Source organism: Chiloscyllium plagiosum, unplaced genomic scaffold (assembly GCF_037043375.1).
Source record: "Chiloscyllium plagiosum isolate Xiang-an unplaced genomic scaffold, Cpla_swu_hap1 HiC_scaffold_10, whole genome shotgun sequence".
NCBI classification, from domain to species: Eukaryota; Metazoa; Chordata; class Chondrichthyes; order Orectolobiformes; family Hemiscylliidae; genus Chiloscyllium; species Chiloscyllium plagiosum.
The window spans coordinates 117,253,425-117,397,603 of NW_028270148.1; the positions used below are offsets into that span (position 1 = coordinate 117,253,425).

At 48.9% G+C, this 144,179-nt stretch overlaps 2 protein-coding genes and 1 long non-coding RNA gene across 5 annotated transcripts in view; 2 read left to right on the forward strand and 1 right to left on the reverse strand.

Moving 5' to 3' along the window:
• The first annotated feature begins 27,971 nt into the window (after nucleotides 1–27,971).
• Nucleotides 27,972–119,444, forward strand: abch1 (ATP-binding cassette, sub-family H, member 1). Its single transcript, XM_043696706.2, has 21 exons — nucleotides 27,972–28,842; nucleotides 30,222–30,381; nucleotides 33,359–33,513; nucleotides 42,773–42,880; nucleotides 52,725–52,818; nucleotides 55,466–55,540; nucleotides 56,752–56,908; nucleotides 61,433–61,529; nucleotides 61,942–62,110; nucleotides 63,954–64,054; nucleotides 65,571–65,641; nucleotides 73,962–74,011; nucleotides 74,104–74,160; nucleotides 76,588–76,658; nucleotides 84,992–85,080; nucleotides 88,461–88,564; nucleotides 94,237–94,396; nucleotides 98,071–98,175; nucleotides 106,928–107,153; nucleotides 117,020–117,797; nucleotides 118,358–119,444. The coding sequence occupies exons 1-19, from the start codon at nucleotides 28,664–28,666 to the stop codon at nucleotides 107,032–107,034; spliced, it is 2,109 nt and encodes a 702-aa protein (XP_043552641.2). The 5' UTR covers nucleotides 27,972–28,663; the 3' UTR covers nucleotides 107,035–107,153; nucleotides 117,020–117,797; nucleotides 118,358–119,444.
• Nucleotides 28,703–76,314, reverse strand: LOC148149065 (uncharacterized). The gene is made up of 4 exons (XR_015758545.1): nucleotides 76,119–76,314; nucleotides 42,642–42,715; nucleotides 33,385–33,482; nucleotides 28,703–28,885 (listed from the first exon to the last, which is right to left on the reverse strand). It is a non-coding gene; the product is annotated as an uncharacterized LOC148149065 (long non-coding RNA).
• Nucleotides 119,445–128,639: 9,195 nt separating the features above from the next.
• The window catches only part of peli1b (pellino E3 ubiquitin protein ligase 1b), a 48,334-nt gene continuing 32,794 nt past the window's right edge, over nucleotides 128,640–144,179 (forward strand). The window contains exon 1 of one of the 3 annotated variants that reach the window (XM_043696709.2): nucleotides 128,640–128,772. The gene's annotated coding sequence lies outside the window, so the exon portion shown is untranslated. Of the gene's footprint in view, nucleotides 128,773–132,703; nucleotides 132,789–144,179 lie in introns of those variants that run through there. The other 2 variants (XM_087991705.1, XM_087991707.1) reach the window with 2 other exon arrangements.

Genomic DNA, 144,179 nt, shown 5'->3' on the forward strand with positions numbered 1-144,179 from the left:
GGTCAGTGCTGAGTCAGCGCCGCACTGTCGGAGGGTCAGTCCTGAGAGAGTGGGCACTGTTGGAGTGTCAGTGCTGAGGGAGGGCCGCATTGTTGGAGAGTCAGTGCTGAGGGAGCACCGCATTGTCAGAGGGTTAGTGCTGAGGGAGTGCCACACTGACGGAGGGTCAGTGCTGAGGGAGCGCCGCACTGTTGGAGGGTCAGTGCTGAGGGAGCGCCGCACTGTCGGAGAGTCAGTTCTGAGGGAGTGCCGCATTGTCGGAGGGTCAGTGCTGAGGGAGTGCCGCATTGTCGGAGGGTCAGTGCTGAGGGAGTGCCGCACTGTCGGAGGGTCAGTGCTGAGGGAGTGCCGCACTGTCGGAGGGTCATTACTGAGGGAGTGCCGTACTGTCGAAGGGTCAGTGCTGAGGGACTGGGCACTGTTGGAGGGTCAGTGCTGAGGGAGTGCCGCACTGTCGGAGAGTCAGTGCTGAGGGAGTGCCAGACTGTCGGAGGGTCAGTGCTGAGGGAGTGCTGCAAAGTCGGAGGGTCAGTGCTGAGGGAGTGCCGCACTGTCCGAGGGTCAGTGCTGAGGGAGCGCCGCACTGTCGGAGGGTCAGTGCTGAGGGAGTGCCGCACTGTCGGAGGGTCAGTGCTGAGGGAGTGCCGGACTGTCGGAGGGTCAGTGCTGAGGGAGTGCTGCAAAGTCGGAGGGTCAGTGCTGAGGGAGTGCCGCACTGTCGGAGGGTCAGTGCTGAGGGAGCGCCGCACTGTCGGAGGGTCAGTGCTGAGGGAGTGCCGTACTGTCGAACGGTCAGTGCTGAGGGACTGGGCACTGTCGGAGGGTCAGTGCTGAGGGAGTGCCGCACTGTCAGAGGGTCAGTGCTGAGGGAGCGCCAACACTGTCAGAGGGTCAGTGCTGAGGGAGGACCGCACTGTCGGAGTGTCAGTGCTGAGGGAGTGCCGCACTGTCGGAGGGTCAGTGCTGAGGGAGCGCCGCACAGTCGGAGGGTCAGTGCTGAGGGAGTGCCGCACTGTCGGAGGGTCAGTGCTGCGGGAGCGCCGCACTGTCAGAGGGTCAGTGCTGAGGGAGTGCCGCACTGTCGGAGGGTCAGTGCTGAGGGAGTGCCGCACTGTCGGAGGGTCCGTGCTGAAGGAGCGCCGCACTGTCAGAGGGTCAGTGCTGAGGGAGTGCCGCACTGTCGGAGGGTCAGTCTTGGGAGAGTGGGCACTGTTGGAGTGTAAGTGCTGAGGGACTGCCGGACTGTCGGAGGGTCAGTGTTGAGGGAGTGCCGCACTGTCGGAGGGTCAGTGCTGAGCGAGTGCCGCACTGTCGGAGGGTCAGTGCTGAGGGAGTGCCGGACTGTCGGAGGGTCAGTGCTGAGGGAGTGCTGCAAAGTCGGAGGGTCAGTGCTGAGGGAGTGCCGCACTACCTGAGTGTCAGTGCTGAGGGAGTGCAGCACTGTTGGAGGGTCAGTGCTGAGAGAGTGCCGCACTGTCGGAGGGTCAGTGCTGAGCGAACGCTGCACTGTCGGAGGGTCAGTGCTGAGGGAGTGCCGCACTGTCGGAATTTCAGTGCTGAAGGAGCGCCGCACTGTGAGAGGGTCAGTACTGTGGGAGTGCCGCACTATCTGAGGGTCAGTGCTGAGGGAGCGCCGCACTGTCGGACGGTCAGTGCTGAGGGAGTGCCACACTGTCGGAGGGTCATTACTGAGGGAGTGCCGTACTGTCGAATTGTCAATGCTGAGGGTGTGCCGCACTGTGGGAGGGTCATTGCTGAGGGAGTGCCGCACTGTGGGAGGGTCATTGCTGAGGGAGTGCCGCACTGTCGGCGGGTCAGTGCTGAGGTAGCGCCACACTGTCGAAGGGTCAGTGCTGAGGGAGCTCCGCCCTGTGAAAGGGCCAGTGCTGAGCGAGTGCCGCACTGTCGGAGGGTCAGTACTGAGGGAGTGCCGCACTATCTGAGGGTCAGTGCTGAGGCAGCACCGCACTGTCGGATGGTCAGTGCCGAGGGAGTGCCACACTGTCGGAGTGTCATTAATGAGGGAGTGCCGTACTGTCGAAGGGTCAGTGCTGAGGGTCTGGGCACTGTCGGAGGGTCAGTGCTGAGGGAGTGCCGCACTGTCAGAGGGTCAGTGCTGAGGGAGCGCCAACACTGTCAGAGGGTCAGTGCTGAGGGAACGCCGCACAGTCGGAGGATCAGTACTGAGGGAGGACCGCACTGTTGGAGTGTCAGTGCTGAGGGAGTGCCGCACTGTCGGAGGGTCAGTGCTGAGGGAGCGCCGCACAGTTGGAGGGTCAGTGCTGATGGAGTGCCGCACTGTCGGAGGGTCCGTGCTGAGGTAGCGCCGCACTGTCGGAGGGTCAGTGCTGAGGGAGTGCCGCACTGTTGGAGGGTCAGTGCTGAGGGAGTGCCGCACTGTCGGAGGGTCCGTGCTGAAGGAGCGCCGCACTGTCGGAGGGTCAGTGCTGAGGGAGTGCCGCACTGTCGGAGGGTCAGTGCTGAGGGAATGCCGCACTCTCTCAGGGTCAGCGCTGAGGGAGTGCCCCATTGTCGGAGGTTCAGTCTTGGGAGAGTGGGCACTGTTGGAGTGTAAGTGCTAAGGGACTGCCGGACTGTCGGAGGGTCAGTGCTGAGGGAGTGCCGCACTGTCGGAGGGTCAGTGCTGAGCGAGTGCCGCACTGTCGGAGGGTCAGTGCTGAGGGAGTGCCGCACTGTCGGAGGGTCAGTGCTGAGGGAGTGCCGGACTGTCGGAGGGTCAGTGCTGAGGGAGTGCTGCAAAGTCGGAGGGTCAGTGCTGAGGGAGTGCCGCACTGTCGGAGGGTCAGTGCTGAGGGAGCTTCGCCCTGTGAGAGGGTCAGTGCTGAGCGAGTGCCGCACTGTCGGAGAGTCAGTGCAGAGGGAGTGCCGCACTGTGAGAGGGTCAGTACTGAGGGAGTGCCGCACTACCTGAGGGTCAGTGCTGAGGGAGTGCTGCACTGTTGGAGGGTCAGTGCTGAGAGAGTGCCGCACTGTCGGAGGGTCAGTGCTGAGCGAACGCTGCACTGTCGGAGGATCAGTGCTGAGGGAGTGCCGCACTGTCGGAGGGTCAGTGCTGAGGGAGTGCCGCACTATCTGAGGGTCAGTGCTGAGGGAGTGCCACACTGTCGGAGGGTCATTACTGAGGGAGTGCCGTACTGTCGAAGGGTCAATGCTGAGGGTGTGCCGCACTGTGGGAGTGTCAGTGCTGAGGGAGTGCCGCACTGTCGGAGGGTCAGTGCTGAGGGAGCGCCGCACAGTCGGAGGGTCAGTGCTGAGGGAGCGCCGCACTGTCGGAGGGTCAGTGCTGCGGGAGCGCCGCACTGTCAGAGGGTCAGTGCTGAGGGAGTGCCGCACTGTCGGAGGGTCAGTGCTGAGGGAGTGCCACACTGTCGGAGGGTCATTACTGAGGGAGTGCCGTACTGTCGAAGGGTCAATGCTGAGGGTGTGCCGCACTGTGGGAGGGTCATTGCTGAGGGAGTGCCGCACTGTGGGAGGGTCATTGCTGAGGGAGTGCCGCACTGTCGGAGGGTCAATGCTGAGGGAGTGCCGCACTGTCGGAGGGTTAGTACTGAGGAAGTACCGCACTGTCTGAGGATCAGTGCTGAGGGAGTGCCGCATTGTCTGAGGGTCAGTGCTGAGGGAGCGCTGCACTGTCGGAGGGTCAGTGCTGAGGGACTGGACACTGTCGCAGTGTCAGTGCTGAGGGAGTGCCAGACTGTCGGAGGGTCAGTGCTGAGGGAGTGCCGCACTGTTGGAGGGTCAGTGCTGAGAGAGTGCCGCACTGTCGGAGGGTCAGTGCTGAGGGAGTGCCGCACTGTCGGAGGGTCAGTGCTGAGGGAGTGCCGCACTGTGAGAGGGTCAGTACTGTGGGAGTGCCGCACTATCTGAGGGTCAGTGCTGAGGCTGCGCCGCACTGTCGGACGGTCAGTGCTGAGGGAGTGCCACACTGTCGGAGGGTCATTACTGAGGGAGTGCCGTACTGTCGAAGGGTCAATGCTGAGGGTGTGCCGCACTGTGGGAGGGTCATTGCTGAGGGAGTGCCGCACTGTGGGAGGGTCATTGCTGAGGGAGTGCCGCACTGTCGGCGGGTCAGTGCTGAGGTAGCGCCACACTGTCGAAGGGTCAGTGCTGAGGGAGCTCCGCCCTGTGAAAGGATCAGTGCTGAGGGAGTGCCGCACTGTTGGAGGGTCAGTGCTGAGGGAGTGCCGCACTGTCGGAGCGTCAGTGCTGAGGGAGTGCCGCACTGTATTAGGGTCAGTGCTGATGGAGTGCCGCACTGTATTAGGGTCAGTGCTGAGGGACTGGGCACTGTCGGAGGGTCAGTGCTGAGGGAGTGCCGCACTGTTGGAGGGTCAGTGCTGAGGGAGTGCCGCACTGTCGGAGCGTCAGTGCTGAGGGAGTGCCGCACTGTATTAGGGTCAGTGCTGAGGGAGTGCCGCACTGTCGGAGGGTCAGTGCTGAAGGATGTCCCATGGGAATTACCAGGCCATGATGAAGCTGCTTTTGAAACCTTTTGCAATTTTTGGAACAGTTTTGATTTATATCTCAATCGATGATCAAAAGACATTGGACTAGTAGGAGGCCATTCAGCCCATCGTGTCTGCTCTGTTATTCAGTGAGGTTGTTGCTGATCTGATAATCTTCAACTCCGTTTTCCTGCCCTTTCCCCATTCCCGTTGATTCCCTTCCTAATTAAAAATCAGGCTACATCAGCCTTGAATATACACATAACGACCCAGCCTCTACAGCCCTTTGCGGTAAAGGATGCCTAAGATTCACTCCCGTCGGAGAAGAGATTCCTCCTCATCTCTGACTGAAATCAGTGACCCCTTATTCTGAGATGGGTCTGAGAAGATCGCTGTGTAACTAGGATCAGCCTCCTTCAGACTGTATCCAATGCCAGTAAATCTTTCCTTAGGTAAGGGCACCAAAACTTTCCATATTATTCCAGCAGTGGTCTGACTATAATTTTAACAAGACTCCTCTGTTTTTATACTCCCATTTGTCTTGAAAAAAACAGTCAATTTGCATTCCCTATTACCCCCTGAAGTTGGATGCTCGCCTTCTGTGATTAACTGGTGTAAGTGGGTGTGCAACATCATTGAGATCAGTGTTAAACTGTTAATGTTAATTCACTGTCAAAACAAACCACAGGTAAGTAACTTAATCCATATAACTAGTGATTATTCTAATAGGCTACTCAGACATAAACTGTCCATCTGTCTCAAGATATATTCCTGTGTTTGAACACAATATGGAAACTGATCAAATAATTTTACTACCAGCAACAATAATAGATCTGCGCCAAAGACTGAGTAGTAACACCCATAATTAAAATTCCTTATCCTTGTCATTAAGATATTGTATTGCTGATAATTGATCCATCAAAACCTTTCCTTTGTATAGAAGTAGTGGTCTATACTGTAGGTTGGCAATATGTACGATTGCAATACTCTCAGTGTGACGGATATTTGTGCAGAGTATATAAGTTTTCCTTGGTGCGGTTGGCGGCGGGGGGAGGTGTGATATGCTGGGGTACAAAGCAGGCACGCCTGGTGACAAGGAGAGATAGGGAATCAGATTTCCGTCAGGCTTGTTGAAACATTCCCATAGGATGGAGGTGGTCCCGGGGGGAATGTTTAGTCTCAATTCTGCATCTGGAATCAATGCCTCCTGATGTGTTTCACCATGTGTCAGTCACCTGACCGACAAATAGGGCATGCTGGAGAAACTCCACATCTGTGGAGAGAGAAACAGAGTGAACATTTCGAGTCCAAAGTGAAACTTCTGCATGCAGGACTCTGTGATCTCCTGACTGTACCTCTGCAACATTAGCAAGGCAGAATGTGAACAACAACAGCTGCATTTAGATAGCACACTGAGATGAGACAAACTTGAATGGTTTACTTCACTGGTAAGTAAGCCTGCCCTCAGTTTAAGGTGATGCTGCCTTGTCACAGATTTGCTCAGCAGTGGAAATGATTATGCCTTGTTAAAATATTTTTTGTATTGAATTAAAGGAACACTATGGCACAGGAATTGGACAGCCTGACGAGTCTGTACCAGTGTTTACTCTGCCCAGGTGGTCAATACAGCAGGTTACCTGTTTGTTAGACACAGATGAGGCATTTGCTTTTACAGTCAGAGGTTTATTCCAACTCACTCACCAGGAAAATCAACAACATTGACTTCTTGTTCATAAATACTTATATATACATATATATATATATATATGTATATATAAGTATTTATGAAGCTCCTTGGATGCTGCCTGAACTGCTGTGCTCTTCCAGCACCACTAATCCAGAATCTGGTTTCCAGCATCTGCAGTCATTGTTTTTATCTCTCTCTCTCTCTATCGCAGAGCATGCAAGACAATATGTTTCACTGTATCTCAGTACATGTGACAGCAATAAATCAAATCAGATGACCACCCTCAGTTCCGATATGGTTATCACGTGTACTGCAGGTCCATTTGACCTTCGTCAGCTAATACCAGATACATTCTTAAAAACAAACCAATGTCTGTACAATAATAATGAAAAACAAATAAAACAGAAGAATACAAAATAACAACATATTGTACAGAATGATAGCATCTTCCTCATTTTTAGTGCGCATTAGAGTTCCACAGATTTTGTTTTCTCCAACATAGTTTCTTGGAATTAGCTCCTTTCTCTGTAAAACTATTGAAGTTGCCTGTTGCTATCCAGCCATTTCCACTCCGAGATTTCCCTGTTCTCCAACATCTGTTTTAAAACTTCAAAATCAATCCTTCGTTTATTTAATTCACATATTTCATTGAATGCATGTTATCCTATTTACTGATTATTTTATCTCTTGACCTATTGTCAATATAACACTGAGTATTGCTGCTGAACTTTTTTAGAATTCCTTACAATATTTTCACTAAGGAAAATGTCATACCAAAGACAAGAGCATCCATAGCTCAGGTAACTTTTCCTGTTCTTCCTGTTAGTTTCCTGAGTTAAAAGGCAACAAAATAATAAACCTTCCTGCATTTTGAAAACCCCCTCACAGATATTTACATAAGAAGCATCACCAAAAAAAATAAGTTTCATGATCCTGGCATGGTCTGTTGATGGAAATTTTAAAACACAGTGCTCCATTCTTAATATTTTTCCGTGTTCTGTTTGCCAAAATAATATCTTCCACATTGGGATTTTTCATAATTGCACTCAGCTCTAAAACTTTGAAACAAAACAAAATTTGAGGAGGCTGGAGATCTGAAACGAAAACAGAAATTGCTGGAGAAACTCAGCAGGTCTGGCAACCTGTGTGAAGAGAGAAAAACACAATTAACATTGGGTCATTGGATTCAAAATGTTAACCCTGTTACTCTCTCTACAGATGCAGCCAGACCTGCTGAGCTTTTCCAGCAATTTGTTTTTGTTTCTGATATTTCATACCTGCCACCTGACCTTGTTTGGGTCGACAGCTAACTAGGAGAAAGTGAGGTCTGCAGATGCTGGAGATCAGAGTCGAGAGTGTGATGCTGGAAAAGCACAGCAGGTCAGGCAGCATCCGAGGAGCAGAAGAATCAACGTTTCAGGCAAAAGCCCTTCATCAGGAATGAGGCTTGTGGGTTGGGGCTGAGAGATAAATGGGAGGGGGTGGGGCTGAGGTTGTGGGGTGAAGGTAGATGAGAAAGTGATAGGTGGATGAAGGTGAGGGAGAAGGTAATAGGTCAGAAGGAGCAGTGATGGACAGGTCCGGAGGGCTGTACCGATTTGGAGGTTTGGGACTGGGATAATGTTGGGGGAAGGGGAAATGAGGAAGCTGTTGAAACCCACATTTATCCCACGTGGTTGCAGGGTCCTAAGGCGGAATATGAGGCGTTCCTCCTCCAGGTGTCGGGTGATGACGGTTTGGCGGTGAATGCGGCCCAGGACCTGCATGACCTTGATGGAGTGGGACAGGGAGTTGAAGTGTTCAGCCACGGTTTGGTGGGTCTGGGTGTCCCAGAGATGTTCTCTGAAACAATTCGCAAAGTGTCCTTGTTCCCCAATGTAGAGGAGACCACACCAGGTACAATGGATGCAGTAGATGACATTGGTAGAGGTACAGGTAAATTTCTGATGGATGTGGAAGGATCCCTCGGGGCCTTGGACAGAGGTGAGGGGAGTGGTGTGGGTGCAGGTTTTGTACTTCCTGCGGTAGCAGGAAAAGGTGCCAGGAGTGAGGTGTGGGCTGGTGGGGGGGTGTGGACCTGACGAGGGAGTCACTGAGGGAATGGTCTTTCTGGAATGCTGGTAGGGGTGGGGAGGGAAATATATCTTTGGTGGTAGGGCCCGTTTGAAGGTGGCAGAAGTGGCGGAGGATGATGCGATGCACACAGAGGTTGGTGGGGTGGAAGGTGAAGACCAGGGGTTCTGTCCGTGTTGCACTGGGAGGGGTCGGGTTCAAGGATGGTGGTGTGTAAAGTGGACGAAATGTGCTGGAGGGCATCGTCAATCATGTGGGGAGGGAAGTTGCGATTGTGGAAGGAGGAGGACTTTCTAAAGTGGGATTGGTCATCCTGGGAACAGATGTAGTGGAGGAATTGGGGATAAGGGATGGCATTTTTACAGGAGGCAGGGTGAGAAGAGGTGTAGTCTAGGTAGCTGTGGGATTTGGTGGGTTTGTAATAGATGTCTGTGGTTAGTTGGTCGCCAGAGACGGTGATGGAGAGGTCCAGGGAGGTGCCAGAGATGGTCCAGATGAATTTGAGGTTGGGGTGAAAGGTGTTAGTAAAGTTAATTGTCCAATTAAACTTCACAATTCCTCCAATTCAGTTTTGGAAGCCATGACATCCTTTTGTGAGACCCTACCTTTATGAATAGCAAAAGGAGCTAACGTTTTTAAAATAAGATTGCTGATGCAGACTGAGATTTAATCTATTCAGCTTGATCTATATGCAACGTAAAGATACCTGGAAGCTTCTTCCAATGGTGCTAGGGAAACGTGGTAGGATCTACTTTCACTTTAGTAAAGTGACCCACACTGAGATGTGTCAGACTCTGGACATTTGAACCACAATCAGATTTATGTTCCTTCCACGGTGTCCTCACCGCTCTCTGAAGACAAAGAGTCACTTGGCTCTTTAGCCGATCTCCATGCAGGAATGTAGCTTTTAATATCAATTGACCTACACTCTCAAACATTTATTGTAAGCAAAGCCCAGAAAATACTTAATGGCAGGCAAAGCAATTTTGGTAAATCCACCTTGATTCATGATGCTCTGGTCTTTTTTTCACATATCCTGCTGTAACCTTCAGTCCCAGCAGGGGGCAGCTTTTCAGTGCATACCCCGCTCTGTGATAGGGCCGGTTATCCCCTATCTCACACCTCTGTGTACACACCAAAGTGTTTCCAGATCTGTAATTCTTGTTGTTTGGCAGCTTTTATTAACTTGTTTTCCAATAATTCATAGCCACTAAGACATCCTGAACAGGTAGGAGTCTGCTCTGGCTGTTATTTCCGGTTTGAACTATCCTTTCAGTCATTGTTAAACTATACCCTCCATCTTGCCTCCCATCGCTTTCTGTTCTGTTACTATTTGATCCCCCTCCTGTTCACTGGATTTCTTTCAAAAGATTGTGATCTCTCTTCAGGGCCATGCTCTCCCCTGGAGCCTCTGTTTGAGCTTCCACTGCACCACGTTCCCAGTTCATGAACCTGTCTCTCATTCTGGGCAATTTAACAAGTTGTTGTACTTTCCAGGGGCCGTCCCCACAGGTAACAGTCATACTTTCTTCATTGACTGGACACTGTGGAATATTTGAGACTTTAAAGCCCACATTTTAGTTTGTTCATCAGAATTGATATGGCCTTCACCTGACCCTTGTAGTTGGGACTGATCACTGATAGCTGAGGGAACGTTCAGATTTCCGGCTGAAACTGATTGATATGGGCTATATCCCTGGACTATCTGCAAGTAATTCCTACCATGGTCAGCCCACACTCCTGTAGACCATCTGCCAACATTGGAGGAACCATTTTGTTGATTACTGCTTGATCCCTTTCACACACCCCACTGTTCAAAAGGCTTTTTGTTATCGTAATCATAACTATTACATTAGAGTTTGCACAGATATCTCTCTTCATCATGTGTAAGTTATCCCCATCATCAGTGAAAAATGTTATCAGTGCTCCAGTTCTGGGCCAATCCACTATTTCATCTTTTTACCCGCAATTATTTCCTTTTCTTTACTATCTATTATTGTTCACTGAACAAATCTGGTTACTAATTTGACAAAATGTCAAACAAAATACTATTTTCTTTATCCAACACCTTTAAATTCATAATTATTACCTCATAGAAATCCCTGGCTAAGCCGAGATTTACTCTAGACCAGGATGGTGTCCTTTGGTACTTCAGTTGGAAGCTTGACACCATCCAGGGACAAAGCAGCCCCCGCTTGATTGGCACCACATCCACAAACATCCCCTCCCTTCATCATCGACACTAAGTAGCAGCAGTGTGCACTGTCCACAAGATGCACTGCAGAAATTCGCCAAAGATCCTCAAACAGCACCTTCCAAACCTGTGATCACTTCCATCTAGAAGGACAAGGGCAGCAGATAAATGGGAACACCACCCCCTACAAGTTCCCCTCCAAGCCACTCCCCACCCTGACTTGGAAATATATTGGCATTCCTTCACTGTCATTGGGTCAAAATCCTGAGATTCCCTCCCTTAGGGCTTTGTGTGTCTACCTACAGCACATGCAGCTGTTTAAGAAGGCGGTTCACCCCCACCTTCTTAAGGGGCAACTAGGGACGGGCAATAAATGCTGAAGTGACTTCACCTGATGAAGGACAGCGCTCCGAAAGCTTATGATTTCAAATAAACAAGTTGGAGTATAACTTGATGTCATGTGATTTCTGACACTGTATTTTAGTGTATTGGGATTGCATATTTAGAAATGTTTAGTTAATGTTGATTTTAGTTTGTTTGCTACAGTAAAAGTCTTAAAAAGTTAAGAGGATGTTCCTTCTCATGGCCGGGGTGGGGTAGTTACAAATGGGGTTTCCCATTTGATGGAGATGAGGAGGAACATTAGTATTCAGAATGCTCCTTGCTCTGAGAATAGCAAAGTGTGGGCCTCGATATTATTCAAGACTGTGTGAGGTTTTTGATTTACAAGAGAGTCAAGGTTATAAGGGTCATACAGGAAAGCAGAGCTAAGGTCAAGGTCAGGCCAGCCATTATTGAATGCAGATTTAGCTTGATGGGCAGAATGGTCTCTTTGTCAGCCCTTTTAATGCCCCTGATTTGTCACCCCTAAGCCATGGGAGAGCTCGTCCAGGATTCCCTAAAGGTTGATGTGCAGGTTGAATCTGTGATTAAGAAAGCGAATGTAATGTTGTCATTTATCTCAAGAGGGTTGGAATATAAAAGCAGTGATGTGCTACTGAGACTTTATAAAGCTCTAGTTAGGCCCTGTTTGGAGTACTGTGTCCAGTTTTGGTCCCCACACCTCAGGAAGGACATACTGGCACTGGAGCGTATCCAGCGGAGATTCACACGGATGATCCCTGGAATGGTAGGTCTAATATACGATGATCGGCTGAGGATCCTGGGATTGTATTCATTAGAGTTTAGAAGGTTATGGGGAGATCTAATAACAACTTACAAGATAATGCTTGGCTTAGAAAGGGTGGATGCTGGGAAGTTGTTTCTGTTAAGACGGGGAGATTAGGCTCTGTGGGCTCAGCCTTAAAATTAAAGGGGGTAAATTTAGAATGGAAATGAGGAGACATTTCTTCAGCCAGAGTGTGGTGGGCCTGTGGAATTCATTGCCATGGAGCGCAGTGGAGGCCAGGATGTTAAATGTCTTCAAGGCAGAGATTGATAAATTCTTGATCTCTTAAGGAATTAAGGGCTACAGGGAGAGTGTGAGTAAATGGAATAGAAATGCCCATCAGCCATGATTAAATGATGGTGTGGACTCGATGGGCCAAATGGCCTTACTTCCACTCCTATGTCTTATGGTCTTACCTTTTCTGAAATGGATATCCTCCCACTTTGGGTATCAATTTTGTTCTGCACCTTTCTCAGTGCCTTTATATCCTCATAATGTTGACCAGAATTGGACACTCGAAACCAAAGAGCATCCGAACCAAAATATACAGAGGACATGAAAACAGGGGGAGGCTGTTCAGCCCCTTGAGCCTCTTCTGCCTTTCAATGGCTGATCTGTGACCGATAACGCCACTCGCCTTCTCCCACGGCCATTAATATCTGTGATGAGTAATATCCTTCCAGCCTTCAATTTAACATGAACACTTGATCAAGCTTTAACTGTGACTGCAAAGCCCACTATATCATTGAAGGTATGAAGCTTTACTTAAATTGTTCACTGCCTCGGTTAAAACGAAGGAGAAAAAACAATTGTCATATAACTATGTTACATGTTTATCTGCTGTAATATAAAACAAAACACAGGCAATAGTTAAATAAAAACCAAAATAACTGAGGGTGCTGGAATCAGACACAAAAACTGAGATTGCTGGAAAAACTCAGCAGATTCTGAGGAAAGGTCACTGGACCCGAAACGTTAACTCTGATTTCTCTCCACAGATGCTGCCAAACCTCCTCAGTTTTTCCAACAATTTCTGTTTTGCTTGTAAGTGATATCTAGTTGTTGTAAATCTCTTTGACCATCTCACTAAAGGGCTGTTACACAAAGGCACCGACATCTGTGCACTATTAAATATGCAACTAATCCAAATCTTCCAATTCAAATTGCTGACCAATCCCACACACAGCAATGTGTTGTAGGAGTCATTAGGAATTTCTGTAACTCAGCATTTTACAGATCTGTCATTTCACTTTTCAGTAACAATGTGATGTCGGTGTGTATGATATCCATTAGTGAATTTTTGCTGTTTTAATTCTGAAATTATTTCTTCTTCCATTGGGAAAGTGAAGGCTGGGGGAATGATCTGTATGTTTGTCTTGTCACAGTATCCTGTAGCAGTGCACATTCCTCATCCACTTCTCTGTCACCAACACAGCCAAAATATTTCATGACTAACCAAATGAACAAGCAAGTGTGTATTTTTTTCAAACACCTTTCTCATCAGCAGACACCCAAAGAGTTTCATGGTCAGTAACAGATGAAGTGCAGTTAAAAGTGCTTTGTAGGAAGATGTGATCTCCATGCACATAAGCAGCAGGATCTCACAGTGATGTTGTGATTAATGATGAGTTCATCTGTTTGGTGCTATCTGCTGTTTTTAGTGCAAAGTTTGACGTTGGGTCTGTGTTGATTCGGCTGCAGTGAGTACAGTTTGGGTAGGAGTAAATAAGTAAGACCATAAGACATAGGAGCAGGAGGAGCCCATCAAGTCTGCTATCCCATTCAATGCGATCATGGCTGGTCAGATAACCTTCAACTCCATTTTCCTGCTTTTCCTCAGAGACCTTAACTCCTTTACTGACTGAAAACTGGTTTATCTCAGCCTTGAATATACCTGCACTTAATCACCCAGCCTCTGAGGCAGAGAATTCCATGGATTCACTCCCCTTGGAAAAAGGAAATTCCTCCTAAATATAGGAAGCTCATGATTCTAACAACTCTGCAGCAATCCCTTCTGCAAGTACCCACAGAGATCGAGTTAAACTGAATGATAATTATTCCACATCAGCCATGGTGAAACAGGCTGCCAATATTAACCACCAAGTGTTAGTTCTTAACCAAATTACCAAGAGGTAATCCAAGATGGAGGGCTGGAAAAATCTTTGGCTGTAACAGGCTGCTCCTTTTTTGAGGTATTTTTAGGTGCTGGAGGTGATTTCCTCGAATTCCAGAAGCAGCAATTCCTGTTTTATACGCTGTTGCATTGTTTTGGAACTTTGGTAAAAAAAAGAGTCAAAACAACAGCAGTTTTAAAAGGGAGAGTAACAGACAAAAGCAGTACATGGTGAGGCAGTGCATGGTGAGGCAGTACATGGTGAGGCAGTACATGGTGAGGCAGTGCATGGTGAGGCAGTACATGGTGAGGCAGTGCATGGTGAGGCAGTACATGGTGAGGCAGTACATGGTGAGGCAGTACATGGTGAGGCAGTACATGGTGAGGCAGTACATGGTGAGGCAGTGCATGGTGAGGCAGTACATGGTGAGGCAGTACATGGTGAGGCAGTACATGGTGAGGCAGTACATGGTGAGGCAGTACATGGTGAGGCAGTGCATGGTGAGGCAGTACATGGTGAGGCAGTACATGGTGAGGCAGTACATGGTGAGGCAGTGCATGGTGAGGCAGTGCATGGTGAGGCAGTACATGGTGAGGCAGTGCATGGTGAGGCAGTACATGGTGAGGCAGTACATGGTGAGGCAGTGCATGGTGAGAGAGCGAGAGAAAGCTACAGTATACTATTCTTGGAAAAGAAGGAAAAATGTTGGGGGAGAAACAATTGAATTTTAATTCAAATGTTTTCATTTCTGTGTATTAAATAATCCAGTCTTTGCTCGATTGCTGCACTTCATTCGTGAATTAACCTTTCACTTTATCTTGCCAACATCTTTCGTGTAATCAGTGCTGGCAGAAACACATTTACTGCCTCTTAATTTTACATTCTATTTGTGCATTTGGATTAGATAATGAAAATCATTAATCCTGAAATCAATAACTGAATGGATTTAAAGTGCTTTGAAGTAACCTGAGGATGTGACAGGCACTATGTAAATGCATATTCTTTCTTCTCAGGTTGTAATCGTTGGAAGCAGATTCAAGGTAACTTTTAAAAGGAAATTGGAGAGATGCCTGAAGGATGTAACATTTGCAGAGGCACATGGAAAGAGGAAGGGAGTGGGTTGGTTCTGTATGGCCTCCATCAGTGCTGTATTAATCAACAAACCTATAGCCATAAAGATTTTGAAATAATATTGCTTTTCCACTCTCCTCACATTTCCGAAATCCAGATCTCACCTTCACAAGTAGATCCCATCAATAATTCATTGGATCAACTCTTCACTTTCTCACTTTGAAGTTAACAAAATACCAGATCCACTGGCCCTCACTGTAACAAACTGCAGGATGTGTGCATCCTGTTCCAGTGGACCCCTTCTGGTTCAGACATTACCCCTCTGGTAACTCCAGCTTTAGTCCCAGTCACAGAGATGAGAGAGAGTGCAATGTGGACTCTCTCTCAGTCAGTAACTAGCCTCAACATCACTATGATCTCAGCAGCTCCTCCTTGTGGGGACACATGGAAGCACAGCCCTTTGTGGCCCTGGGTGAAAACCAGAGCGACTTGCAGGAGGCTTGTCTTGTAGATTTACTTGCATCTGTTCCCACCTGCATGTGGAGGCAGCCTGACCTGTGAACCAAGCTGCCAGCTGGGGGTAGCTGTCTCCTCTCCAGTCTGCTGGATTGAGACATCTTTCAGGGCTAAAGTCCCTGACATTTGAGCCCAAACACAGCCTGATATCTAAATAGATCATCTCCCCAGTCATTCCTGCAGCTGACCAGGTGCCAATGTTGTGTTTAATATTCCTCCGGGCACAGTGGGGAAGGTCAGTGTGGGGACTGCTGGTGTTTGAGCTGATGGTCTCCGTGGATGTGGAGAGAACACTCCAGTGTCTCTCAAAGCTGAGGACTAGTGCATTAATCCCTGCTTTATATTGTTAAAGGCAACTCATCTGAATGGATCAGTGAAGCCAATCACAGAATTGAAACTATACCGAAGGAGGCCATTCAGACCATAGTGCCTGCTCTGGTTCTATCCCCTTATGCCAATCTCCCACCTTTCCCCCATATCCTTACACACCATTTATATCCAAATAACAACTGAACCTGCCTCTACCACATACCCAGGCAGAGCATTCCATCCACTGACTATTCGCTGGGTGTAAAAACTTTTCTCACATCGCCCTTGCTTCATTTGGAAATCATCTTAAATTTATGCCCCTTTGTTCTTTTCTCTCGTACAAACAGGAGCAGATTCTCCCCAACTACTCTGTCCAGCTGCTCATGATTTTGAAAGCTCTGTCAAATCTTCTCCAGTTTCTTCTGTTCAGGGAGAACTGACTCAACCTCTTTAATCTATCCTCAGCATGGAAGTTCCTCATTCCCAGAACCATTCTTGTAAATAGTTTCTGCACTCTCTCCAATGCATTCACATCTTTCCCATAACATAGTGCCCACAACTGGACCCAATACTCCAGCTGAGGTTCTACTGAATGTCTTATACAAATTCAAAATCACCTCCTTGCTCTACTTCTCTAAGTGTGTTGCTGGAAAAGCGCAGCAGGTCAGGCAGCATCCAGGGAACAGGAGAATCGACGTTTCGGGCATAAGCCCTTCTTCAGGAGGCCCTGAAGAAGGGCTTATGCCCGAAACGTCGATTCTCCTGTTCCCTGGATGCTGCCTGACCTGCTGCGCTTTTCCAGCAACACATTTCCAGCTCTGATCTCCAGCATCTGCAGACCTCACTTTCTCCTACTTCTCTAAGTCCCTATTAATAAAGCTGAGGACAATGTCTGCTTTATGGATTGCAGACTGGACCTATATGATGCAGCTTGAGTACTTTTATCTGACTAAGAGCCCTCAGTCAATTCCTGAAAATGTTTAATACACTCTGGGCCAAACAAATGTCCATTTTTTACCACAAGGGGACACTATTGTTACATTTCCACAGCCTTGTCTAGCACATGATGTGGAGGTACCGGTGTTGGACTGGAGTGGACAAAGTTAAAAATCACACAACACCAGGTTAAAGTCCAACAGGTTTAATTGGAAGCACTAGCTTTCGGAGCGCTGCTCCTTCAGGTGGTTGTGGAGTATTAGATCATAAGACACAGATTCTGCTATAAATTCTGTGCCTTACAATCTTATTCTCCACAACCACCTGATGAAGGAGCAGTGCTCCGAAAGCTAGTGCTTCCAAATAAACCTGTTCGACTTTAACCTGGTGTTGTGTAATCTTTAACTTTGTCTATAGTATTGTTAGATAATGGGTGGTATGGGATACCACAACATCTCAAACAGTCAGGTCACTTTGGAAGGATGATAAGCTTTCTGTGTCTTCTGTATTGAATAGGGCACATTCTCAGACTAGCCTTAATCTTGTTGACTACATCATGAAGTCAGCAACAGAAAGAGTGGACGTGGGAATAGCTCAGACACTAACTGTATCAATCCAGATCTGCAATGTGTACCTGTGAGCTTAACTCGAATCCTGGATGTTAACGGGAGGTTCTGTAATGGTACTTCCATTGGACTTTCAGGGCAGTCACTTCAATTCTATCTTGGTGAAAGATAGTCACTGCTTGGATTTATCTGGCATTAATGTTACTTGCCACTCATCAGCCGAAGCCTGGATATTATCCAGATCTTGCTGTATTTGGACACAGACATCTTCTGTGTCTGAGGAGCGCTGAGTGGTGCTGAATGTGACATAATCATTGGCTGTTTTCTTGTTAGGTATAGAGACCTGGTGAATCTGGGTTTGTCAGAGAAATTGGATAGAAATAGTGTGTCAGGGAAATTGGGAATGTTGAGATTTGATGACAACTTGGGGAATAGTGGGATTGAATTGCTGCCCTCTCCTGGTGAGTCACAGTATTAGTGTAAATTACATGTTTTATTGGAAACTGCTCAAAATGACCTTCTGACCTTTAAAAAAAAGGTTGCCTCTGCAAATCTAAGTCCAAAATCCTATATATTTCTACTCTAGAACTCAAGTTCCTAAATAATAAGGATCCACCAGGGAGGATCAACTGGAGAAGGTCCACAAGGCAGATTCTCTGCTTTAAATGGATGATCTTCTCATTTTGAGACATACCTACATGGGCCAGAGCTCAGCTGCATTGTGCTATCCTCCTGCTCATTCACATCCTGGCCAGACACTGCCACCTCCACCCCACCCCAGTCTTGTCAGGTCTGTTATTAGGCAGGTGGGTGGAGGTGGGGCAGGGCAGGAGGACTGGGCATTGCCCCCTCTGGCTTCTGCCCCTCGCCCTGTGTAGAGCGTTTAGACCCCTCACAGGGAAAATTCTGCAACTGTTCCTGAGCTGGACCAGCTCCTGGAAGCCATTTTGAGGATGCCAGGGGTCTCTCGATTGAACGCTCAGTCACTACCGAGCTGTGTGGATCCGCTTTCTGTGGACAGGACATAACTGGGCAGATTTCCACATTGTTGAGTAGCTGCCAGTGTTGTAATCATTATGGAGCAGTTTGGCTACGGGCGTGGCAAGTTTCACATTTGTCACAAGACTTGTAGTTTCAGCCTGTCCTTGGAGGGTTTACATTTCGAAAGCCTTTCCTCTGTGATAAGCTGCTCAGGTGCCTGCTTTAAAACAATGTGTTTTGTTTTGATTTGAGTTATTTCACTGGGCAGCATTTCTACTTCATGATAACAACGTCAGGCTGAAGTTCGGCAACATTGGAAAACAAAGTTTACCGTAATCTCTGGGTTATTTTACTTGCATAATCCTGGGTCACAATCACTCAGACCCTTCGGCTCAGGGGTTTGTTTGATAACCCTTTGTTCTCTAATGAGCTCTTCAAAGTCTGTGATTTTTCCACTGATTGGGTACAGAATGTTTCCTCTTGCTTAGATACAAAAGGGCTGTATTTTGTTCCTTTTCATCACAGTTTCATCCAGTCACTGACTGCGCTGACCAACAAGACCAGAGGTTCCATGTCACTGCACAGTCAGTGGATCAGTTGGTGGCTGTCTTGGAATCATAGGATTCTGTGCTCAAGTCCCCCTCAAGCATACAGCCCCGGCCCTCTGACTCTCTACAGAGAGCTGCAGCTTCTCTCCGTCAAATGAGGTCATAGTCATAGAGTCATACATCACAGAAGAGGCCCTTTGCTCCATCGAGTCTGTGCTAACCTATCTACACTCGACCCACTTCGCAGAACTAGCTCCATAACCTTGAGTGTTGTGACATTTCAAGTGCTTATTGAAGTAGGTTTATTTTAGAGGCTGTGGGGATTCCTGCCTCCCAGACTCCCACCAGTCTCTGGGAATTGCTGGAGAAACTCAGCAAGTCTGCTAGCATCTGTGGAGAGAGAAGCAGAGTTAATGTTTCAGGTCCAGTGACCCTTCTTCAGAAACACAATTATTTGCCTTTTTAGTCAAGTTCCCTTTAACCTCTCACCTTTCACTTTAAAATTCTGCCCCCTTGCTATTGACCCTTAAACTAAGGGGAGCAGCTGCTTCCTATCCCCCTGTCCCTGCTGCTCATTATCTTACACACCTCGATCAGGTGCCCCTTCAGCTTTTTTTGCTCCAAACATCCCCAGCTTACCCAGCCTCTCTCCATCATTAAAATGCTCCTGGTGAATCTCCCTCTGCACCCTATCCGGTACAATCACCCCCTTCCCATAGTGTGGGGACCAGAACTGCACACAGTCCTGTGGGGCTCCAACTGAACCTCCCTGCTCCTAGAATCTATCCTGGGAAATTGCAAGGCAGGTATCCTGTCTGCCTTTTATCTCCCCTATTAGGCCATCCCTCTGCCTTCACTGTGGACAGATGTTATTACTGAGACTCTTTCTGCCCACTCTGGTCAATGTAAAACCTCCCAAGCCCTTATTGTAAGTTGGTGGGTCCTCTCCAGTGCCCACATTAACATTTATCCCCTAGCCAACATCACAAACAGAAGATTATCTGGTCATTACTGTGTTACAGCTTGCAGGAGCTGCCTGTATGTAAATTGGCTGCTGCGTTTCCCACTCATAGCGCCAGAGACCCTGGTTCGATTCCCACCTCGGTCAACTGTCTCTGTGAGTTTGCACATTCTCCCCATGTCTGCGTGGGTTTCCTCTGGGTGCTCCAGTTTCCTCCCACAGTCCAAAAATGTGCAGGTTAGGTGAATTGGCCATGCTAAATTGCCCCATAGTGTCCAGGGATGTTTAGGGTACATTAGACAGGGATAAATGTAGAATAATGGGATAAAGGAGTTGGTCTGGGTGGGTTACTCTTCGGAGGTTTGTGTTTACTTGTTGGGATTCTCTGATTCTATGAGTGACTGCACCTGAGAAACATATCACTAACTGAGAAGCAGTCTGAGGAGTCTTCTGGTCGGGAAAGGTGCTATGGAAATGCAAGTCTTTCTTTCATTAATTTTACTGCAAGGCTGGAAACAGCTACTCTTCCTTTGTGTTTTTCATTGATTGCCCAGGGATTGCTTACCAGAGTTTTGGACAAAAACTGCAATCATTTCCATTGATCTTCCTGATGGAGGATGCTTGTGAAAGGTGAGATAAACCATTCTCTGGTGACGTAAGGGGTGGGATTTCTATGTACATTAATATAAATTATGTTAGAGTTTGGATTTTGAACTAGTGGTATGTAGGTTTGGCCTGTGTGTATGAGGGGTTATAATCATTAATTTGTCAGACTTTCTGGTGCCATGTGTGAGAAAGCAACTCTTGAAGTGACCATGAGAATTTGTTTGTATTGAGCATTTTGCGATTGAAGAGATTAACCATTGAAACCTTGGTTTTGGTTTAAAAAAAATGAAGAACTGATTCTTTTATCTTCACAGAAAGCCTGTCGGTGGGAAGGTATTTAGTTTCAGTTCACAGAAAGCCTGGTTGAGGTTAGAAAACAATTCCTCCTGCAGAAAGGAGTTTGTTCAGAACAGTTGGGGAATATGTTACCTCAGTGTAAGGGTTTTATTTTGGAAATTCCAGACCAGGTGTATTTGGTTAGAACCCTGAAGGGATTATTTGAAGCCAAGGAAGTTTAGGCTCAGTCTTGTGAATAATCAAGGAACAAGCTATCCAATTCTCAAGACCAGGAATTGAAAGAGACAATTCGGCCAAAACTACAGTTGGAATAGAGAAGGGAGTTTTTTTTCTGGTGTCTAAGTATTATGAAGTGATGCTGTTGATATATATGGGACTTTATTTTACACCATGTATTTGAAATCTTTCAATTGTGTTATATGTAAATAGCTTGGTTTATTCTATTTTATCTTTATTTCTTTTGCATAATAAATTTCTGTTAAAACAAACCCCGCAGCATTGTGTGCTTGTGTTTCAGTGAGGGACCCCCTTGTTAAATTTTTTCAAAATCTATTAAGCGAGATTTCAAACTACAATCTGACTTGTCCTGGAGTCACATCACCTGGGATCAGATTGTTCTCTGCTGGGACAAAGCTCCTCCAATGGGGATTTGGCTGCTCCTGTTACAACCACAAACTAAAACCAACCTTATAATGAACTCACAAAATCATTGAAATCCATCTTTGACCCCAGCTTGTAGTTTGTACTTTGACAATTATGTTTTCGGGGGTCATTGCTGGGTCAATCTCTCAGTGGTACAATGAAGAGAAGGATTGATTTTCTGAATGTAAATAATTCCACTTCTGTAACACTGCCACTCCGTGACCATCCCACAGCTCACCAGCTGCTGAAACCTTCATTCTCGCCCCTTGACCATTCCAATGGAGTCGAGAGAGTGGTGCTGGAAAAGCACAGCAGGTCAGGCAGCATCCGAGGAGCAGGAGAATCGACGTTTCAGACAACGGAGGGGTGAGCCTCCCACATTCTACCCTCCACCAACTGGAGCTCAACCAGAGTGTCAGGATTGTATTGGACTTCCCACCAAGTCCCATCACGCCCAGAGCTCACTGATTTACATAGGCTCCAACAATGACCTCAGAGATCCATATAGCAGCACAGACAATTAGACAGACCTTATTCTGCTCACCATTGCCAGCACCTCCATTTTAACATTCTCATTCTTATTTTCAACTTCTCTACTGGTCTCAGCAGTCTGCATCTTTGTAGATTCCAACGAGCCTCCGAGATCATTGTACTCCTCCCAGTCTGGCCTCTTGTGGGTTCTCGATTTTAATAAAAAAAACTGAAAGAGCTGTGGTTGATGTATATCAGAAACAAAACCAGAAATTGCTGGAAAAGCTCGTCAGGTCTGGCAGCATCTGTGGAGAGAAATCAGAGTTAACGTTTCAGGTTGAGTGACCCTTCCTTGAAACTAAGTTCTGAAATATTAACTCTGATTTGTCGTGATTTTCTTTAATCCTCTCTGTAGGGGGTGTTGCCTTCAGCTCCCTTACCCCTAAGCTCTGGAAGTCCTTACAGCTGCTCCATGCATGAGGACTCAGCCTCCTTCTACGATCAAGAGAATCACAGCTGGTCTTCTCAATACTTTTACATTAACTTGTTCAGGGATGTTCTGACGTAGCTCTGGAGCTGGTGGGACTTGAGCTCAGACCTCCTGGCTCAGAGGGAGGATGCTATCACTGTCCCACAAGAGCTCCCTGATTGTCGACCTTGACTCCATATCCCTGTCCCTACCTTTTGCTTTCCTTAAAGATCTTTCAATCACTCCCTGAAAACCGGCTTCCCTTGACCAAACGTTTGGGTCACATGTTGTAATAACTCATTTTGTGGCTGTGTCAAACATGGGATTTGCCCCTGAGTATTAATTCATTAAAGAAGGTGTAGCCAAGTGTGAAAATGATTTTCTGTGCATTTCCACATCTTGGAATTCTATGCTTTTTTTTCTCAAATATAAAATAAATTCGAGCACCCAATTTAAAAGACGTCAATTGACAAAGTGTGCATTTACATTAAAACAAGAAACGGGATGAGCTGTTTCTTTGTGTTTGCATTTCAGAATGTGCTTTTGGCAGCTGAGAAATGCTGATGTGTTTGAGAAGCTCTGACATTGACTGAAATGACCAAGATCCGGGAAAAGTCAAGAGCACAGACAAAGCGGCTGGTGTTTCCTTCGTTGTGAGTGAGCCGCAGAGTCGTTTTGTGTGATTGACAGCTCGAGTTCCAGTTCTGGTTTTAATATGTTGTGGGTAACAACAAGCCTTCAGGAATCTGCTGCAGATCTGGATAAACACCCCCATGGAGTCTGAAATCCAAAGTCCAGATGTACAAAGGCTGGAGTCTTGTGCAAGGTGTGAACGCTGGAGTTAACCAGTGCCAAGTGCAGGTGCTGTACACAAGTGAAGGTATGCTGGAAGTTATATATTTGTAGGATTTACTGAACTAATACACATCAAAAACTGACTAAATAGAAAAGGAAGTTGAGAAGCCAACTGTTCAACAAGTAGTTTGTCAAACAGAGCGGAAAGATCTCGAGGAGATAATTGACAAATTCTCAAAAGGGCATAGAAATGCTTCTCATTTTAAAATAATGAAAATAATTATTTCAGAGTAGCCAAAATGCTAATGCGAAGGAATCTTATGGATTAAAAAAACTGATTTATTGAGGTGAGCAACTGAAGGATTTCTTGGGATATTTTCAGAAGAAGTTTGAATGGTGCGTGAGTCTGTACCTGCCCCATTGCCATCAATATCCCAGCACAGTCTATGTGTCACAGGCTCTGAGGCTGTAAATGATGAAGAATTGATCTGGTCCAGGGTAAGGAACCAGCTGAGGGATTCCTAAGTGAAGTGACAGCGTGTTAATGTTCAGGTTCCTATCCATTCATGCACTGCAGGTTAGGATTAAAGGCACACTGATCTTCTTCGGAGTTTGAAAATAGTCAGAAAATGAGCAGCTGACCATTTGCTGTTGTTTAATAGCGCAGTGCTAGCAGAAGAGGAGTTATTATTAGGAACGTAGTTATGGGTTTTATTCTCCCTCTTTAATCAGGTTAGGTAGCCCCTGGTGAGCACTGTTACAAAAGCTAATAGGATTCTTGTGATGCAGTGATAGTTTGTTTGATGTGATTTGAATTAAGACTGTCACGTGGGCCGAGATACAGTGAAATGTTTTGTTTTGCATGCAATAGCAGCAGCACATTAGAATGTGTTAGGGTCATAGAACAGAGCAAGGAATACAATATTACAGCCGCAGTGAAGGTGCTCAGACAGCAAGGTCAATACTAAATGTGAATGTTGAGAGGTCCATTCAGAAGTCTAATAACAGCCCGGGAGGCCCAGGTTTAAGCCCACCTGCTTCAGATCAGGGTCAGAGCATGTCTGGTCCAGTTACTTCAAAATATTTAGCAAAAATGTGATTAAATGGTCAATGGGAAATCATAGAAATGCAGCAGAAACATATCAAAATCAAATCAAAACATCATTACCTGGGAGGGGAGGGGAGGAGTGAGCTGATACACTCCAGTTCCTGTATTAGACATCAGCCCCTAAAGACAGGTTGAGGTTTTAATCCTGGTTACATTAATTAAGGAAGTAACTGGATTATGGTTGACATTTCACTTCTCAGAAGCTTTTGACAAAATTAAACTCTCAAACACTTTCTCCAGAGGCAAAGTCTTTTTTTTTGTCAAAGTTGGTGCTTTGATTGAGTAAAGCTGAGGAGGAACTGGGAGAGGCATCAGAAGAAGTGTATAATTTAAAATCTGCAGTTGGTGAGTGGAAGACGGTTGAAACTAGGAAAAGGGAACCATAGTTTCATTCAGTGATCTGTGGGTGACTGGATGGTCTGTGGAGGGGGTTGTGTCGTACAGAGCTAACAATTCCAAAGGATTGTGAACAGGGTGGAGAAGTGAAAGAGGTTAAAGAAATGGAAGAGGAACAAGTTAGATAGGGATGGTCATGTGAAGGTGACATATTCAATAAGGAAATGATACTTTGTGCAGAATCGAATCCAAACTGATTGAGTTAAGTTTACACAGAATGTTGTTCAAAAATTACAGATTGTGATGGTGGTCTGAAACTGTGATAATGCACAATTTAATCTCCTGTGTAAATTATTTAAAGTATAGTTATAGTGACAGAAGTATGAGTTAAAGGCATACTCATGGATGGACAATAAATGCTGGCCCAGTCACTGAGACCCACGTCCCCAGAAAGGATCAGAATTGGTATGCTCCTTGCTGGTTCTGTTGGTGAAAACACAGTGGGACAGGAGTCGCATTCACCTTCCCACCCTGGATATAACAGAACTTGTGAATAAGGAGAAGGAGGAGGCAGTTCAGCCTCGCCTGTCTGTTCCATTATCCAACATGATCTGTACTTGACCTTAAATCCTCATTCCCACAGATTCCTTATTACCTTATTACCTGGGGACTCCTTATTGCAAAATGTCCAGATTACAGAGGAGGAAGTGCTGGATGTCTTGAAACGGGTAAAGGTGGATAAATCCCCAGGACCTGATCAGGTGTACCCGAGAACTCTGTGGGAAGCTAAAGAAGTGATTGCTGGGGCTCTTGCTGAGATATTGGTATCATCGATAGTCACAGGTGAGGTGCCAGAAGACTGGAGGTTGGCAAACGTGGTGCCACTGTTTAAGATAGGTGGTAAAGACAAGCCAGGGAATATAGACCGGTGAACCTGACCACAGCGGTGGGTAAGTTGTTGGAGGGAATCCTGAGGGACAGGATGTACATGTATTTGGAAAGGCAAGGACTGATTAGGGATAGTTAACATGGCTTTGTGCGTGGGAAATCATGTCTCACAAACTTGATTGAGTTTTTTGAAGAAGTAACAGAAGACTGATGAGGGCAGAGCAGTAGATGTGATCTGTATGGACTTCAGTAAGGCATTCGACAAGGTTCTCCGTGGGAGACTGATTAGCAAGGTTAGATCTCATGGAATACAGGGAGAACTAGCCATTTGGATACAGAACTGGCTCAAAGGTAGAAGACAGAGGGTGGTGGTGGAGGGTTGTTTTTCAGACTGGAGGCCTGTGACCATTGGAATGCCACAAGGATTAGTGCTGGGACCTCTACTTTTTGTCATTTACATAAATGATTTGGATGCGATAAGAGGTACAGTTAGTAAGTTTGCAAAATTGGAGGTGTAGTGGACAGCGAAGAAGGTTACCTCAGATTACAACAGGATCTGGACCAGATGGGCCATTGGGCTGAGAAGTGGCAGATGGAGTTTAATTCAGATAAATGTGACGTGCTGCATTTTGGGAAAGCAAATCTTAGCAGGACTTATACACTTAATGGTAAGGTCCGAGGGAGTGTTGCTGAACAAAGAGACCTTGGAGAGCAGGTTCATAACTCCTTGAAAGTGGAGTCGCAGGTAGATAGGATAGTGAAGAAGGCATTTGGTATGCTTTCCTTTATTGGTCAGAGTATTGAGTACACGAGTTGGGAGGTCATGTTGCGGCTGTACAGGACATTGGTTAGGCCACTGTTGGAATATTGCATGCAATTCTGGTCTCCCTCCTATCGGAAAGATGTTGTGAAACCTTGAAATGGTTCAGAAAGATTGACAAGGATGTTTCCCAGGGTTGGAGGGTCTGAGCTACAGGGAGAGGCTGAACAGGCTGGGGCTGTTTTACCTGGAGTGTCAGAGGCTGAGGGGTGACCTTATAGAGGTTTACAAAATTATGAGGGGCATGGATAGGGTAAATAGGTAAAGTCTTTTCCCTGGGGTCAGGGAATCCAGAACTAGAGGGCATAGTTTTAGGGTGAGAGGGGAAAGATATAAAAGAGACCTAAAGGGCAACTTTTTCACACAGAGGGTGGTACATGTATGGAATGAGCTGCCAGAGGAAGTGGTGGAGGCTGGTACAATTGCAACATTTAAGAGGCATTTGGATGGCTATATGAATAGGAAGGGTTTGGAGGGATATGGGCTGGGTGCTGGCAGGTGGGTCTAGATTGGGTTGGGATATCTGGTCGGCATGGACGGGTTGGATCGAAGGGTCTGTTTCCGTGCTGTACATCTCTATGACTCTATGATTCTATGACTTACCCATCACCTCGCTTAACTAGAACCTGCGCAACTCTGAGTGAACACTGTCCTGTGACCCAGCTCCACTACACTCTGCACAAAGAGAGCTCCACTGGCACATTAGTCAGGAGAGAGGAGAACTCTGCTTCATCTCCATTTGAAATGGAAGACCCTTTTATTTAAGTTGTTCTCGTCTCTCCCACAAAAGAAACCATTCTCTCAGCACCCACTCTCAGGATGGTAAATGTTTCAATGAGATCACCTCGCAATCTTCCAGATTCTAATGGACAGATGCCCAGCATGTCTGACCTTTCCTCATGAGATGATTCACCACTAAACCGAGAATGAATTGAGTACTCCTTCTCTGAACTCCTTCTAACACATTTATATCCCTTGCTTAAATAAAGAGACTAGAACTGAATACGTATTGAGTCCAGTATGACTCTTTTTAAGAGTTTTAAGGAAGAGTCATATCAGACTTGAAACATTAACTTGTTTTTCTCACCACAGATGCTGCCAGACCTGCTGAATTTCTCCAGCAATTTCACTGTTTATTTCAGATTTTCAGTATTTGCAGAATTTTGCTTTTGTTTACTGGAGAAATCTCCTCCTGCTCTTCAGGCAGCCCCATGGGCTCTTTTAGATGCCAGTTCAGATTTGACAACACCTAGCATGTGATATAATGTGATCTCTGTCAGTATGTGGCACTCTGAGTTGTCTTACGACACATAGAGTTACTGTTTCTGTTTACACTGTACATTTACGGCACACGTCATACATTCTGTGGTGTTTATAGCCTAGGCTGTTTTATGCAGTTTATTCCATTGAGAAGGGCCTCACACTGTGATCTAACCCCACTGAACCTCCATGGTGGCTTCTCCCAAACTTTGCTGTGAGCCTGACCTCGTGGTGCAGATTACAGCCCAAGGATAAATCCTCTATCGAGAACACGAGGGACACCAGAGAGAAGGTTGAGAGTTCCAGCAGGGACCTGACAGGGAAGCCCTTGCCTGGAGACAGAGATCATTGTCAGCAATTTAGAGTCCTCCATGTGGCTGAGGAATTGTCTCCTCACTGAGTTGGCTGTTTGCAGTTTCTGACCATCTGCCAAACTGGGCAAAGGACTGACATCATAGAGACAGCAGAAGGCCACGACAAATGCAAAAGCACAAATTGAAGTCAGTGTGAATTGAAAAGTATTTAATAATAGTTATTAGATGTATATATTTATTTAATATCTGTAAGAACATGTTCATTTATCACTGGAGCTCCTGAAGTGCTGCACGTGTAATAGCCAAGTAACATCACTTGGTGGGGCTGTTGCTGTTGAGGGAGTTCCCTGTAGTGACGGCTGGTCAATATTTCACTCAGATATTGAGGAGGTTTTGGTGCTGAAGATGGTAAAGGGCAAAGTCGAGGGCAGCGCGACATAGGGGGTGAATTAGGCACAGTTCACTGTCGAGTGTCTCAGAGCAGACAAGCTGCAGTGGGCATGTGAGGATGATGCCAGAGAAAAGCACCACCTGCTGGCAGTGTGACAGCTGAGCCCCAGCAGGAGGCGCTGAAAGCAGCTGGATGAAGAACATGAGGATTAGGAGAACAAAGAGGCCATTCAGCCCCTTCAATTTGCTCCATTGTTTAATAGGATCACTGTCAATCTTCCCTGCACTGTTCCAGTATCCAGACATTCTACAGGACTGCAAGGGGGAAGGATCCTGTAATTAGAAAATCACTATAGCTGGTAGTTGAAGCAAGAATTGAACTGCCCTAATGATTTAAACAATCAAGATTATTATCTCAATCTGTAAATTTCTTTCATGTATGTCAGAGAGTGGAGAGAGTGACTGATGGAGAAACTGATTAATTAAAGTGCAGGGTCAGTTAGACTCTAGATGTCAGCTCTCTTCTCTCCTTACAGATGCTGCCAGACCTGCTGAGATTTTCCAGCATTTTCTCTTTTGGTTTCAGGCTTCACCCACTGCTTCACATTAATGTACATGTTAACATTTACTGAGAAAAGTAAACGTTTATTTTTGAATTTGTTTGCAGTTCTACTGAAATGGACACTGAGTTTCTTTGTAATTTCAGTTGTTTTGACGTTGAAGCTGCAGAGATGATGGATCCAGGGGCAGACTGTGACATCGGGCAGGCAGCTCTTGAGTGTCGAGGAGTCACTCTCTCCTACGCAAAGCTGAAAGTACTCGATAACCTTAACCTGACCCTGCCACAGGGCCAGATGTAAGTGTCCTGCTCGATGGCGATCGGTAAACATTGTTGTTGTCTTGGAGATAGGAACACAAGAATTAGGATTGGGCCAATCAGTGCCTCCAGCTCACTTCACTAACTAACTGTGGCCTGAACTCCATGATCTTGCCTCTCCCCTCCGATCATTTTGAACTTCCTCCTTAGTCAAAAATCTATCTGCCTCTGCCTTAAAAATATTCAGCAACCCCACCACCACCGTTCTCTGGGGAAGAGGGTTCCAAAAGGTTGTGACCCTCTGAGGGAACTAGAGTCCTTCTCATATCTGCCCACAACGGCAGAGTATTTAGCTTTAAACTGTGTTCCCTCCACGTCCCCCTCCGCCATTCTCTCCCCAGTGTTGTGCCCCCCCCCCCCCCCCGCAACATAGGGAAACATCTCCTCAGCATGTACCCTGGGAAATCCCCTGAGAATCTGATACATCTCCCCTCTCAATCTTGTAAACTCCAGCGTATATATTCCCATTGTCCAATGTTTCCTTAGAAGATAATGTTCAAATCTCAATAATCTGTGAGTGAACCGTCTCTGAACTACATCTCAGGCACTTATATCCTTTCCTTTGACTAAAGCTGCACACGGTGCTCTGGATGTGATCTCACCGATGTTCTGTACAACTGCAGCAAAGCCTCCTCGTTTAATATGCTAGTCCGTTTCTAATAATCAGGAAGATTCCATTTCCCTTCCTAACCGTGTGTTGTCTCTATGCACCAGCATTTTTGATTCCTGTACCAGGACACCCAGATCCCTCTGCACTGTGGAATTACACAATTTTTAAATAGGATCCTGACTTTCTATTCTTGTATTGTAATTACAAGTTCATTAAAAAAAACCCAACTTTAGTTAATTTATCATGAGGTTTTGGCCTCAGAATGAATTGATGCTGATCCTTTGTTTCAGGTGTAATTCAAGCAGCTTGTATCTAATCTGGGGCCATAAATCAGAATGAACCTGGGTCAGAGCCTCAGGCAGTTTTCAGATTCACTGCCTGAAACCTGCTTAAGGTAGAGCTACAGCTCCTTGTACCTGTCCAACCCAGTTCCAAGATCACTGAGTGTTGGGTCTGCTCAGACACAGAAAGTAATCTTTAATATGCCTCTCCCTACAGCCAAACTAGTCCAAATCAGATGGGATTTCTCCAGCTATGTTTAATCCCAGTTTATTCAGGCTCAGCTTACTTGAAGTACTAACAAATGGAAAGAGAGTGTTTCATTTAAACTTCTTCATACAGCGACTAGTTAAACCGGATAACTTGCTGCACCACAGATGGTGACAAAGAGTATAATGTATCTCAGTGAGTTGGCAATGATGTGTTGAATGTGTAAGGACAGTGACACTCATACATCTGTCTCACACAGATACGGGCTGCTAGGTCCCAGCGGTTGTGGCAAAACAACCTTTCTCCGGTGTGCTTTGGGAAGATTAAACATCTCAAAGGGGAACATTACAATCCTGGGGAAGCGTCCAGCATTCCCGGGTCACCAGGTACCAGGCAGGATGGTGGGATACATGCCTCAGGTATAAATCATTATGTTTCTGTCAATTTCAGACAAGTGATTGAGACAGTGGCTGGAACAGCCAGTGATTTTAGGCACTGACATGGAGAGTGCTCTTAGGTTTTCCCTAACAGGGAGGATGATCAGGGACAGGTTGTTGATGTGATGAAAATGCTAAACGTTATAGACATGTCGACAAACATGCAATTCATGGAATAAAAAGTAGCAAACTGGATCCAAACTTTAGAAAGACAGGAAACAGAGGTCAGTGAATGTTTCTCAGGCTGGAGCCTGGTCAATGTTGAGAGCCTTGCTGTTCCTGATATACATAAATGATCTAGACATTGGAGTATAGGGCACCATTTCAAGATCTACAGATGATCTCAAACTTGAAAGGATGGTAAATGGAGGAGGAGAACACAGGAATCCAGACAGATTGCACAGGTTGGTGGGGGGTGGTCAGACAGCTGGCAAATGCAAGTTAATGCAGAACATTGTGAATTGATTAATTTTAGAAGGATTAACACTAAGAGGTAATATAAAATAAAGGGTGAAATTCAAAAGGGTGTGAGGGAGCAGAGGTCTATAGGCTGAGTGAGTAATTGACAAAGCATACAGTATCCTGGAGAGCTTTATTAACGGGCACAGAGGGCAAGAGCAAAGAGGGGGTGCTGAACTTACACGAGCCATTAGTTCGCTGTGATCCTGACAGGGGAACGTACTGGTTGAGCCCCACTTTGATGCAGATACCTCACTAGCTCCACCTACCAACTTAACAATACCCACCAGCCATTCCGTTTTTTTTTTAGCAATTTTCTCAAATCGATATCTTTGGTAACATATAGATATACTTAAACATATAGATATACTTAAACATATAGATATACTTAAACAGATGCCCACCAGGCCTTTGGCTATGGTGGGATTGCTCTCCATCTCTGTCCACATACCTTCAACCTCTGCCATTGTAAATCAACTTTCCTTTTTCATTTCTAAGTTCCAAAATTCAGAGATTCTCTCTGTCTCCCTTTCTTCTGTTTTTAATCATAACACAAACTGTTTCATTTCCTTTTCATATTCGAGCTGTTTGAATTCTTTTGCTCTTTGTTCCACTGCAATCCTCTCTCTTTTTCTTTTGCCTCTCTTTCTCTTTCTTTTTGTTCTGCCTGGGTTACTCTTTCTCTTTTTCTCTCTAATTCCAGCTGCTTCCTTTGCAATTGACCTTTAGCAATCTCCAATGATTCTGATTGCATTCCTGGTGAATGGGAATGTCGAGCTGTTGCTGCAACTATCCCCCTTTTCCTCACAGACAGAGGCAACTCCAACTTCAATTTGTTTGCTAATTCGGAAAGCCTTGCCTTGCTCCCTTTCTGTAAAGGTCCTGAAGTGACTTCTTCCATCCCCAGGAAACTCTCAGTGATTGAAAGATCCATTATTACATAAGGCACAGCCTGTTTAAACCAACTGAACACAACACTCGAAATAAAAAAAAACACCAGCACTCACCACTCACTGCCTTTGATTCCAATAACCCAAAACCCAACCTGGAATTAGGGATTTTGATCCTGATAAGAGTCTCCAATCTGTTATGGACCAGTCCAAACCCCCTTCAAATAAATCAAGGAGTTAGCCTAGACTTAACTTTTATCTCATTTAAAGATAAATGTAAGGAGCTGTGTTCCGAATGGAATTCGATTTGTTATGCTCCAGCTTTAAGTAAAACACACTTTATTCTTATCCTGTCGTTATAATGTAAGTAAAAGACAGCAGAATTGATGTAACCTTATTGGAAAGCTTAACACAATAATACTAAATGGCATTTGTGGGCGGCACGGTGGCACAGAGGTTAGCGCTGCTGCCTCACAGCGCCAGAGACCCGGGTTCAATTCCCACCTCAGGCGACTGACTGTGTGGAGTTTGCACGTTCTCCCCGTGTCTGCGTGGGTTTCCTCCAGGTGCTCCGGTTTCCTCCCACAGTCCAAAGATGTGCAGGTCAGGTGAATTGGCCATGCTAAATTGCCCGTAGTGTTAGGTAAGGGGTAAATGTAGGGGTATGGGTGGGTGGCGGGTCGGTGTGGACTTGTTGGGCCGAAGGGCCTGTTTCCACACTGTAATCTAATCTAATCTAATCTAAAAAACTGTTCCAATAAAGTAACATCCCATGAATACACCCTTGGCAAAGGCAAATTCAGTAAAACAGATTGTCTCTCGTGGTTCTAGCAACTTTTCTCTATAACAGAGAAAAAGATGTAGTAGCTTCCCCAACTGCTGAAAGCTAAACTAAAACCCTGCTTCTATTGTTCCAACTTTAAAAATAAACCCAAGGCCCCACAAGCTGTTTACTTTGTTGGAGGAGCTAACTCACTACCTATAGCTCAAAACCTCTCCTTGTAAAGTAACATCAGAAAAGTATTTGGGATCCTGACTAATCAGAAGTACAAAGGAGGGAAACCAGGGAGTTAAGCTGTCCCTCGGTGGAGTGACGTTTCCAAGTCGGGGACCACACTTTTGGAAGGATGTGGAGACAATGCGGAGATGAGAGCTCACAGCTCATAGGCTAGAGAGGCTGGGATTGTTCTCTTCAGAGCAGAGATGGTTACATGGAGATTTGAGAGATGTGTCTAAAATCACAGAGTAATTAAGGAAAAACTATCCACACTGACTGAAGCATCAAATATCAGGGAATAGACTGGAGATGTAGCCAGAAAGACCAGAGGTATTAAAAGGTAATCATTTTTATACAAATAGATTCAGCAATAACTTCAAAAGGGAACAGGATAAATCTTTAAATGTGAAAGAATTGCAGGGATGTGGGGCAGGAGAGAGGATGTAGGGGTTGGATCAACTGGATTACTCTTTGACAGGGCTAGCATGCAGCTAATGGGCTGAATCACCTTCTTCCATGCTGGACTTTTTAATGATGTTATGAAATGGAGTTAAAGTTGATCATTTCTCCTGCAAGCTATGAATAAATACTGGTCTGGATTTCATTCCTGCAGGAATTAGCCTTATACAATGAGTTTACCATTCAGGACACATTTTGGTTCTTTGGTCGAATCCATGGACTGAGCAGCAACGACATTGAATCACGTCTCTCATTCCTAGTAAACTTTCTCGATCTTCCTGAAAAGAAGAAACTTGTCAAACATCTCAGGTATGTAACTTATTTAAAACGAGAAATTTACATGAATTAAAGAGAAGGCAGCTCTCACGAAGAATTGTTCCTGGTACAGTCTCAGCTCAAGCAGTACGACCACCTGTTCCTGCACAGACCCAACACCCTCCCAGTCCGACCCAGACCAAACACCCTCCCAGTCCGACCCAGACCAAACACCCTCCCAGTCTGACCCAGACCTAACACCCTCCCAGTCTGACCCTGACCCAACACCCTCCCAGTCTGACCCAGACCAAACACCCTCCCAGTCTGACCCAGACCCAACACCCTCCCAGTCCGACCCAGACCCTGACCCAACACCCTCCCAGTCTGACCCTCACCCTGACCCAACACCCTCCCAGTCTGACCCAGACCCTGACCCAACACCCTCCCAGTCCGACCCTGACCCAACACCCTCCCAGTCCGACCCAGACCCTGACCCAACACCCTCCCAGTCTGACCCAGACCCTGACCCAACACACTCCCAGTCCGACCCTGACCCAACACCCTCCCAGTCCGACCCAGACCCTGACCCAACACCCTCCCAGTCTGACCCAGACCCTGACCCAACACCCTCCCAGTCCGACCCAGACCAAACACACTCCCAGTCTGACCCAGACCAAACACACTCCCAGTCCGACCCTGACCCAACACCCTCCCAGTCCGACCCTGACCCAACACCCTCCCAGTCTGACCCAGACCAAACACCCTCCCAGTCTGACCCAGACCCAACACCCTCCCAGTCTGACCCAGACCCAACACCCTCCCAGTCTGACCCAGACCAAACACCCTCCCAGTCTGACCCAGACCCAACACCCTCCCAGTCCGACCCTGACCCAACACCCTCCCAGTCTGACCCTGACCCAACACCCTCCCAGTCTGACCCTGACCCAACACCCTCCCAGTCTGACCCAGACCCAACATCCTCCCAGTCCGACCCTGACTCAACACCCTCACAGTCTGACCCTGACCCAACACCCTCCCAGTCCGACCCTGACCCAACACCCTCCCAGTCTGACCCAGACCCAACACCCTCCCAGTCCGACCCTGACCCAACACCCTCGCAGTCTGACCCTGACCCAACACCCTCCCAAACCGACCCTGACCCATCACTCACCCAGTCCGACCCTGACCCAACATCCTCCCTGTCTGACCCTGACCCTGAACCAACACCCTCCCAGTCTGACCCTGACCCAACACCCTCCCAGTCTGACCCTGACCCATCACCTTCCCATTCTGACCCTGACCTAACACCCTCCCAATCTGACCCTGACCCTGACCCAACACCCTCCCAGTCCGACCCTGACCCAACATCCTCCCTGTCTGACCCTGACCCTGAACCAACACCCTCCCAGTCTGACCCTGACCCAACACCCTCCCAGTCTGACCCTGATCTAACACCCTCCCAATCTGACCCTGACCCTGACCCAACACTCTCCCAGTCTGATCCTCACCCTGACCGAACACCCTCCCAGTCTGACCCTGACCCGGACCCAACACCCTCCCAGTCTGACCCTGACCCTGACACAACACCCTCCCAGGCTGACCCTCACCCTGACCGAACACCCTCCCAGTCTGACCCTGACCTAACACCCTCCCAGTCTGACCCTGATCCGGACCCAACACCCTCCCAGTCTGACCCTGACCCTGACCCAACACCCTCCCAATCTGATCCTGATCCAATACCCTCCCAGTCTGACCCTGACATAACACCTTCCCAGTCTGACCCTGACCCAACACCCTCCAAGTCTGACCCTGACCCTGACCCAACACCCTCCCAATCTGATCCTGATCCAATACCCTCCCAGTCTGACCCTGACATAACACCTTCCCAGTCTGACCCTGACCCAACACCCTCCCAGTCTGACCCTGACCCAACACTCACCCAGTCTGACCCTGACCCAACACCCCCCCATTCTGACCCTGACTCAACAGCCTCCCAGTCTGACCCTGACCCAACACACAACCAATCTGACTCTGACCCTGACCCAATACCCTCCCAGTCTGACTCTGACCTAACACCTTCCCAGTCTGACCCTGACCCTGACCCAACACGCTCCCAGTCTGACCCTGACCCTGACTCAACACCCTCCCTGTCCGACCCAGACCCAACACCCTCCCAGTCCGACCCTGACCCTACACTCACCCAGTCCGACCCTAACCCAACACTCACCCAGTCCGACCCTGACCCGACACTCACCCAGTCCAACCCGGACCTGACACCCTCCCAAGTGTGACCCTGAACCTGACCCAACCCCCTCCCAGTGTGATCCTGATCCAACACCCTCCCAGTCTGACCCCGACCCTGACCCAACACACTCCCAGTCCGACCCTGAGCCAACACTCACCCAGACCAACGCTGACCCAACACTCACACAGTCTGACCCTGACCCAACACTCTCATAGTCTGACCCTGTCAAAACACTCACACTGTCTGATCCTGACCCAACACCCTCCCAGCCCGACCCTGACCCAACACCTCCCAGTCCGACCCTGACCCAACACCTTCCCAGTCTGACCCTGACCCAACACTCACCCAGTCTGACCCTGACCCTGACCCAACACCCTCCCAGTTCGACCCTGACCCAACACCCTCCCAGTCTGACCCTGACCCAACACTCATCCAGTCTGAACCTGGGCCAACACCCCCCCATTCTGACCCTGACCCAACACTCATCCAGTCTGACACTGACCCTGACCCAACACCCTCCCAGTCCGACCCTGACCCAACACCCTCCCAGTCTGATCCTGACCTAACACCCTCCCAGTCTGACCCTGACCTGATCCAAAACCCTCCCAGTCTGACCCTGACCTAACACCTTCCCAGTCTGACCCTGACCCTGACCCAACACTCTCCCAAACTGACCCTGACCCTGACTCAACACCCTCCCAGTCCGACCCAGACCCAACACCCTCCCAGCCCGACCCTGACCCTGACCCAACACCCTCCCAGTCTGACCCTGACCCAACACCCTCCCAGTCTGACCCTGACCCAACACTCACCAAGTCTGACCCTGACCCTGACCCAACACCCTCCCTGTCCGACCCTGACCCAACACTCACCCAGTCTGACCCTGACCCGACACCCTCCCAGTCTGACCCTGACCCAACTCACTCCCAGTCTGATCCTGACCCTGACCCAACACCCTCCCTGTCCGACCCAGACCCAACACCCTCCCCGTCCGACCCTGAGCCAACACTCACCCAGTCTGACCCTGACCCAACACACACCCAGTCTGACCCTGATCCAACACCCTCCCTTGTCTGACCCAGACCTGACCCAACACCCTCCCAGTCCGACCCTGACCCTGACCCAACATCCTCCCAGTCTGACCCTGACCCTGACCCAACTCCCTCCCAGTCTGACCCTGACCCAACACCCTCCAAGTCTGACCCTGACCCAGCACACACCGAGTCTGACCCTGACCCAACACCCTCCCAGTCTGAACCTGACCTAACACCCTCCCAGTCTGACCCTGACCCAACACTCACCCGGTACGTCCCTGACCCTGACCCAACACCCTCCCAGTCTGACCCTGACCCAATACCCTCCCAGTCTGACCCTGACCCAACACCCTCCCAGTCTGAGCTGAAAATGTGTTGCTGGAACAGTGCAGCAGGTCAGGCAGCATCCAGGGAGCAGGAGAATCGATGTTTCGGGCATAAGCCCTTCTTCATAAGCCCTGAAGAAGGGCTTATGCCCGAAACTTCGATTCTCCTGCTCCCTGGATGCTGCCTGACCTGCTGCACTGTTCCAGCAGCACATTTTCAGCTCTGATCTCCAGACCTCACTTTACCCTCCCAGTCTGACCCTGACCCTGACCCAACACCGTCCCAGTCTGACCCTGACCCAACACCCTCCCAGTCTGACCCTGACCCAATACCCTCCCAGTCTGACCCTGATCCAATACCCTCCCAGTCCGTCCCTGACCCTGACCCAGACCCAACACCCTCCCAGTCCGACCCTGACCCAACACCCTCCCAGTCTGACCCTGATCCAATACCCTCCCAGTCCGTCCCTGACCCTGACCCAGACCCAACACCCTCCCAGTCCGACCCTGACCCAACACCCGCCCAGTCCGACCCTGACCCAACACCCTCCCCGTCTGACCCTGACCCTGACCCAACACCGTCCCAGTCCAATCAGGAATTCCATGCTGCTTCCTTGGAAGTTTCATCAAAATAACAAATAACTTTGAAAGTAATATCCCGGAGAGTGGCCTGTTGAGGGGATGAATAGTGACACATTTCCTGAGTTCACTTTGAATGAAAGCTCAGAGGAGGCACCTTCCAGGCAACCATTTCAATTACACCCAGGAGGGGTAAGACCGGGAGGGAAGCAGGGGACAGAGGGCAGGGGTAAAACAGGAGAGGGGGAAGAATGGGGGCAAATGTAACAAAGGTGTAAGGAGGTGGGGCAAGGGAAAAGGAAGCCAAGAGGTAAGAGGAGTGGAAAACAGCTGAGGAAGGGGTGAAGGGATGAGAAACCGGAGAAGAAAAGGGAGCGAGGGGGAGTTGGATGAAAGAGGGGGCCCTGGGAGTCACTGATAGTGTGGGTGCTGGAGTTGGGGTGGGTCTCCCACTCAGACCCTTACAGGAGCTGGGCATAATCTCAGACAGATCCAGCCCACAGTGGCTCACACCCACACTCACTGTCACCAGCTCACCTTCTCACACACCAGCTCACACTCACACACACCGGCTCACACACACACACACCGGCTCACACTCACACACACCGGCTCACACACACACACACCGGCTCAAACTCACACACACCAGCTCACCCTCACCAGCTTACACACACAGACCAGCTCACTGTCTCACACACTAGCTCACACTCACACACTCCACCTCACACTCACCAACTCACACACACGCACCAGCTCACACTCTGACACACTAGCTCACATTCACACACACTGGCTCTCACACACACACACATACACACACACACACACACACACACACACATTCCACACACACACACACACACACACACACCAGCTTACTCACATAGACCAGCTCAAACTCTCACACACACCACCTTACACTCACCAGCTCACACACATGCACCAGCTCACACTCTGACACACCAGCTTACACTTTTACACACCAAATTACAACTCACACATACTAGCTCACACTCACACACACCACCTTACACTCACCAGCTTCCACACACACACCAGCTCACATTCTCACACACCAACTCACACGTTCACACACTGGCTCACACACAAGTTCACACACACTGGCTCACACACAGAGACTCACACTCACAGAGACTCTCACACACAGAGACTCACACACACACAGACTCACACACAGAGACTCACACAGACTCACACACAGAGACTCACACTCACAGAGACTCTCACACACAGAGACTCACACACACACAGACTCACACACAGAGACTCACACAGACTCAGACACACAGACTCACACAGAGACTCACACACAGAGAGACTCTCACACACAGAGACTCACACACAGAGGCTCACACACACAGAGGCTCACACACACAGAGGCTCACACACAGAGACTCTCACACACAGAGACTCACACACAGAGGCTCACACACACAGAGACTCACACACACAGTGACTCACACACACACAGAGACTCTCACACACAGTGACTCACACACACACAGAGACTCCCACACACAGAGACTCCCACACACAGAGGCTCTCACACACAGAGGCTCTCACACACAGAGACTCACACACACAGAGACTCACACACAGAGACTCACACACACACAGAGGCTCTCACACACAGAGGCTCTCACACACAGAGGCTCACACACAGAGACTCACACACAGAGACTCACACACACACAGACTCACACACAGAGGCTCTCACACACAGAGACCCGCACACAGAGACTCACACACACAGAGACTCACACACAGAGAGACTCACACACAGAGGCTCTCACACACAGAGACCCGCACACAGAGACTCACACACACAGAGACTCACACACACCGACTCACACACACACAGAGACTCACACATACAGAGACTCACACATATAGAGACACACACACACCAGCTCACACACAGAGATTCGCGCACACAGAGACTCTCTCACGCAGAGACTCTCACACAGAGAGACTCACACACACCGGCTCTCACACACAGAGACTCACACATACAGAGACTCACACACAGAGACTCTCACACACAGAGACACATACAGAGACTCTCACACACAGAGACACACACAGAGACTCTCACACACAGAGACTCTCACACAGAGACTCTCACACACAGAGACTCACACATACAGAGACTCACACACACAGAGACACATACAGAGACTCTCACACACAGAGACACACACAGAGACTCACACATACAGAGACTCACACACAGAGACTCTCACACACAGAGACACATACAGAGACTCTCACACACAGAGACACACACAGAGACTCTCACACACAGAGACTCTCACACAGAGACTCTCACACACAGACTCTCACACATACAGAGACTCACACACACAGAGACACACACAGAGACTTTCACACACAGAGACTCTCACACACAGAGACACACACAGAGACTCTCACACACAGAGACACACACAGAGACTTTCACACACAGAGACTCTCACACACAGAGACACATACAGAGACTCTCACACACAGAGACTCTCACACACAGAGACACATACAGAGACTCTCACACACAGAGACACACACAGAGACTCTCACACAGAGACTCTCACACACAGACTCTCACACACAGAGACTCACACAGAGACTCTCACACAGAGACTCTCACACACAGACTCTCACACACAGAGACTCACACACAGAGAGACTCACACACAGACTCTCACACACCAGCTCACACACACAGAGACTCACACACAGAGAGACTCACACACACAGAGACTCACACATACAGAGACTCACACACACAGAGAGACTCACACACACAGAGACTCACACACACAGAGACTCACACACAGAGACTCACACACACAGAGACTCTCACACAGAGACTCTCACACACAGACTCTCACACACAGAGACTCACACACAGAGAGACTCACACACAGACTCTCACACACCAGCTCACACACACAGAGACTCACACACACAGAGACTCACACACACAGAGACTCACACATACAGAGACTCACACACACAGAGAGACTCACACACACAGAGACTCACACACACAGAGACTCACACACAGAGACTCACACACACAGAGACTCACACACAGAGACTCACACACAGAGACTCACACACACAGAGAGACTCACACACACAGAGACTCTCACACACAGAGACTCTCACACAGAGACTCTCACACACAGACTCTCACACACCAGCTCACACACACAGAGACTCACACACACAGAGACTCACACACACAGAGACTCACACACACAGAGACTCACACACACAGAGAGACTCACACACACAGAGACTCTCACACACAGAGACTCTCACACAGAGACTCTCACACACAGACTCTCACACACCAGCTCACACACACAGAGACTCACACACAGAGAGACTCACACACACAGAGACTCACACACACAGAGAGACTCACACACACAGAGACTCACACACACAGAGAGACTCACACACACAGAGAGACTCACACATACAGAGACTCACACACACAGAGAGACTCACACATACAGAGACTCACACATATAGAGACTCACACACAGAGACTCTCACACACAGAGACTCTCACACACAGAGACACACACACAGACTCACTCACACAGAGACTCACACACAGAGACTCACACACACAGAGACTCACACACACAGAGACTCACACACACATAGTTACTCACACACAGAGACTCACACACACAGAGACTCACACATACACAGTGACTCACACGCACACACAGTGACTCTCACATACACAGAGACTCACACACACAGAGACTCACACACACAGAGACTCACACATACACAGTGACTCACACACACACACAGTGACTCTCACACACACAGAGACTCACACACACATAGTTACTCACACACAGAGACTCACACACACAGAGACTCACACATACACAGTGACTCACACACACACACAGTGACTCTCACACACACAGAAACTCACACACACAGAGACTCACACATACACAGTGACTCACACATACACAGTGACTCACACACACACAGTGACTCACACACAGAGACTCACACACACAGAGACTCACACACACAGAGACTCACACACACACAGTGACTCACACACAGAGACTCACACACACAGAGACTCACACACACAGAGACTCTCACACACAGAGACTCACACACAGAGACTCACACACACAGAGACTCACACACAGAGACTCACACACACAGAGACTCTCACACACAGAGACTCACACACAGAGACTCACACACAGTGACTCACACACACAGAGACACACACACAGAGACTCACACACACACAGTGACTCACACACAGAGACTCTCACACACAGAGACTCACACACAGAGACTCACACACACAGAGACTCACACACACAGAGACTCACACACACACAGTGACTCACACACAGAGACTCTCACACACAGAGACTCACACACAGTGACTCACACACAGAGACTCTCACACACAGAGACTCACACACAGAGACTCTCACACACAGAGACTCGCACACACAGTGACTCACACACAGAGGCTCACACACACAGTGACTCACACACAGAGACTCACACACACAGAGACTCGCACACACAGTGACTCACACACAGAGACTCTCACACACAGAGACTCACACACAGAGACTCTCACACACAGAGACTCACATGCAGGAATTCGAGGATTTGGAATCAGCGATATATTTCCAAGTCAGGAAGGTGTGTGGTTTGAAAGGGAACTTGCAGGGGATGGTGTTCCCATGTATCTGCTGCCCTTGTCCTTCTGGGTGAAGGTGGCTGTGGGTTTGGGAGGTGGCAGCATTGCTGTGAGTTGGAAACATTTTAAAAGGTTTTGATGAAATCAACCCGCAATTTGAATTCCTCCTCAAGATGGAAACAGTTTCTGGGAAACAAAGTTAGTTGAAGGTTGCGGCGTTTTCTTGCAGTTAGTATGTTTCTTGTTGAACATGTAGTTACCTGTTTGTAACTGTGTACGAATCCAGCTCCCTTGGTAGAGTTACCTTTCTCTGCTGAGTTCTGTCAGGAATTCCCTGCAGTTAGAAAGAATATCTTACTGAGTGGATCGGTGGGATCTGGTTTGTTTTCAGCGGTGGACAGAAACGGCGTGTATCCCTCGGAGCTGCCCTACTCCAGGAACCTCAGCTTCTCTTATTGGATGAGCCAACTGTTGGAGTGGATCCTGTTTTACGAGCTAGGTATTAATTTTAAAACGGATTATCGGGCCCGTTTCCAGGATTTCTCTTTATAAACCAAACTGTAGCCTTTTTGTCTCATATATATTTTGGGAAGAAAGTTAAATCGTTTGGAACAAATCATATTTCAAAACTGCTTGTAGCAAGTGGCTGGATTTGAACTCTTTCACTTTGAATCTAGATCACTCACACAGTGCATGAGACGCCCTTCTGCCCATCCACTCTGTCCTGCCAACTGAACAGAATGCTGCCTAACTCGTTCTGTAGTCTGACCTGGGGCTGAGCAGTATTTCTGTCTGGGCCCTAGATCTCAGCTCCTTTGGGAATGTGGATGGAGCCTGCAGTTGTAGTACCTGCTGATTGTGTGAGGGGATGGGGGGAGGCTGTAGGGCGTAAAGGCACCGACCAGTGTCAAGAAATCAGTGTAACTCGGGTCAGGATGATTCATTAGGGAATCAGGGAAAATGTTAGGCTGTTGGATGTTAGTCTGTACTTACTGAGGAATTAGCCGAGGAAGTTTCCATCTCACGTTTCCAGGTCAGTAGTACAGGAATGCCTCCAGTCTCTGGCTCTTAACTCATTGATAGAAACATTACCAATGGTCCTGAGGAGCAAGGGCATTACCCACTGGAAGCTCAGTCATCCCGGGAATTCTCACTGAGGTTACCATGCCAGGACTTGAACAGGCTCCCAACCTGAGATTTAGGTACACGCCCCTATCTCCAACAGTTTGGGGACTGAAGATCTGGGGATTGGGGGAACACCTTTCCTGTGGCTGATGGTGGGGTGTAACACCTTGCAGTCATCAGGACTGGGACACAAGAAAACCAAAAACAAGGAAAGGGAATAATAAATTATACAGCAAGTGAAGAGGGGGCCGATTGGTTGGATGATGGTTGTCATGGAGCTGCAACAAAAACTGATAATTCCCAATCAGAATTTAATTAGGGAGGTAGACTCTGATTGGTCAGGACATTTCTGTGGGGAATGCAACAGGGATTGGCTGTCTACATAACTCTTTCCTAAATCAAAATAATACAACGTGTGGACAAATGCTGTTCACTGTGAGAACAACAGGGTCCAGTGTGTGAATAAACGTAACATCTAGTACATCCAAATTAATCACACTGTGAGCTTGGTTGATGATCTTAAATTGGTTTCCAATGTAACTATTAGCACAATCTGATTATTTGGTAAATGTTGTCCAATAGCAGAATCATATCTAATGTTGGACATAGTGTTGTGAGGTTTATAAGGATGGGCTGGCGGCGCTGAATGTGGTGGGCACAAGGTTTGCTGTGGGCAGTGACAGGAAGCTATTGTCTGTCAGTCATTGGAATGTACAGCTACAGAGCTGACACCACTCCAACATTAACATCCATACACCACTGTACACATCTGTGTGGCCAGTAAAATGGTTTGATGTCAGAAACCTGCCGCTCTTGTATTTGCTGTGATGGAGCAGGGAAAGACAGGTAGTTTCAGCTGTTGCTCAGATTGCAGGTATGACGGGAGATTTGGACTTGGTGCAGGTTTGGCTACAGACCACTGTGTTTACTGTGACCTTCTCCCCCTGACTCTCATCCACAACTGGACATCTCTTATTCCCATATTCCATCCACCGGCCTTTGAAATTCAACAACCAATTTCCCTCATTACAGCACAATGGCAGCCCTGAACACACCTTCTCCCCACATGCTCCCACCCCCATTTCAATTCCCTTCTATTCTCCCTTGACAATCCTTCATACACCATGAGCATTCCTTCACCATCCCACAGATCCTTCCCATGCAACAGAGAAAATGCTATACCTGATCTTTCACCCCCTCCCTGTCCACTGCTTAAGGACAGATCCCACTCACTCCCATGTGAAATAAGTATTTCATTGTCATTTCAGTTCTGTCCCAGGCCTGGTCTCCTCTCCACAGGGTGACAGGGTCACCTTACAGACCACCTCCACCCAGTCTTCAGCAATCTGTCACTGACAGTCTCCAGCTTGTTCCCACCCTGACCCCTCTGCCCTTGACATGCCACACTCTTCCACTGCACTCCAATGGAATCATGATTACAGTACCCCATTTTCCAACATGGCATTTCCCAGTCTTCCACATTCAATGTAGAGTTCAAGCATTTTAGACACCCCCCCCCCCACCCTCTTAGTTTTCCTGTACACTCCCCATGATGAACACCTTTAGCCCTTGTACCTCTCCTACCTTTCAGCAATTGTGCCCCTTCCCTTTTATCGAGCTGGTCGAGCAGAGCCCAGAGAAACCTCAGTGAATCCTGCAGCTGCTCCACACTGTCCCCTCAGTAGGGAAAGGCCAGGTCAAACTGCTGCTCCTCAGCTCCCCTGCGTGATGGGACACAGTGTTGGCTAGGGCATGCTATTATCACACAAAATGGAAGGATATCCTCCCTTCTTGACCTGTACATGATGAATAACATACAAGTTAGGAGTAGGAATGGGCCATTCAATAAGATCATGGTTGGTTTAATCATAACCTCAAATCCACATTCCTACATGTCCCCAATAACCTTTCACCCCCTTGCTGAAGCTTTTGCCCGAAACGTTGACTCTCCTGCTCCTCAGATGTTGCCTGACCTGCTGTGCTTTTCCAGCACCACACTCTCTACTCTGATCTCCAGCATCTGCAGTCCTCACTTTTGCCCAAAAACCTATCTGTCTCTATCTTTAAAATATTCTAGAAATCTGCTTCCAACCTCTTTTCAGGAAGAAAGTTCCAAAGACCCAAAACTTTTGGGAAGAAAAGGTTTCGCCTCATCTTAAACAGTGCCCCCTCGCTCTCCCAGAATGGGAAACATCTGCTGAATGTTCTCCTGTGAAGAGCCCTCGGGATTTTATGTTTTAGTCAGTCGCCCAGGCTTTCCTCAGAAGGTACTCTGCCCGTTCTGGGTGGCAGTCTGGTAAGGAGACCAGCACACAATATCCTGGACTCACAGGAACAGGAGGAGGCCATTCAGCCCCTCGAGCCTGTTCACCATTCTATAAGATCACGGCGGCTCTGTGACCCAACCCCCTCGACCTGCCTTTGGCCGATATCCCTTAATACCTTTGCTTAACAAAGCTTTATCTGTCTCAGATTTAAAATTAACATCTGATCCAGCATTCACTGTGGTTCATGGAGGAGAGTTCCATACCCCTCCCACCCTCTGTGTGCACAAGGGCTTCCTAACATCTCTCCTGAACTGAACTGAGCCACAACCACCTGATGAAGGAGCCTCGCTCCGAAAGCTAGTGCTTCCAAATAAACCTGTTGGACTGTAACCTGGTGTTGTGGGAGTTTTAACTCTCTCCTGAACGGTCTGGATGTAATTCTCAGACTGTGCTCCTGGTTCTAGAATCTCCAACCTGTGGAACAAGTATATCTTTGTCTACCCTGTCTTTTCCTCTTCATATTCTGAAGACCAATGCCCTGTATAACTGAAACATAGCCTTGTGACTTTAGGATTCGATTCCCCTGGCAAGTAACAATAACATTCGATTAGTTTTCCTGGTTACCTGCTGTCCCCGCAGACTAACCTGTTGTGATTCATACTCAGGGACACCTAGATCCTTCTGTATCTCAGCGCTCTGCAATCTCTCGCCATTTGGATAAAATGCTTTTTTTATTCTTTCTGCCAAATTGGGCAATTTCACATTTTGTCCATATTAAACACTAATTGCCACATCTTTGCCCAAACAAATAACCTATTTACAGCAGTTACATCTTTTTGTAGCCTTCGGTGTCCTCTTCACTTTCTTACACATTTTGGAAATTTGGAAACTATACTGTCAGACCCTTCATCCAAGTAAAGTGTCGAGCAACTAACACGGATCCCTGTTGCACACCATTCGATACAGCTTGCTGACCTGAGAAAGAACCATTTATTCCGACCCTGTGCTTCCTGTCAGTCCTCTATCCACATCAATACCTCACCCTGACACCCTGAGCTTCCCTTTTCTGCCGAGTCTTGTTCCATATCTGGGACCAAATTCCTGCCAATGCTGGAATCTGTCCTGGAAACAACAAATGCTGGAGATCACAGCGGGTCAGACAGCATCCACGGAGAGAGAGCTGGTGAAGTGCGGAGGGAACGGCATTTATGCAATGGTGGAGGGGGTGCTGGTGGAGAAAAGATGTTGACAGTTTAGATTAAGTGACTGGAATGTGAGAATGGCAGAACAATTCCTGATGAAGGGTCTTTGCCCAAAACGTCGATGTTCCTGCCCCTTGGATGCTGCCTGACCTGCTGTGCTTTTCCAGCACCACACTCTCGATGAGAACAATGGTGTGTCTAACTGCCAGACTGGAAAGGACAGACAGTCCCACTGGAGTGGGGGAGGGGAGAGAGGGCACGATGACAGAGAACGTAACAACTAAAGCTTGGTTCACAATTGGAAGTGGTAAACTCAGCGCTGTATTCAGTCCAGAAGGTTGTAAAGTGCCTAGTCTGAAGTTGAGATGTTGTTCCTCCAATTAGTGCTGTGATTCAGTGGAGCACTGCAGCATGCAGAGGACAGACATATGTGGCATGTGAGCAGGACACTGTGTGAAAATGACCTGCTGTGGAAAGGTCAGGGTCATGCTTACACACTGACTGAAGGTGTTAAACATAGCGGTCACCCAGTCTGCGTTTGGTTTCTCCAATGGAGAGTAGGCCACATTGGGTGCAGTAATTACAATACACAGCTGGGGGAGGTCAGGTGAAATGCTGCTTCCCTTGGAAAGACTCTTTAGGTCCTTGCGTGGTGAGCAGGGAGGAGGGGAAGGGGAGGTGTTGTACATTCTGCGGTTACATGGGAAGGTGCCATGGAGAGGGGGGTGGTGTTGGTGATTGTGGAATGGACTAGGGTGTTCCAGAGGGAACAATCCCTGTGAAGCTATAGACAATAGACAATAGGTGCAGGAGTAGGCCATTCTGCCCTTCGAGCCTGCACCACCATTCAATATGATCATGGCTGATTATCCTTAATCAGTATCCTGTTCCTGCCTTATCTCCATAACCCTTGATTCCACTGTCCTTCAGAGCTCTATCCAACTCTTTCTTAAATGAATCCAGAGACTGGGCCTCCACTGCCCTCTGGGGCAGAGCATTCCACACAGCCACCACTCTCTGGTACAATTCCAACATTTTAGAGGCAGTTGGATGGGTATATGAACAGGAAGGGTTTAGAGAGAAATGGACCAGGTGCTGGCAGGTGGGACTAGATTGGGTTGGGATATCTGATCAGCATGGACAGGTTGGACCGAAGGGTCTGTTTCCGTGCTGACCATCTCTATGACTCTAAATACAGACGGGGGGGTGAGAGGAAGATGTGGTTGGGGGTGGTGCTATGCTGGAGTTGTCTGAAATGGTGGAGAATGATGCTTTGAATGTGGAGGCTGGTGGGATGGAAAGTGAGGACAAGGGGGAACCCAATCACGTTGTTGTGATGAGATCAAAAATCACACGACACCAGGGTATAGTCCAACAGGTTTATTTGAAATCACAATCTTTCGGAGCACTGCCCCTTTGGAGCGAGGTTACAAAAGCTTGGCATTTCAAATAAACCTGTTGGAGTGTAACCTGGTGTCATGTGATTTTTGACCCTGTCCATCCCAGTCCAACACCAGCACCTCCACATTAACGCTGGTGGGAGGGATGGGAAGGGGGAAGGGCTGGGATGACTGCACTCCAAGGTCTCTTTGTTCAGCAACACCTTACCATTAAGTGTGTGAGTCCTGCCCTGATCTGGTAGAGAATGAGTCTTTGAATGTGGCGGATGGTGGGATGGAAAGTGAGGACAAAGGGAACCTGATCACACTGTTGGGAGTGAGGGGAAGGGCAAGGGCAGAGGTATGGGTGATGGGTTGGATGTGGTTGAGGGCCCTGTCAACCACAGTAGGTGGGAAACCACGGTTATGGAAGAAGGAAGCCATGACAGCAGCGCGGTTTTGAAGGTGGAATCATCCAAACAGGTACAACGTAGGCAAAGGAAATGGAAGAATGGGATGGAGTCCTAGCAGGATGTGGGGGTGTGAGGAGCTGGAGTGAACATCACTACAGAAGTCACTGGCTTTGAACTGGATGGCAGGGGACAGCTTATTCCCTGAAATGGAGACAGAGAGGTCAAGGTCAAGGTCAAAGGAAGGGAAATGGACAATAGTTATAGAGGGGTGGAAATTGGAGGCAAAATGAATGAAGTTTTCAAGGTCCTGGTGGGAGCATGAAGCTGCATTCATCTCTCATCTTTTCCAGTTCTCATGAAAGGCCAGGAACTCAACTCTCTTTCTCTACAAACAGTGACAAACCTGCTAATTATTTCCAGTGTCTTCAGTTTTTTTTTAATTTTAGGTTTCCAGCTTTGTGACCAATGATAAATTCCAGATTTATTCATTCAATTTAAATTCCACAAGATCCCACAGTGAGATTTGGATCTCTGAACCTGGATCATTAACCTTCATCTCTAGATTAAGAAAACAAATCTTAGCAGGATTTATACACTTAATGGTAAGGTCCTAGGGAGTGTTGCTGAACAAAGAGACCTTGGAGTGCAGGTTCATAGCTCCTTGAAAGCAGAGTTGCAGGTAGATAGGATAGTGAAGAAGGTGTTTGGTATGCTTTCCTTTATTGGTCAGAGTATTGAGTACAGGAGTTGGGAGGTCATGTTGCGGCTGTACAGGACATTGGTTAGGCCACTGTTGGAATATTGTGTGCAATTCTGGTCTCCTTCCTATCGGAAAAATGTTGTGAAACTTGAAATGGTTCAGAAAAGATTTACAAGGATATTGCCAGGGTCGGAGGATTTGAGCTATAGGGAGAGGCTGAACATGCTGGGGCTGTTTTCCCTGGAGTGTCAGAGGCTGAGGGGTGACCTTATAGAGGTTTACAAAATTATGAGGGGCATGGATAGGATAAACAGGTAAAGTCTTTTCCCTGGGGTTGGGGAGTCCAGAACTAGAGGGGCATAGGTTTAGGGTGAGAGGGGGAAGGTATAAAAGAGACCTAAGGGGCAACTTTTTCACACAGAGAGTGGTGCATGTATGGAATGAGCTGCCAGAGGATGTGGTGGAGGCTGGTACAATTGCAACATTTAAGAGGCATTTGGATGGGTATATGAATAGGAAGGGTTTGGAGGGATATGGGCCGGGTGCTGGCAGGTGGGACTAGATTGGGTTGGGATATCTGGTCGGCATGGACGGGTTGGACCGAAGGGTCTGTTTCCATGCCGTACATCTGTTGGACTCTATGATTCTATTACTAGCCCAGTAATGCAACTACAACACTGACTTCATCCTGCACTTTTAAAATGTGGATTAGGTTGGAATATCTATATTCGAATTCAGCTTTCTCTGAATTCTTTGTATGAAATTTGTCCCAGGACATTTTTTGACTTTCCAGTTCAAACCAGCCTCCCCTTCTCTGATGAACAGCCCAGTGCATCCTGATTTAATGAGCTATTTTAAGTCTCCTCCTCTGTATTAATATTCCAAAGCATGTAGGTGTTGAATTGTGATCAACACTTCAGCACAAAGGACTAATAAATTAAACACGAGTTGTCACATAGGAGGGGGTGCCTATGAAAATAGCTGAGTCAACTCGGAAAGCCAGTGGTGAATCAGCGCCTGGCGAAACACCGCCAACACTTCGACATAAACACAAATACAGCTAAAACATGCCGTCTATAATCAAACAGAACATTTTATGTTCCAGGGAAGATTAAGGGAGTTTATTTTAAGCAGTGATGTTGCTGTGATCCACAATGCAATACTTAAAGAAGCAGATACTACACCAATGTTTAAAACAGAATTTGAGGAATACTTGAAAAGGAAGAATTCCAGGGTAAGGGCAGGGAGGGGTGGGACAGAACAGGTAGATCTCAAAATATCAGCACAGGCACACTGGGCCAAATGGCGTCTCTCTGAGATGACTGACTCTGAAATTCACCTCAGTTCAGTCTGAACCTGAAGGGGAACATCGTCCACATCTGTCCATCCTTGAAAGATAATGGAGTGGAGCAGATAATCAGGTCCCAATGGAGGGAGGGAGGGAGAGAGAGAGGGAGGGAGGGAGAGAGAGAGAGAGAGAGAGAGAGGGAGGAAGGGAGGGAGAGAGAGAGGGAGGGAGGGAGAGAGAGAGGGAGGGAGGGAGAGAGAGAGAGAGAGAGAGAGAGGGAGGAAGGGAGGGAGAGAGAGAGGGAGGGAGGGAGAGAGAGAGGGAGGGAGGGAGAGAGAGGGAGGGAGGGAGAGAGAGGGATGGAGGGAGAGAGAGAGGGAGGGAGGGAGAGAGAGAGAGAGAGAGGGAGAGAGGGAGAGAGGAGGGGAGAGAGAGTAAGAGAAAGAGAGAGAGAGGGAGGGAGGGAGAGAGAGAGAGGGAGGGAAAGAGAGAGGGAGAGAGAGAGAGAGAGGAGGGGAGAGAGAGGGAGGGAAAGAGAGAGGGAGAGAGGGAGAGAGAGAGAGAGGAGGGGAGAGAGAGTGAGAGAAAGAGAGAGAGAGGGAGGGAGGGAGAGAGAGAGAGGGAGGGAAAGAGGGAGGGAGAGAGAGAGGGAGGGGGAGAGAGGGAGGGAGGGAGAGAGAGAGAGGGAGGGAGAGAGGGAGGGAGGGAGAGAGGGAGGGAGAGAGAGAGAGAGGGAGGGGGAGAGAGAGGGAGGGAGAGAGAGAGGGAGGGAGAGGGAGGGAGGGAGAGAGAGAGAGGCAGGGAGGGAGAGAGAGAAGGAGGGAGGGGAAGAAGGAGGGAAGGAGGGAGAGTGGGAGAGAGGGAAGGAGGGAGAGAGGAATGGAGAGAGGGAGGCAGTGAAGGAGAGAGGGAGGGACGGTCTCTGCATGTCACTCCTTCGCTGCTGGCTGCAGAGGCCCATCCTTCTGAGAGTCTGAGCATCACCAATCCTGCTGCTGGGTTTGGTGTGGCCATGTACACTTATCCTGCACAGTCACTGCTCACCATCACAGTGCACACCCACTCCGGGAATCTCTCTGTATCATTGGATCAGCTCTGATTCCTGTCCTGTTCCCAGGTCTCTGTGTGCTGAGGTTATCTCCTTTTACAGTAACCAGCATCCCAACGGGGAATGGACATCTAACATCTGTAACCAGGAAGTGAGATATCTGAGGTGACAAAGTGATCTCCTTTAAAACGTGAACATGAAAAACAGGGGCATAAAGAGGCCACTCAGCCCCTCAAGCCCATTCTGTCATTCAATGAGATCATGGCTGATCTTCTACTTCCTCAGTTTCCTGCCCTATCCTTGTACCTGTCGATGTTTTTCACCTGCAGAGATCTTCAGCGTACTCAATGAATGAATCTCCACAGCCATCTGGAGGAGAGAATTCCAAAGATCCATCACCCTCTGAGTGAAGCTGCTCCTCCTCATCCCACTCTTTAGTGGCCTGCCCCTGGTGTTAGACCGCTCCCCCATCCCCTCGAGGGGGAAACAGCCTCCCTGTGTCTACCCTATCGAGCCCTGGGAGAAGGTGATGGCCTCTCATTCTTCTAAACTCCACGAATAAACCTCTTGTCTATTCAGTCTTTCCTAATGGGTGATTCCCTTCATCCCAGGAATTAGATTGCTGAACCTTTGTTGTACTCTGTCAATGGCAGGAGCAAAGCCTATATGCAGTCCTCCAGCAATGACCGCACAGAGGCTTTGTATGTCTGGAGTAAGACACCAGACCCTCAGTATGAACTCAGAGGGGGCCCACATTAACGTCAAACTAGGAGCTTGGCATTTCTTACTGAAAATGTTGTCTCTTGATTGTTCAGTGACTCTTTGTCAAGTGTTACGAATTCTCACAAATTATAAATGAATTGATGTTGGCAGCTATTTTAAACTTGTCCTTTAGATGACATTCTCCTTTTATATTTGGAGGATATGGCAACATCTGCTGGATGTGGTGAAGGATCGAAAGGTATCAGTGATCATAACAACTCATTACATCGAGGAAGCAAGCCAGGCTCATGTGGTAGGACACCCTCTTCCTTCCTGTTTGATGATGTACTGATACCTCTGTCAATGTCTGAATGAACAAAAATGTCCAGGAGTGTTATTGAGTAAACTCATTCCATTTTGATTGTAGATTGCAAATAGCCAATGATTTTACATAGTGTCATCCCACTGAGCACCAGTAACTGTGAACACTCTCAGTAAACATTCACACCTGCAACCAATGTGTTGCAATTTGGTGCAGAAATTTCTAGAAATAATGGAATTGTGGGTTTCTGAACAAATCTCACTCACTCACTCCCTATTCTCGACAGTGCCCAAACGAAACCATGTTTCACATCCTCCTTTTCCCTGGAACTTCTCCAAATCTCTATCCCATTCCCAGGTTTCATTTGATTATTTGCCTTTTTGCCATAGACCTTGCAATTATTGAGGTTTCCTGGGGCACAGTCTCCAGGATTTGAATAATCGATTCTTCAAAGGAGGTGAGAGGTTTCCTCAGAGCAGGAGGCCTTTCCCTACCTTGAGATGTAAGAGACAGACAAAGAACACTGAAGAAGGGCATGTGCCCGAAACGTCGAATCTTCTGTTCCCTAGATGCTGCCTGACCTGCTGTGCTGTTCCAGCAATAAAGTTTCAGCTTTGATCTCCAGCGTCTGCAGACCTCACTTTCTCCATGTAAGAGACAGAACCTTCCATCGGTTTCTGAGGCTCATTTCTCCAGGAGCAGATCATTGTCAGGGCCACAAGAGGCATCGCTCCTTATCAAGCTGGGCCCAGTCAGGAACCTCCCACAGAGGGAGACTGGAAATAAGAGGAGGCCATTCAGCCCTTCCAGCCTGCTCTGCCATTTGATGAGGTAATGGCTGATCTTCATCAAAATCACTTTCCTGCATGATCCTCATATCCCTTGCTGTCAATCTCAGTCTTGAACATACTCAGAACCTGAACCTTTGCCGTCCTTTAGGATAAAGAATTCCAAACAGGCAGCGCTCTCTCTGGGGGGTGGAATTTACGTTGGGGAAGGAATTCCTTGTCATCTCCATTCCCTGAATGGTCTGATCCTCATTCTGAGAGTGTGTCCCATGAGGAAGCTTCCTGTATCCAGCCTGTCCCTCCTTGTTACAGTTTGTTGTTCATCTCTAATTCTTCTAAACTCCAGAATTGAAAAGCCCAGACTGTATTTCCTTATGGGAAAATCTCACCATCCCAGGAATTTGTTCCCAGGTGAACCTTCATAGTCCCTCCAGAGTGAGTATACCTTCCCCTGGGGAGGGGACCAAAGCTACCCACTGGCTTCCGGCTATGATCTCACCAACGCCCTGTCTAACTGCACTGAGCTTCCTGCTCTTGGTGAGTGCTGAAAGGTTGGAGGTTGATAATCCACCTGTTTCTCTGTTACAAACACACCCTACTAGACCATCAGATCATGCAATGCTGCAGCTTCTGGCTCAGAGACAGGGACACTACCCAATGCACCACAAGATCTTCATGTTGCAAAGTTGTTCCACTCCAAAGATCTCCTTCTGTAGGATGTTGTAGAATGATAATTGTGGTCCTGGGAAAACTGAGGTTTCTTCCTGACAATGGATTCTGTTGTTTCACCTGGGGATGGTGTAATGATAGCAAGCCCCAGCACTCAGTGTCTGTGAGTGTTCTTTGTCTGTCCTCAGCAAAGGCCAGTGTTTCCTGACAGCTGGATTTTATTTAAAAATTAATTCACAGAGAGTGGCTGCCACTGGCTTCAGGACATCCCTAATTGCCTGGGCCTGGCCTTGCTCAGCCATTACAGAGGGCAACCAATTGTGGGTCTGGAGTCACATGTTGGCCAGGATGGATAAGGATGGCAGATTTCCTTCCCTAAAGGACGTTAGTGAACCAGATGGGTTTTTACCACAATCGACAGTGATGACATCGCCAGCAGGTTGGCTTTTTATCACAGATTCTGATTGATTTCAAACTTTACCCTCTGCCCTGCTGAGATTCGAACCCAGAACAGCAGACTGGGCCTCAGGATTACCAGCCCAGGGAGACTGGCACATTGTCACTGTCCCTGGTGCAGCTTGTTCAATTGCTTTATGATCCCTTTGGCGAGTTTCACTGCTGCTTTGGTCTTTCAGTCTGAGTGGGAATCATGTAGAGATGACGTCTGGTGTTGAATATACTTTCATACAGGTATTGCATTTCAAATCCAAACATTGTGTAGAGAAACTGTTCACTTCAGTCTCTGAGGAGTTGGGAATGCTGCTGAACATCATACAGTGAAAAGCCCACTTCTAGTCCTCTCCTGGTTGGCAGGTCATTGATGAAGCAGCTGAAGATGGTTGGGTTTAGGAGACAACCCTGAGGAGTTCCTGCAGAGACATCCTGGAGCTGAAATGAATGATCTCCGACCACCACAAACACCTTGCTTGTTCCTGATGTAACTCCATGGTTGAGTTTCTAGTTTTCTTTTTTTAAAATCTTTTTCATTCTGCGTTTGTCCTCCAGGTTGAGGTTGTCTCCTGTTCTTAAATTCCTTGAAACAGTGAGAGCTCAGCCTGGGAATCCACATACACACAACGGGTACAGTGTCCCCTTGAAAGTGACTTCCTGTGGCTCTGACACTGAGATACCACAAATACATTCTTGTATTTTTGATGAAACCTGTTCTTTCTGTCCCTCAGGTTGGGTTAATGAGGAACGGTAAGCTGCTGGCAGAGGCTCCACCGGATTATTTAATAAGATTCCACAATGTAGCAGTAAGTAATTGTGATTGAATGGTTTGGAGATGCCGGTGTTGGACTGGGGTGTACAAAGCACTGCTCCTTCATCAGGTGGTTGTGGAGGACACAATTGTAAGACACAGAATTTACAGCAAAAGTTTACAGTGTGATGTAACTGAAATTATACATTGAAAAGTACCCTGATTGTTTGTTAAGTCTCTCATCTGTTAGAATGACCATGATAGTTTCACTTCTTTCATATGTAAATCACAAAACTTTTTTTAAAAGTTACATTCTCAGGTGAACTTTAACAATTGGTGTCAGCCCAGATAATGTGTTGAAGGTGTTAGTCCCCTGTGTGCTGTTGTCTGTGCCATAATGTTTAGACTGATTCTAATCTAAAAAACTGAGTTAACAGAGTCTTACATGGATTTGTGCAGTTCTTGAGCAAAGTACAATGTAACTCTGCAAGTACAAATTCACCCCATAAACATATATGTGTATGTGTGCATGTGGGTTTTCATGTGTGTGTAGGAGTGTGTAGGGCACTCATACACACACACACACGCATTCCTATAGGCAGACACGCTCACAGACACTCACACACACTCCTACAGACAAACACACTCCCACACTCACACATGCACCCTCTCACAGACTTAAACCCCTTTACACTCATACACATAGATACTTTCACTTACAGACACTCACAACCCACCACCCCAGACAGAGTCTGCAGGCTCCCTGCCTCTATTCCTGATGAAGAACTCCTGCCTGAAACGTCGATTTTCCTGCTCCTCGGATGCTGCCTGACCTGCTGTGCTTTTCCAGCACCACTCTAATCTAGACTTTCAACATATTATTTGGGCTGACACCAATTGTTAAAGTTCACCTGAGAATGTAACTTTTAAAAAAGGTTTTGTGATTTACATATGAAAGAAGTGAAACTAACATGGTCATTCTAACAGATGGGAGACTTGACAAACAATCAAGGTATTTTTCAATGTATAATTTCAGTTACATCACACTGTAATCTTTTGCTGTAAATTCTGTGCCTTACAATTGTGTCCTTCACAACCACCAGATGAAGGAGCGTCGCTCCGAAAGCTAGTGCTTCCAATTAAACCTGTTGGACTGTAACCTGGTGTTGTGAGAGTTTTAAGTTGGATTGAATGGGATTGCCATGATGCGAATGGTGCATTAGCTCTCAAGTAAAGTTGTTCCGATTTCTCTCTCACTTGTTTTAGACTTTGGAGAATGTGTTCCTAAAGTTGTGTAAATCCTCAGATCAATCATCTGCGCAGGTCTCTGCTACCGCCTGGCACAGGACCCAGAGCCCCCGAGGGGACAGTGAGGAGGAAACTAGTCCCCTGCTCCCACAGCCAGTTGTCCCCAAGCTCCCAGGTAACATGTAAACCTGTCTGTGTGCCATTCTCTGTCTCCCTGTCAATGCTCCTTTCTCACACTGACTTGCTTACCTTTCTCGTATGAATAAGACATTAACATACAGAAACAGGTGCACAAAAAGACAGAGACTGCTCCAAACCCATCAGTCCATTTTCATGTAAAATTCTGGGAAAGTGAATTTCAGGGATAACTGTGAGGGTGGGGAAGGGCAGTCAATATCCCTGGGAGAGTGAGTGGGGCAGGAATCCTCAAGGCATTCCAGAAGTATTGAGATCAGCTCTTGGAACTTTAACAGTGTACAGACTACGGAGCAAGTGCTGGGAAATGGGATTAGAACAGATGGATGTTTGATGACTGGCATGGACACAAGGGGCCGAAGGGCCTCTATCCAAACTGTAAAAACTCTGACCCGATGATTTTATACGGTGAAGATTCTGATGCGCGTTCAGGTTGATTTTGGTGAACCAGCTGATGTTGTGAATCTGAACAACCCAACTATTTATGTTCATGTCCCACAATAAACCTCTCTCCAATTAGACCCAGGGCTGTAATGGTGTCAATAGCTGCAGCACAGAAATCAGGGCAGATAGGTCAGAGGCATTGAGACTTGCCTGCGGATCAACATCAGAGCAATTATTCATTCAATTTCATGGTGATGTCTTAAACACAGAAAGAGCGCACATTTCTCAAAGTTGCTGAAGGTCTTTGATTAGAACACGTTTATCAAAAAGGGAATGTGGAAACCTGCCTTAACTTACAGTGAAATTTAATGCAGACAGGCAGATAGGGTGGAAACACAGTGACACACTCTCCCTGGATGAGGATGGAGTGGATCAGATTGAAGACACTCAGGAATGGAAGTAAACTCCACTTTCAGCTTCTCAGTAAAGCCTGGCGGAGCATCGAACAACTGTGTAATGGATGGTCATCATTAACCTGTCAATCAGACCCATCTGGAAAACTACATCCAGCTACAATCACCAAGACAACAGGGCGATGCAGGCACAACGGAGACTCACTGACTGCTCCCTTGGGTCACGGCTCCTCAGATCAATGGACAGACTGGAGCCACGTGTGTCTTTCAGCAACAGCCACATTGAAAGATAAAGCAAGGCAGTACACGGCATAGAAATAATTAATTTAGAATCCTGGCAGAAAGTGAACAGTGCAACAAAGGAACAAGAGGAGGCTATTCAGCCCCTTGAGCCTGTTCCACCATTCAATGAGGTCCTGGCTGATCTGTGGCCCATATCCCTGAATCCCTTTGCTTAACAAAACACTATTTACCTCTGATTTAAAATTAGCAATCGGAGCACAAAGAAGGACAAAGCTTCATATATCATAAAGGCAGCTCCAAAACTGAATTGAATCTCCCACAAGGAGAGAGTAATCAACATTCTGAATGGTATCCCAGATGTGGTGGACAAATTAAAATGAATAAAATGGTCTTCCTCATCCACACAAATCAGTTCAGAATCTGTACAGGGCCCAGCTGATTCCCATGTAGGGTCTGGTCATTCCCAGTACCTCATCTGGTTGATCCTAGTGCAGGATCTGGATCATCTCAGTGCAGAATCTGATTGATCTGAGGGCACAGTCTGGTCAATACCAATGCAAGATATGGTCAATCCCAGTACAGGATCTGGTCAATCCCAGTACAGGATCTGGTTGATCCCAGTACAGGATCTGGTCAATCCCAGTACAGGATCTGGTTGGTCCCAGTACAGGATCTGGTCAATCCCAGTACAGGATCTGGTTGATCCCAGTACAGGATCTGGTTGGTCCCAGTACAGGATCTGGTTGGTCCCAGTACAGGATCTGGTTGGTACCAGTACAGGATCTGGTTGATCACAGTACAGGATGTAGTTGGTCCAGTACAGGATCTGGTTGGTCCCAGTACAGGATCTGGTGGATCCCAGTACAGGATCTGGTTGGTCCCAGTACAGGATCTGGTTGGTCCAGTACAGGATCTAGTTGATCCCAGTACAGGATCTGGTTGATCCCAGTACAGGATCTGGTTGATCACAGTACAGGATGTGGTTGATCACAGTACAGGATCTGGTTGGTCCCAGTACAGGATCTGGTTGATCCCAGTACAGGATCTGGTTGGTCCCAGTACAGGATCTGGTTGGTCCAGTACAGGATCTGGTTGATGCCAGTACAGGATCTGGTTGATCCCAGTACAGAAACCATAAACAGAGAGGCCGAATGTTGCTGGATTGAAGTGTGGAGATTCTTTAAGACCCTCTGCTTTGAGACCCACAAATGTTCTCGGGCAGAATTGACAGCAGGTTGGTGGATACTGGAATTGGGTAAACTCACACGTACCGGCATTGTGTGTTAATGTGGCAGTGTCAGGACGCTGTTATTGGCTGGTACCTGACAATACAAGCCTTTATCTTGACAACCATCTGATGAAGGAGCAGCACTCCGAAATCTAGTGCTTCCAAATAAACGTGTTGGACCATAACCTGGTGTTGTGATTTTTAACTTTGTACACCCCAGTCCAACACCGGCATCTCCAAATCATGTTTATCTTTCTCATTCCACTCCCTGTCAACATGTTATAAAGTTGACTCTCTGCTCAAAGATAAGTCCAAGATCAAAAACTCACAGAGTGACAAATTTCTGTTTTTCATTTTCACACGGGTTTTGAAAGCATGAAAGCTCTTTGTTTATCACCAGCTGGAAGAGCTTTGTGATCAAAGCTGGAATCAACAAGCACTTTCTAAGTATTTAAACCAGACATGTACAATCCCTTCTGTCAAATTCCCCGCAGAGTGTTCAATAGAGAGTTAACATCGAACTTTATTTTACTTAAACTGGGCTATGGAGACCAAACTGAGTATATCAATGTCAGTTGGTATTTCACGCAAAGACTGGGTCTTTCAGTAATTATCACCCATTAGAGATAGGGAATCAATTCATCGAGTCATATAGCACAGAAACAGATGCTACAGTCCAACTCATTCATGCTGACCAGATACTAAATTAATCTAGTCCTATTACCTGACGGCAACAGGGACTCCGAATCGAGGATTATTTTTCCCTTCCTAGTTCAGTGTTTAGGAGTGAACACATCGAGAGATACACCTCAGATGGAGGCTATTCACTCCACTGTGCCCCTGCTCGATGCCGAGACCAGTTCAGGGGAATTTCTTCGCTCAGAGGGTGGGGAATCCGTTGGAATCCTCTTCCCCCAAAGGGATGTGGAGGGTCAGTCACTGAGTAAGTTCAAAACAGATTAATACATTTTTAATTAAATGAAAGAATCATGTGGGAAAATGGTGTTGAGGTGGATGATTAGCCACAAACTGGAATGGCACATTAGGTTGGAGGGGCTGAATGCTGCTATTTCCGAATTTACTGTGCTTTTTTACTACATTCTGAATTGGAGCAAGAATTATTTTACAACAAAGGAATGAGGAAGGAATCGATGTATGTTTTTTTAAAAAAGCGAGTGACAGAATCTCCTTTGGGGTGCAGTGTTTACATTGCTGCTTTGTTCAACCAATGACAGAAGATGTTTGTAAATGGCCTGGCTCCAGGGGTCTGTGCATAATCTGAGATTCAGCTGGCAACAGGTTACTGATTGGTATTCCCACTGATCTCAAATCCACAACCAAAAGACGTCAGACTAACAGTGACCATCTGATTGGTTTCTGGGTAGCTGAACAGTTTGTGGCTGTGAACAGGAGCCTTCACACTGCTTAAAAAGGTGGATGGTGTGTTGCTCTTTCCTGTAAAATATCTAAAGCCTGAAGAAAGCTAGTTTATTTTTTCTCACCAGTTTCTGTAGGCTGTTGCTTTTAGTCTGAGAGTTTATAATCAGTGAACCATTGCTGTATGCCTCCAAAGAAGTGAGAAAACCTGAAGGAAAAGATTGGAGAATTAAAGGACTTTGGAAACAAAAAGAACACTCCATCGAATCCTGGACTGGTGCTAGTGAACTGTCTCCCCTGTACTTTTTTCCACTCCACCCATAATACCAATGTTGTGTGTGAGTGAGTGTGTGTGTCTGTGCGTGCATGTGTCTTTTACGTGTGTGTTCATGTTCGTGTCTGGGAGTGCAAATCTGTCTCTATTTGCATGCGCATGTATGTGTGCCCGTGTATGTGTGCGCACATGTGTGTCTGTATATGCCTATGTATGTGTGCCTGTGTGTATGTATACAAGGCTTTAGAAGGGAGTTGGAGCTTTAATGAGGAGGGTTACATGTTGATAGTTCAGGGTTGTTTACTGTGGTCGTTCTTGTGAAGTACAGAAACTTGGTGCATGTTCATTCTCAGCCTGGGTCTGTGCGGCAGATCAATTTGGAATTTTCTCCCTTTGATAAAATTTTCAACTTCCTGGGATGACTCTGGGAATTGTGAGTCTAATTTCCAGCACAGACCCCCCTAGTTAGGGGTGAAATCCTCATCATGGTAAATTATCCCGAGTGTAACTTTTCTCATCTCTTATTTTCAGGAAAGTTTGGTGTGAGGGTTTGGGTCTGATTTCCTTTCATGTGTTGATTTCTAGTCAGCTGCCGGCAGTGGGTGAAAAGCCTGGTTCCTAAATGGAGGAATATCATGGCTTTAATCATTAAAACGTTCACCAGAATCCGGAGGATGCCTGGGTAAGTTTTGCTGTTGTTCTTTAAGCAGTTCTTTGTTGAACAAGATTTGTGAAAGAATCATTCGTATGTTCTGTAATTAATGACATTCATTTCAAACTGACTTTGTATTTAAAAGTCCAAGAGAAAATTGTTATGTGAGATGTGAGCAGGGGATAGTGAGTTTAAACAGACAAGATGAAGGGAGGAATAACGGACCAGGAGAATATTGAAGGTGTGGTTTTAGAGACATACAGCATCAGTGGATACTGTATACACCAGCAGCGGCTCGTGGACAACCTGTACAGTCTGAGCAAAACAATTCACCAATGAACCACATTATCCAATTATCCTGTATAAGATTTGTCAACAATTTGGAAGGTTCATTTCAATTGTCTGTTTTTGCTGAGCATCATCTTTTGTTGCCTCCCCCCAGGTTTCTTGCTTTCCAGTTCCTGCTGCCAGTCTTACAGATCTCCCTGATCTGTCTCTGCATTGGACACACTCCTGAGAAGCTGCCTGTTGCCGTGGTGAACAATGATACAGGACGACCCTCCCTGAGCCAGACCTTCCTGCTGCAGTTCGACAATGAAACAATTGTCCAGGTCATTTTCATTCTCACAACAGAAATGGGACGTTCGGCCCAACTGCTCTCTGCTGGTATTGCTACTCCACTCAATTCCTTTCCCACCCTCTTGGCATCTCCTCCTCCTCTCCCCCCCTCGTGGGCTCACCCAGTGTCTGTACAATGGCCCTCCATGTGGGGGCAAGTTCCACATTCTCCTCACTCTCTGGGGAAGGGAGTTTTGCCTGAATTCCCCAATTGGATCTTATAGCAATGACCGTATATGGATGAAGGGTGTCTCACACACACACCCTCCACCTGCCCGGCCTGCTCCACAACTCAATAAGATCTTGGCTGTAACAAAACAGAAATCGCGGGAGAAACTCAGCAGGTCTGGCAGCATCTGTGGGAAGAAAGCAGAGTTAATTTTTTTGTTGATCTCAGCTTTCCATTTCAGCCTACCCCAACAATTACTGAGCCCTGCGTCAGTCAACCACCTGACTCACCCCCCTCTACTGCTGCCTGATGAACATAATTCCACAGCCTCACATCCCTCTGAGCGAAAGTATTTCTCCTCATCTCTGTCATAGATGGGAGACCCTTACATTGAAACTGAATCCCCTGGTTCTGGGCTTTGCTACTGAGGGAAATATCCTTTCAGTGACTATACTGTAAAGCCCCCTCAGGGGCTTATAGGTTTCAATAAGGTCACCTCTCATTCTTTGAAATGTTCAACCACCTCCACCAAGGAATTACGTTGAGTCAACATTCTCTTACATCTTTTCTTAAATAAGGAGACCAAACCTCCCACAATCATGGTCTCCTCAATGCACTGTGTAACTATGCTACAAATTCCCTGCTTTTATGTTCCATTCCCGTTACAACCAGCAGCAACCTTCCATTTGCCTCCCCACCATGGGCTATCACTGCAGACTAATATTTTCAGATTGACCCTGAGCACAGAGTCCCACAATCTCTCTCTCCCTTCCATTTACAAAATAAACTATTTCTCCACTCTTCCCACCAAAGTGGGTACCTTTATGTTTCTTCCACCACACACACCATTTAGCAAGATGCTAAAACTGATGATGGAAACTTAAGAAGTTCCTGAAGAAGGGCTCATGCCCGAAACGTCGATTCTCCTGCTCCTTGGATGCTGCCTGACCTGCTGCGCTTTTCCAGCAACACATTTTCCGATGGAAACTTAAGCCCGATTTCATTGACCAAAACAGGGACAATGACAGAGTGGACACTGAGTGGCCGGGGAACCTGGGAGGAGTGGGAGAGGGGGTAGGTGGGGGCAGTAGCAATAACTGGGGTGAGGGGTAAGGGGGGTGATCATTTTTCATTGAGATAAATAGAAGCTATTTCACTCTGAGGATTGTGAATCTTGAGTGTATGAAAGGCTCATCATGCTCTGAGAGATTATCAGTTAGATAGCAAGAACGACCATACACTGTGAGCCTGAGACCTAGACCCTCCAGTCTGAGGGATAGAATCTCTCAACATCAACCCCAGCAAACCCTCAAAGAATTTGACCCATTTTAATAAAGCTGTTCCTTCCAGGAGCAGGAAGTAATCCAAATTCTCAGATTCCATATAAAGGGGTTTATTTTTGACTTTTCGGGAAAGGTTGAGCCCTGTTGTTAAACATGGAAATATAATGATAAAGGTCACATGGTCTAAGGTTAACATATTGACATGGATAGAGATTGAGAAAAGCAAATAAGTTCACCAGAGAAATGTTGTTACATATTCCATAATTTGACTTTATATCACAATGGAGTTACTTTGTTCGTTTTGTGTCAACATCAATGGTCTGTATTAGTCTCCTCAAGGTCTCGCTTTCGCGTGTGTAACTGGCTGTTTGGTATATCTTACAGATTAATGTGAATCAGTTAGAGGCCATTCAGGGAATAATGGATGGGAAATACTGGGCAGCTCTAGGCTTCGGAACAAACTTCACTCAAGACCTTCTTTTAAGGTAAAATGCAATTGATAAATGTTGGCTTATTTTGAAAAACAACATTGAATGGCCTTCTTGCGTTAATCTGTAGAATGTGAATATTGCTGGCAAGGTGTTTAGTGTTGCTCATTCCTAATTCTCCCTTGAGACATTGTTGGAGAGCCACTTTCTTGAACATAACTCCATGCCTCCACTGCCCTCTGAAATGGCCAAGTAAGAGTCACCACGTTGCTGTGGGTCTGGAGTCACATCTAGGCCAGATCAGGTAAGGATAGCAGTTTCCTTCCCTGAAGGACTTGAGAGGACCAGAAGGGATTTTATGACAATGTAATTTCACAGGCACCATCACTGAGACTTGATTTTATTTTGATATGTGAAGTTTCTAAGATTATTATGTTTTGGGACTATCTCCTTAATTTAGGGTAAAATGGAAGAACCAAGTGTATGTTGTGGCTTGTTTTGAATACATTCTGACTTCGGTTGGGATGGGGATGGGACAATGCGCTGGTTTCCATACTGAGAAGAAACTGTAAGGTACTCATACTTGGAACAGAGACCAGGCCAGCAGTACCCATAGTGGATGGTCTGTCAGTTTCCAAGTCCCCAGGAGCTGTTGTAGCGCAAGGCAGTTACAATTTCAACTATCAATATAATTGTAAGGTAGGATTGAGTTGAGAGTTGATTGAGTTTCGAGGATAATGAATCAGTATTTCTCCCTGGATACAAAGCCCATGTCATTTCTGTTGCCATGGAGGGGGCATTAGGAAGGAACAGGCCATGGAGAGTTCTTGTTGGATCATTGTTTTTAAAGTTTTCTTTAAACATAGCTGAATCTCACAGAAAGGTTCAATCTGCCAGACTTTGAGAGACGGAAGAGAGATAGAGGGAGCCAGGTCTGTATTATTCACCAGATAGAATGCAGAATGGAAGGTCGTGGTTTGAAGTAAGACTGGAAGATTTACCCCTAGATTTGACTGGAAAGAGGGATTTCCAGATAGCCCGCTCTGTGAAGTCAGGCCAGGGATTAAACGCGATATGACTAGAATCTTTAAAAAAACAGAAGCAAACCATCAGGAACTGACGATACCATTGAAGTGGTTTCTGCCCACTTAAGGCACTGAAGGTGATGATTTGTCAATTTTAAATGTTAAATGTGGGTCTTTTGTGCAGTCTAAGGAATAAGTTCCATCTGGAATAGTATTTAGATAATGTTGCTTTAAGTCTATTTGTCACAGTAAAAGACTTAGAACTTGAAATGTCTGATACTTTCAGTTGGTCACATTAATTGAGATATCATTTTAAGAAAACTATCAGTCTGTTTAGTGATCATAACAATTTTAGATTTATTTTATCAACTACGTTTAAATTTGAGATCTGCCTTGGTGCGATTTGAACACGTCACAAAGTGCAAACATTTAGGTTATTAACCCAGTAACATATAATTTGTGATGTATTGTCTTGCAATCAAAATACATCAAACACCATTCTGTCCTTGTCTTTCTGCAGTAATACACAAAGTCTTATTTCCTTTTAGGGCAACTGAGAAGGTAGCGGATGAAAGAATAATTGATGGGGGTTCAGTCCATGTCTGGCTAGATATGACCAGTAAGTTTATGATCTCACTCTCATTGTATGCTGTGGCAAATGGGAATGTTTGACCTGTGTTGTAGAAACGTAGTTCATGGCTCATGTTGTATTTGAGAGGTAATGGTTAGTTTGGGGAAGATTATTGTTGTGGAGGTAAGTTGCCACTGCCAACTGCCACTAGACGAGTCAGAACTCCGACTAAAATCTGACGTGATAAATCAGACTTTTTATCTTCTCGATTTAATGATGTGGTCTTTCACAAAAGCACAAGACACAATCCTGCAATTTTGGTTTTAACAATAAAACAGGCGTTTATTGCACAAATGAAAAGAAACTAAGTGATTTATATATCACACATGTTTAAAGATTTCAAAGCACACAGTCAGCAATAATCCCATGAATTCCAACAGCATATCTTTAGTGTACTCCAACACCAGAGAGAGTTCACCGCTCCATCACACCAAGGATCTGACTTAGCTTTGGCTTTAGAGAATCTGATTGCCTCTTCCTTGAGCTTTCATATAACTGAGCACAGATTTTCTCAGCTTCAAATAACCTCCTCAGGGTTTTAATTAAAGACGTCTGCTTTAGAAAGTTTAAATGAAACTCCTTGCACTAAAGTAATCTATTTCTCAACAGTTTGAAACTATCTCAAGAGTACTCATCCACCTTCAGCCAAACTTTCTGCAATCCTGCCAGACTGAAACCCAAATACTTTTTTCAAACACTAGGTGTTTCCCTTCCTGAAAGAAGAAAGCACAATCTCTGACCTTCAAAACTAAAATTCTAACAGCCAACTGTTTACTTTTTTGTTCATACAATCTCTCCTGAAGTAAGCAAATTCCATTAGTCTCCAAGAACTATCTGAGGAAGGGTCACTGGACCCAAAACGTTAACTCTGATTTTTCTCCACCGATGCTGCCAGACCTACTGAGCTTTTCCAGCAATTTCTGTTTTTGTTTCTGATTTTCAGCATCTGCAGTTCTTTCGGTTTTTAATTAAACCTCTACACAAGTTGACATCTGTCCTCTGTCAACTATACAATAAAGTCCACTGTTCTCCTTGGCTCTGCAATTTGCTGCTTGGTGTCTCAACATCAACAGAGATGGCTGACCTGAAACTACCTACATAGTGCTTCAAATAAAAAATAATAATTCAAAATAGGGACACTAATCTCGCTAAGACCACATGCACACTTTAGGCTAACGATACATGTGTTTCAGTTATTGCTATCAAATATCATGGCGCCTTGTGACAAAAATAAAGGAAATTGCACTTTCAAGAACTTTAATGCGAATGGAGAGTGTTAAAGGCACTTGACAAAGAGAGAATAAATAAAGAAATTTGAGTGGAACTCAATGTCAAGCATAATCCACTGAGAAGGTAAAGAGCACTGAGAAAATTATAGAAGACAATGAGATTGGAGAATGGAATACTGACACCAAAGTGATGTGACTCACAGAAAACTCCGGCATTTCAGAGGCTGCTCTTCCCTTGGGAAAACAATCCCATGAAAGCCAGGCCAGACAGAGTGTGAATAACAGGAGGTTGCTATGGGGAAAGCTGAAAGCTTAAAGTGGACATTGACAACATGGGTCCAGCAATGGCTGCAGTTTGTGGTTTTAATCGTGACACTACCTTGTTTACAAGCAGCTTTGTGGGAGGACTTTGAAAAGCAGGACTACAAATGGAGTAATCTCCGGATCACTCCCAGTAACATGCAGTAGTGACAATCAGAACAAGAGGATCAAGCAGACGGATGTGTGGCTGGAGAGAAGAGACATGCCAGGGTTTTTTTTTAACTCCTGAGAGGTTAGGATCCTTCCTGGGGGCGGTGGGTGGGTCACATCTGAACAGGAATGAGATTAAGAGTAGTTTTGGAAAAGAATGTGGATAGGCCAGGAATAAAATAAACTAGAACAGTTTCTCAATGATGAAAAGCTAACTTTATTAAACTAAGACAGGACTTGGCTCAAACAGACTGGGAGTAACTCGAAGCAGACATAACCATGTCAGAACAGTGGGATGTGTTCAAAGATGAAATATTGACAGTACAGGGGAACATCTTCCTGTAAAGACAAAGGGGAGAGGCGTCCAAAACCCAAGGAAACCTGGACAGGATTCAGAAAAAGGGAGAAACTAATGGCAGATACTGAGGACTCAATACAGCAGCGACCCGAGGGGGGGTTGAAAACATGGATGGGGTGCATTTAAAATGAAAAACACAAAAGCAAAGAAAATGAATGAGAGAGCATTGGTGTGTAGAATACGGGAAAACCCAAAGGTGTTTCTTAGGTATTTACAGGGTAAGAGAATAATTAGGGAAAAGGTAGGACCCATTAGGGAATTACAGAGTGTGTGTGTGTAGGTGTATGTATGTGTGTCTGTGTGTGTGTGAGTCTGTGTGTGTGAGTGTCTGCGTGGGGATGTGTGTCTGTGTGTGTGTGTGTGTGTGGAGGGGGTGTTTGTGAGTACCTAGAGGACATGAGCACAGACCTCAATGAATACTTCACAGGAGTCATCACAATAGAAAATAGACTGACTGTGTGGGGTTTGCACATTCTCCCAGTGTCTGTGTGGGCTTCCTCCGGGTGCTCCGGTTTCCTCCCACAGTCCAAAAATGTGCAGGTTAGGTGAACTGGCCATGCTAAATTGCCCGTAGTGTTAGGTGAAGGGGTAAATGTAAGGGAATGGGTCTGGGTGGGTTGCTCTTTGGAGGGTCGGTGTGGACTTGTTGGGCTGAAGGGCCCGTTTCCACACTGTAGGGAATCTAATCTAATCAGAAGATATTAAGAGAGAGAGAGTGATGGTCCCAGCAACTGTAAAAATGGATATATCAAGATGGGATGAATCCCTGCCTGTTGAGGGTCATGAGGGAGGAAATATCAGGGACCATGTCAGGAATTTTCAAATCTATTGTGATTACAGGTAAGATGCTAAAAGATTGGAGAACTGCTAACATTATCCCATTATTAAAGAGGGAGGCAGAGATAGGTTAGGAATTTGTTGAACTGAATTGAGTTGAATTAGGACAAAGACAGAAAGATTCTTGTTTGGCACAGAATCTGGGGCTATCGAGGATAAATGGGAATGTGGCATTGGAAACACAAACAGAGCAGCCGCAGTCTCATTCACAGAGTCTCAGAATTGCTACCGAGCCATTGTGCCGCTTCCCCATATCCCCATATCTCTGCACCCCATTTCCCCATATCCCCGCCCCCCCCATTTCCCCATATCCCCGCCCCCCATTTCCCCATATCCCCATATCTCTGCACCCCATTTCCCCATATCCCCGCCCCCCCCATTTCCCCATATCCCCATATCTCTGCACCCCCCATTTCCCCATATCCCCATATCTCTGCACCCCATTTCCCCATATCCCCGCCCCCCCATTTCCCCATATCCCCGCCCCCCCCATTTCCCCATATCCCCGCCCCCCCATTTCCCCATATCCCCATATCTCTGCACCCCATTTCCCCATATCCCCGCGCCCCCATTTCCCCATATCCCCGCCCCCCATTTCCCCATATCCCCATATCTCTGCACCCCATTTCCCCATATCCCCGCCCCCCATTTCCCCATATCCCCGCCCCCCATTTCCCCATATCCCCATATCTCTGCACCTCATTTCCCCATATCCCCACACCCTATTTCCCCATATCACTGCCCCCCATTTCACCATATCTCTGCACCCCATTTCCCCATATCCCCACACCCCATTTCCACATATCCCTGCACCCCATTTCACCATATCTCTGCACCCCATTTCCCCATATCCCCACACCCAATTTCTGAATGTCCCCAAACCCCATTTCCCCATATCCCCACACCCCATTTCCCCATATCCCTGCACCCCATTTCCCTGTATCCCCACACCCCATTTCCCCGTATCCCCACACCCCATTTCCCCGTATCCCCACACCCCATTTCCCTGTATCCCAACACCCCATTTCCCCGTATCCCCACACCCCATTTCCCTGTATCCCCACACCCCATTTCCCTGTATCCCCACACCCCATTTCCCCATATCCCCACACTCCAATTCTCCATATCCCCACACCCCATTTCCCCGTATCCCCACGCCCCATTTCCCCATATCCCCACACTCCAATTCTCCATATCCCTGCACCCCATTTCTCCATATCCCTGCACCCCATTTCTTCCCAAGTAGTCATCCAATTCCCTCTTGAGTGCCTCCATTGATCCTGCATTCCAGACACTAACTACTTCCTGGGTGAAAAGCTCTTTCCTCACGTTCCCTTGCTTCATTTGTACATCACTTTCAGTCTCTGTGCTCTCGTTCCTGTTCCTCTGAAGAGCAGGAACTGTTTTTCCCTTTCTCCATTGTCCAGGCTGCTCCTGATTCTGGGGAAGGGGCTGAGGAGGCAGGTCTCGCCCCTAATTCCCATGTTCATATCAGACTGTGCACCGTTCTCTCAAATTGGGATTACAATCACTCCGCAATCGAGAATACTTTTCGATTCTGTCCCAAACTAAACCAGAAGTTGCTGGAAAAGTTTAGCAGGTCTGGCAGCTTCTGTAAAGAGAAATCAAAGTTAGCATTTCGGGTCCAGTGACCTTCCCTCAGAAATGTAAGCTCTTCCAGCAACTTCTGTTTTTGTTTCTGATTTACAGCATCTGCACTTCTCTCAGTTTTCATTCTGTCTGTCTGGACTGAAGCCCATTTCCTGCCTTATTAACCTCAATACTGTGCTGGGAAATAACCTAACAGATCTGGGGCTCACCTTCTCTGAGCCTCTGCTCCAGTTCTGGGAGGGTTCCTGACCCAACGTTTGATTCTAGGGCTGCTGCCCTCCAGCCAGCAGTTCAAGGAGGCAGCTCCCCCCACCATCTCATGGGCAACCAGAGACAGGTAATAATTACAGACCCTGCCAGTGCCACCCAGGACCCAGGAACAACTCACAAACATGTCAGACTATCACCTGATGAAGGAGCGTCGCTCTGAAAGCTAGTGTGCTTCCAATTAAACCTGTTGGACTATAATCTGGTATTGTGTGATTTTTAACTTTCTACACCCCAGTCCAACACCGGTATCTCCAAATCATGTCAGACTGGCATCATCTATTCCTGCCCCAGGCTGGGCAATGCTCAGAGAGAGAGTCACTGACATTTGTGGTTGCCTGTTGATGTTGATGACTAGCCAGTAAGGTTTCTCAAAGAACCAGCTGTCAGAAGGAACCATCAGTTGTGATTAGTTGGGTGTTTATCTTGTTTAGACAGTTTGAGATGACGGGGACCTCGTTCACAGAGGCTGCCCTGAGCTCTGCTTGTCTTTCAGCTGATGCTGGGATTTAGTGGCACAGCCTGCCTTCACACTAATATAAAGGCCAAGAATATAAAGGAGGATAGTAAAAGCTTGTTTAGGTATGTGAAAGGGAAAAAATGGTGAAGACTAAACTTGGGCCCTTGAAGACAGAAACAGGGGAATATATTACGGGGAACAAAGAAATGGCAGAAGAATTGAATTGGTACTTCAGATCTGTGTTCACTGGGGAAGACTCAAGCAATCTCCCTGAGGTAACAGTGCCTGAAGGACCTGAACTTAAGGGACTTTATATTTGCCAGGATTTGGTGTTGGAGAGACTGTTAGGTCTGAAGGTTGATAAGTCCCCTGGGGCCTGATGGTCTACATCCCAGGGTACTGAAGGAGGTGGCTCGAGAAATCGTGGATGCATTGGTGATTATTTTCCAGAGTTCGATAGATTCGGGATCAGTTCCTGCGGATTGGAGGGTGGCTAATGTTATACCACTTTTTAAGAAAGGTGGGAGAGAGAAAGCAGGAAATTATAGACCAGTTAGTCTGGCCTCAGTGGTGGGAAAGATGCTGGAGTCAATTATAAAGGATGAAATTATGACACATCTGGATAGTAGTAACAGGATAGGTCAGAGTCAGCATGGATTTATGAAGGGGAAATCATGCTTGACCAATCTTCTGGAATTTTTTGAGGATGTAACTCTGAAGATGGACGAGGGAGAACCAGTAGATGTAGTGCACCTGGACTTTCAGAAAGCTTTTGATAAAGTCCCACATAGGTGGTTAGTGAGTAAAATTAGGGCGCATGGTATTGGGGGCAAAGTACTAACTTGGATTGAAAGTTGGTTGGCTGATAGGAAACAAAGAGTAGTGATAAACGGCTCCATTTCGGAATGGCAGGCAGTGACCAGTGGGTACCGCAGGGATCAGTACTAGGACAGCAGTTTTTTACAATATACGTTAATGATATATAAGATGGTATTAGCAATAACATTAGCATATTTGCTGATGATACTAAGCTGGGTGGCAGGGTGAAATGTGATGAGGATGTTAGGAGATTACAGGGTGACCTGGACAAGTTAGGTGAGTGGTCAGATGCATGGCAGATGCAGTTTAATGTGGATAAATGTATGGTTATCCACTTTGGTGGCAAGAACAGGGAGGCAGATTACTACCTAAATGGAATCAATTTAGGTAAAGGGGCAGTACAGAGAGATCTGGGTGTTCTTGTACACCAGTCAATGAAGGCAAGCATGCAGGTACAGTAGGTAGTGAAGAAGGCTAATAGCATGCTGGCCTTCATAACAAGAGGGATTGAGTATAGAAGCAAAGAGGTGCTTCTGCAGCTGTACAGGGCCCTGGTGAGACCACACCTGGATTACTATATTCGGTTCTGGTCTCCAAATTTGAGGAAAGACATTCTGGCTATTGAGGGAGTGCAGCGTAGGTTCACGAGGTCAATTCCCGGAATGGCGGGATTACCTTACGCTGAAAGACTGGAGCGACTGGGCTTGTATACCCTTGAGTTTAGAAGACTGAGAGGGGATCTGATTGAGACATATAAGATTATTAAAGGATTGGACAGGAAACATGTTTCCGCTGATGGGTGAGTGCCGAACCAGAGGACACAGCTTAAAAATACGGGGTAGACCATTTAGGACAAAGATGAGAAGAAACTTCTTCACCCAGAGAGTGGTGGCTGTGTGGAATGCTCTGCCCCAGAGGGCAGTGGAGGCCCAGTCTCTGGATTCATTTAAGAAAGAGTTGGATAGAGCTCTCAAAGATAGTGGAATCAAGGGTTATGGAGAAAAGGCAGGAACAGGATACTGATTAAGGATGATCAGCCATGATCATATTGAATGGTGGTGCAGGCTTGAAGGGCAGAATGGCCTACTCCTGCACCTATTGTCTATTGTCTATTGTCTAAAGCTGCCAACATCCAATTCAGTCACCCCCTGGTCACTGACCCATCCATCATGGAACTTGTTGTTATTTACTCCCAGGCATAGCTAAGGCCAGTATTTAATACCCAATCCTCAGTGGTCCTTGGGAAGGTGTGAGTGAGCTCCTTCTGGAATGAGGGCCTTGCCTGACCATTTCAGAGGGAGTAGGCAAAACTGAGGACTGCAGATTCTGGAAAAGCACTGCAGGTCAGGCAGCATCCGAGGAGCAGGAAAATCAACGTTTCGGGCAAAAGCCCTTCATCAGGAAGCCCATTTCAGAGGGAGTGCTGTGGTATGGGTCTGAGTACAGACAGACGGCAGATTTGCTTCTCTATAGAAACTGAATGCCCTACCTTTGGAATGGATCATCACAGATCCCAGGATATTGGTCAGAAACTGCAGTTATTTCTCTTTCTGATTTTAGTATATTGCATTGTTTTCTTCACTCAGCCTTGTGACAATGTCATGACAAATTCACATAGCTCCCACCCTCTTGAATCCAAGAAGTGGCCGTATGTCAGAGTTAGGAGGTCTTCTTGAAGTGCAGTTCCTTTCAGGAAGGTCCACGGGTGGATGTGTTAGTGAGACTCAGTAAGGCACCAGTTTACAGCAACCTCTTGTGGTTCTAGATTGGCTTTAATGTTGGAGCTAATCCCAGGACACCTTGATAAGTTGACACCAGATCACATCAGGGAACATGAGGACAGCTGGGGTGGATTTGAAAAAGTGTCTTCACTTAAAAGAGAGGTTTTTGGGAGGAGTTTGATAGGGTAAGGACCCAACCAGTGAAAGGAGTGGCAGGGTCCCTCTAATTCAGCAATCACCTCAGCCTGACCCAGACACACACACACACACACACACACACCCCGATACACCTTGAACCAAGCGTTTGGTCACCTTGTATCTCCTGATGTCAGATTGAATTTGCTACAGAAGGTGAGCAATGGCCTGAGATCCTTCAGTCTGTTCAAGGCACTACAGAAATGCAAGATTTTTTAAAATGTTGTTTATTTAAAAGATGAAATGTGTCCTATTTAATTTAATAGTTTTCTACTTCTGTTTGTGAAAGCAGTTGTAGTTGAAATAGAATTAATCTGTTGATGTGTTGATTTATGTTTAGACCAAGAAATTGCATTCACTATCAAAGTCAAGCTGCAAGAAGCTTTTGAGGTAATTTTAGAAAAACCATCCCTAAGTTATCACACTTCCCAGCACCTGGTTTGCTCCACACTTTACATTGTCTGTCTGACCTTTTACCTTAGGGGTTTGTTAAGGTGGTCCTGGGAAAGGCTTCATATCTGTTCTCTCCTCCAGTGAAGGTAAGGAACATAATTTGTCATTGAATAGAGACATAGAGACATAGAGATGTACAGCACGGAAACAGACCCTTCAGTCCAACCCGTCCATGCTGACCAGATATCCCAACCCAATCCAGTCCCACCTGCCAGCACTTGGCCCATATCCCTCCAAACCCTTCCTAATCATATACCCATCCAAATGCCTCTTAAATGTTGCAATTGTACCAGCCTCCACCACTTCCTCTGGCAGCTCATTCCTTACACGTACCACCCTCTGTGTGAAAACGTTGCTCCTTAGGTCTCTATTATATCTTTCCCCTCTCACCCTAAACCTGTACCCTCTAGTCCTGGACTCCCCGACCCTAGGGAAAAGACTTTGCCAATCAACCACACCGTCCTGTGGCCCAACATTTCAACTCCCCCTCCCACTCTGCCGAGGACATGGAGGTCCTGGGCCTCCTTCACCGCCGCTCCCTCACCACCAGACGCCTGGAGGAAGAACGCCTCATCTTCCACCTCGGAACACTTCAACCCCAGGGCATCAATGTGGACTTCAACAGTTTCCTCATTTCCCCTTCCTCCACCTCACCCTAGTTCCAAACTTCCAGCTCAGCACTGTCCCCATGACTTGTCCTACCTGCCTATCTTCTTTTCCACCTATCCACTCCCCTCTCCCCCCGCCCCAACCTATCACCTTCATCCCCTCCCCCACTCACCTATTGTACTCTATGCTACTCTCTCCCCACCCCCACCCTCCTCTAGCTTATCTCTCCACCCTTCAGGCTCTCTGCCTTTATTCCTGATGAAAGGCTTTTGCCCAAAACGTCGATTTTACTGCTCCTCAGATGCTGCCTGAACTGCTGTGCTCTTCCAGCACCACTAATACAGAAAAAGACTTTACCTATTTACCCTATCCATGTCCCTCATAATTTTGTAAACCTCTATAAGGTCACCCCTCAGCCTCCGACGCTCCAGGGAAAACAGCCCCAGCATGTTCAGCTTCTCCCTATAGCTCAGATCCTTCAACCCTGGCAACATCCTTGTAAATCTTTTTTGAACCCTTTCAAGTTTCACAACATCCTTCCGATAGGAAGGAGACCAGAATTACACTCAATATTCCAACAGTGGCCTAACCAATGTCCTGTACAGCCGTAACACGACCTCCCACCTCCTGTACTCTATACTCTGACCAATAAAGGAAAGCATACCAAACACCTTCTTCACTATCCTATCTACCTGCGACTCCACTTTCAAGGAGCTATGAACCTGCACTCCAAGGTCTCTTTGTTCAGCAATACTCAACACTTGCTATGATTTAACTAAGACCAAAACGAGTCTCAGACGGAAGATAAATAAGAATGAACTCTCACTGTTTAATGATGCTGTGGTCCCTGAATTGTAAATTTTATATTTTAGACCATAGGAGCAGGTGCAGGCCATTCAGCCCATCGAATATGTTCTCCCATTCAATGAGATCATAGCTGATCTGATCATCCTCAACTCCATTTTCCTGCCTTTTCCACATAATCCTCGATTCCCCTTCCCAATTAAAAATCTGTGTCTCTCAGCCTTGTATCCTGGAAATGGATTTCCATAGCCATCAATTCCACATGAAACTGGGAGATGGGAGAACTGTGTCCATTGATACTCTCCTGCTAACTTCAATGCAACCAAAGGGAGAGCTTAGTGCTGGTCACTTCCATCTGATGCTGTTCTCGCGATGTTTGCTGGTCAGTATTTCCCCGGTCACCACATACTGGCCATTGTTTTTGTGAGAGCCAATGGCAGTCACATGACCTCTCAGTTTCTCTCCTGCCCTGTTCCTATAACATGATGTCCCAAGGTCAGAAGATGCCCTGAGGTCAAGAGGTACTCAGCCTTTACTGGTGGTTTTAGTCTGTCTGTATGGGGAGTTATTACTCTGCTCTTACTGGTGGTTATAACTCGATCTTAACTGACAATAATTACACGGTCCTTACCAGTGGTTAGTTTTCTGTCTTTACAGATCATTTGGTCTCTCTTTCATTCTTGGCCCAGGGCACTGTGTCCAATGGTGATTCCATGAATGTTGGGCAGTTTAAATCCACAGTCAGCAAAGGCCTTCAGCTCAATTGGAGACACTCCAGCATTCTCTATCTTATTACTGTCAACAACTCAGAGCACCACAGGGAGGGCTACAGTATTAGCCACATTCGGATTTCTGACACGAGATTAAACCTAGTGTGTAAATAATCCCTTTACAATCCCTCTCAGCATTGTACATTGCACAATACCACAGGATCCTTGTTGGAGACAGAAAGATTTTTTCTGATGTTAGGAAAATGAGTTAATTATTTGGGCACTTGTAAAGCACATTGGATTTGAAGCTCAGAGTTCAATATGAGGTCGTGAGGTAATGAGTGATTTATAAATAAATATGTTATTAATAACTACATTGTTTTGTTGTAGTTTGAAGAGCCAATCTGTGGGAATAAACATCCCGATTTTACAACATTTATAGTTCCTGGGACGATCTTAAGGTGAAGTATAAAAGAGATCTTGTTAATACAACCCAATTTACGACGAAAGTTACATTTCTGCAAGAGAACACCTGAATATTCCCACACTGTCTAACACTCCGACAGTCAACAACTTTTCATAACCTCACAACAAATCAATGGGGTATGAATTCAATCAATTAATAAATAATAATTTCCTTGATCTAGTAGCTCACTGAATCAGTTTACGACCTGAATACTTCACTCCAGAACAAGGGTGTTGTATTTGGGAACAGATTACAATCTTTCGCTTCTGCGTTGTCATTTCCTGATTTTTGATATTTTATGGATTTGCAGTTTCTGAAACTGAAATACCCCAGATACCCCATTACCAATACCCCTTCAATATCCATCTCTGATCCCCCCGTGATCCTCCTGTGATCCCCCTGTGATCCCCCTTGTGATCCCCTTGTGATCCCCCTGTGATCCCCCTGTGATCTCCTTGTGATCCCCCTGTGATCTCCCTATGATCTCGGTGTGATCTCCCTGTGATCTCCCTGTGATCCCTCTGTGATCCCTCTGTGATCCCCCCGTGATCCCCCCCCGTGATCCCCCGTGATCTCCCTGTGATCCCCCTGTGATCCCCCTGTGATCCCCCTGTGATCTCCCTGTGATCTCCCTGTGATCCAGCTGTGATCCCATCTCCCTGTGATCCCCCTGTGATCCAGCTGTGATCCCCCTGTGATCTCCCTGTGATCCCTCTGTGATCTCCCTGTGATCCCCCTGTGATCCCCCTGTGATCCCTCTGTGATCTCCCTGTGATCTCCCTGTGATCCCCCGTGACCCCCCGTGACCCCCCTGTGATCCCCCTGTGATCCCTCTGTGATCCCTCTGTGATCCCTCTATGATCCTTCTGTGATCTCCCTGTGACCCCCCTGTGATCCCCCTGTGATCCCCCTGTGATCTCCCCGTGATCTCCCCGTGATCGCCCTGTGATCCCCCCATGATCCCCCCATGATCCCTCCGTGATCGCCCCATGATCCCCATGTGATCCCCTTGTGATCCCCCTGTGATTCCCTCTGTGGTCCCCATGTGATCCCCCCGTGATCCCCATGTGATCCCCCTGTGATCCCCCTGTGATCCCCCTGTGATCTCCCTGTGATCTCCCTGTGATCTCCCCGTGATCCCCCTGTGATTCCCCCGTGATCTCCCCGTGATCTCCCTGTGATCCCCCCGTGATCCCCCCGTGATCCCCCAGTGATCCCCCCGTGATCCCCCAGTGATCCCCCTGTGATCTGAAAATGTGTTGCTGGAAAAGCGCAGCAGGTCAGGCAGCATTCAGGGAACAGGAGAATCGACGTTTCGGGCATAAGCCCTTCTTCAGGAATCCCCATGTGATCTCCCTGTGATCCCCCTGTGATCCCCCTGTGATCCCCCTGTGATCTCCCTATGATCTCGGTGTGATCTCCCTGTGATCTCCCTGTGACCATCCTGTGATCCCTCTGTGATCCCTCTGTGATCCCCCCGTGATCTCCCTGTGATCCCCCTGTGATCTCCCTGTGATCCAGCTGTGATCCCCATGTGATCCCCCTGTGATCCAGCTGTGATACCCCTGTGATCTCCCTGTGATCCCTCTGTGATCTCCCTGTGATCCCCCTGTGATCCCCCTGTGATCCCTCTATGATCTCCCTGTGAGCCCCCGTGACCCCCCTGTGATCCCCTGTGATCCCCATGTGATCCCCCTGTGATCCCCCTGTGATCCCCCTGTGATCTCCCTGTGATCTCCCTGTGATTCCCCCGTGATCTCCCCGTGATCTCCCTGTGATCCCCCCGTGATCCCCCCGTGATCCCCCCGTGTTCCCCCCGTGATCCCCCAGTGATCCCCCTGTGATCTGAAAATGTGTTGCTGGAAAAGCGCAGCAGGTCAGGCAGCATCCAGGGAACAGGAGAATCGACGTTTCGGGCATAAGCCCTTCTTCAGGAATCCCCATGTGATCTCCCTGTGATCCCCCTGTGATCCCCTTGTGATCCTCCTGTGATCCCCCTGTGATCTCCCTGTGATCCCCCTGTGATCTCCCTATGATCTCGGTGTGATCTCCCTGTGATCTCCCTGTGACCACCCTGTGATCCCTCTGTGATCCCTCTGTGATCCTCCGTGATCTCCGTGTGATCCCCCTGTGATCTCCCTGTGATCCAGCTTTGATCCCCCTGTGATCCCCCTGTGATCTCCCTGTGATCACCCTGTGATCTCCCTATGATCTCGGTGTGATCTCCCTGTGATCTCCCTGTGACCTCCCTGTGATCCCTCTGTGATCCCTCTGTGATCCCCCCGTGATCTCCCTGTGATCCCCCTGTGATCTCCCTGTGATCCAGCTGTGATCCCCATGTGATCCCCATGTGATCCCCCTGTGATCTCCCTGTGATCCCCCTGTGATCCCCCTGTGATCCCCTGTGATCCCCCTGTGAATCCCCCTGTGAATCCCCCGTGATATCCCCGTGATCTCCCCGTGATCTCCCCGTGATCCCCCTGTGATCCCCCTGTGATCCCCCGTGATCCCCCCGTGATCCCCCCGTGATCCCCCAGTGATCGCCCTGTGATCCCCCTGTGATCTGAAAATGTGTTGCTGGAAAAGCGCACCAGGTCAGGCAGCATCCAGGGAACAGGAGAATCTAAGTTTCGGGCATAAGCCCTTCTTCAGGAATCCCCCTGTGATCCCCCTGTGATCCCCATGTGATCCCCCTGTGATCCCCTTGTGATCCCGCTGTGATCCCCCATGATCTCCCGTGATCTCCCTGTGATCCCCCTGTGATCCCGCTGTGATCCACCTGTGATCCCCCTGTGATCTCCCTGTGATCCATCTGTGATCCCCCTGTGATCTCCCTGTGATCCACCTGTGATCCCCCATGATCCCCCTGTGATCCAGCTGTGATCCCCCTGTGATCTCCCTGTGATCCCCCGTGATCCCTCTATGATCTCCCTGTGATCTCCCTGTGGTCTCCCTGTGATCCAGCTGTGATCCCCCTGTGATCTCCCTGTGATCCAGCTGTGATCCCCCTGTGATCCCCCTGTGATCCCTCTGAGATCTCCCTGTGATCTCCCTGTGATCCAGCTGTGAACCACCTGTGATCCCCCTGTGATCTCCCTGTGATCCCCCTGTGATCCCCCTGTGATCTCCCTGTGATCCCCCTGTGATCTCCCTGTGAAACCCCCTGTGATCCAGCTGTGATTCCCCCTGTGATCTCTCTGTGATCTCCCTGTGATCCAGCTGTGATCCCCATGTGATCCCGGTGTGATCTCCCTGTGATCCCCCAGTGATCCCTCTGTGATCCCCCGTGATCCCCCTGTGATCTCCCCGTGACCCCCCTGTGAATCCCCCTGTGATCCCCCCGAGATCCCCCCGTGATCCCCCGTGATCCCGCCTTGATCCCCCCGTGATCGCCCCGTGAACCCCCTGTGATCCCCCTGTGATCCCCCCGTGATCCCTCTGTGATCCCCTGTGATCCCCCTATGATCCCTCTGTGATCCCCCTGTGATCCCCCTGTGATCCCCCTGTGATCTCCCTGTGATCTCCCTGTGATCCCCCTGTGATCCCCCGTGATCCCCCAGTGATCTCCCTGTAATCCCCCTGTGATCCCCCTGTGATCCCCCGTGATCTCCCTGTGATCCCCCTGTGATCCACCTGTGATCCCCCCGGGATCCCCCCGTGATCCCCCCGTGATCCCCCTGTGATCCCCCTGTGATTTCCCTGTGATCCCCCTGTGATCCCCCTGTGATCCCCCCGTAATCCCCCGTGATCCCCCGTGATCCCTCTGTGATCCCCCTGTGATCCCCCTGTGATCTCCCCGTGATGCCCCCATGACCCCCCCGTGATCTCCCTGTGATCCTTCTGTGATCCCCCTGTGATCCCTCTGTGATCTCCCTGTGATCCCCCGTGATCCCTCTGTGATCTCCCTGTGATCTCCCTGTGATCCCTCTGTGATCCCCCTGTGATCCACCTGTGATCCCTCTGTGATCCCCCTGTGATCCAGCTGTGACCCCCCTGTGATCCCCCTGTGATCTCCCTGTGATCCCTCTGTGATCTCCCTGTGATCCCCCATGATCCCTCTGTGATCTCCCTGTGATCTCCCTGTGATCCCTCTGTGATCCCCCTGTGATCCCCCTGTGATCCCTCTGTGATCTCCCTGTGATCCCCCGTGATCCCTCTGTGATCTCCCTGTGATCTCCCTGTGATCCCTCTGTGATCCCTCTGTGATCCAGCTGTGATCCCTCTGTGATCCCCCTGTGATCCCCCTGTGATCCCCCTGTGATCTCCCTGTGATCCCCATGTGATCCCGGTGTGGTCCCCCTGTGATCCCCCTGTGATCCCCCTGTGATCCCGGTGTGATCCCCCTGTGATCTCCCTGTGATCCCGCTGTGACCTCCCTGTGATCCCCATGCGATCCCGGTGTGATCCCTCTGTGATCCCCCGTGACCCCCCTGTGAACCCCCTGTGATCTTCCTGTGATCCCCCTGTGATCTCCCTGTGATCCCGGTGTGATCCCTCTGTGATCCCCTGTGATCCCCATGTGATCCCCCTGTGATCGCCATGTGATCCCCCTGTGATCCCCCCGTGATCCCCCCGTGATCCCCCCGTGGTCCCCCTGTGATCCCCCTGTGATCCCCATGTGATCCCCATGTGATCCCCCTGTGATCTCCCTATGATCCCCCTGTGATCCCCCTGTGATTCCCCTGTGATCTCCCTATGATCCCCCTGTGATCTCCCTGTGAGCTCCCTGTGATCCCTCTGTGATCCCCCTGTGATCCACCTGTGATCCCTCTGTGATCCCCCTGTGATCCAGCTGTGACCCCCCTGTGATCCCCCTGTGATCTCCCTGTGATCCCTCTGTGATCTCCCTGTGATCCCCCATGATCCCTCTGTGATCTCCCTGTGATCTCCCTGTGATCCCTCTGTGATCCCCCTGTGATCCCTCTGTGATCCCCCTGTGATCCCACCGTGATCGCCCTGTGATCTCCTTGTGATCCCTCTGTGATCCCCCTGTGATCCCCCTGTGATCCCCCTGCGATCCCCCCGTGATCCCCCGTGGTCCCCCCGTGATCCCCCTGTGATCCCCCTGTAATCCCCCCGTGATCTGCCTGTGATCCCCATGTGATCCCCCTGTGATCCCCCTGTGATCCCCGTGTGATCCCTCTGTTATCCCCCGTGATCCCCCTGTGATCTCCCTATGATCCCCCTGTGATCCCCCCTGTGATCCCTCTGTGATCCCCCCGTGATCCCCTGTGATCCCCCCGTGATCCCCTGTGATCCCCCTGTGATCTGCCTGTGATCCCCATGTGATCCCTCTGTGATCCCCCTGTGATCCCCCTGTGATCCCTCTGTGATCCCCCTGTGATCACCCCATGATCCCCTTGTGAACCCTCTGTGATCCCCTGTGATCCCCCTGTGATCCCCTGTGATCCCCCATGATCCCCTGTGATCCCCCTGTGATCCCCTTGTGATCCCCCTGTGATCCCCGTGTGATCCCCCTGTGATCCCCCTGTGATCTCCCTGTGATCTCCCTGTGATCTCCCTGTGATTTCCCTGTGATCCCCTTGTGATCCCCCTGTGATCCCCGTGTGATCCCCCTGTGATCCCCCTGTGATCTCCCTGTGATCTCCCTGTGATCTCCCTGTGATTTCCCCGTGATCCCCCAGTGATCTCCCTGTAATCCCCCTGTGATCCCCCTGTGATCCCCCGTGATCTCCCTGTGATCCCCCTGTGATCCACCTGTGATCCCCCCGGGATCCCCCCGTGATCCCCCCGTGATCCCCCTGTGATCCCCCTGTGATTTCCCTGTGATCCCCCTGTGATCCCCCTGTGATCCCCCCGTAATCCCCCCGTGATCCCCCGTGATCCCTCTGTGATCCCCCTGTGATCCCCCTGTGATCTCCCCATGATGCCCCCATGACCCCCCCGTGATCTCCCTGTGATCCCTCTGTGATCCCCCTGTGATCCCTCTGTGATCTCCCTGTGATCCCCCGTGATCCCTCTGTGATCTCCCTGTGATCTCCCTGTGATCCCTCTGTGATCCCCCTGTGATCCACCTGTGATTCCTCTGTGATCCCCCTGTGATCCAGCTGTGACCCCCCTGTGATCCCCCTGTGATCTCCCTGTGATCCCTCTGTGATCTCCCTGTGATCCCCCATGATCCCTCTGTGATCTCCCTGTGATCTCCCTGTGATCCCTCTGTGATCCCCCTGTGATCCCCCTGTGATCCCTCTGTGATCTCCCTGTGATCCCCCGTGATCCCTCTGTGATCTCCCTGTGATCTCCCTGTGATCCCTCTGTGATCCCTCTGTGATCCAGCTGTGATCCCTCTGTGATCCCCCTGTGATCCCCCTGTGATCCCCCTGTGATCTCCCTGTGATCCCCATGTGATCCCGGTGTGGTCCCCCTGTGATCCCCCTGTGATCCCCCTGTGATCCCGGTGTGATCCCCCTGTGATCTCCCTGTGATCCCGCTGTGACCTCCCTGTGATCCCCATGCGATCCCGGTGTGATCCCTCTGTGATCCCCCGTGACCCCCCTGTGAACCCCCTGTGATCTTCCTGTGATCCCCCTGTGATCTCCCTGTGATCCCGGTGTGATCCCTCTGTGATCCCCTGTGATCCCCATGTGATCCCCCTGTGATCACCATGTGATCCCCCTGTGATCCCCCCGTGATCCCCCCGTGATCCCCCCGTGGTCCCCCTGTGATCCCCCTGTGATCCCCATGTGATCCCCATGTGATCCCCCTGTGATCTCCCTATGATCCCCCTGTGATCCCCCTGTGATTCCCCTGTGATCTCCCTATGATCCCCCTGTGATCTCCCTGTGAGCTCCCTGTGATCCCTCTGTGATCCCCCTGTGATCCACCTGTGATCCCTCTGTGATCCCCCTGTGATCCAGCTGTGACCCCCCTGTGATCCCCCTGTGATCTCCCTGTGATCCCTCTGTGATCTCCCTGTGATCCCCCATGATCCCTCTGTGATCTCCCTGTGATCTCCCTGTGATCCCCCTGTGATCCCCCTGTGATCCCACCGTGATCGCCCTGTGATCTCCTTGTGATCCCTCTGTGATCCCCCTGTGATCCCCCTGTGATCCCCCTGTGATCCCCCTGCGATCCCCCCGTGATCCCCCGTGGTCCCCCCGTGATCCCCCTGTGATCCCCCTGTAATCCCCCCGTGATCTGCCTGTGATCCCCATGTGATCCCCCTGTGATCCCCCTGTGATCCCCGTGTGATCCCTCTGTTATCCCCCGTGATCCCCCTGTGATCTCCCTATGATCCCCCTGTGATCCCCCCTGTGATCCCTCTGTGATCCCCCTGTGATCCCCCCGTGATCCCCTGTGATCCCCCTGTGATCTGCCTGTGATCCCCATGTGATCCCTCTGTGATCCCCCTGTGATCCCCCTGTGATCCCTCTGTGATCCCCCTGTGATCACCCCATGATCCCCTTGTGAACCCTCTGTGATCCCCTGTGATCCCCCTGTGATCCCCTGTGATCCCCCATGATCCCCTGTGATCCCCCTGTGATCCCCTTGTGATCCCCCTGTGATCCCCGTGTGATCCCCCTGTGATCCCCCTGTGATCTCCCTGTGATCTCCCTGTGATCTCCCTGTGATTTCCCTGTGATCCCCCTGTGATCCCCCTGTGATCCCCCTGTGTTCCCCTGTGATCCCCCCGTGATCCCCTTGTGATCCCCCTGTGATCCCCTTGTGATCCCCTTGTGATCTCCCTGTGATCTCCCTGTGATCTTCCTGTGATCTCCCTGTGATCTCCCTGTGATCTCCCTGTGATCTCCCTGTGATCCCCCTGTGATCCCCATATGATCTCCCTGTGATCTCCCTGTGATCTCCTTGTGATCTCCCTGTGATCCCCATGTGATCCCCCTGTGATCTCCCTGTGATCCCCCTGTGATCTCCCTGTGATCTCCCTGTGATCCCCCTGGTGATCCCCCTGGTGATCCCCCTTGTGATCCCCCTTGTGATTCCCCCCCGTGATCCCACCGTGATCCCCCCGTGATATCCCCGTGATCCCCCTGTGATCACCTGTGATCTCCCTGTCTCCACTTCTTTGGGTAATGCCCCTTTTCTGTTTTGGCTAAAATACAATGTCAAACCTCAGGTTTCACCCGGTCGGAATGTTTCCAGACAATAAAAACCAAGAGGTGTAGATGCTGGAAATCAGAAACAAAACCATAAAGTGCTGGAAAAGCTCGGTGGGTCTGGCAGCATCTGTGGAGAGAAAGCAGAGTTAACATTTCGGGACCAGTGTCCCTTTTTAAATCAATGTTGACCATTCTGTCTGTCACAATCGAGAAGGGCGTTCTAACAATGCTCTTCTGAAAATCTTCACAGCATCACTTTTTTCTTGGCTCTTGGTTTGACTGCTCTCTCGTTTGTGATCGAAAAGAGGGAGGGTTTACTGGACAGGAGCTGGGCTGCAGGTTAGTGTAACATGATCATTGCAGCAAATTACATTTAACTCTTAAGGAAATAAAAGCACTGTTTGTGAATCCATCAGTAATTGTGAATACCCAGCAGTGGTCAGGTCTGTGCTGCTGGTGTATTGCTCCACCCTCTGTGCAATCCACCCCTCGCTATTACAGAGCAGGTTCCCTTTGACTGTGCTATCATTTCTTCCCACAGTCATGTTCCTGAATAAATCCTGTGATGTTCATTCTGTTGCTGTGGGTATCGGTGGAGTGGGCTGTACATTAATGAAGATATCCCCACTGGGGGAGACGGCAGTGTACCTAGAGAAGTGTACCAGAGACCCAGGAAACTATCAGCAATTGTCAGAAAAAGCCACATGTTTCACCTATATCCCTTAGGGAAGGGAGTCTCCCATCCTTACCCCGCCTGCCCTGCAGGTAACTCCAGACCTACAGCATTGTGGCTGATTTCTAACTGCCCTGGGAAATGACTGAGCAAGGGCACTCAGTGGGTCACCCCCAGTCCGGGATGGGTAACATCGACTGGGGCTCACTCATGACACCAACATCCTGTGGAAGATCAAAGAAATAAAAAAGGACAAGCGTTTAGGGACTTCACAATAAATCATCCTCATTCAAAATATCATCCTGAAATTAAATCAGCCCACTCTCGCAACTGAGCGACAGAAAGGATCGACATCACAGATGTGTAAGTCACAAAAACCGAATCTGTTCAACTCAGCTTGTGTCCCATGTGCCATTTCCCCAGGGTACTGGCACCCACACCCCGTGGGGATTGTCCCCTCTCTCAGTACGTGGCACCCACACCCCGTGGGGATTGTCCCCTCTCTCAGTACGTGGCACCCACACCCCGTGGGGATTGTCCCCTCTCTCAGTACGTGGCACCCACACCCCGTGGGGATTGTCCCCTCTCTCAGTACGTGACACCCACACCCCGTGGGGATTGTCCCCTCTCTCAGTACGTGACACCCACACCCCGTGGGGATTGTCCCCTCTCTCAGTACGTGGCACCCACACCCCGTGGGGATTGTCCCCTCTCTCAGTACGTGGCACCCACACCCCGTGGGGATTGTCCCCTCTCTCAGTACGTGACACCCACACCCCGTGGGGATTGTCCCCTGGGCTGTTTCAGATTGCTCACTGCCAACAATCCTGCTGTGACGTTTCTGTGTCTGGGACCTATCTGGTGATGAGTGGTGGGTGATACATGATCTTAGATTAACGACAGAAGGGGCTCTGCCTCAGACAACAAGAAAGTCTATTACCTGATAGCAATAAATAGAATGACTCTGGGTCAGGCAACAATAGCAATTTAAGGAGGAGGGGCAGATACAGCTCACAAACTTGATTGAGTTTTTTTAAAGAAGTAACAAAGAGGATTGATGAGGGCAGGGCGGTAGATGTGATCTATATGGACTTCAGTAAGGCGTTTGACAAGGTTCCCCATGGGAGACTGATTAGCAAGGTTAGATCTCACGGAATACAGGGAGAATAGCCATTTGGATACAGAACTGGCTCAAAGGTAGAAGCCAGAGGGGGTGGTGGAGGGTTGTTTTTCAGACTGGAGGCCTGTGACCAGTGGAGTGCCACAAGGATCGGTGCAGGGTCCTCTACTTTTTGTCATTTACATAAATGATTTGGATGCGAGCATAAGAGGTACAGTTAGTAAGTTTGCAGATGACATCAAAGTTGGAGGTGAAGTTGACAGCGAAGAGAGTTACCTCAGATTACAACAGGATCTGGACCAGATGGGCCAATGGGCTGAGAAGTGGCAGATGGAGTTTAATTTGGATAAATGCGAGGTGCTGCATTTGGGTAAGCAAATCTTAGCAGGACTTATACACTTAATGGTGAGGTCCTAGGGAGTGTTGCTGAACAAAGAGATCTTGGAGAGCAGGTTCAAAGCTCCTTGAAAGTGGAGTCGCAGGTCGATAGGATAGTGAAGGCGGCATTTGGTATGCTTTCGTTTATTGGTCAGAGTATTGAGTACAGGAGTTGGGAGGTCATGTTGTGGCTGTACAGGACATTGGTTAGGCCACTGTTGGAATATTGCGTGCAATTCTGGTCTCCTTCCTATCAGAAAGATGTTGTGAAACTTGAAAAGGTTCAGAAAAGGTTTACAAGGATGTTGCCAGGGGTGGAGGATTTGAACTATAGGGAGAGGCTGAACAGGCTGGGGCTGTTTTCCCTGGAGCATCGGAGGCTGAGGGGTGACTTATAGAGGTTTACAAAATTATGAGGGGCATGGATAGGGTAAACAGACAAAGTCTTTTCCCTGGGTTGGGGGAGTCCAGAACTAGAGGGCATAGGTTTAGGGTGAGAGGGGAAAGATATAAAAGAGACTTAAGGGGCAACTTTTTCACGCAGAGGGTGGTACGTGTATGGCGTGAGCTGCCAGAGGATGTGGTGGAGGCTGGTACTATTGAAACATTTAAGAGGCAGTTGGATGGGTATATGAATAGGAAGGGTTTGGAGGGATATGGGCCAGGTGCTGGCAGGTGGGACTCGATTGGGTTGGGATATCTGGTCGGCATGGACAGGTTGGACCGAAGGGTCTGTTTCCATGCTGTACATCTCTATGACTCTATGACTCTGTAGAATGGTTGAAGCAGAGACAACACTAACATTAACCTCTTCAGAACCATTACCTTCAACAACATTTACAGATCCCATTGTGTTTAAATAATCCGGATTTACGGTTTGGGAAAATCATGAAAACAACTCTGTCTTTTCCCAATCTTTTCCTTGGGTTTCCTTTGACACCAGTTAACCCAGTGGCTGTATACAGGAACATACTGTGGAGATGAAGTCACATGACATCAGTTTATAGTCCAACAGGTTTATGTGAGATCACAAGCGTTCACAAGTCAGTGCTCTGAAAGCTTGTGATTTCACGTAAACCCTTTGGACTATAACCTGGTGTCATGTGACTTACAACTTTGTGTATAGGAAAACATGAGGCAGAATTCCTGACATAGATAAAATCAGATACAAATATTAGAGTTCTAAGTTTTAAAGAAGGTGATGTCAATACATTGGATGTTGTGTGTGAAAGTTTGAGAACATGACAAGATAACCTTAAAACCAGCCAGTCTGAGGGCTGAACTGGACATTGTATGATTGTGAGAGTCTAGATTAGAGTGGTGCTGGAAAAGCACAGCAGGTCAAGCAGCATCAGAGGAGCAGGAAAATCAACGTTACGGGCAAAAGCCCTTCATCAGGATTGTGTGTAACTGTGTGTGTATCATGAAGTAAAATTGTGTGTATTATTCCACATATGATCATATAATTTTAACAAAACTCGGATCAATGTTGCTTTTGTGAGTGAATTTTGTTTGTAGTTTCCTTATTTGTTGTGTTTTTTTATTCAGGCGTGAGTTCCCTGGAACTGATACTGGCTCACACTTTTTCCCACCTCCTAACGATGATTATTCAGATAACATTGTTACTCATCTTTACATTCCTGGTTTTCAAGGTCAGTTCTCTACTTTTCTCTTGAAATCGTTAAATGGAACGTTGTTGAAGAGTCTGCCCACTAGCTGAACAGCCTGCAGCTTGGTCGAGTTCTATTGAGATAAATGTTGTGGTCAAGCAGTTAATTTATAGCCTGCAGCTAAGTGCATCTCTAATGTGTCTCCACAACAGGCAGAGCTAAGGGAATTTATAAATGGGGAATGGAGAAATGTGTTAGATTTCACAGAGAAAGATACAAGAAATCTCCTGGAATTAGACTTCCAAGCGGCTGTACAGGACGTTGGTTAGGCCACTTTTGGAATACAGAGTCAAAAGGTGTGGTACTGGAAAAGCACAGCAGGTTCCTGATAAAAGGTTTATGCCTGAAATGTCAACTCTTCTGCTCCTCGGATGCTGCCTGAACTGTTGTGCTTTGCCAGGGCCACATTTTTAACTCTGATCTCCAGTATCTGCAGTCCTTACTTTCTCCCACTTTTGGAATACAGCATTCAATCCTGGTCTCCTTGCTAGAGAAAAGATGTTGTAAAACTTAAAAGGGTTAAGAAAAGATTTACAAGGATGTTGCCAGGTTGGAGGGTTTGAGCTACAGGGAGAGGCTGAATAGGCCTGGGCTGTTTTCCCTGGAGTGTCAGAGGCTGAGGGGTGACTTTATAGAGGTTTATACAATCATGAGTGGCATAAATAGACAAGGTCTTTTCACTGGGGTAGGGGAGACCAGAACTAGAGGACATAGGTTTAAGATGAGAGGGGAAAGGTATGAAAGGGACCCAAGGGGCAACCTTTTCACGCAGAGGGTGGTATGTGTATGGAATGAGCTGCCAGAGGAAGTGGTGAAGGCTAGTACAGTTACAGCATTTAAGAGACATCTGGATGGGTACATGAGTAGGAAGGGTTTGGAGGGATATGGGCCAGGTGCTGGCAAATGGGATTAGATTAGGTTGGGATATCTGGTCAGTGTGGACAAGTTGGACCGAAGGGTCTGTTTCCATGCTGTACATCTCTATGACTGTATACTCGGGAGACCTGAGAAGTTATTGGAAGTAAGAAGGTAGTGTTGGAGAAATTAATGAGACCAAAGGTTGGTAAGTCCCTGGACCCTGATGATCCACACCTCAGAGTGTTGAGGGAGATTGCTTTAGAGATAGTTGATGCATTGGTGATCATCTTCCAAAATTCCACAGATCCTGAAATGATTCCTGCAGATTGGAAGTTCACATTATTTAAGAAGGGGTGTGAGAGAAAACAGGGAACTACAAAGTGTCCTGTATATCCTTGTCAATAAGTCACTGAAGGCTAATGTACAAGGGGCAGCACGTGAGGAAGAAGGTGCCTGGAATATTAGCCTGGTTAGACTGCACCTGGAGTTTTGGTCTCCCTTATGTTGGGATAGCATTGTCATAGAGGGACAGGAGCAAGCATTCAGTTGACCTGCTCCCAGGATGGTGGGACTGTCCTGTGAAGAGAGAAATTGTCTATCTCTGCCTTAAAAAATATCCATGCACTGTATATTCACTGTCTTTGAGGAAGAGAATTTGAAAGACTTGTATTTGGAACTCTCTATATTCTATGTACTTGAGACCCTCAGAGAGAAGTATATTCCCACCCTGTTCTAAATGGATGAACCCTGATTTTTAAACAGGGACCTCTCGTTCTCGATTTCCCCACAAGAGGAAGTGTCCAGTGCACAGCTCCTGGTCAAAACCCCTCTGGATCTTGTATGTTTCAATCAAGTCATCACTTACTGTTTTAAACCTGACCAGATACAGGCCAAGCCTGTCCAACCTGTCCATTCCAAATCTGATGCTGGGCTTCCTCATCTAGACTCCCCTTACTCCTCAAACGTTCCCAGTCTATCTGTCGGTTACAATCACTCCCTAAGCATTGCCATTCCTTTCTGACAAACTCACACTCTTTCTTTCTTTATATTCCACCCTATAGTGTGGTTACTGTTCCAGGGCCCACTCTCATTCCCAATCCCAATCCCACTCTCGCTCCCACTCCCAGTCTCACTCTCATTCCCACTCCCACACCCATTTCCACTCCCACTCCCAGTCTCACTCCCACTCCCACTCCTAATCCCATTCTCATTCCCACTCCCAATCCCAATCTCACTCCCACTACCACTCTCATTCCCAATCCCATTCCCACTCCCACGCCCAGTCTCACTGTCACTCCCACTCCCACTCCCAATCCCACTCTCATTACCACTCCCACTCACACTCCCATTCTCATTCCAAATCCCATCCCCACTCCCAGTCTCACTCCCAATCACACTCTCATTCCCAATCCCATTCCCACTCCCATTTTCACTCCCATTCCTACTCCCATTCCCAATCCCACTCTCGTTGCCACTCCCACTCCCAATCCCACTCTCATTTCCAATCCCATTCCCACTCCCACTCCCAATCCCACTCTCATTCCCAATCCCATTCCCACTTCCACTCTCAGTCTCACTCCCACTCTCATTCCCACTCTCATTCCCAATCCCATTCCCACTCCCACTCCCATTCCCACTCCCACTCCCACTCCCATTCCCAATCCCACTCCCACAGATACTTGTCAAATGGCAAGTATCACCACAAGTGACATCTTCCCTTTGTCTTTCTCATCTCTACACAAACAATGTCCACATCTGAGTTTCCTGAATATCCATCATCATGCACTGCTGCATTCAATCTATTACTCGCTATCAAAGCCCCTCCCGTCCAACTTTTCCTGTAATTCATTCCCACCTTTAATGGTGCCCAGAGTCAGGGTGGGTGACATTGAGAGTGAGACAGCAGTTTCCTTGGTGGCTGATGGGTCCATTGGCAGAGATAGAGTGAGGGTGAGGAATCAGAGAGAGAGAGAGAAAGAAAGAGAGAGAGGCGATGATCGAGTGAGGGTGAGGAATTCGAGTGAGAGAGAGAGGCAATGATAGAGTGAGGGTGAGGAATCAGAGAGAGAGGTGATGATAGAGTGAGGGTGAGGAATCAGAGAGAGAGGGGATGATAGAGTGAGGGTGAGGAATGAGAGAGAGAGGAAGAAAGAGAGAGAGGTGTGATGATAGAGTGAGGGTGAGGAATTCGAGTGAGAGAGAGAGGCGATGATAGAGTGGGGGTGAAGAATCAGAGAGAGAGAGGCGATGATCGAGTGAGGGTGAGGAATTTGAGTGAGAGAGAGGGGCGATGATAGAGTGAGGGTGAGGAATCAGAGAGAGAGAGGCAATGATAGAGTGAGGGTGAGGAATCAGAGAGAGAGAGGCGATGATAGAGTGAGGGTGAGGAATCAGTGAGAGAGAGGCGATGATAGAGTGAGGGTGAGGAATCAGTGAGAGAGAGGCGATGATAGAGTGAGGGTGAGGAATCAGAGAGAGAGAGGCGATGATAGAGTGAGGGTGAGGAATCAGAGAGAGAGGCGATGATAGAGTGAGGGTGAGGAATCAGAGAGAGAGAGGCGATGATAGAGTGAGGGTGAGGAATCAGTGAGAGAGAGGCGATGATAGAGTGAGGGTGAGGAATCAGAGAGAGAGAGGCGATGATAGAGTGAGGGTGAGGAATCAGAGAGAGAGAGGCGATGATAGAGTGAGGGTGAGGAATCAGTGAGAGAGAGGTGATGATAGAGTGAGGGTGAGGAATCAGAGAGAGAGAGGCGATGATAGAGTGAGGGTGAGGAATCAGAGAGAGAGAGGCGATGATAGAGTGAGGGTGAGGAATCAGAGAGAGAGAGGCGATGATAGAGTGAGGGTGAGGAATCAGTGAGAGAGAGGCGATGATAGAGTGAGGGTGAGGAATCAGAGAGAGAGAGGCGATGATAGAGTGAGGGTGAGGAATCAGAGAGAGAGAGGCGATGATAGAGTGAGGGTGAGGAATCAGTGAGAGAGAGAGGCAATGATAGAGTGAGGGTGAGGAATCAGAGAGAGAGAGGCGATGATAGAGTGAGGGTGAGGAATCAGTGAGAGAGAGAGATGCGATGAAGCTGCTGCTTACTCTGGCGAATGCAGGAGGTCACTGACTGGGACTCGGCCTTCCCTCAGGCAGCTGTGCTGACCTGGGCCTGGCTGGACAAGGTGTTGTGTTGGGGCCTCCTCTGCTGGTCCTGGGGGGAAGGGGAGAGCCCTGTTTAGCAGCTGCCTGTCCAGCAGGATCTCCGGGAGCCTGCCCCTAAAGCCGGGCACCTATCTCCACCCATCTACCATGACCGGGGCAAATATCAGGTTGGTGTGGGGTAGCTCTGACTGACAGTGCTAGCCCCAGGAACACTTTGGGCTTTTAAAGATGGTGCTGGCTCCAGGGATACTGGCTGTTTGGCAAGGTTCAGGTGAGTGATAAGTTGTTCCGGGGAGACCATGTGGTAAAGTGAGGATAGAATCGGACATGAGGGACATCACTGGGCCGGGGCAGGGAGTTAATGAGGCACTATCTGTAAGAGACAGTGAGAACTGACTCAGTCACAGCGAGACCCCCACCAAGAATCTCAACATAACTCACACTTAGCAAAAGCACATAAGGATCTATTGAGAGAAGCTGAGTGAGGGCTGTCAATTCTCCTCCAGCAGTACTTACCAGTGAGCACAGACAGTCCGGGTGAACAACCCTCGCAGTTATTGGATCCTCCTGAATGGCTCTGATTCCTAATTTTGGGCTTGAAGCCACCTCCAACCGTTCCGCAGTTCTCCATAAATTTATTGCTTAACATTGAGTGAATGTAACACTCGTAAACGGCTCTGCAAAGCCGGTTCCCTCACTGAGAAAACCTTGTTGTTTTTTGGTGCAGACTTTGCCGAGATCTGTTCTGGTTCTGGTGTGACTCATGCTGCACACCTGCAACAGACTAGAAACTAAAACAGCAAGGTGCTGGAGGAATTCAGCAGGTCTGGCAGCATCTGGGGCAAGAAAGCAGAGTTAATGTTTCGGGTCCAGTGACCCTTCCTCTGATCTGTTTCTAGTTTATAGCATCTGCAGCTCTTTGATTTATTTTCCAACAAATATAGTTTTTATTTCAAAATTAACAACAAATAACATTTGTACTTGGCATATTTTGGAGCAGGTGATGACTGAAGCACAAGTTTCTTTGTTTAATCAAGTCCTCCGTTGAAGTTTGATGGCACATTGTAAAAGTGTTTAACAAACACACGATAGGAATTAATTTACAATTTGCACTTGAAGATTGGAGGAGTTTTGAACACAATACCATCATTCATACAGAATACTGTTTTACATCATTCGATCATTTAAATCAAATTTATGGAAAAAATTAAAAGCCAATTTACACAAGTCCCTAGTTGCCCCTTGAGAAGGTGGGAGTGAGCTGCCTTCTTGAACCGTGCAGCCCATGTGCTGTGGGTTGACCCACAATGCCCTTAAGGAGAAAATTCCAGGATTATGACCCAGTGACAGAGAAGGAACGGTGATATATTTCCAAGTCAGGATGGTGAGTGGCTCGGAGGGGAACTTGCAGGAGGTGGTGTTCCCATGGATCTGCTGCCCTTGTCCCTCTCAATGGAAGTAGTTATGGGTTTTGTGAATTTCTGCGGTGCATCCTGCAGTTAGTAGGTAGTGCTGCTACTGAGTGTCAGTAATGGATGGAATGGATGTTTATATATAAACTTCCTGATGCTGTTTGGTTTGAAAGAGATTTGCAAATAGAAATTGCTTGGAACAAATTGAATTTTCCCCATGTGTCCTTCCACAGATTCCCAATGAAGGTTCCTTGCTTGTGATCGTAATCCTGATCTTAATGCAGGGCATCACTGGAATGGCTGTGGGGCTCATCATCTCAGCTTCATTCGATGATGAACAGTCAGCGGCCCAGGTTTCGCTGGGGATCTTCTATCCTTGTATAGTTCTGAGCGGTAAGTGAGGAGGAACAGGACAATGACCTGCATTTAAATCACTCCTTTAAAGTAAGGAAATAAATGAAGGTGTTCCATGGAGCAATCATGAAACAGAATTTGACATTAAGTCACAAAAAAGTGATATCCGGGCAGATGCCCCACCCTTGGTCAAAGAAGTAGCTTTAGAATAGAAGCAATGCTGGGATGTGGAGAGGGACAGGACCCAAACCTGACAGCAAGGTGACTCCAACTGGGAGGACCAAGATTAGAGTGGTGCTGGAAAAGCACAGCAGGTCAGGCAGCGTCTGAGGAGCAGGAAAATCGACGTTTTGGGCAAAAAGCCCTTTGTCAGGAATGAGGCTGGGAGCCTCAGGGGGTGCAGAGATATATGGGAAGGGGTGGGGCTTGGGAGAAGGTAGCTGAGAATGAGATAGGTGGATGGAGGAAGGGGTCGCAGAGGAGAGTGGAGCAGATAGGTGGGAAGGAAGATTGACAGGTGAGACAGGTCATGAGGGCGGTGCTGAGCTGGAAGGTTGGAACTGGGGTAAGGTGGGGGGGAGGGGAAATGAGAAAATTGGTGAAGCCCACATTTATGCCCTGGGGTTGAAGGGTCGCGAGGCGGAAGATGACGCGTTCTTCCTCCAGGCGACGGCGGAGGAGGCCCAGGACCTCCATGTCCTCGGCAGAGTGGGAGGGGGAGTTGAAATGTTGGACTACAGGGCGCTGTGGTTGATTGGTGCGGGTGTTCTTGGGATGTTCCCTAAAGCGCTCTGCTAGGAGGTGCCTAGTCTCCCCAATGTAGAGGAGACCGCATCGGGAGCAACGGATACAATAAATGATATTGGTGAATGTGCAAGTAAAACTTTGATGGATGTGGAAGGCTCCTTTGGGGCCTTGGATGGAGGTGAGGGAGGAGGTGTAGGCGCTGGTTTTACAGTTCCTGCGGTGGCAGGGGAAGGTGCCAGGATGGGAGGGTGGGCACCAACCAACCCCACCACCCCGTGGCTGAACATTCCAACTCCCCCTCCCACTCTGCTGAGGACATGGAGGTCCTGGGCCTCCTCCACCACCACTCCCTTACCACCCGGCGCCTGGAGGAAGAACGCCTCATCTTCCACCTCAGGAACCTTCAACCCCAGGGCATCAATGTGAACTTCACCAGTTTTCTCATTTCCCCTCCCCCCACCTTATCCCAGTTCCAACCTTCCAGCTCAGCACCGCCCTCATGAACTGTCTCACCTGTCAATCTTCCTTCCCACCTATCTGCTCCACCCTCTCCTCTGACTTATCACCTTCACCCCCACCTCCATCCACCTATTGCACTCACAGCTACCTTCTCCCCAGCCCCATCTCCCTCCCATTTATCTCTCAACCCCCGAGGCTCCCAGCCTCATTCCTGATGAAGGGGTCCAGCCCAAAACGTTGATTCTCCTGATCCTCGGATGCTGCCTGACCTGCTGTGCGTTTCCAGCACCACACTGATCCAGTCTCTAATCTCCAGCATCTGCAGTCCTCACTTTTGCCTGGGCAAACTGGGAGGGGTCAACAAGCTGGAACTGGAGACATCCCAGAGGGGCTGGAGGGGGTGACAGAGATAGGGAGGGGGTGTAGGGGCTGGAGGGGGTTACACAGATAGAGAGGGGGTGTAGGGGCTGGAGGCGGTTACAGAGATAGGGAGGGGGTGTAGGGGCTGGAGGGGGTGACAGAGATAGGGAGGGGTGTAGGAGCCAGTGGGAATGACAGAGATAGGAAGGGGTGTAGGGGCTGGAGGGGTTGACAGAGATAGGGAGGGGTGTAGGGGCCAGTGGGGGTGACAGAGATAGGGAGGCGTGTAGGGGCTGGAGGGAGTTGCAGAGATAGGGAGGGGTGTAGGGGCTGGAGGGGGTGACAGAGATAGGAAGGGGTGTAGGGGCTGGAGGGGGTGACAGAGATAGGGAGGGGGTGTAGGGGCTGGAGGGGGTTACAGAGATAGAGGGGGGGTGTAGGGGCTGGAGGGGGTTACAGAGATAGGGAGGGAGTGTAGGGGCTGGTGGGGGTGACAGGGATAGGGAGGAGTGTAGGGGCTGGTGGGGGTGACAGGTATAGGGAGGAGTGTAGGGGCTGGTGGGGGTGACAGGGATAGGGAGGAGTGTAGGGGCTGATGGGGGTGACAGGGATAGGGAGGAGTGTAGGGGCTGGTGGGGGTGACAGGGATAGGGAGGGGGTGTAGGGCTGGAATACAGAGGTAGGGAGTGGGTGTTGGGGTTGGAGGGGGTTACAGAGGTAGGGAGGGGTGAAGGGGCTGGAGGGGGTGACAGAGATAGGAAGGGGTGTAGGGGCTGGAGGGGGTGACAGAGATAGGGAGGGGGTGTAGGGGCTGGAGGGGGTTACAGAGATAGAGGGGGGGTGTAGGGGCTGGAGGGGGTTACAGAGATAGGGAGGGAGTGTAGGGGCTGGTGGGGGTGACAGGGATAGGGAGGAGTGTAGGGGCTGGTGGGGGTGACAGGTATAGGGAGGAGTGTAGGGGCTGGTGGGGGTGACAGGGATAGGGAGGAGTGTAGGGGCTGATGGGGGTGACAGGGATAGGGAGGGGGTGTAGGGCTGGAGGGGAATACAGAGGTAGGGAGTGGGTGTTGGGGTTGGAGGGGGTTACAGAGGTAGGGAGGGGTGAAGGGCTGAAGGGGGTGACAGAGATAGGGAGGGGGTGTAGAGGCTGGAGGAGGTTACCGAGATAGGGAGGGAGTGTTGAGGCTGTAGGGGGTGACAGGGATAGGGAGGGGGTGTAGGGGCTGGAGGAGGTTACCGAGGTAGGGAGGGGGAGTTGAGGCTGGAGGGGGTGACAGGGATAGGGAGGGGGTGTAGGGGCTGGAGGAGGTTACTGAGGTAGGGAGGGGGTGTTGAGGCTGGAGGGGGTGACAGGGATAGGGAGGGGTGTAGGGGCTGGAGGATGAGAATTTTAAAATGAAGGTGTTAATCAGAAGGCAATGTGGACCAGTTCAGCACAGGGATGGCCTTTATTCAGGGGTGAGAGGGGAATGGGACTTGGGGCAGTTCTGGACATGGACTAATGTAAGAAGATGTCTTCTAATCAAATTTGTTTTGGCATTTATTCAAAGATAAAATTCCAGCTTTTAACCAGGATACGGATGGAGATAGTGATGTGCTGTTATCCAGAGACACTTCTCTCTGTCAGTCGTACCCTCAATGAGGATGGGGTCTGTCCTGATTCATCTCGTGGGAGACCTTGTGTGACCTTCCCTTACCCATGCAGCTGTGTCCTCACCAGCCTGTCATCACCTTGTGTCTAAACTCTGAGTGTTGTCTCTTCCGGAGAGTCTCCACACCTTCCTGTTTTGCACAGTGTTCCTATATGTTCCCATTTCACTTTCCTGTTGTGTAACTCTGCAATCGGAATAATCCTCACTGCAACACAATGACTTCTCATTTCCCAGGAAGCGTTTCTCCAATGGAGTTCCAACAAACTGAACAGGAAGTTTGACAACACGTTCAGTGTGAAGCAGATGGTGAAGTTCCTGAACTGACTTACTTCCTGTGATCTCCCTCCAATTCCATTTTGAATGTTCTTATTAAACCCTCCCAGGCAGCAGGGTCCTGGCTTCAGCTTATTCTCCATCTGAGGGCAATGAAGGCTGAATCATGGCAATCAATCCAATTCCAAGTTTAGCTTCACTAAACTGTTGTTGCAATTTCAGGAATCATTTGGCCCCTTGAAAGTATCCCATATCCCCTGAGGTATGTGAGTTTCATCTTGCCACAAACATACGCATCAGAGGCACTCCGAGGTGTGACTGATCGAGGTAAGAGACCATTTTCAACCATTTCAAAACACAACTTGCATTAATGTGAACAAATCGGTCTTCTGAAAGCTCATTTATGAATTAAATTAATGGACATAATTATTGCACAGTTGGCTGAAACAATTGAATTTGGATGTAGGTTTGCTCGCTGAGCTGAAAGGCTCATTTCCAGACGTTTCGTTATTTTACTAGGTAACATTTTCAGTGGACCTCAGGCGAAGCAATGCTGAAAATTCCTGCTTTCTGTTTATATGTTTGGGTTTCTTTTGAATTGATGTACGTTTTTACATTTCAATGAAGTGTTATCTCTCCAGTCAGAGTTTGGGAATTTTCTGCATGATAAGTGATATTGAACTGCGTAACCCCAGTGCACAAACCAGAAAACACATTAGATATAAATACTTCATTAACATCGAAAACAGTGTCTTCTCAAATAGTTTTACTTAATGAAACACTGTCTCCCATGTGTCCATAAGTCCATGAGTAAAATAATTCTGCCAATGTTTTGTTTCTATCAGAACACTCTTCAGATGACCAGAGTTTCTGAACAGTTGATTTCGGTACTGAAGAGGTTAATGATGTATATTCTGTTGGACACTTTCTTCAAAGTTAATGATGAAAATTGGATCTTTCATTTTGTTTGATTTGACACCAATATGTAAGTTGTAAAAATGAGATGAAGTGTTGGTGATTGTGGGCTGGGACTCAGCTTCTCAAATTGCATAGTAGGGATTATTTTGATTTTTTTGAATGGTTGCTTCACTGTTTAGTGATGAAATAAATTGGCTCGGTACCAGTTTCACTCTGCCATTGCATCAAAAACATGTCATCACTTTTGAAGAGTGGTTCAATCCTGGTGTGACAATGAGAAACAGGTCTTGCATTTGTATAGCATCTTTCACATCCTCCAAATGTCTCAAATTGCTTTAGGAAACTCAAACAGAAAATCACAGTCACCAGTTAATGACAAATCAGCTGTTTCAGCAGCTGATTCATCCTCAATATGAGGATCTGGATGTTGTCAAATCTCAATGAATGGCCACTGGCAAAAAATAAGTGAAAACAAATCATGGTCTTTTTGCTGAAATACTTGTTCAGAAAGGAGAAAAAAGTGCATTCCAGCACTTTGGTCAATTCTAAGGTGATTGACAGTCAATGATGTACATCTAAAGTATACTCACTGTTTTAAAGTAGGAAGATTGACAGCAAGTCTGTGCACAGCAAGATCCACAATCAGCAATGTGTTCATAAGGACACAAACTGCTGAGGCGAGTTAGGTTGAAAGATATATTTTGGCCAGGGGATGGGCACAAATTCCTTGCTCCTCCTTGAAATAGTGCCATGGGGTATCTCCCAGCCACCTGTGAGAACAGAAAGGATTCTTATTGGACAGCACAGGGTGGAGGAGGCCATCCTCAGAGAGTGTAGCACCTTCTCAGTTCTGCACCAGAGGCTAAGCCTAGGTTGTGTCAACTCATTCAGGGGGCTGTCAGGTGAACAACAAGGCTCCCCTCAAAACACACACACACAAAACACACACACACACACAATACACACACAAAACACACGCACACCCCCAAAACACACACACACACACACAAAAAACACACACACACACAAAACACACACACCTAAAACGCACACACCTAAAACACACACACATACACACACACACAATACACACACAAAACACACGCACACACCCCCAAAACACACACACACACACAAAAAACACACACACACAAAACACACACATCTAAAACACACACACACAATACACACACCCCCAAAACACACACACACACAAAACACACACACACTCCCAAAACACAGCCAACCCCAAAACACCCCCACCCCCAAAACACCCTCACCCCCAAAACACCTCCCAAAACACACACCCAACCAAAACACACACCCACCCAAAACACACCCACCCCCAAAACACACACACAGGTCCCCAAAACACACCACGCCCAAAACACACCCACACCCAAAACACCCCCCACCCAAAACACAAACAGACCCCCAAAACACGCACACACACCCAAAATATACCCACCCCAAAACACCCCCCCATCCAAAACACAAACAGACCCCCAAAACACGCACACACACCCAAAATATACCCACCCCAAAACACCCCCCCATCCAAAACACAAACAGACCCCCAAAACACGCACACACCCAAAACACACCCACCCCCAAAACACACCCACCCCCAAAACACACACCCACCAAAACACACACACAGGTCCCCAAAACACCCCCACCCCCAAAACATGCCGCCACCCAAAATACCCCCCCACCCAAAACACAAACAGACCCCCAAAACACTCCCACCCCCAAAACACACCACCCCCAAAACACTCCCCCCCCCAAAAAAAAACACACATAGGTCCCCAAAACACCCCCACCCCCAAAACACAGACACACAGACAGATTTGTTTTTCACCAGATCTCGGTCATCCCTTTGCTTTCAGCATGCTTTTATCCAAGTCCCCCTTTTGAAAGTTAATGTTTCTACTCCCTTCCAGCCACACCTGGATCATGTGCTGAAATGTGACAATTTATTAAAGTCACAGTTTCTTCACTTACAATCGCTGATCGATGGCATCTTCCCAACCATGGGCAGCTCCTGAATGGATACAATACAGAGCTCCCGAAATTCGGAACACAATCAGTCCCGAACTGAAACAATTAATAAAAGCAGCAAATAATGGTAACTGATTCCGACACCACAAACAATCAGTAATAACCCAGATTCCACCCACTAGTTATTAAAACTGTGAGTTTAAAAAGGGGCATTAATAATGTTGGTTCACAGGAGATGTCAAACTAATATTATCCGATTTTAAATGTTCCCCAGAATGATAGACACAAACTGGGAGAAGTCACTGTGTTGCAGCTGCCAGTCCTGTGACCAGGCACTGGTTCCTGCTCTGTCAGCCAGCTGCCTTGTATGTTTATATAATAGAGCAGGGAGGTGGCATTTCGATGCTTTTTCAAGAGGGGCTTTATTCTGGCACAGACAAGGTCCTGTTACATTTGGCTGCTCTGCTGTAATGTGAGTTGCCAGAACAAATAGGATTGGCCTACTCCCCAAGGCCCCTTCATTCATTCAGCAGCCCTTGTGCTCACTGACCCACTCTGGTTCCCAGTTTGACTGAGCCTTGACATTGGAAACCTCAGCCCGGATTTCAAACCCCTTCGTGACATCGCCTCACCCATTTCCGAACTCTGTCATTTCCTCCATCCCCTCGGAGATTACTCCACTCCACCATTCTCAATCTCTTCAGGAATCCCACCAACCCCATTGCTCCACACTCTGTGACCATCACCCCAGCCCAGCCGTTTCCTTCCTGACCCTCGTTGCCAGTCTCACTTCCTTTAACATCTTCATTAAAAAACTGACTTCTTTGATGAAGCCATTGTCGCGTGGTGCCTGTGACGTCTTTCCATCAGTAGATACCACACACAGTTCAGGGTGCTGTATATAATCTATATGGTGTGCTGTATATAATCAATGCAGGGCGCTATATATAATCAATACAGTGTGTTGTATATAATCAATACAGGGTGCTGCATATAATCAATACATTTGTTGTATATAATCAATACAGGGTGCTGTATATAATCAATACAGTGTGTTGTATATAATCAATGCAGTGTGCTGTATATAATCAATACAGTGTGTTGTATATAACCAATACAGTGTGCTGCATATAATCAATACAGTGTGTTGTATATAATCAATACAGGGTGCTGTATATATTCAATACAGTGTGTTGTATATAATCAATGCAGTGTGCTGTATATAATCAATACAGTGAGTTATATATAATCAATACAGGTGCTACATATAATCAATTCAGTGTGCTGTATATAATCAATTCAGTGTGCTGTATATAGTCAATACAGTGTGTTGTATATAATCAATGCAGTGTGCTGTATATAATCAATGCAGGGCGCTATATGTAATCAATACAGTGTGCTGTATATAATCAATACAGTGTGCTGTATATAATTAATGCAGTGTGCTGTATATAATCAATACAGTGTGCTGTATATAATCAATAAAGTGTGCTGTATATAATCAATGCAGTGTGCTATATATAATCAATACGGTGTGCTGTGTATAATCATTGCAGGGTGCTGTATATAATCAATACAGTGTGCTGTATATAATCAATGCAGGGTGCTATATATAATCAATACAGTGTGCTGTATATAATAAATGCAGGGTGCTGTATATAATCAATTCAGTGTGCTGTATATAATCAATACAGGGTACTGTATATAATCAGTGCAGGGTACTGTATATAATCAATGCAGTTTGCTGTATATAATCAATGCAAGGTGCTGTATATAATCAATACAGGGTGTTGTATATAATCAATGCAGTGTGTTGTATATAATCAGTACAGGGTGTTGTATATAATTGATGCAGGGTGCTGTATGTAATCAATGCAGTGTGCTGTATATAATCAATACAGGGTGCTGTATATAATCAGTACAGTGTGCTGTATATAATCAATGCAGTGCGCTTATATAATCAATACATGGTGCTGTATATAATCAATGCAGGGTGCTATATATAATCAATACAGTCTGTTGTATATAATCAATGCAGTGTGCTGTATATAATCAGTACAGGGTGCTGTATATAATCAATACAGTGTGCTCATATCATCAGTACAGTGTGCTGTATATAATCAATGCAGTATGCTTATATAATCAGTAAAGGGTGCTGTATATAAGCAATGCAATGTGCTGTATATAATCAATACAGGGTGCTATATATAATCAGTACAGGGTGCTGTATATAAGCAATGCAATATGCTGTATATAATCAATGCAGGGTGTTGTATTCAATCAATACAGGGTGCTGTATATAATTAATACAGTGTGTTGTACGTAATCAGTACAGGGTGCTGTATATATTCAATGCAGTGTGTTGTATATAATCAATACAGTGTGTTGTATATAATCAATACAGGGTGCTGCATATAATCAGTATAGTGTGCTGTGCAGCAAAAATACTGTGTGCTGTATAGGATCAATACATTTTCTGTTTAGGGTCTAAATGGTGTTCTACAGCATCAAAGTTAAAAATCACACAACACCAGGTTATAGTCCAACAAGTTTAATTGGAAGCACTAGCTTTCGGAGCGCTGCTCCTTCATCAGCATCAAGACAGTGTCCTGTTCAGGGTTCATATGGTGTGCTGCAGACGGATATGTACCTGATCTCAGCCTCAGTGCTTCACGGAGGGTCTGACGGTACGTTACAACATAGAAAGCCCAGAATAATAAAACATCGGGGTGTTTGGGCTGGATGGTGTATTGTGTTGCAGGATTACAATGGCTGCCTATCCTCCCTGAGGGCCTGGGTGGCAGGTTGAGGGGAGCAGGTCTGGGAGACACAGATGGAAAGGAAGGATTAAATGTATTTTATCTCTAGGGAGGGTTTAACAACAATACACACGTGTGACTGGGTTGGTAAAGGCTGGCAGTGTTTGAACTCTAGGGTCACAGAAAATTCAAGGCATGTTTGTCCAGGCGACCAGTCAGGACTCAGCATTTGGTTTTCGGGTTAGAAAGGACAATGAGACATGAGCTTTATTCTGGCTACCAACCAGTGACCTCCTTTACATCACAAATCAACAGTTAGCCAATAGGCACTGCTTCCAGTCAGGCTAAAAGAATGGGATTGGTGAATTTCTGCAGTGCATCTTGTAGATGGTACACACTGCTGCTACTGAGTGTCAGTAGTGGAGGGAGGGGATGTTTGTGGATGTGGTGCCAATCAAGCGGGGGCTGCTTTGTACTGGATGGTGTTGAGCTTTTTGAATGTTGTTGGAGTTGCACCCATCCAGGGCAAGTGGGGAGTATTCCAGCACACTCCTGAGTTGTGTCTTGTAGATGGTGGACAGGCTTTGGGGAGTCAAGAGGTGAGTTACTCACTGCAGTATGCCCAGCCTCTGACCTGCTCTCGTAGTCACAATGTGGAGAAAGTCCAGTTGAGTTTCTGGTCAATGGTAACGCCCAGGATGTTAGTAGTGCAGGATTCAGGGCTGGTGATACTATTGAACATCAAGGGCAATGGTTAGAATCCCTCTTGTTTGAGATGGTTTATGGCTTGAATGTTACTTGCCATTTACTAGCCCAGACCTGGATATTGGCCAGTTCTTGCTGCATTTGGGCATTGATTGGTTCAGGAACAAGAGTCCTGAATGGTTTCCTCAGACAGAGAAGCTGATAACCCTCCAGAATTGTGTCTGAGTCTCCAGGAATTGAAGATTCACCCTTTGAATGTGGAGCGAGGGAGGTTATTAATAATAATTGAGAGAGCAGTAAGGAGCTGAATAAATAGTGGGACTCTGCTGATTTGGGAGATTGAACAAGTTTCAGTGTGAAAGGTAAGTTGAAATGACACCATGAATGTGAGCAGTAACAACAACCTGCCTTTATAAAGCACCTTTAAAGTTCAAGGTTATCAAATAAAATTTGACACTGAGCCACCTTTGCCGATATTGGGTGAACAAAGACTCTGTCAAAAGACAGGTTTAAGGAGTGACTAAAAGGAGGAAAATGGGGTGGAGAGGTTTGGAGAGAGAATTCCAAATCTTTGGAGTCAGGTAGCAGGAGGTACTGCTTCCAATGATGGAGTGATAGAAGTTGAGGGATGTGTCAGTAACCAGGTTTGGGGGAAATGGAGATCTTGGATTAGGAAAACTCATGGGAACATCTGTGTGTCAAATATGATGCATCCAACTCGATTTGATCAGTTTTATTCCATCCCTTGTCCAACTCTCATTAGTCCAGGCAGCACATAAGGAAAATGATCTGCCCAAATGCCAAAGCTGCCCTGAAGTTGTGCAATATTAAACTCTCACTGACCCGACGAGTTTAAATTCCCTCTCTCTCCTTCTCTTCTGTCTGTCTCTCTCTCTCTCTCTGTGACCTGAAGGGGTTTACACTCTCTCTCTCTCTCTCTCTCCTTCTCTTCTGTCTGTCTCTCTCTCTCTCTCTCTCTGTGACCTGACGGGGTTTACACTCTCTCTCTCTCTCTCTCCTTCTCTTCTGTCTCTCTCTCTCTCTCTCTCTCTCCTTCTCTTCTGTCTGTCTCTCTCTCTCTCTCTGTGACCTGAAGGGGTTTACACTCTCTCTCTCTCCTTCTCTTCTGTCTGTCTGTCTCTCTCTCTCTCTCTGTGACCTGACGGGGTTTACACTCTCTCTCTCTCTCTCTCTCTCCTTCTCTTCTGTCTGTCTGTCTCTCTCTCTCTGTGACCTGACTGGGTTTACTCTCTCTCTCTCTCTCCTTCTCTTCTGTCTGTCTGTCTGTCTCTCTCTCTCTGTGACCTGACGGGGTTTACTCTCTCTCTCTCTCTCCTTCTCTTCTGTCTGTCTCTCTCTCTCTCTGTGACCTGACGGGGTTTACTCTCTCTCTCTCTCCTTCTCTTCTGTCTGTCTGTCTGTCTCTCTCTCTGTGACCTGAAGGGGTTTACTCTCTGTTTCTCGTGCTTAATTCAGAACTTTGTTTCTGTCTGCAAGTCTGGGAAATAGATTTCAGGTGAAACTTAGGAAGTGGGAAAGCCCATTAATTAAACATTTCAAGCAGAAAACGCGAGTTTCTCTGGCCTGTCCACCTAACCATCCCCATTCCTTCCTGTGAGACAACACAATATGTTTCGATGCCATTTCTGAAATGAATTAATGATGAACCAAATGGCAGGAAAATATTTGTCTGTTGCCTTTTTGAACTGTGGTTTCCTGTTTGAACACCTGCACTGGGGTTCAGCTTGAAATATTGATCAGTCTTTTACAAAAGAAATGTCTGAATTTCTGACTTTAGTTTTTGCGTTTGTGTCCTTTGGTTGTGAACGTGAGCCCATGTTTGTAACTGAGTGAAACAGAGGCAGTTTGGAATGTGATCTCTGTGGATTCTGTAGTTATGCAGGTGGAGTGTGAGTTACTGAAGGTGCTGCCGTGGGTTTGTAACATGACAATTTAACAGCTGCAACAGTTAACTCTTACCGAACTGCACTGGCCGTCGGTTAAAGCAGAAATTGCTTCAGCATTGTATTTATCACTTGTTTTGAAAAAAAAGTGACATTCAAAACTTGGGTAGTTTGAAATAATAGGACAGTTTTATGAGAGCAAGATACTATTTTACCACCAACAATTACATCCTGTTCCTTCTATAGTTTCTAACTTAGAAGGATGTTATGGCTCATGGACAATGTGGCTGGATAGGCATCCTGAGACCAACGCTAATACTTTGGGTTCAGTGTACAACTGGTGAAACTTAAATTCAATTCACATAATCTAAACATTTAAAAAGCTAGTCCAATGAGGAAAATGAAACTATTGTCAAATGTCATAAAAACCCATCTGGATCACTAATGTCCTTTAGGGAAGGAAATCTGCCATCCTTACCTGATCTGGTCAAAGTGGTTGACTCTTAACTGTCCCATGGGCAATTCGAGATGGTCAATAAATGCTGGCCTAGCCAGTGACACCCTCACCCAATTAATGAATAAAAATACACGAAACTATTTGTAAACATTGACAAGATTAAGCTGGATATCTTAGAAAATTTGGGGATATGTAGCCAAGGTTCAGAAAGTTTAACATTTTGATTTAACTCTATAACGAAAAGTTAGAAAGAATAAGTTGTTGCAAAAAAAAATGCCATGTTTTAAAGATGTTTCAGTGCTTTTAATCTGCTCTGTGTCCTTTCAATATTTCAGGATGGAACTTCTCTCACTGGCTGGTATGGAGCAGCTTCCTAATTACTCTGGCTAGCAGTGCATTCTTCCTTTTCTTGGCGACGGTGATAATGAAAATAAGAAAATAGTGACGGAACAACATGGAGCAGTGAGCAGCTCTTACCTAGAAAGGCCATCTCCTGAACAAGGAGGGCTGCGAACATTTGTTAAATTGAATTCGAGTGAGATTGTAAATGTGAAAATGAAGGTTGGTCCCGCTGCTTTTAACACTTTCCCTTGATTTTATGAAATGCTCAGATGGAAACGATTTGTAATGAACATGAGTCATTCTTATGATGTACATCTGTCAATCTTTCTGATTGTTGCATCAGAAACTTGTTGACCTGATGTTGCCTGATTGTTCCTGCTCAGTCTTCTCTCTTCAAACTGTGATAATGCAGTAAAGGTGACAATACAGAACTTGGTTACTGCTGGAAAAGAGAGACATGTCAAAGCATTCCTCTTTCACACTCATCAGGAGAGATGCAGCAATGCCAAGTCTCAAAGGGAACCACAATTTATTATATAGTAGTGCCCACCAGGGATAATAGTGCCCCCTGGACACATTCCTTGTGTATGCAGAGGACTGCTCCCTGCACATGAATATGTACAGATTCCAGCAAGCAGGAGTGAATCTCTTGCAAGATCAATTGATCTCACGGAAATGTATCATATTCCTCAGGGTTTTGACAGGGTTGGTTTTGGGAAAATGTTTTCCCTGGCTGGAGAGCCTTGAACACAAGACACCATTTCGGGATATAAGTTCAATCATTTAGGACTGAACTGAGGAGAACTTTCATGATCTAAAGGGTTGGGAATCTTTGGAATTCTTTTGCCCAGTGCGTTCTGAATGGTCACTCACTGGGTGTATTTAAGATGGCGATCAATAAATTCTTGGGTATCAGGAAGAATTGTGGGGACTATGGGAATAGAATGGAGTTGAGGTAGGAGATTGGCTATGCCCATATTGAATGGGAAGTGGGCTGTATGGCCTTTCCTAATATCTGTTTCTTATGGTCTCAAGGGTCTACCGAACTGAGATAGTACTCCATAGATCTGACAGTGTCTTTGGAAAGAGAAACAATGTTAACATCTTGTGTTGAGTCTAACTAACTGTCAAACTGGAGAAACTCTGTTTCTCTCACCACAAACACTGCCAGACCTGCTGAGCTTCTCTAGCACTTTTTGTCTTTATTTCAGATCTGCCCGGTGGGATAGTGCCTACATGCCCATGTAAATGCCATAACACTTTGTCTTTTGAAGCAAAACACAGCCCTCTAAGGCCAGTTACTGGCGTGTGTCTCTCAGCCTGCTGCACATTAGTTACCCATTAGCAAAAAGACAGAACAATATGAACACATGGTATAGTGGATGGAGGTTGCATGTCTAGTGTGGTATAGTTCACTGGAAGAAACACATTCCACAAACAAACTGCCTCATCTGACAGTCCCACTTCATTATTACTGTAAACAGAAGTTCATGTTTCTTTCAATAGAGCTTTCATAAACAATTCTGAAACAAATGGTTCCAGTGTTAGCTTTAGGTACGTCTGTGTAAAATAATGATGCCATAACATCTTCCTGTTACTAAGGAAACATCCTAGTAAAGTGAACTATGTTGCTAAGTAAACAGTTAATAATGCGATATCAGCACTGCTCTTGAATGCCTTTTGATTCCATTAAATTTCAGGAGATGGTTTAAGACAGCCTGGTGTTTCTATCCGAAAAGCAGAGAAAGGAATGTGTTCATTAAGCCTGTACCAGACTGCCATGTCTGGTACAGGCTTAATGTCTGTCCATTTGGAATGTCCTGAGGTAGTGGGATTTCAGTCAAGGTGGCACAGTAGAAACTGACCTCAAAAGCTACCAAACTACACTCAGCTTGGGGGCTGCTGTAGTTATTGACACAATGAGTGACAGTTCCCTCCAATCTCTCTCTGCTCGTTGAATGAGGCAGTAGCTTACAAAGTGTGAAAAGGGAAAAAAGAAATTTTATTGCTGTCCTCTAAAATATATCAGGAATTCAAAGTTAGTTTTTTAAAAAGTTATTGTTCAGATAATGGTGACACCCTCACATTTCATTTGTGTTTATCATCTACACAAAAAAAGATAAATTGTTTGGACCAAGTTGTATTTTTAACTCAAAATACTCAGTCTGATCATTCTCATCCCAATGTGCCTGACAAACTGGAAGTGATTTGAATATGACCTGTTATTTTTAAAGCAATGTTCAGAGTGAAATTCTAGTGATGCAGTGTTAGTCAATAAATAGATTTATAAACAAATCTGTTACTGTAAAACTGATCTTTGAATAGGTTCTCACTTGTTTCAAATCTTCACCTATAGAATCATAGAGGCATAGAGCTGTACAGCACGGAAACAGACCCTTCGGTTCAACTTGTCCATGCCAACCAGATATCCTAAATTAATCTAGTCCCATTTGCCAGTATTTGGTCCATATCCCTCTCAACCCTTCCTACTCATATACCCATCCAGATGCATTTTAAATGTTGTCATTGTACCAGCCTCCACCACTTCCTCTGGCAGCTCATTCCATACACGCACCACCCTCTGTGTGAAAAGGTTGCCCCTTAGCTCCCTTTTATATCTTTCCCCTCTCACCTTAACCCTATGCCCTTTCATTTTGGACCCAGGGAAAAGACCTTTTTATTCACCCTATCCATGCCTCTCATGATTTTATAAATATCAATTTGTATACAAGGAGCAAGAGGGTAACTAGAGAAAGGGTTGGCCCACTCAAGTACAAAGACAGAAAAAATCAACTAGGCGAAAGTGAGGACTGCAGATGTGGGAGATTAGAGTCTGGATCAGAGTGGCGCTGGAAAAGCACAGCAGGTTAGGCAGCACCCAGGAGCAGGAAAATCGACGTTTTGGGCAGGAGCCCTTCATTCCTGATGAAGGGCTTTTGCTCGAAACGTTGATTTTCCTTCTCCTCGGATGCTACCTGACCTGCTGTGCTTTTCCAGCACCACTCTAATCTTGATTACAAAGGAGGAAAGTTGTGCTTGGGGTCAGAGAAAATGGGTGAGATGCTTAATGAGGACTTTGTGTCAGTATTCACCAAGGAGAGGGACATGACGGATGTTGAGGTTAAGGAAGATGTTTGATTAGTCTAGGTCAAGTTAGGGCATGGTTCGGAACATGGGCTGGGATATCAAAGGAATTACAAAAACATGGCTCAGGGATGGGCAGGACTGGCAGCTTAATGTTCCAGGATACAAATGCTACATGATGGATAGAAAGGGAGGCAAGAGAGGAGGGGAGTGGCATTTTTGATAAGGGATAGCATTACAGCTGTGCTGAGGGAGGATATTCCGGAAATACATCCAGGGAAGTTATTTGGGTGGAACTGAGAAATAAGAAAGGGATGATCACTTATTGGGATTGTATTATAGACCCCCTAATAGTCAGAGGGAAATTGAGAAACAATTTTGTAAGGAGATCTCAGTTATCTGTAAGAATAATAGGGTAGTTATGGTAGGGGATATTAACTTTCCAAACATAGACCGGGACTGCCATAGCGTTAAGGGTTTAGATGGAGAGGAATTTCTTAAATGTGTACAAGACAATTTTCTGATTCAGTATGTGCATGTACCTACTAGGGAAGGTGCAAAACTTGACCTACTCTTGGGAAATGAGGCAGGGCAGGTGACTGAGGTGTCAGAGGGGAGCACTTTGGGGCCAGCGACCATAATTCTATTAGATTTAAAATAGTGATGGAAAAGGATAGACCAGATCTAAAAGTTGAAGTTCTAAATTGGAGAAAGGCCAATTTTGATGGTATTAGGCAAGAACTTTCAAAAGCTGATTGGAGGCAGATGTTCGCAGGTAAAGGGACGGCTGGAAAATGGGAAGCCTTCAGAAATGAGATAACGAGAATCCAGAGAAAGTATATTCCTGTCAGGGTGAAAGGGAAGGCTGGTAGGTATAGGGAATGCTGGATGACTAAAGAAATTGAGGGTTTGGTTAAGAAAAAGAAGGAAGCATATGTCAGGCATAGACAGGATAGATCGAGTGAATCCTTAGAAGAGTATAAAGGAAGTAGGAGTATACTTAAGAGGGAAATCAGGAGGGCAAAAAAGGGGACATGAGATTGCTTTGGCAAATAGAATTAAGGAGAATCCAAAGGGTTTTTATAAATTCATTAAGGACAAAAGGGTAACTAGGGAGAGAATAGGGCCCATCAAAGATCAGCAAGGCGGTCTTTGTGTAGAGTCACAGGAGATGGGGGAGATACTAAATGAATATTTTGCATCAGTGTTTACTGTGGAAAAGGATATGGAAGATATAGACTGTAGGGAAATAGATGGTGACATCTTGAAAAATGTCCTTATTACAGAGGAGGAAGTGCTGGATGTCTTGAAACGCATAAAAGTGGATAAAACCCCAGGACCTGATCAGGTGTACCCAAGAACTCTGTGGGAAGCTAGAGAAGTAATTGCTGGGCCTCTTGCTGAGATATTAGTATCATCGATAATCACAGATGAGGTGCTGGAAGACTGGAGGTGGGTTAACGTGGTGCCCCTGTTTAAGAAGGGTGATAAAGACAAGCCAGGGAACTACAGAACAGTGAGCCTGAGCTCGGTGGTGGGCAAGTTGTTGGAGGGAATCCTGAGGGACAGGATGTACATGTATTTGGAAAGGCAAGGACTGATTAGGGATAGTCAACATGGTTTTGTGCATAAGAAATTATGTCTCACAAACTTGATTGAGTTTTTTGAGGAAGTAACAAAGAAGATTGATGAGGGCAGAGCGGTAGGTGTGCGGCACGGTGGCACAGTTTGGGCGGCACGGTGGCACAGTGTTTAGCACTGCTGCCTCACAGCGTCAGAGACCTGGGTTCAATTCCCCCCTCAGGCGACTGACTGTGTGGAGTTTGCACATTCTCCCCGTGTCTGCGTGGGTTTCCTCCGGGTGCTCCGGTTTCCTCCCACAGTCCAAAGATGTGCAGGTCAGGTGAATTGACCATGCTAAATTGCCCCTAGTGTTAGGTAAGGGATAAATGTAGGGGTCTGGGTGGTTTGCGCTTCGGCGGGTCGGTGTGGACTTGTTGGGCCGAAGGGCCTGTTTCCACACTGTAAGTAATCTAATCTAATCTAATCTAATCTAATGTGATCTATATGGACTTCAGTAAGGTGTTCGACAAGGTTCCCCATGGGAGACTGGTTAGCAAGGTTAGATCTCATGGAATACAGGGAGAAATAACTATTTGGATACAGAACTGGCTCAAAGGTAGAAGACAGAGGGTGGTGGTGGAGGGTTGTTTTTCAGACTGGAGGCCTGTGACCAGTGGAGTGCCACAAGGATTGGTGCTGGGCCCTCTATTTTTTGTCATTTATATAAATGATTTGGATGTGAGCATAAGAGGTACAGTTAGTAAGTTTGCAGATAACATCAAAATTGGAGGTGTAGTGGACAGCGAAGAGGGTTACCTCAGATTACAACAGGATCTTGACCAGATGGGCCAATGGGCTGAGAAGTGGCAGATGGAGTTTAATTTGGATAAATGTGAGGTGCTGCATTTTGGGAAAGCAAATCTTAGCAGGACTTATACACTTAATGGTAAGGTCCTAGGGAGTGTTGCTGAACAAAGAGACCTTGGAGTGCAGGTTCATAGCTCCTTGAAAGTGGATTCGCAAGTAGATAGGATAGTGAAGAAGGCGTTTGGTATGCTTTCCTTTATCGGTCAGAGTATTGAATACAGTTGGGAGGTCATGTTGTGGCTGTACAGGACATTAGTTAGGCTACTTTTAAAATATTGCGTGCAATTCTTGTCTCCTTCCTATCAGAAGAATGTTATGAAACTTGAAAGGGTTCAGAAAAGATTTACAAGGATGTTGCCAAGGTTGGAGGATTTGAGCTATAGGGAGAGGTTGAATAGGCTGAGGCTGTTTTCCTGGAATGTCAGAGGCTGAGAGGTGATCTTATAGAGGTTTATAAAATCATGAAGAGCATGGATAGGATAAATAAACAAGGTCTTTTTCCTGGGGTGGAGGAGTCCAGAACTAGAGGGCATAGGTTTAGGGTGAGAGGGGGAAAATATAAACAGATCTAAGGGGCAACTTTTTCACACAGAGCATGGTGCATGTGTGGAATGAGCTGCCAGAGGAAGTGGTGGAGGCTGGTACAATTGCAACATTTAAAAGGCATCTGGATGGGTATATGAATAGGCAGGGTTTGGAGGAATATTGTCCAGGTGTTGGAAGTGGGACTAGATTGGATTGGGATATCTGGTCTGCTTGGACAAGTTGGACTGAAGGGTTTGTTTCCTTGATATACATGTCTATGACTCTAAGTGAGCATAAGGAGGGAGGAAGTGTTGGGTATTCTAAAAGGCATTAAAGTGGACAAGTCCCCAGGTCCAGATGGGATCTATCCCAGGTTTGATGGGAAGTGAGAGAGCAAACAGCAGGGGCTTTAACAGATATCTTTGCAGCATCCTTGAACATGGGTGAGGTCCCAGATGACTGGAGAATTGCTAATGTTGTCCCCTTGAGATAATCCAGGTAATTATAGACCAGTGAATCTGATGTCAGTGGTAGGTAAGTTGCTGGAGAAGATAGTGCAGGATAGGATCTTTTTACATTGGGAAGAAAATGGGCTGGTCAGCGATAGGAAGCATGGTTTTGCACAGGGAAGGTCATGTCTTACCAACTTATTAGAATTTTTGAGGAAGTGACAAAGTTGATTGATGAGGGAAGGGCTGTAGATGCCATGTACGTGGACTTCAGTAAGGCATTTGATAAGGTTTCCCGTGATAGGCTGATGGAGAAGGTGAAGTCGCATGGGGTCCAAAGTATTCTAGCTAGATGGATAGAGAGCTGGCTGGGCAACAGGAGACAGAGTTGTAGTGGAAGGGAGTTTCTCAAAATGGAGCCCTGTGACCAATGGTGTTCCACAGGGATCCGTGCTGGGACCACTGTTGTTTGTGATATACATAAATGATCTGCAGGAAGTTATGGCTGGTCTGATTAGCAAGCTCACAGATGACACTAAGATTGGTGGAGTAGCAGATAGTGAATGGGACTTACAGAGAATGCAGCAGAATATAGGTAGATTGGAGAGTTGGGCAGACAAATGGCAGATGGAGTTCAATCCGGGCAAATGTGAGGTGATGCATTTTGGAAGATCCAATTCTGGAGTCAATTGTACGGTAAATGGAAAAGTCCTGGGGAAAATTGATGTACAGAGAGATCTGGGTGTTCAGGTCCATTGTTCCCTGAAGGTGGCAACGCAGGTCAGTAGAGTGGTCGAGAAGGCATACGGCATGCTTTCCTTCATTGGACAGGGTATTGAGTACAAGAGTTGGCAGGTCATGTTACATTTGTATAAGACTTTGGTTCAGCCACATTTGGAATACTGTGTACAGTTCTGGTCACCACATTACTCAAAGGATGTGGATGCTTTGGAGAGGGTGCAGAGGGGGTTCACCAGGATGTTGCCTGGTATGGAGGGTGCTAGCTATGAAGAGAAGTAAACTAGGATTATTTTCATTGGAAAGACGCAGTTTGAGGGGGGACCTGATTGAGGTCTACAAAATCATGAGAGGTGTAAACAGGGTGGACAGCAAGAAACTATTTCCCAGAGTGAGGGACTCGATTACTAAGGGTCACGAGTTCAAGGTGAGAGGGGAAAAGTTTAAGGGAGATATGCATGGAAAGTTCTTCACACAGAGGGTGTTGAAAGCCTGGAACACGTTTCCAGCGGAGGTGGTAGAGGCTGGCATGATAGCGTCATTTAAGATGTATCTAGACAGATAGATGAATAGGCAGGGAGCATAGAGATACAGATCCTCAGATTTAGATAGAGGATCTGGATCAGTGCAGAGTTGGAGGGCCGAAGGGCCTGTTCCTGTGGTGTAATTTTCTTTGTTCTGTATAAGGTCATCCCTCAGCCTCCGATGTCACAAGGGAAGTTGATTTATTTCCGTGCAGCGGTTTCATATTAATGGCTAATAGTCAAACTAACTTTCCTGTGCCTCCTAATTTCAGTCTGTCAATCCATGTTTCACATTTGCTTCAATGTGGACCTTTGTCACCCTTGAAAACATGACACACCCACATTCAACGTGGAGAGGGCAGTGTTGCCATGAAAGATGTTTCCTCTCTGTGACAAGACAGGACTTGCATGTGATTGGTATTGAGGATCTTGTAAAGCCACTTCTAAAGCATAGGTACTGCTCCATCACAGGGAAACAATCACAGCCATTAATGCACAGCCAAGTCCCACAGACCGTGTGAAGGTAAGGTTGCCCTGATAATCTGGCTTTAACTGTTTTAGGGATAACCAGTTACCAACCTGGAGGGAATGAAACATTAACCTGATCTGACATGCCAGGACATGCCTCTGTGGCAGGTGGTACTTGAACCAGGCATCCTGGCCCAGAGGCAAGGACACTACCATTGTACACTGTGTAGCTAATAATTTCAGGCCAGGTAAAAATGCGTTGAAATCATATTTCTTAAAGAAAAACCCACAGAGTTGCAATGTGTGAAATTACTCCAAGAAACTTGCAGATTATGAAACTACTGCGGTATTGCACTTACAAAGCCTGCACCTAAAGTGATTCATAATGTCAAACTTGTATATAAAGTCAAGAATATGTTCTTGGCAGTGCTGTATTCTGCAAGTGAAGGAGTAATGTGAGTTTGACATACAACACTTGCAACAAATGACCAACCCTCGTAACCATAGTAACTTGCCAATCCATTTGAACAATTTAAAGTGTCATATCCCAGCTATCTTGAGTACAAATTAAGATACGAAAAATAAACTGTGTTAAAATGCTGATGATTCATTTTCATGGCCCTCTGCAATAATAATGACATAATAAACATTGACAATTACAAAACGTAAATGAATCAGCTTTTCTTTTTGCAGGAACAAACACAGGAAGTGTTGGAGAAACTCAGTTGGTCTGTCTGGCAACATCTGTACAGAGAGAAACAGAGTCCACTGACTCTTCATCAGACTTCCAGTATTTGCGTTCTGTTTTTAATTCACTTTTTGCAGGTTCAGTTCTGTTTCTAGTTTAAGTTTGTTAGGATGTAGCTTCCCCCAATCAGCCTGTGTCCCACTTGGTTAGGAATTATTACTTGCAGCACTTGTCACTCAGTCCCTCGACACAAACTGACCCTCCTAGATTTGACTTGCCTCTGACTCCTTTCCACAACCTTCCCTGTGCAAATCCGTTATGTCCAGTTGGATCAGCCCTTCTTTAGTGGCCAGACGTAATTTCAGAGAGTCATTGCTCGGGGAATTGTGAATTTTTAGCAGCATTCAAGCAAGAAACCACACCAACTTCTGCAAAGTACTCCTCCGTTATATTTTTTTCCAGTTTATTAGGTATATATCATAATTAGAAAAGATCATTGAAAAGTTACAAAATTGGGATCATTTTGTACTTGAAATCAACTCTCTGGGAATACAAAGGTCTCAGGTCGTTGTCTGTAGCTCTTTGCCAATTCTATGTGTCAAACCAGCTTTGTGTGTTTAACAAGGGACAATGCAACTTCGCAGTAATATGTGGCCAGAACATAAAGACGCAATCTATATCATCTATCAAACATTATCAGTCTTATCATTAAACAATACCTTTGGGAGAGTTAACTCAGCTCCTTTCATACTATTGGTTTAATAAATCAGGGATTGAGTTGGTGGCATTTCTCTTCCTCAAAGCTTTAAGTATGTAAAACAGCATGTAAACATTCCGTCTGCCTGGATACTGTATCCATGGTGACACAACAACAGATCAGAGTCTGTACCAAAACAACATGATGAAGAACACTGGTTACATTCAGTTCATCTGTTGGAGTGACTATGTGGTGTAAACACAGGCATCTATCTAACTGCTGTTCCATCATGTAACTTCACCTAAAGTGCTAAAATACTGCTTTCTTCAGCTTCAAGTTGTTTCCAGAGTAATTTAACAGATATTACGTTTCGGATGTGATAGTGACAGTCCAGACATATTGCAAGCTCAAGCGATTGTGTTGTCAAGCTTTCTACTGAGTTTACCCCTCTCCAATCTATTCTTTCTGTTCACTCCCCGAAGGTATTGTTGCTGGAGATATCATTGCCCAATCTGAAGAAAGCCAGAGGAGCCAATCATCTCCTGGAAGACTCCCAACTCCACTTTATAACCAGATATGCAATGATTGGTATTGACCTCCCTGTTCATTATCAAATACCTTTGCAACATCCTGTTTCTCAGCACTTTCCCTGAAAAATACAATGGAGATGAGCAGCTTCATGGATGGAGGATGCTGGGTTTGAAACTTGTTTCAACATTCCTTGTTGACACATCGACACCATGTTGTCCCCAGCTCTGCCCGTCCTCAGCACTGTGCGAGGGAGACCGAAGAAATAGTGTGAAATCTGGGGTAAGTCAGAATTGGCTCAGAGTCAGAGCCAGAGATTTATGGTGTCAACTTCCGATCCAAAGACTTGAGCTCATAATCGAGGGAAATAATTCACTGCGGCACCAAGAGATGTGCTGTCCACTGCCTGGGAAATTCCACAGAGAGCCAGCTGTGGGGTTACATTTGAAGATAGGCGTATTATCCCTTTGCTGGACTCTCCAACATTCAGATGATCAGGTTCTGTTTATCTGGTTGTGCCTTTGAGATGCTTCCTTTGTGTAAATTGACCACCATCTTTGATCCATTACAATGGAGGGACAAAGTGCTCTGAGTGGCACCAATGCATTCCTTGGATGTCCAAAGATTATGTAAGGCTCAACAGAAGTGCAAGACCATTCGTACATCCTGGCATCATGTGATCTACTGGCCAATCGAAGAATGGCCAAGTGATGGTGACTTCAAGTCAGGATGGTGAGTGACTTGGAAGGGAACTTGTAGCTGGTGATGTGTATCTGCTGCCCTCATCCTTTAAGATGGTAGAGATCACATGTTTAGAAGGTGCTGTCAGAGAGTACTTTCAGAGAGCGGATGTCTTCATGAGACATAGCAGGGGATCCTGTAGAGAGTATACACTGCTGCTACTGACCGTCAGTGGTGGAGGGAGTTGATGTTTGTGGATGTGGTGCCAATCAAATGGGCTGCTGTTTCCTGGATGGTGTCAAGCTTCTTGAGTGTTGTTGGAGCTGTCCCCATCCAGGGCAAGTGGGGAGTATTCCATCAGGATCTGGGACTCAGGAGGTGAGTTACTCACTGCAGGATCCCTTGTCTTTGGCCTGCTCTTGTAGCTACTCTATTTATGTGGCTTGTTAAGTTGAGTTTCTAGGCAATGGTAACCCGCAGGATGTTGATAGTGGGGGAGTCAGTGATGGTAACTCTAATAAATGTCAAGGGGCAGTGGTTAGAATGTCCCTTATTGGTGATGGTCATAGCCTGGCAATTGTGTGATGTGAATGTTACTTGCCACTTTTCAGCCCGAGCCTGGATATTGCTGCATTTGAACATGAACTGGTTGTTCGTGAGGAATCATGAATGGTGCTGAACATTGTGCAATATCAGCGAACATCCCCACTTCTGCCCTTCTGCTGGAGGGAAGCTCATTGATGAAGCAGCTGAAGATGGTTGGGCCTGGGATTCTACCCTGAGGTCTTCCTGCAGAGATGTCCTGGAGCTGAGATGACTGACCCTCCAACAACCAAGACCATCTTCCTATGTGTCAGATTCCCAATTGCTGTTGATTCCAGTTTTGCTGGCATTGCTGATGTCACACTCGGTCAAACGTGGCCTTGATGTTAAGGGCTGTTACTCTAACCTCTCCTCTGGAATTCAGCTCTTTTGTCTCTGTTAGAATCAATAAGGTAAGTAGCCCTGGTGAAACTCAAAACTGAGCATCAATGAGCAGCTTATTACTGAGTTAGTGCTGCCCTCGATAAAATTGTCTATGACACCTCTGGCACTCCACTGATGATTGAGAGTCGACTGTTGGAGTGGTATTTGCCAGATTAGCTCCATCTGCCTTTTGTGGACAGGATACACCTGGGCAATCACCCATTGTCAGCAATGAGCCTCTTGACTAAAGAAAAGTGCTTGAGAATAAGAATCCTAAATGAAGAATAAATAAAAGAGGAACAACTGTTCTCTGAGTGTACATGAACTGAACAGTACGGTGAGCTGCAGTTAAAATTAGAAAATAGAATTTATATATAAAATCAAGTGGAGTTAGAATTACAAAGAAATCATGTATGATAACTTTTTCCAAAAATGTCAACTTGCCAAAATTAATGTGTTTAATGATTATATTGAAAACAGACAAACTTTTTCTGCAAGAAATAATTACCCCATAATTCAATTCCTTTCACCTATAAATTGAAGAAAACAGGGTTTACACAAAAATAAACAATTCCTGCACCATCTGTTGTGGAAATATTTAACTGTTTCCAGCAGGAACAGTGAGCAATCTGACACCATCCTCCTACAGATAACACGCCTGTGACTTGCAACCTCCCAGAGGAGCACAACTGTTAATCTCACTTGAGACTGTAAGTACATGACACGCCTGAGTCGGAATGTCAAACTCGAGGGCAATCACTGCAATGATTACTGACACATCACCGTCAGGTTTAAAATGGGATAACTATCAGAAATATCAAAATGGCACCCATGCATTACACAGACATGGCCCAGAATATCAGCTGACCATGACAGACCACTGGAAACATCTGCGCTCACATGAACTTCTGAGGGAGAGACAGGGGAGTGAGTGGGAAACAGGGGGTGAGGAGGACATGGGGGGGTGAGGGGTAGACTGGGTGTGGGGGGAGACGGGGGTTGAGGGGGAGACAGGGAGTGAGGGGGAGACGGGGAGTGAGGGGGAGACGGGGAGTGAGGGGGAGATAGGGGTTGAGGGGGAGACGGGGAGTGAGGGGGAGACGGGGGTTGAGGGGGAGGGGGGACGGGAGTTGAGGGGGAGACGGTTGGGGGGGAGACAGGGAGTGAGGGGGAGACGGGGAGTGAGGGAGAGACGGGGAGTGAGGGGGAAATGAGAGGGTGATGGGGAGACTGGGGGTGAGGAGGATACTGGAGAGGGGAGAGACCAGGGTAAGGAGGAGACACCAACTATAATAGCTTGCCTTTATTGTTGAGACTGAAGGATTTACTTATTGCTTTTAATGTACAAGGCTGTGAGAAATACTAGCAGAGGGACTCCCATGAGAATCTGCAAAATTTCTTTCAATCCCAAAACTTCAATCCCAGATTATTCCAGGATCTCTAGAAATGAAAGATTATTCTTCAAGGCTGCTCGAATCAACAATTCCCGCCTCAGGCGACTGACTGTGTGGAGTTTGCATATTCTCCCCGTGTCTGTGTGGGCACCCTCCGGGTGCTCCGGTTTCCTCCCACAGTCCAAAGATGTGCAGGTCAGGTGAATTGGCCATGCTAAATTGCCCGTAGTGTTAGGTAAGGGGTAAATGTAGGGGTATGGGTGGTTTGCGGGTCCGTGTGGACTTGTTGGGCCGAAGGGCCTGTTTCCACACTGTAAAGTAATCTAATCAAACAGCCAGACAGAGATGAGATGCTGGATGAACTTGTTTGACCGAATTGAAAAGATCAATTCTCCTGGAATATAGCTAAGGAGAGTTGGCAATGTGACAGAAACCACATTGACTGAATGTGACTGAAACCAGAAACACCCAGAATATCAGCTGACCATGACAGGCCACTGGAAACATCTGCTCACATGAACTTCTGAGGGAGAGACAGGGGAGTGAGTGGGAAACAGGGGGTGAGGAGGACATGGGGGGGTGAGGGGTAGACTGGGTGTGGGGTTGAGGGGGAGGTGGGGAGTGAGGGGGAGGTGGGGAGAGATGGGAGGTGATGGGGAGTGAGGGGGAAATGAGTGGGTGATGGGGAGACTGGGGATGAGGAGGATACTGGAGAGGGGAGAGACCAGGGTGAGGAGGAGACATCAACTGTAATAGCTTGCCTTTATTGTTGAGACTGAAGGATTTACTTATTGCTTTTAATGTACAAGGCTGTGAGAAATACTAGCAGAGGGACTCTCATGAGAATCTGCAAAATTTCTTTCAATCCCAAAACTTTCAATCCCAGATTATTCCAGGGTCTCTAGAATGAAAGATTATTCTTCAGGGCTGCTCGAATCAACATGTTGGGAAAATCACTGGGATATCAAATAGCCAGTCAGAGATGAGATGCTGGATGAACTTGTTTGACTAAATTGAAAAGATCAATTCTCCTGGAATATAGCTAAGGAGAGTTGGCAATGTGACTGAAACCAGAAACACCATCACAGCAGTGACAGGATAGAACATAAATATTTCAGTGAGGGAAACAAAAGAAGTGTATCTTATAGGAAGAGATTGGCTCAATGACAGACTCAAATTAATTATTGAATGAGTTCAGGGTGTTTGAGAGATTGAGGATTGGAGATCCTCATTTATTGTTCTTCCAGGCACGTGTATTTTGCAGACAAACTTACAAACACCAGCGTATAGTTTGGAATCTAACAACTACAATTTGCAGCTGTCTGACAGGGAACCAGCCACACCGCAGCCTTGATCTCAAAGCACCTGGTACAGTTTAGAACCTAGAACCCAAATAGTTAGAAATGTCAGGAAATGATTAAGGATTGAAATTATATGACCACAAACATGAGACTGTTCACAAATGTGTCAATATATGGAGAACAGTTTATTTTCTGGAATGAGATGCATTAAAGGTGCAATTTATTCCTCCACAACATATTTGAAACTTACTCTGAATAAGTGAAACTGTACAGGTATGTTCAACAGATGTATGCATTCCACTCTCAAAACAGTTGGGACCATGATTGCACAACCCCCCACACCCATTTATTTTGCTCTGTGTCACTTCATTGGATTCCTGGGGAATGACTGCATTAGGGAAAGTAAATTGCCATCATAGGGAGAACAGAACTCCTCTCTCAGTCACAGTGAGGGAATCCCAAATCAAAAATGGAGCCCATTCGGCCATTGTGCCTATTTTAGCCCTTTGTAGAACTTTGCCAATTCATCCACCTGTCATGACCATCAGGTACATTCATGGCGCAGGCCACTAACCTGTGGGTCGGTGTCCCTCATGGACCTTTTCCTTTATAATGGTTCTAGTCGAAGGAAACCAGCTTTTGTTTAAACAGGTTCATTTATATCAAGCTATTGCTGAAGGTTTCTTTGAGAAAAAATCAGATTAATTTATTAACAAGAAAAAAACACTTGTCAGTATTACTTTGTCTTATCTGTAATTTCTGTTTCATAATTTCATTTTTTAATAAATTTCTGTGGTAAACTGTTGGGGCCATTTGCCAAAATGAAAAGGTTAACATTTGAAGTCAGATCCAGCAGCTGCGATGCATCTTTTAGAATTGGATGTAGATTTTCTTGTCACGTGTACTCGAGTACAGGAGTACAGTAAAAAGTGTACAAAGTCACCATTCTCCGGTTCCACCTTCCTTTACAAAAGACAGGATTGAAAACAGAAACTGAAATAAAATAAACAGCTGAAAGAAAAGGAAACGTCCAGATCACACATCACCCTCCCCCCGCCCCCCGGCCAGGCCCCAGACTAGGCTCAAACCCAACAGAGAGCCAATGGTGCCAAAGCAGCCTGTGCCATCTCCAGGGACTGCCATTTCAGTTAAGGAACCCACCGCTGCCGACACTCTGGCACGGGGACCAATGTCACCGGAAAAGGGGAAAGGAAGGAAAAAAAAAGAAAGAGAGAGAGAAAAAAGGGTTTAATCCCTGGCCTCAGGACCCAGGCTTGAGAACTGCAACTCCACTATCGCCATCTTGGATTTGATAGTTGAATAAGATGTTTTTTTGTGCAGGTCTGTTTCCCAAAGCCACAGGGTCTTCTTGGAGTTCTGCCCCAAGATGCCTGTGCAGTCAATTTTATAGAAGTTTCTATTTGTAGAAGTGCCTGTTCTAGATTGATAATTTAGTTCTCCAACTATGAGAGCTAAATTGCCCAGGTTTTGGGCTAGATTCATCTCTTGTATCTAAATCTGAGTCTGGTACAGTAGAGAAGAGGAGCAAGTTAAATAATCAAGGAAGGCAAGAGCAAGGCAGAGAACGAGATGAGACTGATAAACAAACTGCATTTATTTCAATGCAAGAGGCCTGACATACAAGGCAGGTGAACTCAGGGTATGGTGGGGAACATGGGACTGGGATGTAACCATTACAGAAACATGGCTCAGGGAAGGGCAGGATTGGCAGCTTAATATTCCAGGAAAAAAATGCAATAGGAAGGATAGAAAGGGAGATGAGAAGAGGGGGAGTGGTGTTTTTGATAAGGGATAGCATTACAGTTGTACTGAGGGAGGATATTCCTTGAAATACATCCAGGGAAGTTACTTGGGTAGAAATTGGGTGGGCGGCACGGTGGCCCATTGGTTAGCACGGGTGCCTCACAGCACCAGAGACCCGGGTTCAATTCCCGCCTCAGGCAGGGAGTTTGCACGTTCTCCCCGTGTCTGCGTGGGTTTCCTCCGGGTGCTCTGGTTTCCTCCCACAGTCCAAAGATGTGCAGGTCAGGTGAATTGGCCATGCTAAATTGCCCGTAGTGTTAGGTAAGGGGTAAATGTAGGGGTATGGGTGGGTTGTGCTTCGGTGGGTCGGTGTGGACTTGTTGGGCCGAAGGGCCTGTTTCCACTCTGTAATGTAATCTAATTTAGACACAGTAAATTAGAAATAAGAAAGGGATGATCACCTTATTAGGATTGAACTATAGATTGAACTATCCCCCCCCCCCCCCCCCCCACCCCCCACATACACATACACCCAAAGTCAGTGGAAATTGAGAAACAAATTTGTAAGGAGATCTCTGTTATCTGTAAGAATAATAGAGTGGTTGTGGTCAGGGATTTTAACTTTCCAAACATAGATTCGGACTGCCATAGTGTTAAGGGTTTGGATGAAGAGGAATTTGTTAATTGTATACAAGAAAACTTGCTTATTCAATATCAGGAGTAAAACTTGGAGCTTCTCTTGAGGAATAAAGCAGAGCTATGGCTCTAAGCGACTGAGGTTGCAATGGGGAAGCACTTTGGGGCCAGTGATCATAACTCTATTAGTTTTAAAATAGTCGTGGAAAGGGTAGACCTGGCCTAAAAGTTAAAGTTCTGAGTTGTAGTAAGACCAATTTGACAGCATTAGTCAAGAACTTTCAAAAGTACTTTGGGAGTAGCTGTTACTGGGTAAAGGGATGATTGGAAAGTGGGAGGTCTTTAAAAATGAGATGAGTTCAGAGGCAGTATGTGCAATTGGCAAGGCTAGAAGGTGTAGGAAATGTTGGCTTACTAGAGAAATTGAGACTCAAGAAAAAGAAGGATGCATAAGCCCCCAGGTATAGACAGCGGGGATCGAGTGAATCTCTAGTGGAGTATAAGGGAATAGGAGTATATTCAAAAGGGAAATCAGGAGGGCAGACAGGGGACAAGAGATAGCTTTGGCAAATAGAATTAAGGAGAATCCAAAGAGATTCTACAAATACATTAATGAGAAAAGAGTAATTAGAGAGAGAATAGAGCTCCTTAAAGACCAGTGTGGCCAACTATGTGTAGAACTGCAGGAGATGGGTGAATATTAAACACGCATCAGCATTTACTATGGAGAAGGATATGGAAGCTATAAAACTTTGGAAACTAAATAGCAACATCTTGAAAAATGTCTATATTACAGAGGAGGTGATGCTGGACATTTTAAAAATAGATAAATCCCCAGGACCTGATCAGGTGTACCCTAGAAGCTAAGGAAGTAATTGCTGGGTCCCTTGATGAGATATTTGTATCATCGATAGCCACAGATAAGGTGCCAGAAGACTGGAGGTTGGCTAACGCAGTGCCATGGTTTAAGAAAGGTAGTAAGGAACAGCCAGGGAACCATAGACCAGTGAGCCTGATGTTGGTGGTGGGCAAGTTGTTGGAGGGAATCCTGAGGGACAGGATGTACATATATTTGGAAAGGCAAGGACTGTTTAGGGATAGTCAACATGGCTCTGTTTTTCAAGAAGTGAGAAAGAAGGCTGATGAGGGCAGAGCGGTAGATGTTGTCTAAATTGACTTCAGTAAAGCATTTGATGAGGTTCCCCATGGGAAACTGGTTAGCAAGGTTAGATCACGTGGAATTGGGGGAACTAGCCAATTGGATACAAAATTGGTTTGAAGGTAGGAGACAGAGGGTGGTGGTGCAGGGTTGTTTTTCAGACTGGAGGCTTGTGACCAGTGGAGTGCCACAAGGATTGGTGCTGGGTCCACTGCTTTTCATCATTTTCATAAATAATTTGAATGCAAATATGGAAGATATGGTTAGTAAGTTTGCAGATTACGCCAAAATAGGTGGACAGTGAAGAACATTATCTGAGAGTAGAATGGGATCTTGATCAGATGGGCCAATGGGTTGAGGAGTGGCAGATGGAGTTTATTGTAAATAAATGAAGTGTTGCATTTTGGAAAAGCAAATCACGGCAGGACTTATACACTTAATGGTAAAGTCCTAGAAAGTATTGCCAAACAAAGGGACCTGGGGTGCAGGTGCATAGCTCCTTGAAAGTGGAGTTGCAGGTATATAGGATCGTGAAGAAGGCATTTGGTATGCTTGCCTTTATTGATCAGAGTATTGAGTACAGGAGTTGGGAGGTCATGTTGCAGCTGTACAGGCCACTTTCAGAACACTGAGTGCAATTCTGGTCTCCCTCTTAACGGAAGGATCTTGTGAAACATGAAAGGGTTTTGAGGATGTTGCCAGGATTAGAAGCTTGAGCTATAGGCAGCGGTTGAATAGGCTGGGTTCCCTGGAGCATCAATGGCTGAAGGGTGACATTAAGGAAGTTTATAAAATCGTGAGAGGAATGGATAGGATAAATAGACAAGGTCTTTTCACAGGGTGAGGGAGTCCAGAACTAGAGGGCACAGGTTTAAGGTGAAAGATATAAAAGAGACCTAAGGGGCAATGTTTTCACGCAAAGGGTGGTACGTGTATGGAATGAGCTGCCAGAGGAAGTGGTGGAGGCTGGTACAATTGCAACATTTAAAAGGCATCTGGATGGGTATATGAATAGGAAGGGTTTGGAGGGATATGGGCCGGGTGCTGGCAGTGGGACTAGATCAGTTTAGGATATCTGATCAGCATGGACGGGTTGGATCAAAGAGTTTGTTTCTGTGCTGTACAATTCTTTGACTCTATGACTGTGACTCTGTCAGCTTTTTAAATGCCATAGTTGAAGATTCAAAATCCCCTACTTTGATGTCTATTGAGGAAGGAAACAGTACTTTACACTTTAGAAGGACCTGTCATGTTGCCCAGGGCTAGATGCATTCTAAGAGGCGCTCTTTTGTTATTTGAGACTGACATACTGTTCAATTGGCTTTGAAACAGTCCACTGTCTCTTAACTGATACAGTCTGCTCTGGTCTCCATCTTGAACAGACATGTTTACCTTAGAAGCAATGTGCAGGATTTTGAAGCAAAATGTCCTTTTTTAAACAGCTATGATATCAGATGACATGTTTGTAATCCAATTCCACTCGCCTTGGAGTTCCAGACCCATTTCACTTTCTGATGTGCGGATCGAGTTTGAGTGTGCTCAACAAGGTGGACTAGAGCTCATTAAAACCAGCAACCCATGAATCGGAACAAACTTTAAATAATTTCTGAAGTTAAGAGGGAAAAGTAGTTTTTGAGCAGAATTCCAGAGGGCAAGATGTAATAAACAAAGGAATGAGATTGATATAGAGGAACATTTCTGCTTTGAAAATGTTGGACAATCACCAATAAATCCAACTGGGAATTTGGGGGGAAATCTTTACCCAGAGAGTGAGGAGAATGTAGAATTCCTTACCACAGGGACTGCTTGCTAAAAGTAGAATCAACACATTTAAGGAGAAGTTTGGGAAATACAGTTGGGAGAAAGGAACACATGGACAAGCTGACAGACTGGAGAAGTAGGGAATGGAGCAGAAAGAGAATGCACATATTCATGACATGATGATGTATACAATGTTGTAACACTGGTGTTAGCTATTAAGATTCAGTGAGGATGGAATAACCCATCTGAGAGGGCTGTGTTACAGTGATCCGTGTAATGTAAAAGAGTTGGCTGGAATAGGGGCAAAGATATAACAGGCTCAGAGTGCAGACAATCCAGGATAAGGGAGCAGCCTCTACAGCACAGGGCTCAGTCCCTAGTTGCAAACCACATGTCAGCCTAACACAAGAGGACTGATTGATTAAAGATCATCTCAGTGAAGACAGAACAAATCAGTTAGGGGGTGGGAAAGGTGTGGAGGGTAAACAGCACAGAACAGTTAAGCTGGATGGTCCGTAGGTGCTGTAAATGCTATTTAATTCAATACAATGTAATTCCCTTTTTTGAAGTTACTATTGATTGTGTTTCCCCTGGGTTTTTAGTCAGTGCATGCCAGACCAAGTCTCTGTTTGTGAAGACAAGAGTTCTGTCTGTATTTTGTACTTTTCACTCAGTTAATTTTATGAAAGTGAGGCAGTTTTCTCTGGACTTTCCCCTTCCACCCTCAAGTGACAAATTCATAATCTCTCTGATTGTGAAGTCTCCTTGCAGCTTTTGTGTAGTATAGAACTGCAGGAAAACATAGACGAGTTGGAATAGGCAGATATCTGCCATGTTTGGTCCGATGCAGAGAACTGTGAGGTGATGCATTTTGGTCAGAAGAACATTGAAAGACAATATAAATGGGGGTACAATTCTAAAAGGGGTACAGTGGAACCTGGGGGTCTCTGTGCACAGATCATTGAAAGTGGCAGGAAGGTGGAGAGAACAGCAAGTAAAGCCGTGAGTGTCCTTGGCTTTAGTAATCTTGGCCTAGAGTACAAGAGCAAGGAAATAATGTTAATTTGTACAAGAAACCTGTTAAACCTCAGTTGGAGTATTGTATACAGCCTTGTGTGTCACATTGTAATAAAGATGTGAACATATTGGAGACAGGACAGAAACAATTTACAAGAATGGTTCTCGGGATAAGAAACTTCAGTGATGATGATAGATTGAAGAAATGCTGTATTACTATGACTCAAAGTTGGAGCTGTTCTCCGTGGAGTGAAGAAAGGAAAGAGAAGTCTTCACAGACTTTTCAAAATCATGATTGGGGCCTGGGGATACATTAGATAGGGGGAAAGTCTTTCAACTTGTATAAGGGCCGAGATTTAAAGAGATCTACAAAAGAAGTAAGGCTAATGTAAGGAAATATTAACACAGTGAGGAACATTGCTTGGAATCATGGTGGAGGCAGGTTCAGTTAGATATGCCAGGGGGCATTGGATGGTTGTTTGGATAAAAAGATGTCCAAAGGGACAGGGGAAGCAGGAGATTGGCATTAGGTAATGAAGCACATTTGAAGAACTGGTATAGGCATGATGGGCTGAATGGCCTCCTCATGTGTCCTCCCCATCATGGTAGAGAGTGGCACAGGTCAGCAGCAGCCCCCTAGTACCACGCCACCCCCCCACACACACGGGCTCTGAACCTGCCATCCATGAGGGGACAGATGGGGAATGGGGAGGGGGGTGCAGGAAGAGGAGGGGGAAGGGGGTGGCTAGGGAGGAGGAGGGGAGGGAGTGAGGCGGAGGGAGCTGGCCAACTTTGTGAACTACAGCTCCCAGGATGCTGTCCGCTGGAGCTGACTCGGGTTCTGCTGGGGGAGGGAGAGAGAGGAGAGGAGGAGTTAGACACAGTCTGGCTGCAGGGAGGATAGAGAGACAGAGACAGAGAGGTCCCCTCTCCCGGAGGACAAGGAGACTTCAGCTGGCGAGAGGCTGGGGTTTGCGCATTAAACAAAACAAAATCCAGCCCCACACTGACACCAAAGACCGAACACGGTAAGAAAAGTTGCCTTGTAGCTTCCTCGGGGAGAAGGGGATGTTCCAGACTGGGTGTGTTTGGAGATTGCTTTGGCTCTGATCTGAAACCCCATGTTGAGAGCGAAGCTTTCCTTTCTCCATTGTATTTGTGTGGCTTAGACTGAGCGTGTGTTTCTGCAGCAGTGTGTGTGTGTGTCTGAGGGTGTGTGTGTGTTTCTCTCGTTCTGTACCTCCTGCTGGTTGAGCCGCTTGCCCCCTGAGCTGGGCTGTGGGGGTGGGAGGCACATTCCGCCTGAGACTCCACACAAAGAGGCTCCCGCAGCCCCGGGGCCAGAGAGACGCTCCACACCGACAAACAGCTAATGATTCCGGACCACCCTCCCACGGAATGCTAGCTATGAAAGGGAGCGGAGCTCACAATACAGCCTGGATCAGGACTGATTGAAAAGACTGACCATTCACAGCGGTAGCAAGAAGCGAATTAAAAAGAAAGACCTGCATTTTTATAGCGCTTATTGCGTCTCGTAGCGTCCTGCAGCCAATGGAATGCCTTTTAAAGTGTAGCAGCTTTTGTAATGTAGGAAACGAGGCAGCCAGCGTGCGCACAGCAAGATCCCATAAGCAGCAGCTGGTGATGACCATAGCATGTGTTGTGCTGTTGTTAGGAAATGGCCTGTTTTTCTCAGAGGCGGATGCGGGGGAGGGGAGAAGCACAGATTTAGAGACTTAGAGGAAGCCGTTTTTCACGGAGAGAATGGTAGGGTCTGAAACAGACTGAGGGCCGAAACCCTCAACTCATATTCACCTGAATTCACAGAACCTAAAGGCTAAGGACCAATGCTGATAAAATAGGATTAAGCTGTGTACCTCATTTTTCAGCCAGCACAAGAGATTATCTGCCATAAAACCATATTGGTTAGGGCAGCAAGGATAACTGATCTACTTCAAGAAGCTATGAGATCCTTTACATCTGTTCAATCTGGCAAGGGTCTCAATTTGACACTGTCCCTGACAGTGCAGCACTCCCTCAGATGCTCCTCCGGAGTGTCAATCTTCTGCTTAAATCCTGGAGTGGGATTTGAACCCAGAACCTCATGATTCAGGGGTGACTGTGCTACCCACTGAACAACTGCTGATTGATTTGTCTGGAATCCAGTTGTTCTCTGCTTGAATCACTGAAGGCATGGCTCCCTGTTACTGGACACTCTAGGCTGGGAAAGATGAGAATGGAAGAGGCTACTTGATCTTTGGAATTATCTTTGTGTAACTAACATCTTTCAGAACAAGCCATGCCACAGAGTGTCTGGAGACATCCCAGATCCAGGCTTTGGCACCAGCTGGATCTGATCATCACCAGACATTACTCTCTCACAGCATTCTCAGCACAGGCTGCTACCACAATGCTGACTGTGATACAGATCACTTCTTGTTAATGCACCACAATCAGGCTACAACCTTCAAGGTTTTTCCATTCAAAGCAGAAACGTGTCCTTGTATCAGAGTCAGTCATGCTGACCCAGAACAAAAAACCAATAGTTCCATGACTTAATAGAATAGGCACTTTTTGGCATTCCCACACAGAATGAAAGAGCAAAATGGGACATACTTCAGGACAGTATCCACAACACTGCACTCTCATCATGTGGGAAACAAGAGTAAAAAATGCTGACTGATGTTAACCTCAAATGATTGTCTTAGTATACACCATAGAAGCTAAACAGTCTGTTCTCATTAATTACAAGAGAGATCCGAATGAGAAACTCTGAATACTGTAAGAACTGCTCAGAGGAAAGTTCAAGACACTGTTTGGGAGCGTGCTGTGACTGCTGGGTTCAACTGCCAACATATTCAGATGTCCTTCAACACTAGGAATGTTTGACAGAATCAGAAAGTGAAGAGGTCCATCAGCAAAGAAAACAACTCTGTTAATTAAGCTATAAACAGTTGGAGAGATGGGAGAAACATTACATTGAGTTGTACTGTAAGGAGAACACAGTCACTGAAGAAAGTCCACCAGAGATGGACCTCAATCCACAGTACAGAAACTGAGCAAAGCTGTTTTTTACACTTCCATGGTTGAAGCTCCAGTTGGCAATGCTGAATTCACTGAGCATGGGGAACTGGCATTCCTGTAGCTTCTACATGAAAAAAAACCTAAACATGTAAACAGAAAGCAGGAATGTTCAGCATTGCTTCGCATGAGGTCCACTGAAGGTGTTACCTAGTAAGGTAACGAAATGTCTGGAAATGAACCGTTCAGCTCAGCGAGCAAACCTACATCCAAAGCTTCTACATGGATTTTTTATCACTGCTGCAAGGAGGAGGCAGTGCCACAGGATATGTGTGATACAAAGGTTGTGAATTTGTATGAGAACGAGGATGGTCACAGTAATTGCAACAATTATTGAGGCAAAAACAGAAAATCTGGAAAAACTCAGCAGGTCTGGCAACATCTGTGGAAGGAAAGCAGAGTTAATGTTTTGGGTCACGTGACTGTTCTTCAGAACTCCTGTAGCACATCATGGGAGAAGTATTCCCAAGTGTTGCTCTTGCTAGACTAGATCCTGGTTGAACTTATTTACCCTGAATCCCAAGGTGTTTTCAGAACTGGTAGATTTTCAGGTGGCATGATCACCTCTGTACAGCAGCTGGAAGGGAAATATGGTGAACAAATGTATCATCACACCTGTTTACAATGGGCTAAATGGACTCCTGTTCTGTCAGTCTCAATAGTGCTCTCATAACGTGGCTTCCCATTTTGTTTGTGTAGCTGCTAGCTGTCCTGCATTTATTTCCATTGTGCCCAGTTCTTTATTTCTAGAAAATATTGATTTTTGCTTTATTTTAATAGGGAGATTTTAAGGATTGCAGTAAGTGAATCAACTTCCAGGTGGTATAGAGAAAAACTATATGGTGAAAGTGTTTGACAAAAAGTGTCTTTGACCTGAAACATGAACCATTTCTGTCTCCATGGTGTTCAAAGTTAAAAATCACACCACAAGGTTATAGTCCAACACGTTTATTTGGAAGCACTAGCTTTCGGAGAACTGCTCCTTCATCAGGTAGTTGTGGACTGGGATTAATAGGATTGTTTGCAATACACGATTGTTTGCAGACCTGTGGTGTATTTCCAAGATTCTCAGATTTTATTTAGAGGTTTTGTAGTGTTAAATCCTGGATATTGGTGACAGAGTTGTAGACCTAAATATTCTTTCTGCTGTATCTCCCCTGTCAACTGTAAGTGACGTGATGGGATTTCGTATTTTAAAAAGTGCACCTCTGTTAGTTATAGGTGAAAAGATACAATATTTTATAGAAATATTTATTCAATATACACACATTTCTTTTCCAACTGCACTAAAGATGTACCTGCACCAATGGGACTGTAGCAATTTAAGAAGGTGGCTCTTCACCACTTTCTCTGTTGCAATAAATGTTGGCACAGTTCGTGATATCTACATCCCCTGGAAAAACGTGTACATCTCGATGTGTCTGGTAATTGCGTTAGGGTCAATTTATTGCTAACCTGCTGTAAAAGCAGAGAGTTGTGCTGCCCTTGGTTGCAGCTCCTCTTTGCCTGGAGATGTGCAGTCACACAGCCACACTTGTCTGTCTAGCACCATTCTCACACATCAGTGGAATCCGTCTGGAACCGCTTTGTACCATTTATCATCCTGGGTCAACCCTTCTTCCTGCAGCCTTTCATGTAGTGCTCTCGGAAGGAAATCTGTATCGCTGTTCCAGCTCCAAGGCACTGACAGTTTCATATCTGGGTGATAGGAATTATCAGCATTCTGGATGCAAACGCCTCTTGCAGGTTGTGTTGTTGGTTGAGGCGGATGGATCATGGATTGACCAAGGGCTGGCAGGGGATGGGGCGGGGCCTAGGTCACGTGCCTCTGGATGGGCGGGGTAAGTGTGCGTCGTGCGCGATGACGTCAGACGCTGGAACAAAATGGCGGGTCGGGCCCGGGTCCTCGTTGAGCGCCTTTAAATTTTCGCATGGTCCATGGAGCGGCCCCCAGAGCACGGCGGTAAGCTCGGCCCGCCCCGCCTCCCCCATTCCTACACCCTCCTCCTGCCCCTCCCCCTCCCCCTCCCCCCCACACCCCCCCCCCACATCCCCCTCCCCCCCCACACACTCCCCTCCCCCCCACACCCCCCCCCCACATCCCCCTCCCCCCCACACATCCCCCTCCCCCCCACACCCCCCCCCACATCCCCCTCCCCCCCACACATCCCCCTCCCCCCCACACATCCCCCTCCCCCCCCCACATCCCCCTCCCCCCCACACATCCCCCTCCCCCCCACACACCCCCCACACACACACACACCCTCCCCCCACACCCCCCCCCCACACCCCTCCCACACCCCTCCCACTCACCCCTCCCACTCACCCCTCCCACTCACCCCCCCCACATTCCCCACATCCCCCTCACATCCCCCTCACCCCCCCCACATCCCCCTCACCCCCCACATCCCCCCCCCCACATCCCCCCCCCCCACATCCCCCCCCACATCCCCCCCCCCCACATCCCCCCCCCCCACATCCCCCCCCCCCACATCCCCACCCCCCACATTCCCCCCCCCACATTCCCCCCCCACATTCCCCCCCCCCCCACATTCCCCCCCCCACATTCCCCCCCCCACATTCCCCCCCCCACATCCCCCTCCCCCCACATCCCCCTCCCCCCACATCCCCCTCCCCCCACATCCCCCTCCCCCCACATCCCCCTCCCCCCACATCCCCCTCCCCCCACTCCACACACTCCCCTCACCCCACACACTCCCCTCACCCCACACACTCCCCTCACCCCACACACTCCCCTCCCCCTCATACACCCCCTCACAACCCCCCCTCCCCCTCACAACCCCCCCTCACACCCCCCTCCCCCTCACACCCCCCTCCCCCTCACACCCCCCTCCCCCTCACACCCCCCTCCCCCTCACACCCCCCTCCCCCTCACACCCCCCTCCCCCTCACACACCCCCCTCCCCCTCACACACCCCCCTCCCCCTCACACACCCCCTCCCCCTCTCATACTCCCCCCCCACCCCTCTCCCCCCCATACAACCCTCTCCCCCCCCATACACCCATCTCCCCCCCCATACACCCATCTCCCCCCCCATACACCCCTCTCCCCCCCCATACACCCCTCTCCCCCTCACACACACCAACCCACTCCCTAAAACACACCCTCCCCCTCACACACACACCCCACCCCCTCCCCCTCACACACACCCCACCCCCTCCCCCTCACACACACCCTCCACCCCCTCCCCCTCACACACACCCTCCACCCCCTCCCCCTCACACACACCCGCAATCCCCCACACCCACCCCGCCCGCCCACCCCACCCCCCCCCACCCCCCCCACCCCCCCCACCCACCCCCCCCACCCCCCCCACCCACCCCCCCCACTCCACCCCCCCCCCCACTCCACCCCCCCCCCCCACTCCACCCCTCCACCCCTCCATCCCTCCATCCCTCACACACACCCCTCCCCCATCCCTCACACCCCCCCTCCCCCATCCCTCACACCCCCCCTCCCCCATCCCTCACACACCCCCCTCCCCCAGCCCTCTCACACACCCCTCCCCCATCCCTCACACCCCCCCACCCCCTCACCCCCACTCCCTCACAACCCCCACCTCCCTCACACCCACCTCCCTCACACCCACCTCTCTCACCCCCCTCCCTCTCACCCCCCTCCCTCTCACCCCCCTCCCTCTCACCCCCCCTCCCTCTCACCCCCCCCTCCCTCTCACCCCCCCTCCCTCTCACCCCCCCTCCCTCTCACCCCCCCCCCCTCTCACCCCCCTCCCTCTCACCCCCCCGCTCCCTCACCCCCCCGCTCCCTCACCCCCCCGCTCCCTCACCCCCCCGCTCCCTCACCCTCCCCCGCTCCCTCACCCCCCCGCTCCCTCACCCCCCCCCCCCCGCTCCCTCACCCCCCTCCCGCTCCCTCACCCCCCCCGCTCCCTCACCCCCCCCGCTCCCTCACCCCCCCCGCTCCCTCACCCCCCCCCCCCGCTCCCTCACCCCCCCCCGCTCCCTCACCCCCCCCGCTCCCTCACCCCCCCGCTCCCTCACCCCCCCGCTCCCTCACCCCCCCGCTCCCTCACCCCCCCGCTCCCTCACCCCCCCCTGCTCCCTCACACCCCCCCCTGCTCCCTCACACCCCCCCCTGCTCCCTCACACCCCCCCACCCCCTCACCCCCACTCCCTCACAACCCCCACCTCCCTCACACCCACCTCTCTCACCCCCCTCCCTCTCACCCCCCTCCCTCTCACCCCCCTCCCTCTCACCCCCCTCCCTCTCACCCCCCTCCCTCTCACCCCCCCTCCCTCTCACCCCCCCTCCCTCTCACCCCCCCCCCTCTCACCCCCCCTCCCTCTCACCCCCCCTCCCTCTCAACCCCCTCCCTCTCACCCCCTCCCTCTCACCCCCCCGCTCCCTCACCCCCCCGCTCCCTCACCCCCCCGCTCCCTCACCCCCCGCTCCCTCACCCCCCCGCTCCCTCACCCTCCCCCGCTCCCTCACCCCCCCCCCGCTCCCTCACCCCCCTCCCGCTCCCTCACCCCCCCCGCTCCCTCACCCCCCCGCTCCCTCACCCCCCCCGCTCCCTCACCCCCCCCCCCCGCTCCCTCACCCCCCCCCCCCCCGCTCCCTCACCCCCCCCCCCCGCTCCCTCACCCCCCCCCCCCCCCGCTCCCTCACCCCCCCGCTCCCTCACCCCCCCGCTCCCTCACCCCCCCTGCTCCCTCACACCCCCCCCTGCTCCCTCACACCCCCCCCTGCTCCCTCACACCCCCCCCACTCCCTCACACCCCCCCCACTCCCTCACACCCCCCCCACTCCCTCACACCCCCCCCACTCCCTCACACCCCCCCCACTCCCTCACACCCCCCCCACTCCCTCACACCCCCCCACTCCCTCACACCCCCCCACTCCCTCACACACCCCCCCACTCCCTCACACCCCCCCACTCCCTCACACCCCCCCCACTCCCTCACACCCCCCACTCCCTCACACCCCCCCCACTCCCTCACAGCCCACCTCACCCCCACTCCCTCCCTCACCCCCCCCACTCCCTCCCTCACGCCCCCTCTCCCTCACGCCCCCTCTCCCTCACGCCCCCTCTCCCTCACGCCCCCTCTCCCTCACGCCCCCTCTCCCTCACGCCCCCTCTCCCTCACGCCCCCTCTCCCTCAAACCCCTCTCCCTCAAACCCCTCTCCCTCACGCCCCCTCTCCCTCACGCCCCCTCACGCACCCACCCACCCCCTTCCCTCACACACCCAGCCACCCCCTTCCCTCACACACTCACACACCCCCTTCCCTCACACACCCACCCACCCCCTTCCCTCATACACCCACTCCCTCTCACGCACCCCCGCACTCCCTCTCATGCAACCCCCACTCCCTCTCACGCAACCCCCACTCCCTCTCACGCATGCCCCCAATCCTTCTCACGCACCCCACCCACTCCCTCTCATGCACGCCTCACTCCCTCACGCACACCCCCCAGTCCTTCCCTCACGCCCCTCCCTCACATCCCCTCCCCCACTCCCTCACACACCCCACACTCCCTCACATGCCCCCCACTCCCTCACACAGCCCCCTCTCACTCTCACACCCCCCACTCCCTCTCAGCCCCATCACCCCACTCCCACCCTCTCACCCCCCCACTCCCACCCTCTCACCCCCCCACTCCCACCCTCCCCCCCACTCCCACCCTCTCACCCCCCACTCCCACCCTCTCACCCCCCCACTCCCACCCTCTCACCCCCCCACTCCCACCCTCTCACCCCCCCCACTCCCACCCTCTCACCCCCCCACTCCCACCCTCTCACCCCCTCCCTCCCTCAAACCCCACTCCCTCCCTCAAACCCCACTCCCTCATGCTTCCCCACTCCCTCTCACGCACCCCCCCACTCCCTCTCACGCACCCCGCCACTCCCTCAAAACCCTCTCCCTCACGCTTCCCCACTCCCTCTCACGCACCCCCCCACTCCCTCTCACGCACCCCCCCACTCCCTCTCACGCACGCCCCCACTCCCTCAAACCCCTCTCCCACACACTTCCCCACTCCCTCTCACGCACGCCCCCACTCCCTCTCACGCACGCCCCCACTCCCTCTCACGCACGCCCCCACTCCCTCTCACGCACGCCCCCACTCCCTCTCACGCACGCCCCCACTCCCTCTCACGCACGCCCCCACTCCCTCTCACGCACGCCCCCACTCCCTCTCACGCACGCCCCCACTCCCTCTCACGCACGCCCCCACTCCCTCTCACGCACGCCCCCACTCCCTCTCACGCACGCCCCCACTCCCTCTCACGCACGCCCCCACTCCCTCTCACGCACGCCCCCACTCCCTCTCACACACGCCCCCACTCCCTCAAACCCCTCTCCCTCACGCTTCCCCACTCCCTCTCCCTCACGCTTCCCCACTCCCTCTCCCTCACGCTTCCCCACTCCCTCTCCCTCACGCTTCCCCACTCCCTCTCCCTCACGCTTCCCCACTCCCTCTCCCTCACGCTTCCCCACTCCCTCTCCCTCACGCTTCCCAACTCCCTCTCCCTCACGCTTCCCAACTCCCTCTCCCTCACGCTTCCCCACTCCCTCTCCCTCACGCTTCCCCACTCCCTCTCCCTCACGCTTCCCCACTCCCTCTCCCTCACGCTTCCCAACTCCCTCTCCCTCACGCTTCCCCACTCCCTCTCCCTCACGCTTCCCCACTCCCTCTCCCTCACGCTTCCCCACTCCCTCTCCCTCACGCTTCCCCACTCCCTCACGCTTCCCCACTCCCTCACACCCCCCCGCTCCCTCACCCCCCCCCCCGCTCCCTCACCCCCCCCGCTCCCTCACCCCCCCCGCTCCCTCACCCCCCCCGCTCCCTCACCCCCCCCGCTCCCTCACCCCCCCGCTCCCTCACCCCCCCGCTCCCTCACCCCCCCCGCTCCCTCACCCCCCCCCCCCGCTCCCTCACCCCCCCCCCGCTCCCTCACCCCCCCCCGCTCCCTCACCGCCCCCCGCTCCCTCACCCCCCCCCGCTCCCTCACCCCCCCCCCGCTCCCTCACCCCCCCCCCCGCTCCCTCACCCCCCCCGCTCCCTCACCCCCCCCCACTCCTTCACACTCCCCCCAATCCTTCACACTCCCCCCACTCCTTCACACCCCCCCCACTCCTTCACACCCCCCCACTCCTTCACACCCCCCCACTCCTTCACACCCCCCCACTCCTTCACACCCCCCCACTCCTTCACACCCCCCCACTCCTTCACACCCCCCCACTCCTTCACACCCCCCCACTCCTTCACACCCCCCCACTCCTTCACACCTCCCCACTCCTTCACACCCCCCCACTCCTTCACACCCCCCCACTCCTTCACACCCCCCCACTCCTTCACACCCCCCCACTCCTTCACACCCCCCCACTCCTTCACACCCCCCCACTCCTTCACACCCCCCCACTCCTTCACACCCCCCCACTCCTTCACACCCCCCCACTCCTTCACACCCCCCCACTCCTTCACACCCCCCCACTCCTTCACACCCCCCCACTCCTTCACACCCCCCCACTCCTTCACACCCCCCCACTCCTTCACACCCCCCCACTCCTTCACACCCCCCCACTCCTTCACACCCCCCACTCCTTCACACCGCCCCCACTCCTTCACACCCCCCACTCCTTCACACCCCCCCACTCCTTCACACCCCCCACTCCTTCACACCCCCCACTCCTTCACACCCCCCACTCCTTCACACCCCCCACTCCTTCACACCCCCCCCACTCCTTCACACCCCCCCCACTCCTTCACACCCCCCCCACTCCTTCACACCCCCCCCACTCCTTCACACCCCCCCCACTCCTTCACACCCCCCCCACTCCTTCACACCCCCCCCACTCCTTCACACCCCCCCCACTCCTTCACACCCCCCCCACTCCTTCACACCCCCCCCACTCCTTCACACCCCCCCCACTCCTTCACACCCCCCCACTCCTTCACACCCCCCCCACTCCTTCACACCCCCCCCACTCCTTCACACCCCCCCCACTCCTTCACACCCCCCCACTCCTTCACACCCCCCCCACTCCTTCACACCCCCCCCACTCCTTCACACCCCCCCCACTCCTTCACACCCCCCCCACTCCTTCACACCCCCCCCACTCCCTCACACCCCCCCCACTCCCTCACACCCCCCCCACTCCCTCACACTCCCTCACACCCCCCCACTCCCTCACACCCCCCCCACTCCCTCACACCCCCCCACTCCCTCACGCCCCCCCCACTCCCTCACGCCCCCCCCACTCCCTCACGCCCCCCCCACTCCCTCACGCCCCCCCCACTCCCTCACGCCCCCCCCACTCCCTCACGCCCCCCCCACTCCCTCACGCCCCCCCCACTCCCTCACGCCCCCCCCACTCCCTCACGCCCCCCCCACTCCCTCACGCCCCCCCCACTCCCTCACGCCCCCCCCACTCCCTCACGCCCCCCCCACTCCCTCACGCCCCCCCCACTCCCTCACGCCCCCCCCACTCCCTCACGCCCCCCCCACTCCCTCACGCCCCCCCCACTCCCTCACGCCCCCCCACTCCCTCACGCCCCCCCCCCACTCCCTCACGCCCCCCCCACTCCCTCACGCCCCCCCCACTCCCTCACGCCCCCCCCACTCCCTCACGCCCCCCCCACTCCCTCACACCCCTCTCCCATACACGCCCCCACTCCCTCTCACGCACGCCCCCACTCCCTCTCACGCACGCCCCCACTCCCTCTCACGCACGCCCCCACTCCCTCAAACCCCTCTCCCTCACGCTTCCCCACTCCCTCTCCCTCACGCTTCCCCACTCCCTCTCCCTCACGCTTCCCCACTCCCTCTCCCTCACGCTTCCCCACTCCCTCTCCCTCACGCTTCCCCACTCCCTCTCCCTCACGCTTCCCCACTCCCTCTCCCTCACGCTTCCCCACTCCCTCTCCCTCACGCTTCCCCACTCCCTCTCCCTCACGCTTCCCCACTCCCTCTCCCTCACGCTTCCCCACTCCCTCTCCCGCACGCTTCCCCACTCCCTCTCACGCACGCACCCACTCCCTCAAACCCCTCTCCCTCACGCTTCCCCACTCCCTCTCCCTCACGCTTCCCCACTCCCTCTCCCTCACGCTTCCCCACTCCCTCTCCCTCACGCTTCCCCACTCCCTCTCCCTCACGCTTCCCCACTCCCTCTCACGCACGCCCCCGCTCCCTCACACCCCCCCGCTCCCTCACACCCCCCCCGCTCCCTCACCCCCCCGCTCCCTCACCCCCCGCTCCCTCACCCCCCCGCTCCCTCACCCCCCCGCTCCCTCACCCCCCCGCTCCCTCACCCCCCCGCTCCCTCACACCCCCCCCACTCCCTCACACCCCCCCCCACTCCCTCACACCACCCCCACTCCCTCACACCACCCCCACTCCTTCCCACCCCCCCCACTCCTTCCCACCCCCCCCACTCCTTCCCACCCCCCCCACTCCTTCCCACCCCCCCCACTCCTTCCCACCCCCCCCACTCCTTCCCACCCCCCCACTCCTTCCCACCCCCCCCACTCCTTCCCACCCCCCCCACTCCTTCCCACCCCCCCCACTCCTTCCCACCCCCCCACTCCTTCACACCCCCCCCACTCCTTCACACCCCCCCCACTCCTTCACACCCCCCCCACTCCTTCACACCCCCCCCACTCCTTCACACCCCCCCCACTCCTTCACACCCCCCCCACTCCTTCACACCCCCCCCACTCCTTCACACCCCCCCCACTCCTTCACACCCCCCCCACTCCTTCACACCCCCCCCACTCCTTCACACCCCCCCACTCCTTCACACCCCCCCCACTCCTTCACACCCCCCCACTCCTTCACACCCCCCCACTCCTTCACACCCCCCCACTCCTTCACACCCCCCCCACTCCTTCACACCCCCCCCACTCCTTCACACCCCCCCCACTCCTTCACACCCCCCCACTCCTTCACACCCCCCCACTCCTTCACACCCCCCCCACTCCCTCACACACCCCCCCCACTCCCTCACACCCCCCCCCACTCCCTCACACCCCCCCCACTCCCTCACACCCCCCCCCACTCCCTCACACCCCCCCCACTCCCTCACACCCCCCCCCCCACTCCCTCACACCCCCCCCCACTCCCTCACACCCCCCCCACTCCCTCACACCCCCCCCCACTCCCTCACACCCCCCCCACTCCCTCACACCCCCCCCCACTCCCTCACACCCCCCCCCACTCCCTCACACCCCCCCCCACTCCCTCACACCCCCCCCACTCCCTCACACCCCCCCCACTCCCTCACACCCCCCCCACTCCCTCACACCCCCCCCACTCCCTCACACCCCCCCCCACTCCCTCACACCCCCCCCCACTCCCTCACACCCCCCCACTCCCTCACACCCCCCCCACTCCCTCACACCCCCCCCCACTCCCTCACACCCCCCCCCACTCCCTCACACCCCCCCCCACTCCCTCACACCCCCCCCACTCCCTCACACCCCCCCCCACTCCCTCACACCCCCCCACTCCCTCACACCCCCCCCCACTCCCTCACACCCCCCCCCACTCCCTCACACCCCCCCCACTCCCTCACACCCCCCCCACTCCCTCACACCCCCCCCCCACTCCCTCACACCCCCCCCACTCCCTCACACCCCCCCCCACTCCCTCACACCCCCCCCACTCCCTCACACCCCCCCCCACTCCCTCACACCCCCCCCCACTCCCTCACACCCCCCCCACTCCCTCACACCCCCCCACTCCCTCCCTCACACCCCCCCACTCCCTCCCTCACACCACCCCACTCCTCCCTCACACCACCCCACTCCCTCCCTCACACCACCCCACTCCCTCCCTCACACCACCCCACTCCCTCCCTCACACCACCCCACTCCCTCCCTCACACCACCCCACTCCCTCCCTCACACCACCCCACTCCCTCCCTCACACCACCCCACTCCCTCCCTCACACCACCCCACTCCCTCCCTCACACCACCCCACTCCCTCCCTCACACCACCCCACTCCCTCCCTCACACCACCCCACTCCCTCCCTCACACCACCCCACTCCCTCCCTCACACCACCCCACTCCCTCCCTCACACCACCCCACTCCCTCCCTCACACCACCCCACTCCCTCCCTCACACCACCCCACTCCCTCCCTCACACCACCCCACTCCCTCCCTCACACCACCCCACTCCTTCCCTCACACCACCCCACTCCCTCCCTCACACCACCCCACTCCCTCCCTCACACCACCCCACTCCCTCCCTCACACCACCCCACTCCCTCCCTCACACCACCCCACTCCCTCCCTCACACCACCCCACTCCCTCCCTCACACCACCCCACTCCCTCCCTCACACCACCCCACTCCCTCCCTCACACCACCCCACTCCCTCCCTCACACCACCCCACTCCCTCCCTCACACCACCCCACTCCCTCCCTCACACCACCCCACTCCCTCCCTCACACCACCCCACTCCCTCCCTCACACCACCCCACTCCCTCCCTCACACCACCCCACTCCCTCCCTCACACCACCCCACTCCCTCCCTCACACCACCCCACTCCCTCCCTCACACCACCCCACTCCCTCCCTCACACCACCCCACTCCCTCCCTCACACCACCCCACTCCCTCCCTCAAACCCCTCTCCCTCACGCCCCCCCACGCACCCACCCACCCCCTTCCCTCACACACCCACTCCCTCTCACGCACGCCTCACTCCCTCACGCACACCCCACATTCCTTCCCTCATGCCCCTCCCACACACATCACCTCCCCCACTCCCTCTCACATGCCCTCCCCACTCCCTCACACACACCACACTCCCTCACATGCCCCCCACTCCCTCACACAGCCCCCTCTCACTCTCACACCCCCACTCCCTCACACAACCCCACTCCCTCTCAGCCCCCATCACCCCCACTCCCTCCCTCACACCCCCGCACTCCCACCCTCTCACCCCCCCTCCCTCAAACCCCTCTCCCTCACGCTTCCCCACTCCCTCACGCTTCCCCACTCCCTCACGCTTCCCCACTCCCTCACGCTTCCCCACTCCCTCACACGCACCCACCCACTCCCTCTTACGCACCCACCCACTCCCTCTTACGCACCCACCCACTCCCTCTAACGCACCCACCCACTCCCTCTCACGCACCCCCCCACTCCCTCTCACGCACCCCCCCACTCCCTCTCAGGCACCCCCCCACTCCCTCTCAGGCACCCCCCCACTCCCTCTCAGGCGCCCCCCACTCCCTCTCAGGCGCCCCCCCACTCCCTCTCAGGCGCCCCCCCACTCCCTCTCAGGCGCCCCCCCACTCCCTCTCAGGCGCCCCCCCACTCCCTCTCAGGCGCCCCCCCACTCCCTCTCAGGCGCCCCCCCACTCCCTCTCAGGCGCCCCCCCACTCCCTCTCAGGCGCCCCCCCACTCCCTCTCAGGCGCCCCCCCACTCCCTCTCAGGCGCCCCCCCACTCCCTCTCACGCGCCCCCCCACTCCCTCTCACGCGCCCCCCCACTCCCTCTCACGCGCCCCCCCACTCCCTCTCACGCGCCCCCCCCACTCCCTCTCACGCGCCCCCCCCACTCCCTCTCACGCGCCCCCCCACTCCCTCTCACGCGCCCCCCCCACTCCCTCTCACGCGCCCCCCCCACTCCCTCTCACGCGCCCCCCCCACTCCCTCTCACGCGCCCCCCCACTCCCTCTCACGCGCCCCCCCACTCCCTCTCACGCGCCCCCCCCACTCCCTCTCACGCGCCCCCCCCACTCCCTCTCACGCGCCCCCCCCACTCCCTCTCACGCGCCCCCCCCACTCCCTCTCACGCGCCCCCCCCACTCCCTCTCACGCGCCCCCCCCACTCCCTCAAACCCCTCTCCCTCACGCTTCCCCACTCCCTCTCACGCACCCCCCCCACTCCCTCAAACCCCTCTCCCTCTCACGCGCCCCCCCCACTCCCTCTCACGCGCCCCCCCCACTCCCTCTCACGCGCCCCCCCCACTCCCTCAAACCCCTCTCCCTCACGCTTCCCCACACCCTCTCACGCACCCCCCCACTCCCTCTCACGCACCCCCCCACTCCCTCTCACGCACCCCCCCACTCCCTCTCACGCACCCCCCCACTCCCTCTCACGCACCCCCCCCACTCCCTCTCACGCACCCCCCCCACTCCCTCTCACGCACCCCCCCACTCCCTCTCACGCACCCCCCCCACTCCCTCTCACGCACCCCCCCCACTCCCTCTCACGCACCCCCCCACTCCCTCTCACGCACGCCCCCACTCCCTCTCGCGCGCGCGCCCCCACTCCCTCTCGCGCGCGCGCCCCCACTCCCTCTCGCGCGCGCGCCCCACTCCCTCTCGCGCGCCGCCCCCACTCCCTCAAA

What these genes read in the sequence shown, in the direction of transcription:
- abch1 (XM_043696706.2), top strand. Translation starts at nt 28,664, where the DNA reads ATGGACACTGAGTTTCTTTGTAATTTCAGTTGTTTTGACGTTGAAGCT. An exon ending in AGAATCCGGAGGATGCCTGG is followed by an intron (nt 61,530 to 61,941) that starts GTAAGTTTTGCT and finishes GCCTCCCCCCAG; the next exon opens with GTTTCTTGCTTTCCAGTTCC. An exon ending in GTTCCTGGGACGATCTTAAG is followed by an intron (nt 76,659 to 84,991) that starts GTGAAGTATAAA and finishes AAATCTTCACAG; the next exon opens with CATCACTTTTTTCTTGGCTC.